Source organism: Lactuca sativa, chromosome 2 (genome assembly GCF_002870075.4).
Source record: "Lactuca sativa cultivar Salinas chromosome 2, Lsat_Salinas_v11, whole genome shotgun sequence".
NCBI lineage: Eukaryota > Viridiplantae > Streptophyta > Magnoliopsida > Asterales > Asteraceae > Lactuca > Lactuca sativa.
The window spans coordinates 219236882-219381060 of NC_056624.2; the positions used below are offsets into that span (position 1 = coordinate 219236882).

Here is a 144179-nt window from a genome sequence, read left to right on the forward strand (position 1 = left end):
AGGAATAGGAAATAAGGTCCAATCGATCATTCTCGGGCTATATAATCCTAATCGTATACAACTTTGAAAGCGTACACTTAGCAATTAACTGAGCCGATATAAATTCCAAGTAATATATAGCATCAAGATCCACTAAGTTATAAGGAATCACGTTAATCCGACAATTCTATCATATGATCCCTGAAGGTATCCTTTGCCCTAATCTAGCATGCAATTCTCATATCAAGCATACTACTTATAATACATAAGTATGGGTAATTTGGGAGCCACTCACTTGAGCTCGGCTGATTGCACGCATCGCACCCCTTCTTCTTAATAAAAATATTTTTAGAAGTTTAACTTCATTTTTCTTAAGAACAATTATCATTTCCTCATTTTGAGTTCTGACGCACCATAAAGTGTGCCCGAATCCCTCAAACCACGGCCCTGATACCAAAATATAACGCCCCGAGAACGGTATTGAAAATTTTCATTAAAAATTCTATCAAATCATTCATTAATTGTTCAAAACGTACATCAAGTCATAATATTCAAAACATGAGATTGCAATTATTTCAAATGCAAAAATCATAAGGGTAGGATGCTGATCCATCACTCTGGGCTCTTCCTTTTTAAAACGAAAGTACTTGAAACCATAAAAATAAACTGTAATCATAAAGCTTAGTGAATTCCTCAAAATACCACATACCAAAAACACATAAGTGCCATGGGCTACCCCATGGTCTTTCTTTGCAATGTCGAGGGCCAAATACCGATCTTACATACAAGTGTCATGGGCTACCTCCCATGGTCTTTCCTTAAGCCTCTTCAAGGAATGCTCCAAAAACACACTTTTGGCCTCATACACACACAGACACACACACTTAGCTTGCTAGGGATACATTATGGACATGAAAGGTGGTAAGGGAGGCGGGGTAAAGGACTTAAGGTCCATTAAATAGGCTGTACATACGAGAAATTAGGGTTTCGTCACACAACCTCAACTCGTCGAGTCTATCCCTCTAGCTTGACGGTTAAGCTTCCTAACCCTCGCGTCTTGCTCAACTCCTACACGACGAGGTGGGGCCAACCAACTCGTTGAGTAGGCCCTTCAACTTGCACTAAATCCTCAAGTACCACATCCAGGAAATCAGGGTGTTAAAATTCTCCCCCACTTGAATTAGATTTCGCCCTCGAAATCAGTCTTTATCAGCACACCGATCGAAACAAATAACCCGAGAAGTACTACCGAAAAATCTCATATCATACAACGATCTCTTTCCCAAGACATCCAAAACTAAAAGGAACTCCCAACCCGAAAAGAACGGACCCCCTGCCATTGCACTATCAACTCTGACTCTCCAGAACTCGGAATCTGTAGTGATCTGTCTCCCCAAAATACCGTCCATGCAGAATATCTCCATAACAATCACTCATCGAATCTTGGACCGATAAAACACTCCCAACTCTGATTATCTCATCACGACTGATGGGGACACGTCCTTGACCATAATTGGTTGTTGATTACTCATGTCAAACATACTAGTCAGTCCAGATCGTAACTTAAAAGGAACGGAGGGTCACATCTCAAAAAGGACCAACCATCGGTACTGATATTAGAACCAATCTAAAAAATGAGTCTCAATACTATACTCTCAGACACTAGAAGAATGACCATGCCCGGTCGGAACTATCCTCTGATCTCTACAATCATAAGCCCCAGCTTCCTCTCAATGTTCCTCCCAACACCGAGTACCAGGTCAAATCCTGACCCAACATTTGAATCTCCAAGGCTAACCTAGCCCATCCGGCAATACGACTTCACAGTCGTCCTATCCAACCGAGTTGACTCATCCATTCACACTGAAATCCACAATCACAAAGTTCACTTTACACCAAGAGATTACTACAACCGATTTGAAATTGCACCCCACATACAACCTTGGTCGCCTACTACTTGCTACTTCATGCGCGTCGTGGTCCTCCTCAATCCAACTAACCGATTCACCCAAGTCTAAAACATCGAATGGGAAACACATCCCACTTATAATGAAATCCATCTGAAAACTCTGAAATCTCAACTTGCTTGTCCTCCACACAGATAGACTAAATGAGAGAAATGACACTTAAGGTTTATTAATATATTATAAGTTCTAATATATTAATAGTATTATTTAATTGGTATTGATGAAGAATTAATTTGGTGATCAATAGGAGACTAATGAAATATATGGGGTTGATTGTGTAAATCATCCATTCTTTTATAGTGGGCTAATGATCCATGGTTTATTGGATTGGGCTAAAACCCATAATATGCTCCATGGATAGTCCATTGAGGTTATAAACCCATGGATCATGGAATATGAAAGGCCATGTCAATTAGGGTTTACATTTTGTAACCCTACTTATGATACAAATATAAAAGGACCACATGTCTACCAAAATTGGACTACTAAGAAAGAACAAGAGGGCTAGTCGATTTTGAGTGTTAGTGAACTTCTCTCAGGGTTATTCCAAGAGTTGTGGTGTTGTGTGAAACATTTGAGGCATCAAACTTGAGGTGCTAGGCTCTCAAGGTTCTCAAGGAATCCAAGCAACAAGAAACATATGTTCTCCTACTAGCTTTTATGTTTCAAAGTTCCCCATGCCATGCTAGTTAGGTTAAGAACCTTGGAAAATCAAATTTGCATGTATCTTAGCAAAACATAGATCCAAGGTTTCTAGGGTTTCATTTACACCTTAGGAGTGTTAGAATGCTCAAAACCCTTCACAAACCTCCTTAGAGTTTCAAGGTATGCTCTAGTCTCAGGTACAGGTCATGTGCTTCTAGTAGTACGGACCCAATACTACCTTTTCACACCTACCTGTACCTTCCTCAAGGTCAATCATGATTCCTCTACGTTGCCACACTAAAACCATATACTAATCCTATGTTATACAACATACATATCCTACCTTAAGCCCACAAACAAACAAGGAATAGGAAATAAGGTCCAATCGATCATTCTCGGGCTATATAATCCTAATCGTATACAACTTTGAAAGCGTACACTTAGCAATTAACTGAGCCGATATAAATTCCAAGTAATATATAGCATCAAGATCCACTAAGTTATAAGGAATCACGTTAATCCGACAATTCTATCATATGATCCCTGAAGGTATCCTTTGCCCTAATCTAGCATGCAATTCTCATATCAAGCATACTACTTATAATACATAAGTATGGGTAATTTGGGAGCCACTCACTTGAGCTCGGCTGATTGCACGCATCGCACCCCTTCTTCTTAATAAAAATATTTTTAGAAGTTTAACTTCATTTTTCTTAAGAACAATTATCATTTCCTCATTTTGAGTTCTGACGCACCATAAAGTGTGCCCGAATCCCTCAAACCACGGCCCTGATACCAAAATATAACGCCCCGAGAACGGTATTGAAAATTTTCATTAAAAATTCTATCAAATCATTCATTAATTGTTCAAAACGTACATCAAGTCATAATATTCAAAACATGAGATTGCAATTATTTCAAATGCAAAAATCATAAGGGTAGGATGCTGATCCATCACTCTGGGCTCTTCCTTTTTAAAACGAAAGTACTTGAAACCATAAAAATAAACTGTAATCATAAAGCTTAGTGAATTCCTCAAAATACCACATACCAAAAACACATAAGTGCCATGGGCTACCCCATGGTCTTTCTTTGCAATGTCGAGGGCCAAATACCGATCTTACATACAAGTGTCATGGGCTACCTCCCATGGTCTTTCCTTAAGCCTCTTCAAGGAATGCTCCAAAAACACACTTTTGGCCTCATACACACACAGACACACACACTTAGCTTGCTAGGGATACATTATGGACATGAAAGGTGGTAAGGGAGGCGGGGTAAAGGACTTAAGGTCCATTAAATAGGCTGTACATACGAGAAATTAGGGTTTCGTCACACAACCTCAACTCGTCGAGTCTATCCCTCTAGCTTGACGGTTAAGCTTCCTAACCCTCGCGTCTTGCTCAACTCCTACACGACGAGGTGGGGCCAACCAACTCGTTGAGTAGGCCCTTCAACTTGCACTAAATCCTCAAGTACCACATCCAGGAAATCAGGGTGTTAAAATTCTCCCCCACTTGAATTAGATTTCGCCCTCGAAATCAGTCTTTATCAGCACACCGATCGAAACAAATAACCCGAGAAGTACTACCGAAAAATCTCATATCATACAACGATCTCTTTCCCAAGACATCCAAAACTAAAAGGAACTCCCAACCCGAAAAGAACGGACCCCCTGCCATTGCACTATCAACTCTGACTCTCCAGAACTCGGAATCTGTAGTGATCTGTCTCCCCAAAATACCGTCCATGCAGAATATCTCCATAACAATCACTCATCGAATCTTGGACCGATAAAACACTCCCAACTCTGATTATCTCATCACGACTGATGGGGACACGTCCTTGACCATAATTGGTTGTTGATTACTCATGTCAAACATACTAGTCAGTCCAGATCATAACTTAAAAGGAACGGAGGGTCACATCTCAAAAAGGACCAACCATCGGTACTGATATTAGAACCAATCTAAAAAATGAGTCTCAATACTATACTCTCAGACACTAGAAGAATGACCATGCCCGGTCGGAACTATCCTCTGATCTCTACAATCATAAGCCCCAGCTTCCTCTCAATGTTCCTCCCAACACCGAGTACCAGGTCAAATCCTGACCCAACATTTAAATCTCCAAGGCTAACCTAGCCCATCCGGCAATACGACTTCACAGTCGTCCTATCCAACCGAGTTGACTCATCCATTCACACTGAAATCCACAATCACAAAGTTCACTTTACACCAAGAGATTACTACAACCGATTTGAAATTGCACCCCACATACAACCTTGGTCGCCTACTACTTGCTACTTCATGCGCGTCGTGGTCCTCCTCAATCCAACTAACCAATTCACCCAAGTCTAAAACATCGAATGGGAAACACATCCCACTTATAATGAAATCCATCTGAAAACTCTGAAATCTCAACTTGCTTGTCCTCCACACAGATAGACTAAATGAGAGAAATGACACTTAAGGTTTATTAATATATTATAAGTTCTAATATATTAATAGTATTATTTAATTGGTATTGATGAAGAATTAATTTGGTGATCAACTCGCCGAGTCTGATCATCCGACTCGGCGAGTCCACGCCATGCAGTCGATCAAACTGCTTCCTGAGATACATATTTTCCGAATATACAACCATAGGACCTTCTGAACCTCTAAGGGGTACTAATACAGGGGTATAAACATTGGGTAACGACACAACAATCCATCTAATCTCCAAATGGGTTTCATAAACCCTAAATTCGTGCACACTTCAATATAGCAGAAATGATCCGAAATATTACCTGAATAACACCCTCTCTGTGTCTCCAAACCTCAGAACTCGATCCCCTTGATATTCCTTTGGCCAAAACTCCTCTTCTTCTTGCCTAACAAATTCTTCAAGGTTCCAAAAGCTTCCTCTCGTGCTCTAGACGTCCACAACGATTAGGGTTCTTCTCAATCGGCCAAAAGACGGACAATGACGGCCTAAGAGGCATTATATACGATCCAAAACCAAACGGCTAGGGTTTCTGCTGAACAGCGTCGACTCGCCGAGTCCATATCTGGACTCGTCGAGTCCAGTCGCGAACCCGCGACCAAGTCTGCGGTCCTACTCGGCGAGTCTGGCTCCAACTCGTCGAGTCTCCCCTTTAAAACACCCCCAAAATGCAACTTAACAATACTTGAGATTTTGGGCTGTTACAATTCTCCCCCACTAGAATTAGACTTCGCCCTCGAAGTCTCACTCTGAAAATAGTTCTGGATGCTGCTCCCGCATCACACGTTTCGGCTTCCCTAGACACTACCGATCTCTCCCGAGGCCGCTACTGAACCAATACCAGAGGTACCTCCTTGTTCCTCAGAACCCTGATCTTCCGATCTCCGACGGTCCCTGGCCCCTCGACGTAACATAGGCTCGCATCCACCTAATCGTTCTCTAGTAGAACCACTGCTGACTCATCCGCTATACACCTCTTCAACTGCGACACATACCAGTGTCATGGATCCGTCCCAATTCCGTTGACAGCTCCAAACGATAGGCCACCCTTCCTACCTTCGCACCTTCACGAAAAGACCCGACATACCGGGGCCCCCCATTTACCCCTCTTCCTACATCGAAGCACCCCATCAGAAATACGAAGTCGCTGACCTGAATCACATGCTCGTAACGGCGTCTGCCTGCATAACTTTCCTGTTAACTCTAGACGATCACTAACTCTCTTTAACCTGCTGAGTCTGCTTTGTCAACTAAAGTACGAACTCTGAACTGCTCAGCACTCTCTGTAATCGGAAGTTACCCACGATGCACTCTGCTCCAAATCTCAACGATCACTCAACCCATAAGGGTTAGGAAACCCTGAACCACCGGATCCCCGATCCAAAGCCCACTTTGCCCATTCTGGACTGATTGAGAGATCCGTTCTCCCTCTCAGATCAACTCTCACAAGTTCCCTCTTGCCATCACATACACATACTGAACTAGTCCCAACACCCGCAGGTGGAAAGACCCGATACACTGATGATATCCTCGAACATCTCCCAAGATGAACCACCACATCCACCCTACACTCTGATCAGATTCACACTGAGAATTTAAAATTTTCTCTCTCCATGCATCCTTTCTGAGCCTCAACAGACATCCCAACCGGATGGGTTCCTACTCCACTGCCGCGAACACGATGCTCAAAACCATACTCGAAATACTCTAACCATAACTCTGCTCTGCAGCTTTCACTTTCGTGAACTTGCACCCCCTTCGGAGTTACATACCCTCCTCTTTTCCTTTTCCACGGAACTCTCTTGAACATATTGCCACTCCAACCGGTGCCACGGTGCTCGCCCCAAGCGACACCACCCTTTTTGCGTAACTGCTATTCACATACTCTGGTTCTCATTGCAGGGGCTCTCAATCCCACGCACTCTCTCCACTCATCAAAATCACTGCCTCCGCTAAACAAGATCAATAACCCGGGGCCAGACCTTCCACTGCAATCACACTGCAACATACATCATCCGTAAATCTCAAACTAATCCAGCAATACCAACAGAGTCTCCAGTATGACTGGACCGACTCTCACAACACATACTAGCCACTCGAGGCTATATCTCTGTGGGTCCGTACACCCAACTCTGCGAACCCTTAGGTTCTAACTCTGGAAACCTTCCGGTTCCAGCTCTAGAAACATGCACAACATAATCCCGTGGGATTAATGCAGTACAACCCATCTCGTACCTCAAACGTACCAATACTCTGATCGCAAAATTCCGATTACTTACTCAAGCTTGATCCCGACCTCCTCTCAGGCCTCCACAATCAAATGCCCTAGGTCTGTATCTCGCCCCGCATACCCAACACTCGCTCTCGTCGGCCTATACTTTGCGCTGACAAACACTGCTGAATCCCAACAGCTAAGCACCCTTACATACTCATCGATCTCCCGGAGAATTTTACAATTCTCCCCCACTAAAGCACTGACTAACTGCCACCGATCGTCATTAACGACCTTTCAGAACCATCCTGCACAAAGAGAACATTTACCCACTGACTGCTTCCCACCAGCGTAAGCAACCCTCAGCAAAACACATCTCCTCCCTGATCAATCCGCTCAAAAGAATCCGATCTTTCAATTATCCACTCCACAACTGCAGATGCTACCCGTCATTCAACCCAGTGCCGCATCTCCACTATCAACCCTCACGAACGATGACCAACGGAATTCCCAAGCAATAACCCATAACCAAACCCACAACCTGCCAAAGGTTGAACATCGCATCGAAAACCGCACAAGGCTACCGGTACCAAAACGCCAAACTATAATCATACTAAACCATCAGGAAACAACGAATGCCAAGCGAAAACCTGAAGTACCAATCCATAACCATGCCAAACCCGCGAAACAACGAATACCGCATCGAAATCCACACCAGACACCAGCACAAACGATACGCCACAATCAACGCAAGCTACTCAAGACATCAAGAGAGCATCATACCCGCAGCTGCCTCCGGCACTGCTCCGCCTCCCTCTGCCGCAAGCCGATAAGCACGACCCTGAGCTCTTGGGCTCTGCTCCATCCTGTCCTCCTCCTGAACTCCTCAAGGTGGCCGATGCTAGAGCCTGCACCGGTCCTGCAGGAAACTGAGGACGGTTGACCCTCACATGTCCAACCTACCGACACTGATAACAAATCCTGAAATCCCGAATTGGCACTGACTGCCGACAATCCCGTGCACCATGCCCCTCCTTTCCGCACTTGCGGCATGCACCACTGGGCCAACAAGCTCCGGTGCCATCTCTCTCACACTTCCCACAAGTGTGACCGCTCCGATCCCCCATTCTAACGTCTACGGTCATGGGCCGTTTCGACGCCGACTGCGACTGCATCGGGGCCTGCCTCATCTCACGCAACTGCAACTCAACCTCTAACTCACGCCACATGGCGGCCTCCTGCGATACCATCACGGTCTCGCGCCTCTGCGCAGACACGAACTGTCTGATACCCCCCCCCCTTGAGCATACTCGGATATCGGGACATCTGAGCCTGCTCCGAAGCGAACTCAGGGCAAAACATCGCCCTCTCAATAAACATCCCGGTGCTCTCAGTCACCGACTCCAAATCCTGCTTCAGCTTAAGGAACTTCCGAGCCAATTTCTCCTTTTTATCCCGCGGAACATAGCGAGTACTGAACATCCCTCTAAATTGATCCCATGAAACTGCAGCCCTCTGCGCTTCGGAAAATGACCTCGTGGTCAATCTCCACCAATCCTTCGCCCCGAGCCTCAATAGGTTCAGAGCACACCCCACCCTCTGATCAGCAGGGCATAAACTCGTGGAGAAACACCCCTCCATGCCTGATAACCATCTCATAGCAACAATCGAGTCCTGAACTCCATCGAATGTGGGAGGCTTCGCATAATAGAAGTCCCGATACTGAAAACCCCGACTAGCCCCTTTCTTTGCCGTTGCTACAGCCGCTGTAACCGCCGCGGCAGCCGTCTCTGCGAAAGCCGCATATCGCTCATCCAACTACTTCAATCATAGTGGTCCTGATCGACCCAAACAATTCTGGCGACTCAGCCTGCAACAATGCAGCAACCTCATCACGCAGGATCTCGCGAACCCTCGCATCCCGCTCGCTCGTGCTCGTCCGATCGATAACCGGATAACAAGATAGCCACAAGCATCATCCACTACGAACCATGGTACTCATCCCATGACATCCCTCCTCAACATGCCTCGGTGTATGGTACCTGAACCATCGCACCACTCCTCAATCTGCTCCAATGTATGGTGCCCGGACCATAACATCACTCTGTATCCGCTTCGATGTATGGTATCCGAACCATAACATCACCCCTCAATCTGTTCCTTAGGACCTTTAGAATGCCCCCTGTATCAAGTATGGGTCCTCTGCTTTCAGTAGTACGGGCCCATACTACCTGCCACATCTACCCATACTTTCCACACGGACCATCCCAGAGTTCCTAAGTAGCTGATAAACCTGCTCTTTCACCCATCTCATCGCGCGTGCTCGCTTTCCAGCGAAATCCTCTACTCTACCAGCGCACTCATTTGGCTAGGTTTACTCCCTAGTCCCTTCCGCTGTCCTCCCACTTCTTTGCTATCAGCTGCTGAAGAGCTCCTAATGATGCCAGCCCTCTACCTCCTGAGTATCGTCATACTCACTTAGTAGCTGACTCCCATCATCGACAACTCCACAAAGCACAAAGCAAGCAGCATTCGAGCATTGAAGCATACATAGGACTTCCCATCTGTGGTAGCTCCACCTTCTCGGCTCATCCTCGGAAGTACCTCTGTACTCCGTAGCTTTACCCCTTGTGCGTCCTAACTAGATGCTCTCACTCATCACATACACACAAAAGCATAACGCACATATAACGGCAAACCCTAGACTAAGGCATCACAAATCAGGCCACTCTAGTCCTAAGATATGAAATACCTAGTCTGTCTCTAGCATGCAATAATGTCTCATAAAGTGCATAATAGATACTTCATAATACAAAAGTAAGAGTATTTTGGGAAATCACCGTTTGGCTCTGGCTGATTGTACACACTGCTCTTTCTTGCTTTCTCTTTGAACTCTTATTCACTTTTAGAAAACCATTTATTTGGAAAACTTTTTCTTACTTCCTCAGTTTGAGTCCAGATTTACCCGTAGGCGCGTCCGAATCCCTCAAACCAAGGCTCTGATACCAATTTGTAACACCGTGATTTCCAAAAACAAAATTTTCATTTAAATAATCAATTTAATATTAAAAACACTTGTTTAAAATCTTATTCACATTCGAATTACAAAACATAGTTTCATTTTCATTATAATAGAAGACCAGGATCCTCCAAAACACAACTCTTTCTTCGGTGTGTACAATCGAACCGTTGCCTTCCCGCGTTACTGTAAGAACCTGAAACAACATAACATAAACAACGTAAGCACGAAGCTTAGTGAGTTCCCCAATATACCTTACGCACATACGCCTTCCGGCCCGGACCTTTCGGTCCACATAACTTCGCCTTCCGGCCCGGACCTTTCGGTCCACATAACTTTGCCTTCCGGCCCGTAATATATATCGCCTTCCGGCCCATACACATATATAACACATAATACAAATACTCTAACACATAAAGCACATATATCATATATCATACCTAAGCTTCTGTCACATAATACCTTGCCTTCCGGCCCATATATAAGCATGTATATCACGCGTAGCAGCTAACTTTCCATTTATAGCATATAAACATAACACATAACATACTTGACCTTCCGGTCACACAATCAAACCCTTCCGGGTGAGGTATAGTGAGAAGACTCACCTCGCAGTCACTGGAAGATAGCAACTCCTGAAATCCCTTACACTTGATCCTCCGAGCTACAAGCTCCCTGTCACATCATATGTCTCTTATTAATACTTCTATCCTCCTCATTAGTTGACCCTAAGAAATCACACCAGTCAACTCTAGTCAACAGTCCATTGTCAGCTCGACTGGACTCGGCGAGTTCCCTGGCGACTCGGCGAGTCTGGTCGTCCTTCAATCCTCTAAGATTCCCCTTCTACTCGTCGAGTATCCTCTTTGACTCGACGAGTCACTCCTGGAAGAATCGCGGGGCCACCCCGACTCCACTCGCCGAGTCTGAAGAACAACTCGGCGAGTCCCAGTGAATCTTCAAGCTACTCGCCGAGTCTGATCATCCGACTCGGCGAGTCCACGCCATGCAGTCGATCAAACTGCTTCCTGAGATACATATTTTCCGAATATACAACCATAGGACCTTCTGAACCTCTAAGGGGTACTAATACAGGGGTATAAACATTGGGTAACGACACAACCATCCATCTAATCTCCAAATGGGTTTCATAAACCCTAAATTCGTGCACACTTCAATATAGCAGAAATGATCCGAAATATTACCTGAATAACACCCTCTCTGTGTCTCCAAACCTCAGAACTCGATCCCCTTGATATTCCTTTGGCCAAAACTCCTCTTTTTCTTGCCTAACAAATTCTTCAAGGTTCCAAAAGCTTCCTCTCGTGCTCTAGACGTCCACAACGATTAGGGTTCTTCTCAATCGGCCAAAAGACGGACAATGACGGCCTAAGAGGCATTATATACGATCCAAAACCAAACGGCTAGGGTTTCTGCTGAACAGCGTCGACTCGCCGAGTCCATATCTGGACTCGTCGAGTCCAGTCGCGAACCCGCGACCAAGTCTGCGGTCCTACTCGGCGAGTCTGGCTCCAACTCGTCGAGTCTCCCCTTTAAAACACCCCCAAAATGCAACTTAACAATACTTGAGATTTTGGGCTGTTACACTTGGAAAATCAAATTTGCATGTATCTTAGCAAAACATAGATCCAAGGTTTCTAGGGTTTCATTTACACCTTAGGAGTGTTAGAATGCTCAAAACCCTTCACAAACCTCCTTAGAGTTTCAAGGTATGCTCTAGTCTCAGGTACAGGTCATGTGCTTCTAGTAGTACGGACCCAATACTACCTTTTCACACCTACCTGTACCTTCCTCAAGGTCAATCATGATTCCTCTACGTTGCCACACTAAAACCATATACTAATCCTATGTTATACAACATACATATCCTACCTTAAGCCCACAAACAAACAAGGAATAGGAAATAAGGTCCAATCGATCATTCTCAGGCTATATAATCCTAATCGTATACAACTTTGAAAGCGTACACTTAGCAATTAACTGAGCCGATATAAATTCCAAGTAATATATAGCATCAAGATCCACTAAGTTATAAGGAATCACGTTAATCCGACAATTCTATCATATGATCCCTGAAGGTATCCTTAGCCCTAATCTAGCATGCAATTCTCATATCAAGCATACTACTTATAATACATAAGTATGGGTAATTTGGGAGCCACTCACTTGAGCTCGGCTGATTGCACGCATCGCACCCCTTCTTCTTAATAAAAATATTTTTAGAAGTTTAACTTCATTTTTCTTAAGAACAATTATCATTTCCTCATTTTGAGTTCTAACGCACCATAAAGTGTGCCCGAATCCCTCAAACCATGGCCCTGATACCAAAATATAACGCCCCGAGAACGGTAATGAAAATTTTCATTAAAAATTCTATCAAATCATTCATTAATTGTTCAAAACGTACATCAAGTCATAATATTCAAAACATGAGATTGCAATTATTTCAAATGCAAAAATCATAAGGGTAGGATGCTGATCCATCACTCTGGGCTCTTCCTTTTTAAAACGAAAGTACTTGAAACCATAAAAATAAACTGTAATCATAAAGCTTAGTGAATTCCTCAAAATACCACATACCAAAAACACATAAGTGCCATGGGCTACCCCATGGTCTTTCTTTGCAATGTCGAGGGCCAAATACCGATCTTACATACAAGTGTCATGGGCTACCTCCCATGGTCTTTCCTTAAGCCTCTTCAAGGAATGCTCCAAAAACACACTTTTGGCCTCATACACACACAGACACACACACTTAGCTTGCTAGGGATACATTATGGACATGAAAGGTGGTAAGGGAGGCGGGGTAAAGGAATTAAGGTCCATTAAATAGGCTGTACATACGAGAAATTAGGGTTTCGTCACACAACCTCAACTCGTCGAGTCTATCCCTCCAGCTTGACGGTTAAGCTTCCTAACCCTCGCGTCTTGCTCAACTCCTACACGACGAGGTGGGGCCAACCAACTCGTTGAGTAGGCCCTTCAACTTGCACTAAATCCTCAAGTACCACATCCAGGAAATCAGGGTGTTAAAATTCTCCCCCACTTGAATTAGATTTCGCCCTCGAAATCAGTCTTTATCAGCACACCGATCGAAACAAATAACCCGAGAAGTACTACCGAAAAATCTCATATCATATAACGATCTCTTTCCCAAGACATCCAAAACTGAAAGGAACTCCCAACCCGAAAAGAACGGACCCCCTGCCATTGCACTATCAACTCTGACTCTCCAGAACTCGGAATCTGTAGTGATCTATCTCCCCAAAATACCGTCCATGCAGAATATCTCCATAACAATCACTCATCGAATCTTGGACCGATAAAACACTCCCAACTCTGATTATCTCATCACGACTGATGGGGACACGTCCTTGACCATAATTGGTTGTTGATTACTCATGTCAAACATACTAGTCAGTCCAGATCGTAACTTAAAAGGAACGGAGGGTCACATCTCAAAAAGGACCAACCATCGGTACTGATATTAGAACCAATCTAAAAAATGAGTCTCAATACTATACTCTCAGACACTAGAAGAATGACCATGCCCGGTCGGAACTATCCTCTGATCTCTACAATCATAAGCCCCAGCTTCCTCTCAATGTTCCTCCCAACACCGAGTACCAGGTCAAATCCTGACCCAAGATTTGAATCTCCAAGGCTAACCTAGCCCATCCGGCAATACGGCTTCACAGTCGTCCTATCCAACCGAGTTGACTCATCCATTCACACTGAAATCCACAATCACAAAGTTCACTTTACCCCAAGAGATTACTACAACCGATTTGAAATTGCACCCCACATACAACCTTGGTCGCCTACTACTTGCTACTTCATGCGCGTCGTGGTCCTCCTCAATCCAACTAACCGATTCACCCAAGTCTAAAACATCGAATGGGAAACACATCCCACTTAGAATGAAATCCATCTGAAAACTCTGAAATCTCAACTTGCTTGTCCTCCACACAGATAGACTAAATGAGAGAAATGACACTTAAGGTTTATTAATATATTATAAGTTCTAATATATTAATAGTATTATTTAATTGGTATTGATGAAGAATTAATTTGGTGATTAAAAGGAGACTAATTAAATATATGGGGTTGATTGTGTAAATCATCCATTCTTTTATAGTGGGCTAATGATCCATGGTTTATTGGATTGGGCTAAAACCCATAATATGCTCCATGGATAGTCCATTGAGGTTATAAACCCATGGATCATGGAATATGAAAGGCCATGTCAATTAGGGTTTACATGTTGTAACCCTACTTATGATACAACTATAAAAGGACCACATGTCTACCAAAATTGGACTACTAAGAAAGAACAAGAGGGCTAGTCGATTTTGAGTGTTATTGAACTTCTCTCAGGGTTATTCCAAGAGTTGTGGTGTTGTGTGAAACATTTGAGGCATCACATTTGAGGTGCTAGACTCTCAAGGTTCTCAAGGAATCCAAGCAACAAGAAACATATGTTCTCCTACTAGCTTTTATGTTTCATATTTCCCCATGCCATGCTGAGGGCCAATGTTGAGGGCCAAATCACGGTCTTACATACAAGTGCCAGGGACCAGATCCTGGTCTTTCATACAAATTCCAAGGGGCAAATCCTGGTCTTTCATGCAAGCATCACAAAGACTACTAGAATTCTACATAACAAGTAATGGGTAAGCATTGGTGCCTTTAGCCCATGAATATTATGAGAAAACTCATCTCACAAACAGATAAGCAAATTGAATAACACGCCGCTCCGAGATCAACTCTACCAATCACCTAAATTAATTCCAGTACACAATCTCAACATATGGGTCAAAATACCTACAATACCCCTAGGTCAAACCCTAGTAAAAATCCAAGTCAAATTCAACTGAGTCAACCGAGTTGACTCGGTGAGTACGCGGGGCGTACTCCTTACGTATGTGGGGAGTACTGCATGGTTGACCAGAGTTAGGGAGCTGACCACATACGCGCAGCGTACCCCTTGGTACGCCCAGCGTACGCGACTGCTCTCCACTTAAGCCATTAAGTGCTTAATCCTTAAGCACTTATGTCTAAAATCCAGATATAGGCTCAAAAAGATATCCTTAACCATAAAGTTTCTAACTTTATGGTTTAGCATGGCTATTAAGACCTTAGCTCCAAGAAACATAACTTCTTTACCCATTAAGACAAACTAGCTAATGAATGACAATGAAACTAGTGACCAAGAACACATTTTTACGAGTTATCACACTCTAAAACCTCTGAAAGGACTACTCCAAATGTCTTGGAGTATCTCCTACTCCCAAGATCAAGTTTGGAACAAAAAGGTGACAACTTTGAGCTAAAACTAGATCCATAAGAAGCATACACCAAGATTGAAGCTTTTTACCTTCACAATATGCACAATAAAGAGAAAATGTTGGATCCAAAGTCTTGAGTGAAACACCATAACCTCAAGGTTCTTCCTTCTACACCAAAGGCTCCAAAATGACACCAAAAAGGTCTCTTCAAGCTTCACAATGCACTCATACACTTTATGGTTTCGAAATGAGGAATGGGGCTGAAGATAAAAAGGTGCATAAGGCTATAGAGGTGGTTAAAAAGGGTCCAAAACCTAAAAATTAGGGTTTACACCTTGGCTCATATGCCCTGCTCACTAGCGTACGCTCAACATACTATCACGTAACCAGGTACGCCCTACATACCAAGGTGTATGCCTAATGTACCACGTTGTAACCGAGAATTACAAAAATGTCATTAGGGACCAATCTTGTAAATAAATCTCAACTCAAGGGTCAAAATGAATACCTAGAAATTAGATGTTACAAATATACTACATTTCCAATACAACATTTTCAATTCATTGAAATTATTAATTATCATACGTGCTATGTATGTGATTATATGTATATTATTTCTTTCTAACTTTAGTGTGTGGTTGATTTTAACAATTCATTGAAAAGGTTAACATCGTTGTTTATAACCCAATATTTGATAAGTATGTCAATATGAATCAACCACACATTAAAGTTAGAAGGAAATAATATGCATATTTACATTCCACATATGATAATTAATAATTTCAATGAATTGATATAAAAAGTGTTGTATTAAAAATGTAGTATATTGATAATGATCCAAACAAGTAATAAGAAAGAACAACTACACGTAGTAGTCAAATACACACACACACAAAAAAAAAAAAAAAACCGAAACAATAGCTTTTTGGCTGAAACAGTAGACAATTTTGGTCTACGGTTTGGGAAACAATAGACCATCGAGAGGAAACCATAGACCATAAAATGGTCTATGGTTTTGTTTTGCAAAAATGTTTTTTTTCCTTATATACATATGCGACAGAGTAGACCATTTCGGCGAAAGAGTAGTCCATTTCATTAGCCTACGATTTTGATGGCTAGTTTGGGATAAATGCTAATTTTTTACTAAAAACTATCATGTAATTAAAGGGTTTGGCTAGTTTTATCATTTTCTCAAAAGGGTAATTTATTTTTTGATTTGTACATATTTAGTCATCGAGTTTTTTGTCGATATTTTCTCATTGAATTTGTTTAACTATTCAAAAAATCATCCTTATAACCTGATATAACATGTTTTCTGACATATTTGGCAGTTTCCAACGATCTTTCCAGCTCCAATCATCTTCTCCATCGAGTCTCCGACCAACATGATTTTTCTGACGACATTGTTCTTCATATCCTAATTTTCAAAACGTTGTTCTTTCTTCTTCTTCTTTTTTTTTTTTTTTTTAATTTTTATTTTTATTTTTAATCTTCAATCTAAATTAGAAATCAAGTTGAAGCACAAATTTGGTTTATAGATTTAAACACACAAACTCACTTTTGAAGAACACATGAACACATATAAAAACTCACGGGATGTGTGTATGTGTGTGTGTTAGATCATAATACAAACCAATATCTGCATGTGTGTATGATTACGTTTTTTTGTTAGATCTGTCGTGGATGATTTGTTCAGATTCAAAAACCTTTGATATCCTTTCTTTAAATTAAGTGTGCTCTTAAAAAATCGAACGTTAAATTGTTTCTAGGATTTTATTCTTCAAAAAACCAAAGTTTTTCTCAAGAAATCGTTTTGCTTAAGAACACAATGACCGGAGGTTGAAGACGAAGAACAATGATCGGAGCATCGTCGGAGCTGTCAAATATGTCAGAAACCGTCTAAATCTCTGATAGCAGGTCATAAGGATGTTTTTTGAACAGTTCAACAAGTTCAATAGGAAAATATGAAAAAAAAAACTCAGTGACTAAATGTTTTCAAATAAAAAATATATACTACACTTTTAAGTCATTATCCCTTTATAATATTTTGATATCCCTCAAGTAAATGATCATTTTGTAGAGGGATAATGACTTAAAAGGGTAATATATTTTTCAATTTGTACACATTTGGTCACTAATTTTTTTTTTGTCTACATTACCCATTCAAATTGTTAAATTGTACACATTCAGTCCTTATTACCGGCTACTCCATGTTAGCCGGTAAAAATGATTTAAATGTGTAATATATTTCTTACATTGTACACATTTAGTTATTAATATTTTTATACACATTTAGTCTTTAATATTTATTTTTTGTGCAAAATAAGTCAATTTTGTTTTTGTACCCATTCAGTACTAATAAATGATTTCTTAAGGTTTTTCTCATGTCATCTTACGTGAGACAATCATTAATGAGGTGTTTGAGACTTTTGATGCTTATGTCCATTGTGATCTCGACTACTTGGTGGCTTAGGTCATGTGTTCTGAACGTCATGGCTTCTTCATACAATCTCGGATTTTAATGATCTTTATATTCATGCGTTCATATTTTAGTTTACTACAACTTTCATTTAAATTACTCCCGTTAAAAGATAATATATTTTTACTAATGATCTTTATATTATATGTTTTTATGAATACATGTATGAATGTTTTTTTAAATCGTAAATAAAAATATATTACATTTTAATGTGAGTAATCTTAATGAAAGTTGTAGTAGACTCAAAAAACAAACACGTAGATATAAAGATCATTAAAATTTGATATCGTATGAAGAAGTTACGACGTTCAGAACACATAACCTAAGCCAAACCACAATACCTACATAACCAAACAATTGAGATAACGATGAACATAAGCATCAACAGCCTCAAAAACCTCATCAATGATTGTCCCGCGTAAGATGTCGTGAGAAAAACCTGAAGAATTCATTCATAAGTACTGAATGAGTACAAAAACAAAAATGACTTATTTTGAAATAAAAAAAATAATTAAATATTAAAGACTAAATGTGTACAAAAATATTAAGGACTAAATGTATACAAAATGAGAAATATATTACTCTTTCAGTCATTTTTTCCCGGCTAATCAGGATTAGCCGGGAAAAAACTCGATGACCAAATATATTATGTTGTCCCTCGGTAAAAAGTCCTAATATAAGGATTGAATGTGTACAGTTTAACAAGTTGAAGGGGTAAATATAGACGAAAAAAACTCGATGACCAAATATATTAGGTTGTCCCTCGGTAAAAAGTCCTAAAAAGCATGGCTATTTTTTCATTTTCTAGTTGAAAATGTTTGTATGTATGTATCAACGTTAACAAAGTTGGTAATAGAAAATTTCTTTTGAAAATGACTTTTGCATAAAAGAAAATAAAAGTTTTCAAAAAATTATAAAAACCTGACTTTTTATGACTTTACATGTAAATATTAACACAATTTTTTTTTTTTGCTAATCCAAACACAACGATCTCTTCTCACAAAAAAAAGTTCTTTTAATATATTAAAGGGAAAATTACTTGTTAAGGTAACTAACTATTTCAATTGTCCATATATAGGTAATGTTCTTTTTTTGTACACATTAAGGTAACTAACTGGTTTTGTTTGTTCACATTTAGGTAATATGACCGACTATCACCTGTTTTTGCTTATGTGGCATCTACCTGGAATATGACTTGAATACGTTGCACCTACGTGGCATGGTGCATATATGGGAAAATGACTTATTAAGGTAACTAACTATTTCAGTTGTCCATATATAGGTAGTGTTCTTTTTTTTTGTACACATTAAGGTAACTAACTTATTCTGTTTGTTCACATTTAGGTAATATGACCGGCTATCAACTGTTTTTGCTTATGTGGCATCCATCTGGCATATGACTTGAATACGTTGCACCTACATGGCATCCAACTGGCATATGACTTGTTTTGGTTCTTCTTCCTCATCTTATTCTTCAAAACGACAAGATGAATTTCAAGCTGATCATCCATGTGATTGTGGCTTACTATCTCGTGTGAAGATTTCAAGAACTCCTGACAACCCAGGAAGAAAATTTAGAGTTTGTCAAAACTCGATTGTAAATCAATATTGTTGAATATGTTGCAGGCGTTCTTGAAATCTTCACACGAGATGGTAAACCGCAATCACATGGATGATCAGCTTGAAATTCATCTTATCATTTTGAAGAATAAGATGAGGAAGAAGAAGTCATCGTCGATCGATCTAGGGTTTAGAATTAGGGGTGGAATCGTATGACACAGTTATAGTGTAATCGAATGAAGACAATATATGCACCATGCCACGTAGGTACAACGTATTCAAGTCATATGCCAGGTGGATGCCACATAAGCAAAAACAGTTGATAGCCGGTCATATTACCTAAATGTGAACAAACAGAACAAGTTAGTTACCTTAATGTGTACAAAAAAAAGAATATTACCTATATATGGACAACTGAAATAGTTAGTTACCTTAATAAGTCATTTTCCCATATATGCACCATGCCACGTAGGTGCAACGTATTCAAGTCATATGCCAGGTGGATGCCACATAAGCAAAAACAGATAATAGCCGGTCATATTACCTAAATGTGAACAAACAAAACAAGCTAGTTACCTTAATGTGTAAAAAAAAAAAAACATTACCTATATATGAACAATTGAAATAGTTAGTTAGCTTAAAAGTTCTAATGCCAAACTCAAACTTAAAAACCAGAGCGCCTGGTTGGTGAGATCCAAGAAATCCCAACTCTCAATTTCAAACTTAAAAACCACAAACGTTCGAAGCAAGAAGACTATGATGCAGTTTGGATACCTTCTTTAGTAGGACCCGAATGAGATCTACAATCGAATTCTAGAAAGTAAACAAGTCTCTGCGTTCTATCAAAGCCTTTTCCTTTATCAAATTTGTCCACTTTTCTAACCACCATAATTCAAGAACTCAAAGGACGTCTTCAGGATTCTTCAACCGAAAGATCTTTCACTTCCACATCTTCGAATTGTTCATGTAAGCTTTGATTTCGATTTCGATTTGGATGTTCTTTCTTTTTTGGTTCTGCTTCACTTTCAACAGATATTTGTTTCATGGTTTTAATTTCACCCATTTCCCTCAAGTTTTTGTGCGTATTTGAATGCTTGTTCTAGGGTTTTTGTTTTAAGTATCTGATCAGCGTTCAAGGTATTTGCTTTTGAAGATACGATTACGATACTTCTATAATCAGTTAATTCGTTTTGTATTAATCCCATTAATATATAATACAACATGTACATGTAGTTCAATACATATCGATTGAAGGCAAACGGGCAATAAGTTAAGCTTAGCCAGTGACATTTACCATAATTATAATTGATTTTCCTGATGCCAGAGGAATTTGATGGAAGGATTGATCTGTTCGCGAATAATTCCTATTCGTGCTTATGGTAATCAGAGAAACACCCCCTTCTTTCCATCATATACATCGAGCAAAAGAAGAATTTTTTATGGTCCAATCAGAATGATGGGACCTTCCACATCACCCAACTCAAAAGCTGGCTCCATTAAGCCATTAACAGCCTCCTCATCAGACCTATTCGACAATACATTACCTTCCAAAGGTATTTCATCCATCATATATTCCACTTTTTATTAAATTAATTGAAATAACATTGATTTAACTGGATCCTTCTTGAACACTTCAGAGGTTCTTGATTTATGGCAGAAAGCTGAGGCTGTATGCTTTGATGTGGATAGCACTGTGTGTATGGATGAGGGCATCGATGAACTTGCTGAGTTTTGTGGAGCTGGGAAAGCTGTTGCTGAATGGACTGCTAGGTTAAATCAATAATGTCTTTTGTGCTTAATTAAAAACAATTATATTAATTTGATTGTTTGCTTACAGAGCAATGGGTGGTTCAGTGCCTTTTGAAGAAGCCTTAGCTGCAAGACTCTCTCTATTCAAACCTTCATTATCAACAGTTGAAGATTTTCTTGAAAAGAGGCCCCCAAAGTATGTTTCCCTTTCTTGCCTCTCAAATGAAAAACCCTAATAAATTGGAAATATGAGATATGCAATGATTGACTTGACTCTTTTTTTTTTTTTTTTTGAATTGGTAGACTTTCACCTGGCATAATGGAATTGGTTGAGAAGCTCAAGGGAAGTGGTAAAGATGTATACCTCATCTCTGGAGGTTTTCGTCAAATGATCAATGTAAGCCATCCATTAATCAAATAACTACTTTTTTGAATGTTTATTTATTTTTATTGTTTTTGGTAGCCGGTTGCATCAATCCTAGGGGTAAAACCAGAAAATATATTTGCCAATCAACTCCTATTCAAGAGTTCCGGTGAGTTTGCTGGTTTTGATGCAAATGAGCCAACTTCTAGAAGCGGAGGAAAACCAACTGCAGTTGAACTAATAAGAAAGGTTAGCCTTTTTTTTGTCAGCTAAATTTACAGCTATCAGCTAACTTTTCAGCTAGTCTGCAAAACATAGCCTTAAATCAAATAAACTGTCTGAATTTTGGGTACATGCTGTTTTACATTGTTGTATACTTGTCTCACTTAACCTATTGAAACATGCTTAATGTATTAAGTAAAAAAGAAACGCGCTATATATGTGTCCGGATAAAGTGCTTAATGTATTAAGCCCTTTAAATATTTTTAACACAAAGTTAATGAAATTGTCAGACTCATGAATACAAGACAGTAGTAATGATTGGCGATGGTGCGACTGATCTTGAGGTAAGAATAACTCGAAATCTAAATTTGTTTGGTTTGTTGACAAAGTGGTTTGACTTTAGAGATCCATTAATATTATTATTTTATTATTATTATCTTTTTTTTTTTTTAAATAGGCTCGCAGACCAGGATGTGCGGATCTTTTTATCTGCTATGGTGGCGTCCAACTTAGGGAGGCTGTGTCTTCAAAAGCGGATTGGTTGGTGTTCAACTTCAAAGACCTTATAAACTCTTTGGAATAACTTCAAACCCGATTTAAAATTTGTTAAACATGATTTATATGATTCGCTTCATGGGTGAGCAGGTTTTTTAGATTATATTGTTTGGTAGATGTTTTGTTAAATTGTTTATAGCCATTTAAGAGAAGAAAATTAATTAGGTGAATCAAGGGGATTGAAGCTTACAATTGGTTAGGTTGATTTTATGATTTGTTAGTAGGTTTGGTGGAAATACTACAATAATTGTGTTCCAAAGTCATGTGCATCTTCTTTTTCTTTGTCCCAAATGATTTTATGTTTATATTGTAGGGTAAACCATATAGCCTTAGTCCCCTAAAATTTTAATCAAAATTTAAGAAAAATTACATAAATGGTCCATATGGTTTATCAAATGTCACAACTTTAGTCTTTATAAAGTTTTTTTTATGAACATGGTCCTTGTGGTTTTTAAGACTTGCATGGTTGATTCCTATGATTTATTTTTGTTCCAAATTTAATTTGGAATTACTATTATACCCTTTCTACTTAATTTTTTTTTCATTTATATAATTTTACTTTAAAGTAAATAAATAAATAGAAACCCCATCCCATCCCACTCCTCATCTCTTCTTTTCTCTCTTGAAAACCTTCTCCCATGTTTACTCTGATGGTCGCCTTCCTCAACCCTAAAATATGATTAATTATCGGGCTTAAAATCGGAATTGGAATCACTCCAAGCTTTTCAAATCAGAACATAAATAATCGACGATTGAGCTAGGAGATACAGGAGGGGGCGGTGGAGGATCACAGAGAGAGTCTCTAAAGCTTATCTTCAAATAAATCCAATCACTAGAACAATCATCGCGCCATTGTCAACTAAAGTTTTGCTCCAACTTCTCTATCACCCCAAATAATTTCAAGGTCTAGGGCTTCTTGAAGCAGGTAAATCGAGTTCGAAAATCACTAACTTACTTTTAAGACATCAACCTATGGTGGTGGTGGTGGTTTGTGGTGGTTAGTGGTGGATGGTGATGGTGGAGCTGGTGGGTGGTAGTGGTGGTTTCTGGTGGTAAGTAGCGGGTGGTGATGGTGGAGGTGGTAGGTGGTGGTTGGCGGTAGGGGTGATGGTGGTGGTAATGGTGGTGGGTGGTGGTTTTGGTGGATGTTAGGTGTGGGTGATGGTGGGGGGTGGTGTTGGTTAGTAGTTTTGGTGGATGTTGGGTAGGGGTGATGGTAGGGGGTGGTGGTGCTGGTTGGTGGTGGGTGGTGAATGGTGATGATGAATAATGTTAGGTATTGGTGGGTAAGTGGTGGTGGTAGCGTGTGATGATATTTGGTGGTGGTGACGGTTAGTGGTGGTAAGCAGTGGGTGGTGACAGTGGTAGGTGGTAATGGTGGATGTGAGTGGTGATTACAGGTGGTGGGTGGTTGTTTTTGCAGGTGGTGGGTGAGGGTGGGGGTGACAATGGTTAGTGATGGGGGTGGTGGTGACGGGTGGTAGTGGTGGTGGTGTTTGGTGGTTTTTGGTGGGTGGCAGGTGGTGGTGGGTAGTGGGTGATGGTTGGTGGCAGTGACAGGTAGTGGTGGTGAGTGATGGTAATGGGTGGTGGAGATAAGTGGTGGTAGTTGGTGGGTGGTGATAATGGTGGCAGGTGGTGGTTTTGGTGGGTGGTGGGTGGAGGTGGTAGTGACGGGTAATGGTAGTAGTGGGTTGTGGTGGCGGGTGGTGGTGATGGGTGATGGAAGTGGGTGGGGGTGGTGGAGGTGGGTGGTGATGGTGAGTTGTGGTGTTGGTTGGGTGATGGTAGGTGGTGATGGTGGTGGCGGGTGGTGTCTTTGGTGGGTGATAGGTAGGGGTGGTGATGAGTGGTGGTAGAGGCGGGTGGTGGTGATGAGTGATGGTGGTGGGTGGTGGCGGGTGGTGGAGGTGGTGTTTGGTGGTGAATGGTGTTGGTTAGTGACTTTTCAATTTTTTGTAACTATTTTTGATTTATATGAATATTATTTTATAATTTTAATTAACAAAATTACGTGGTCCAAATCTGTTCTCAAAGGGTTAGATTCAAATGTTTCTAACATTTATTGTGTACTCGTATGCAAAAATCTGGACCAACGGATAGAATAGAATCAATGATCAAGATATGAGGATACATGATATCACAATAGGGTAACATGTACTATATAATCACATAAAATTCAACATAAGGACATTTTGGTCAAATAGACTATATTAAAAAGGAAAATTTCGAATTTAAAGGGATAATTAATTCCCTTATTTTTAAAATTTTGAATATTTTAAATTAATTCAAATTAAATTCTAATATAATTTTTAATAATAATAGATTTTATTCTGTCAGAATGACCAACAGTCAACCATAAACTTGTAAATATATTTTCGATTTTATTTTTGCAGAATATGGTTCCATGCAAGATATTTTTTTTATAGTAAAGTTGCTTAAAAAATTATACAACATATTATCAAGAATAACATTTTCTAAAGAATACAGATTTTATTTTTTAAGATTCACTAATTACATTAATTCATAAAGAATAAGACTATAAACAGTTATTACATTCATTCTAAAAAATATAACTAATAATGGTTTAAGAATTACATTTATTCTTAAATATTAAAACTAAAAATGGTTAAAAATGAAAAAAAAAAAAAAAAAAAACCATCAAAATCTAACAAAAACACTAATCCATTGTGAAAGAATATTATTGTTAAGAAACATGTCACACCCCCAAACCGGAATGGCGGAAACAACGAACTACACCAAATTTTGGTGTCCAGATCCGGTTCATGAGACAACGAACTCCGTCATCCTTAACTTCAAGATTTTTATCCATTCCTCTCAACGCTTCTCCTGTTACGTTCTCTGGCTTTAAGGCTTCTTCTTGTGCCTCTCTGATTTATGCAGACATGTGTGAATGGATGGTCATGGTTCACGCTTTTACTCGGCGGCCCGAGTATTCCTTTCTACTCAAGGCGTCCGCTACCACGTTGGCTTTTCCGGGGTGATAACGAATCTCACATTCGTAATCATTTAGCAATTCCACCCATTGTCTTTGTCTCATGTTTAGTTCATTTTGGTTGAGGATATGCTGAAGGCTTTTGTGATCGGTGAAGATAGTGCACTTGGTGTCGTAGAGGTAATGTCTCCAGATTTTTAGGGCGAAAACTACTGCTCCTAGTTCGAGATCGTGCGTCGTATAGTTTACCTCGTGCGTCTTCAGCTGTCTTGAGGCGTAGGCAATGATCTTTCCTCGTTGCATCAACACACATCCTAGACCTTGGTTTGACGCATCGCAATAAACCACAAAGTCCTTGGTTCCATCCGGTAAGGACAAGATTGGAGCACTGCACAGAGTTCGTTTCAACGTTTGGAACACAACCTCTTGCTTACCCCCCCCCCCCCCTACAGACGAAGATCACTCCTTTTTGAGTCAAGGTGGTGAGTGGTTTTGCGATTTTGGAGAAGTTTTGAATGAATCTTCGATAGTAACCGGCGAGTCCTAAAAATTGTCGGATTTTGGTAGGTGTTCTTGGTGCTGCCTAGCTTTCGATTGCCTTGATCTTTGAAGGGTCCACATGTATTCCTTCCTTGCTGACTACATGTCCGAGGAAATTCACTTCTCGAATCCAAAATTTGCACTTTGAGAATTTTGCGTACAATTTCTCCGCTCTCAGTGTCTCCAGGACTTGACATAAATGATGGTTGTGTTCTTCCTTACTTCGGGAGTAGACTAGTATACATCGATGAAAACAATCACAAACTTGTCTAAGTAAGGTCGACACACCCGATTCATCGGGTCCATAAACGCTGCGGGTGCATTTGTTAAGCCGAAAGGCATTACTACAAACTCGTAGTGAGCATAGCGTGTTCTGATGGCAGTCTTGATGGGTTTTGGTCATAAGACATCCTATGTGCTCATACAAACCCTAATGCTTGGATCTAGGTTTCTCTATTGTACATGCTTTGAATCCAAGACTATAAACCCTAATTCTAGCATATGGAAATCAGAATTCACATGTAAATAGGTTTAAGAACATACCTTGATTGTTATATAGCAATAACAATCTAATTCCTCCTTGAATTGACCTTGGAAAGCTGAGAGTCACAAGTGTCACTCCTCTAATGGCTTACAAACACCATAAGCAAGTGGAGAAGGTATAAAGAGAGAGGAGGGAAGTTAGAATTCGTTTCTAAGACTTCTTGGGAAGGGATACCCGAATTCATAACCCTAGGGGTGTTTATATAGGTGTAGAGATAGGGTTTCAGTCATTATCCTTATCTAGTTGCTTATCCACCAAGCAACCAATAAGATAATCCTTGAATCCTTATCATACTCGAATTCTAAGGCTCTATATCCTTAAATTCGTCCAACCTAATAATAAGATAACTCTTACCTTATTTTGTAACTATCACATAATTACAATTCAGCCCCTCTAGTTTAATTAATTACACTTGATCACAAAATTAATTCTTAATTAATTATTGACCAATATTAATTAAACAAATATATTATTATTATAACATATTAATAAATCATATTATCCTCTCTCTCTTTATTCATTTCTCCAATCAAGTTGCTTTGGTGAAGGCAACCCAAAAGGACCATGCACCATCGGGTCAAGTACATACCAAAATAGTTATGGACTTAGACACTAATCCAACAGTCTCCCGCTTGGATAAGTCTAATAACTATTCTGCATATGACTTCGGATCCCGATCTGCAATCGTAGCTTTCCAAAGCCGCTGTCAACTCTGATCCTATCAGATACGTGTGTCCTTAGATAAGGGATCATATATTCCTCCATTCTAGATATCATATGAGATATGATTTCAAATCATTCTCTTTGTACTATATCTCGATTTCCGATTTATGACGACAGACTAATTGAACAAATCAAATTAGCCCTAGCCCGGCCGAGCATTTACGTTTGTCATCACTAAACCATCGAGGGGCCCAAAGATATCGCTTTTATCCTACTTTGGATAAAAGGAACGGATAAACTTTGATACAATGCTTGCTTGTACTCACGCACCGAATCACACACAACAATATGTTTTATAACACCAAGTTACTAGTGCGTTTACATATTATCAATGTGCAACCGATTCGCAAGATACAACTCACACATCTCGGTTTCAAGAATATAAGATGTTATCGTCTCACCAATCACTCGTGATACAATCCATGGAGTGATCCAAGTGAGCGTGGGTCTAATCCAATGCTCAAATCACATTCATAAGCACTCATGAACGTTGCAGCAAAAATTTGCTTATGTCTAATACTCTTTTAGACAATCCACACACCAATTCACGACAGTCTTCATTCATATCTACTTCCAACATATGAACGACTGTGGCCCGTTTGAATAATTCGATTATTCTTAATAAACTCAATTATTCTGGAAGTCAAAACATGCAAATGTGAAACACAAGAATAATACTAATCCCATATGGCCTCAACCCTTTGAGCATAAATAAAACACCTTTTATTTATCACCATATTGATTACTCATTATTTGTCGTTTCGGGTAATCAACTTCTTACTTGAATTACAACACTTGTCCCATGCTCCTAGCATGCACACAATGTTTACCTATGGCTCTTACTTTGTGAAATAGATCACATTGAACACATTTCCAATCATTCTCATTTTACAACTCCAAATCCTTTTTCATAAGTGAAAGAATATCAAATTCTTGCTACTTATAGAATATGCTAGATTCTAACATTTTATGCAATGATCTCTTTTGTAATGTTACTGTCCCAAAGTCACAAAGACTATTGCCAATGATATTGCAGAGTCTTCTATCGGAGATTGTTACAAGACAATTCCATAGATGTGATGTCTCTCACTTAAAGTACTTTCTTTGAACATCCTTTTGCATAGAAGTTTCTAATCTAGTCATAGATTTCTCAACATTCAATTCCCAATATGGACACACTTCCATATGTTCCATATGACAACTCATTCTTAATAGAATCTTATCTATTTGTAATGATATCGATATGGTCCATCCAATATGGAAACATTTCCATATTTTCCAATACTATACTTCCAACTACTCACAAGCGACCAATCCTCGTCGAACTTTGGATTGTCCTTTGATAGTTGTTTAATTGTTTTAGTCAAAACCAATTATTGTCCTTTTTCCCTCTAAATGCGCTAGACATTTGGAAAATTTTAGAATGGTCAAACATTAAAGCATTTACAATCGATCCTATACCCGAAGCGTATGGGACACGACGCATAATGTTTTATTTGCTATGTTCTCAAAATTCGAATAGTGAAGAGGGATGCCGTAATCATAATCGAAATTTTAAGAACACACTTTGTACCTTTGACTAAATTTTATTAACATTTCTCAACCTAAACCTTTAGATTTGAAATGAAGCATAATATTCTCTCCCTTAATTATAGCAAAACAACTCTTCAACTTTGCGACTTTGCAAAGTATGACTCTTGTTTTCTATAATTAATATTGCTAACCTTGCAATACTTTCCTTAATAATCATACAATCATAACTTTTATGCTCCCACTATCTTGATGATTATTATAAAACATAACACTTATGCTCCCACTAGCTTCGACATGTATTCATAAACATCTTAACTTTCAGAAAACAATGCTTATTGAATTTCTTAAGTTCATGTTTCTAATACTTAGTGCTTTGATAATCCTTTATCAATGATTCTTTATACACCTTTGTCTTCGATAGTTCATATGTGTGTCTAAACAATTAAGACTAATTGCCAAATCTCATAATTCAAATTATGGAAAGGGATGCCGTAACCATAATTGAATTCGAGAATGCAATTTTACAATAGCTATCTTCTTAAAATCTGTCTTAGTGAAAGCATTTCCTCACAATCATTTTCATGAAGGAGGAAATCTTATGACACTTAGATTTAAACAGTGTATTTGTTCCTATCCATGTGAATTTGTCAAAACCAAAGTTTACGACAAATTCAAACTCTTATGGATCGAACTTTCTTGATCTCGATTTCTTGCCTTTATGGTAGCACAGCTGCCCACCATGTCTTCCAAGTAGTTAAGCAGCTCACCCTTTCCTATCAATGTACCTTTCATTGATTAAGGTGCTTTGCCTTTTATGCGTTCAAAATGGGAACTCATAGAACTCACATGCATAATTAACTTGATTGGATTGGCACATAATCAAAATAATGTCAACACGATAGGTTGTAAACCTCAACTCGTGTGCTAGTGATGATCGATAAGGTTTATTTGATTTGTTCTTGAAACCTTTCAAGATCATTAAGACTCCCACTGACTCCTTGACATATAAGATTCTCTTGTCAAAAACCATTTCTTGACAAACAAATATTCAAGAGTTAGTGTAGCTTTTATCAAAACTCTTCATAAATTGGTCCTAGTTGGTCTTTGTCTTATCCAAGACATCACAACTTTCCACATTTGATGAATGTTTCAAACCTTCTTAAGACTTTTCACTTAATGTCACAATCTTAACTTTAAGACTTGTTATTGGAACGAAGTATGATTGACTTATTGATTTAACCATTTCTTCAATTCTTTGATTCCTCTTCTTGGACATACAATTGTACTAAGACTCACTTAGAGGATCAATTAAGATATGGTTCTTAATCATTAAGACCTATCATAAAGCATAAAAGGTACTCTCCCTTCATTTTAGAATGGAAAAACTTTTATCTTTCTGCCTACTTGATTCTTCTTATTCGTTCTACTATTGATCTAAACCCTTTAATCAATTTAGAATTACACTTAATCTTGTAAGTATAGTCATATTTACTAAGCCTTTAGTAAATCATGACGAATATCTTTGTTATTCTTATGGTGAACATGATCAACACACTACTTTGTGCACTTGATCTCCTAGTCCTTCACTTGACACTTTGTCAACGAATTGATCTAATTTCCAAATATGAATTTCTTATTCATCATGCAACCAAGTTGCTTGATTCCAAATTTCTGTCCGATTGAAACTTTGGGCGATGAGAAACTCTCCCTATTTGGTAAATTCTTGACATTTCCATAAATAACATAAACAAGAATCATATCCATTCGTTGTAGAAATATTCAAACATCGATTTTCATAATGATTTCATTGTAAGGAAATAAACAATTAAATAAATAAGTCAAACAAAATTTATTTTATTTATATAAACAGCGGAAAAAAATTGTCCTTAAAATGCAAAATCCATTGAAAACTACGTACAAAAGAAAATTTCTAACAACTCTATCATAAATTTCTAAGCTCAAAATCTAATCTTCAAGTCCATGCGATCGAGATCCATTTCTTGTGATTAGATTCATCTTGCTTTCTCTTATCAAGCTTCCTTTCTTTTCACCGACCCTACAAAACATTCAAATGCAATCTTATTACATCATGTATTAAGAATCAATGAATAGGAACTTAATTGAGTTAGATAGTGGATATTTACCTAAAGCGTAGTCATACTTTTGACTCTCCCATCTCTTAGATCTCTTAGGTAATTAGGGCAACTTTGTCTCCAATGCCTATTCTCTTGGCAATAAAAGCAAATTGACTCTTTTGGAACAACACATGGAACTACTTCAGACATCGCCTTAAACTTTTCGATCATTGCATGTCTTTCATTGCCATTGTTTATATCCATAGAGGTCTCGAAGGCAGATTCACCAATTAACTTTGCTTTTCTATTGCGCCAAACCATTGCTGATTCGGCAGCAATAAGCATAGAGGTGAGATCTATAAGGGTCACGTCATGGTTCATCATATAGTACTCTCTTACGAACTCACTATACGATTTAGGAAGTGACTGAAGAACCCAATCAACAGCCATCTCTTCACTAATAACGGATCCCATCATTCTTAGTCTATCAATGTGCGACTTCATCCCGAGGACGTGTGCACACACCGACTTACCTTTTTTTATGTTTACTTGCCAAAAGGGCTTGAGTGATATTGAACCTTTCAATTTTACAATCTTGTGGGTTAGGGAGAATAATTGGAGCAGGAGGAGGAAGTGAAGCATGGTTTCTTGTTCCTCGATCGAATCGTGGAATATCATCTTCATGTGGAATGCTTGTTCCACGGGATTTGGGAAGACCATAGTTGTCGAACTTTGACATCTACAATACGGGAGAAAACGAATTCAAGTTAGTTGATTGATTGAGTCCTTAGTAAATCACCCAAATGAGATACTAAGGCTAGGACCCAACACAATACGCTACAACCTAGAAAAGGGATGCCGTAATCTGGTTGCAGAATATTTGAAGGTAAGTGAATGACGATTCACTAATTTCCACCATGAAAAACGAAAAAGCAGAAATTTAAGTTTTAAATCTATGAAAACTCCTAGATCCTTTGAGATTCATTGAACTTTCAATGGCATGTTTATATCTCGATATGCCCCTCTTGTTTGTGACTGGGATGCCGAGGATCACAAAGCGGGTGTGAATAACCATGCAAACTTACATGGTGCCCTCACATGTTACAATCACCTATTCGATGTGCCAGTAAACCACACACGCTCCACCGAACTATGACAAACATTGAGTCACCCTTTGCTACCTTTGCTTAGACCCATTTAGTGTGCCGGTTAACCACACACGCTCCACTAACGTCTTCGCAAGGGCACAAAGTGTAATTTCATGGAATTGCATCAATTCACTTTTGCCTAAGTAACTAAGATTGGGAATTTCGAAAAACATTTAGTTACTTTAGTAATTCATTATACTTATAATGGAAGGTTTCGTCCTATCCTACCCGTTCGGCTAACGACCCTCCACTAGTCAAGAGTGCGGTGGGTAAGAGTGGATACCCATTCAATCGCCATTTTATAGGCAATTTCCTTAAACACCCCTTATAGACCAGCTTCGTGAATGAGGCCTACTAACGGTAAGACTGACTTTTAGTTATACATATATATAATGTTAGACTTTTAATGTTATATATAGTATAGGGTGTATTTTATAACTTTTAAAATACTATGTGGTTAACTTTAACAATTACACTTTTAATTCTATTAAATGGTTAACCTAAACTTTTATGGATTTATTAAACCTCTTTTAATTATACACCTTAATTAATTAATAAAACCATAAGGGTGTGATGTGAACTTTTTCAAAACCATACTAGAGTTTTAGAATTTAACATTCCTAATTAAACTTTTAATCAACTTTTAAATTCCAAAACTTGAGGGAAAGTTTTGAAACATTTCAACACATTAGGGTTTAGGATTTAAATATGCATCAAAATTAAACTATTTAATCAAAATTTAAATTCCAAAACATGAGGGCAAGTTTTGAAACCTTTTTCAAAACATTAGGGTTTCAACTATTTAAATTTCAAAACAACAAAACTTTTGGGTTCAAATTTAAACTATAAAACCTAAAGGGCAATATATGAACTTTTCATAACTACAAGGATCAAATAACAAATAATTCAAATTAACATTTAATCACATAATTATCCATATTTGATTTATTTAATGATTTCTTGCAAAACAATTTATCAATTTACTCAAAATAATTAATCAATTATCTTATAAGGAAACAATTATCTTATTAATTGATAAATATCTTCAATTAGATCAAAATTATAGTCAAATATATCATATAATCGGATTAATAATGATCTAACATGATAAGGTAACTATCCATAAGCAAAAACAGCAAGAAATCCCGAAGTACCCTCCTTCTGACGAGTTGACTCGTCGAGTCAGCCTTGGACTCGTCGAGTCACCTTGGACTCGGCGAGTTCAGCCATGGACTCGGCGATTCTAGCCTCCAGAATGCAAAAAATCGAATTTTTCAGTTACAACAAGCATCAATACAATAGAAACCAATCAAAGCTCTGATACCACTGATGGGTTTTGGTCATAAGACATCCTATGTGCTCATACAAACCCTAATGCTTGGATCTAGGTTTCTCTATTGTACATGCTTTGAATCCAAGACTATAAACCCTAATTCTAGCATATGGAAATCAGAATTCACATGTAAATAGGTTTAAGAACATACCTTGATTGTTATATAGCAATAACAATCTAATTCCTCCTTGAATTGACCTTGGAAAGCTGAGAGTCACAAGTGTCACTCCTCTAATGGCTTACAAACACCATAAGCAAGTGGAGAAGGTATAAAGAGAGAGGAGGGAAGTTAGAATTCGTTTCTAAGACTTCTTGGGAAGGGATACCCGAATTCATAACCCTAGGGGTGTTTATATAGGTGTAGAGATAGGGTTTCAGTCATTATCCTTATCTAGTTGCTTATCCACCAAGCAACCAATAAGATAATCCTTGAATCCTTATCATACTCGAATTCTAAGGCTCTATATCCTTAAATTCGTCCAACCTAATAATAAGATAACTCTTACCTTATTTTGTAACTATCACATAATTACAATTCAGCCCCTCTAGTTTAATTAATTACACTTGATCACAAAATTAATTCTTAATTAATTATTGACCAATATTAATTAAACAAATATATTATTATTATAACATATTAATAAATCATATTATCCTCTCTCTCTTTATTCATTTCTCCAATCAAGTTGCTTTGGTGAAGGCAACCCAAAAGGACCATGCACCATCGGGTCAAGTACATACCAAAATAGTTATGGACTTAGACACTAATCCAACAAGTCTTGGGAATATCCTCCTCTTGAACTCGTAGCTGATGGTACCCTGATCTAAGGTCAATCTTTGAAAAGAAACTTGTTGCTTGCAGCTGGTTGAAGAGGTCGTCGATTCGAGGCAAAGGGTATCGGTTTTTAATGGTGAGTTTGTTCAATTCACGGTAGTCAATGCACATACGGAACGGTCCATCCTTTTTCTTAACGAACAAGACCGGTGCTCCCCAAGGTGGGAAGCGTGGTCTAATGAAACCTTTGCTTAGCAATTCGTTCAATTGACTGGACAATTCCTGCATTTCGGCTGGGGCTAGATTGTATGGCGATTTGGCTACGAGGGTAGCTCCAAGAATTAGGTCGATTCAGAATTTGACTTGTCTAGCAGGGGGCACTCCAGGAAGGTCTTCCGGGAACACGTCAGGAAAGTTACAGACCTATGGAATGTCTTTTATGTTTTTTGATTCTTGCTTCTCTTATACGACGTGGGCTAGGAAGGCGTAGTACTCCTTGCGGAGATACTTTTAAGCCTTGACACAAGAGATGATCTGAAAGTTTGAGCTGGGTTTGTCGCCATAGACGACGAGGGTTTCGCCATTTGGCAAATTAAGGCGAACGGCCTTCTTGTGACATAGGATTTCAGCTTGGTGAAGGCATAACCAATCCATGCCAATGATGACATCAAAACTTTTTATAGTGACCGACATAAGGTCGATTTGGAATGAGTGATTGTTTAAGGTAAGGGTACACTTGGTGTAAATGTCGTTAGTGTTCTCTGTTTTTCCGTTAGCCATTTCTACGGTGAATGTGTCTTTTAGTGTTTGTGGTTTTTGTTTAAGCAAGCATTTAAATTGATGGCTCACGAAGCTTTTCTCCGTGCCACTATCGAAAAGAATGCATGCATATGTATTGTTAAGGAGAAACGTATCGGTGACCACAGTTGGGTCTGCAACTGCTTCTTCATGAACTATCGTCAGAACTCTACCCACTTCACCAGAGTTGGGGTTCCTTGCCTTCAGGCAGTTCTGCGTGAAGTGTCTTGCCTCTCCACAACCATAGCAGGTTCGACTTGCTCCGGCGTTAGTAGCTTGTGTGTTTTTTTAGACTGTAGTTTTACAAAATCAAGCGGTGTGTCCCTTTTTGTTACAGTTGGTGCAATGCATTTCACGTCATGCACCGTTGTGGTGAAAGCTTCACTTGTTGCACTTGAGTAGGTTCCCGACGTATTGCCTTATCGGAGTTGGTTTGGCAGTGGTTGTGGCAGCATGCACAACAACCACTTGTTGCTTTTTGGTAGGGTCTTGAGCAGGTTGACCCTTCTTCTTGTTCCAGAACTTCCTCTTGTTACTTCCCCTTTTCGCTTGCTCGGGGGTGGTTGTCACAGTGCCATGGCTGGCCTTATGGTCGATGAGTTGCTGTGCCAGTTCTTTGGCACTGTCAAAGGTAGTTGGCTTTGAGGCCAATACGTTTCCTTGAAGTTGGGGAGATAGTCCCCATATGTATCTTTCCACCTTTTTGCTTTCCGACGGAACCATCCCGGGTCACAGCACGACTAGATCGCTAAACCTTGAGGTATAAGATAGGACGTCAGAGCCTGTCATTTTGAGACCCCAAAGTTCTTCTTCCAACTTCTGTATCTCGCCCCTTGGGCAGTACTCTTTCATTAACATGGTTTTCAGGTCTTCCCATGTTATCGAATTAGCCACCGGAAGTGTTAATGCCTTGACGTGGCCATTCCACCAGGTGAGGGCCCTTTCAGAGAATGTGCATGTTGCAAACTTGACCTTGCTTGCTTCAGGGAATGCGCATATTTCAAAGATGGATTCGGTTTTCTCAAGCCATTGCATCAATGCTATGACACCTCCACTTCCATTGAAGGTTTTAGGTTTGACATTAGTAATGTAACGTCCGAAAATTCGTACCAAAAATTTTCTTTAAATCATTAACAAAACCATATTCATAAAAACATAGCATAATTCATAACATGAATTCAGAGTATCATTTCCAAAACATATTTTCATTATCAGAGTAAAACATCCCAGGCTGTCAAAACTATGGTGTGTGCCATGTGATCACCCCGAGCTCTTCCCTCCGCTACCGGAAGTACCTGAAACCAAAACTGAAAATAGTAAGCACGAAGCTTAGTGAGTTCCCCAACCTACCAGATACCCTGCATAAACACATACAACATATACTGGGCCACGCTCGCTACTTCGGGCCTCGCCCGCTACAACGGCCCCGCCGCTCCAGGCCCTGCCTGGCTTCGAGCCCCGCTCGGATACAGATCTGTTTCACTTAGGCCTCTCCTGTCACTAGGCCTCGCCCACTAACATATACTAACACATAGGCATACCACAACACATAAGCTAACATATACTAATAAATCATGTCCTGAGGCCTCGCCCTTGTCCTGCTACTGATGAGTCATGGAACCCCGTCCACGCTCCTAATGATAATGAGATACGGGCCTAGCCCATACTCACTCTTTCCCTAACTTGGGCCTCGCCCCTATTCTGCTCCTAATGAGATGTGGAACACCGTCCACGCTCTGCTATTGGTGAGATACGGGACCTCGCCCACATTCACCTCCCTACCAAGCACATACATGTATCACACAGACAACAAGTATAAACTATCATATAAACCATTCCTTGGGCACCCGCCCGCTATCATTGGACCTTGGTCCTAAATATCATTCTAGCATACTGCGCCTAGGGCTAACCCCCGGGTCTTCCTACTCATAACTACATGAGCTAACATTGTGGCCCTAGATCCATTCACACAAAGGGAAACTCACCTAGTACTGCTCAACTTGTCGGTAACCCCTCTAGATGCTGACCGGCAATTCCCTGAACCGTTGCTCCACTAGCTCCCCGAGCTACCAATACCAAAACATATATCACTTAGCTTAACTGTTCTCCAAAAGTCAACTAAGTCAACTCTGGTCAAAGTCAACCTTCCAGGTCAACCCTACTCGCCGAGTCTGTCTACTGACTCTCTGAGTTCATTAGCTCAGAATCCTTTCATTCACGAATCGACTCGCCGAGTCAGCCCCTGACTCGTCGAGTCTACCGACTTCCGAGTCCTGACCTGTCCAACTCACTGAGTCCCCACTCAACTCACTGATCCGAGTCCTAACTTGAAGGGTTTGGGGTTTCACGACTTGACTCGCCGAGTCCAAGAACAGACTCGCCGAGTCCCAGGCAATCTTCAACAGACTCGCCGAGTTGTTCTTCCAACTCGCTGAGTTCCTGCCCAACTTCATCCAACTCGCCGAGTCCACCCATGTGACTCACCGAGTCTCTCCAGTTCTTAATCCATTCAGTGGCTTTTCGAGCCATGCAGGGGTTCCAAATCATAGATCCATACCTCCAAAGTCTATCCCTCATGTAAAGGTGCAAACTTTACGTGTGGCTAAGGAGATCTAGGCCCAAAACACTCCAAACTCGGGTTTAGGACAACCATGCTTCACCTACACCCCCAAGACTGATACTTTATGACCCTCTAGGCCAGAATACACTTAGATCTGAAGTAGCAACTTCAGATTTGGGTTCTAACTCGAAATGGTTCAAGGACATGGCATAAAAGCCCCAAATCTCATAACAAAAGGGAAAACTAGATGAAGAAGGGTGAAAATAACGACTTAATACCTTCAATAGCTCTAAAAGGTGGCCCAAACTCTGGATCTAAATCCAATCCTTGAAGCCCCAAAGATTCCTTCCTTCCTTCTTCCTTCAAATCACCCAAAATTGGCAAGAGACTTGAATATGCAACAATGGAGGTGGGGTTTTAGTTTCTGGATGAGAGAGGCTCCAAGAAACCCTAACGGAGAGAATAAGACGCTTAAATAGTGCCCAAAGTCCCAGATTTAGGGTTTCCTTCTTCAGGCCGGACTCGCCGAGTCCTCTTTGCCGACTCGCCGAGTCGGCTACTTAATCGATCCCCCGGATCTCGTTCCGACTCGCCGAGTTCCTCCCTGGACTCGACGAGCTGACCCTTTGACTTAGGGTTTTTCCTTTCCTTTCTTGGTCTTTCTGATTATGGGTGTTACAAGTAAAGTATTTGTAGGTACACTCTCTCGAGCGTCCCTGACTGTCCCCGTTGTTAGAATTTGTGGCACCATACTCGCACCACCCGCATTATTGGTGCTGATTTGGGACATTGTGGCTGCTACTGCGGCTATTATGGCAGCCTGGAACACTACCGGGTCGAACTGAGGGGATGGTGGAGGTGGTGGTGGCGGTGGTGCAGCTCCTGCGGCGCCGCCACGTCTAGGATTTCTACGAGGTGGCATTTTCTGCCATATCAAGAATGAAAAGACAATAAGTCTTTGATAGCGCTCACAAGTCGAGAGTTAAACTAAACATTATTAGTTCCTTATATGCATCATGATTCCGACTTGTAAAGATATTGTAAGGATCCATTCATACTAGAGGTCTATAGGTAATGAAATATAGACTTTATGAATGCTGATAGATTTGATTCACATGAAATGTCTGTGATAGTATCTATACCGGCCAATCTATCAATCGTTCGATGTATAATATTTATATCTAATTAAGATTAAATAAACTTTCGAATCTAATGGATCTGCCCTGGGCCCACAACCAAACAAGGAACAGGATCCAAGGCGGAACCAATATTTCTAGGTCGACATGGTCTTAATTATATATAACTTGATGCAATGTTTCCAATAAAACAAATAGCGTGTCAATTTCATTTATATAACTTAGTATACAATATTGGGGAAACTTTTACCCTACGAGGGGTCTATTGTAACACCCAAAGTTTTGAAGGCCAAGAAAGGAAAGAAAACCCTAACTTTAAGGGGGGGACTCGGCGAGTCCAAGCAAGATCCGGGTCGAGGAGTAAGTGACCGACTCGGCGAGTCGGCCAAGGAGACTCGGCGAGTCAGGTCTGTTCAAGGAAACCCTAAATTCGGGACTTGGGGCCTATTTAAGCGCCTCATTCTCTTCCCTAGGGTTCCTTTACTGCCTCTTTAACCCAGAATGCCAAACCCTAGCCGCCATATCCATTGATTGAGCCAATTGTTGTCTTGAGGAGTGCATTAAAGCTTGGAGAAGGAAGAAGGATCTTGAAGGTGCAAGGAGGGGGCTATAGATCTGAGATTGGGAAGATATTTCTGAACATCTAAAGGTATTAAGTCGTTTCCCTTCCTTTAAATCTATTTTGGTTGTGAGTTTTGGGGCTTTTAGACATGAGTAGTGATCCATTTGAGTTAGAAGCCGGATCTGGAGTTGCTACTTCAGATCTAAGTATATTTTGGTCTTGGAAAGCATAAAGTTTCAGCCCTTGAGTTGATTATGGAGCCTCTTTGCCTTAGACCCTAGTTTATGGTGTATTTTGCCTAGATCTCCTTCTGTACACGTAAAGTTTGCAAATTTACGTGGGGGATAGGCTTGGGAAGGGTAGATCTACAGTTTGGAGTCCATGCATGACTCAAAAGTCCTCTGCATGTATAAAGATCTGAATGGACTCGGTGAGTCCTTTGAGTGGACTCAGCGAGTAGCATGAAGATGAGGAGGAACTCGACGAGTGGGATGAACAGCTCGTTGAGTCAGATGAAGTTGGGCAGGAACTTGGGAAGTTGGATGAACAACTCGGCGAGTCTGTTGAAGGTTGTTATGGACTCGGCGAGTCTGTTCTTGGACTCGACGAGTCAGGTCGCGAAACCCCAAACCCTTCGAGTTGAGACTCGAATCAGTGAGTCGAATGGAGACTCGGTGAGTTGGACAGGTCAGGACTCGGTAATCGGTAGACTCGGCGAGTCATGGACTGACTCGGCGAGTCGAGTCGCGAATGGAAGGACTCTGAACATATGAACTCAGCGAGTTAATAGGGTGACTCAGCGAGTAGGGTTGACCTGGAAGGCTGACTTTGACCAGGACTTTGACTTTGACCAGAGTTGACTTGGTTGTCTTTCGGGGGTCGGTTAGACTTAGTGTTGCATTGATATTGGTAGCTCGGGGGAGCGAGTGGAGCAGGAGTTCAGAGAGTTGCCGGGCAGCAGCTAGTGGGTTCATCAGCCAGTACATCCAGCGCAGGTGAGTTCCCTTTGTATGAATGGGTCTACGGCCACAATACCGGCCCATGTAGTTATGAGTAGAAGACCCGAGGGTTAGCCCTAGGCACAATATGCTAGTTTGATATTCGGGACGAGGTCCATTGATAGAGGGCGGGTGCCCAAGGAATGGTTTATGTGATAGTTAATACTTGTTGTCTGTGTGATACTTGTATGTGCCGGGTAGGGAGGTGAGTGTGGGTGAGGTCCCGTATCTCACCAATAGCAGAGTGTGGATGGTGTTCCACATCTCAATAGCAACAGATCAGGGGCGAGGCCTAAGTTAGGGAAGGAGTGAGGGTGGGTTGGGCCCGTACCTCACTATCAGCAGGAGTATGGACGAGGTTCCATGACTCATCGGTAGCAGGACAAGGGCGGGGCCCAGGGATAGGCGAGGCCTTAGGACAAGATCCGTTAGTATGTGTTTAGATTATGTTATGTGATGTGATATGTTTAAGTGCTATTATACGTTAGTGGGCGAGGCCCTGTGACAGGCGAGGCCTAGGTGAAACATATATGTATCCGAGCGGGGCTCGAAGCTAGGCGGGGCCGTTGTAACGGGCGAGGCCCGAGGTAGGGGGCGAGGCCCAGGATAGCGGGCGAGGCCCAGGATAGCGGGCGTGGCCCAGTATGTGTAGTATGTGGTTATGCATGGTATGTGGTAGGGTGGGGAACTCACTAAGCTTCGTGCTTACGGTTTTCAGTTTTGGTTTCAGGTACTTCCGGTAGCGGAGGGAAGAGCTTGGGGTGATCGCATGGCACACACCATAGATTAGACAGCCTGGGAATGTTTACTCTGATAACGAACATGTATTTTGGAAACTAATACTCTGTTAATGTTTTGAAATGATGAATTTGCTTAAAGTAATGTTTTATTAAAAGAAATTATTAGTCTTAAATTTTGGGACGTTACATCTATGCTACATCAATGTATAGAAAAATTTTGACCGCCTAACAGATCCCGAAAGTGTAAACACTTTAGTCGCGAGATTGGACATAAAATACTAGAAAGTAATAGTAATATTTATTCGCAAAACTAGATTAAACTGAAGCGAGCAGTGCAAACACTACTTGCGGCGGTTGAAGCTATGGGGATCACGAAGTGAAGACCTGACGTTCCTCGTTTCCCTCATTTCAGCTCTGGATTCTGCCGCTTGGTGCTCTGCTTCTGTTAGATGTCCTTCTAAAGTGGCTCAGTGTTCTCGGAGTTCTTGCACTTCAGCTCGGTCGTGGCCATTTCCCGTCGAAGAAGCTCGGTGCGGTCTCGAGTTCGATCGTGGTCATCATCCAACCGGCGAATATGAACGGAGTTGACTTGGCTAGTGGCACCAACTTCCATGAGATGTCGGGTGTGTACCCTGGTTTGCTCCTCGTGACATGCGACACGGTGAACCATGATAGGAAGGGCTCTGTCGGCTGACCCTCCTTGGTTGAGGTCATAAAAACCTCGTTCCATGCCATAGGGAGGTCGTTGACCTTGTTCTCTGATCCATCGATGTATAGTTTCGGCCCATTGGGGTGTCGGGTCTTGGAAGTGTTGCGGAGGGATAAAGGCAGGGTATGGGTTGTAAACTTCAGGTTCTGAGTCGGTTCTATCAGAGTCTTCTTCTTCTTCATCGTCTACGGATTCTTCCTATTCCATGAGTTCTTCATCCTCCATGGGTTCCTCATCCTACATGGGTTCCTCTTTGGAATCCTCCTATGGGTCTTCCACAATCCAACCGGCATTCCTTTGGTTGGGGAATTAGGGATCACCCGACAAGTGAAATCCTGCCATCGCGCCTGTACGAGAATAGGGATAAGAAGGATATCGTGAGAATTTTTGGTATAAGAAATTAGTTATCGAAATTTATAATGTGATTATTTGTGTTAAAATACTCCTATAGTATTTTTATGTTTGATTCTCAAGGTTGTTGGTAAGTTGAAGACTTGTTGCTCATCATGATTCTTCTTCGGCATACGTTGGTCATACCTTGGCTAAATAAAGTTGATCAGGTTATATTCATCCAAGATATGACTTCATACCCTGAAGCTGGATCATGGTGTCCAACTTGTCTTGATACTTTTATGTTATCACCATTATGATACTGAATTAATGAGTGCGATTGTACGAATACTTTTATAAAAATACTAATATCTATTTTTAAAGTATTTTTGAAAAGCTACGTCAGAGAATTTTTGTCCCGTTGTATTTATAGTTTGTATATCTTACGTGGTTCGATATACTTAGTTCACTATAAACAAAGCTCTGATACCAATCTGTCACACCCCCAAACCGGAACTACAGAAACGTTCGGGGGCGGAGGACGTCATGCTCAGTATCATAACCATAGTGAAGAAAGTAAACACAACCATCATAAATATAATTTAAAAGGTTACATCGTTGCAAAAAAATACATGTTTCCAAATAAATTACATATGATGTCAAAATAGTTCAAAAGAAATATGCGTCTTAGCGTCTTGCCTTCAAAAATATTGTGGTTACATGTATTACTGAATACCTGAGAATACAAGTTGTTTTTGAAAGAGTATCAGCATTAAAGCTGGTGAGTTCATAAACAATTTATGAATGAAAAATGGATGTTGTTCCTTAAAGTTTGTTATAAGTTTGTTTCTAGAAAATCCAATATTTTTTAAAAGGTTTGTTGTAGTCTTAACTGAACCAAGACTTAGTATATGTAAGTAAATCGTCCTACTTATGCGTGGTTTTATATTTAAATAAAACTCCTTTTTGTGAAATCCTTAAATTCCCGTGAACAGTGTGTTTGTTAATTCCCCATGTGAGTTGTTATAACCATACTAAGACTCGAAAACCTCGTACTCGATGTTCTTCAAGCGTCAGAATGTTATGACACTAGTCACCCCAGACTTGCCGGTCTAGCTGTTGCAAGCGACTTAGGTGCGGGTTTGTCAGACCCAATATAGATCTATACACATCTATCACGCTCTCCCTACAAGAGATTTTGATTATAACTACAGGACTTTTTTGTGGTACTTAAGAGTACCCTGAAGGTGAATGCCTCACAAATTTATTCATTAACGATTTCACGTAGTTTGTAATGCAATACATGCTTTGTAAATCGATTGTATTACCGTGTCTTAGTTAAATTGGGTGTCCAAACTATACCTATTATAGTTTATCAAGAGTGTTTTATGTTTTAAATGAAACATTTTTATGCATGGCTTTGTATTTCAACAAAATGACATTGAAAATACTAAGTATAAAATCTTACACACCTTGCTCAGCATGTTACAAGGTGTGAATAGCTCTTAAACTCGTTTTGACAATTTTACCCTTAATTGTCACTGTTTTAGAATATTTATAGAAAAATCATCGTAAGTCAAAAACTGAATCCGTAAACTCTAAGAGTTTGGAAAAAGAATTTTATGTGTTCATAAAATTTCCTATAATTTTTGGTGGTCTCAAACCAGTGTGAAAATGTTCATCTTCACGACCTGGTCTGATTTCATTGCTGCAGTGATAGGCAGATTTGTAAAAATCACCATAAATTGTAGAAAAAATGTATGGAGATGTGCAAGTATTCATTTTAAAGGTATAAATCTGAACTATTTTCATATTAAACAGTTTTGAAAAATATTAACTTCATTTTGGGTAAAACAGTTCGTGAACAAGTCACAACGTTTCTGTTATAAGCTGTCAAGTTAAGTTTTAAATATGTTTTGGTGTTTTAACTTGTATTCCCCTCCCACCCCCCCCCCCCTAAAAACTAAAGAAAACTGGAAAATTTAGGGGTATGAACTCACCTTGAGTGATTTCTTGAAGAGTGGAGGGTTGAAGAAGAAGGGTATCAAGTCAAGAACACTTGATGAACACGAGAAAGCTTGGATGATCCTAAGAACGACTTTTGGTGTTAAATGTGTGTAGCTGATTCAAGGATGTTAAGAAAACATGGAATGACACCTGATTTTAGATGAAATACTTACCAAAAAGTGAAATAGTAGCTCAAGAACACTAGCACAAAGTGGTGGGAATTAGAGAGAAAAGAAGCTTTCTTGAGGGGTTAAAAAGTGTGTAAGTTTGGAATGATCAAGGTAAACCAAGAAATCCTCCAGGGATTTCCTTATATAGAGAAGGTTGCTGGAGCAATTTGCAAGTTGAAATGATGTTTACCTTGCTTTGTGTGATGTGGATAAGATTGGGCTAATGAGATGATGACACATGGAGGCAAGTGGGCACACTTGACCCACTTGTGGGGTAGAATACTCCTCTTAATATAAAATAATGATTTTTAATTATTAAATCCTTGAGAAATGAATAAAATATGAGTTTTGGAGGTTTAAAATGGTAAAAATATGAATTTGGTGAAAAATACCCGTTAAAAACGTCAAAAACGGGCTTAGGAAGCGAAAGTAGTCGAAAACTGGGAATTAGGAGCGAACCTGCGAGGTTCGGTCCTTAGGAGGTGAGAACCGAGAGAAGGGAGAAGGAGGAACCGAAGGGGAGGCTCGGGTTCGAAGGTCAGAAGGAACCGAAGGTGACGGGGAACCGAAATGGACCGAGGGCTCAGTCTATTTCAGGTGTATGGAGGTTTCGGTCCGAGATGGAATGACTTCGGTCCAGAAGGCTTAGTTCGCTCCTATGGCAGCTTCGGTCCTCTTAAGCAGGGTTCGGATCGAAGAGGTTTTCGGCTCTAATTAGCCGTTTTTCAATATATCTTCCCGTTTTGAGTGATTTTTGGCCAAGTTAAGGGTCGGGATGACCCGATTGACTATAAAAAGTTGAGAGAGATTTGGGAGAGATTTAATTTTAGCCATTATTATTGTATAATCTCGTAATGCAAGGTTCGTGAACCCCGTTATGCTTCGTTTATGATTGTTTTAAGTCCCCAAGAGGGTGCATAGTCGTGTTTTGATGCGTTTAACTCCCTTTTTAGGGTTTTACATTGCTAAACACATAAATTCTCCGAGTCACTTTGATTTTTGACATACAAATGCACATCTTTATACATAGAATAACTTTTATCATAGAAGCACAAGTTAAGTTTGACCGGTTTGATTTGTTGACTTTGACTTTGACTTGAATTTGACTGTTGTCACATTATCCCCCCGTTAGAAGGAATTTCATCCCAAAATTTGCAATTTGAGTGGGACATCAAGGGATGGGGAATAGATGTGGATATTTTTGCTTCATTTGGTCCTCACGTTCCCAAGTAAATTCGGGTCCTCGCTTGGCGTTCCAGCGGACCTTTATGATGAGAATGGGGCTTTGTTTCATCGATTTGACCTCTCGATCCATGATTTCAACAGGTTCCTCTACGAAGTGGAGGTTCTCATTAATCTCAATTTCTTCCAAAGGAATGACAAGGGTCTCATCAGAAAAACATTTCTTCAGGTTCGACACATGAAAGGTAGGATGAACGTGATTGAGTTGCTGGGTTTATCGTAGCTTGTATGCCACCGGGCCAATCCTGGCGAGGATTTCGAATGGTCCGATACACCTTGGATTTAATTTCCCACGTTTTCCAAAACGTATTAATCCCTTCCAATGTGATACTTTCAGTAGCACTCGATCCCCAACTTGGAACTCCAAAGGTTTTCGTCTCTTATCCGCGTAACTCTTTTGTCGGTCTTGTGAAGCCTCCATTCCTTCTCGAATTTGGACGATCTTTTCTGTTGTTTCCCTTATGATCTCTGGGCCAGTGAGTGCGCTATTAGGAACTTGTCCTCTTGCTAGTTGCGTATCGCCTACCTCAGCCCAGCATAGGGGTGATCTGCACTTACGGCCATAGAGGGCTTCGAACGAAGCAACTTTGATGCTAGTGTGATAACTATTATTATATGAGAATTCGATAAGGGGTAAATGAGCATCCCAAGCTTTACCAAAGTCTATCACACAAGCTCTTAGCATGTCCTCTACGTCTGAATGGTCCTTTCACTCTGCCCGTCGGTCTGTGGATGGTAGGCTGTACTCATGTTCAACCTAGTTCCTATAGACTTCTGTAGTGACTGCCAGAACCATGACGTGAACCGACTATCTCTATCGGAGATAATGGATATCGGTACCCCGTGAAGTCGCATAACTTCTTTAATGTAGATTCTTGTTAGTTTCTCCATTTTATCGGTCTCCTTTATTGGTAGAAAGTGTGCGGATTTGGTTAATCTGTCGACAATTACTCAAATGGTGTCAAGTCCACCCGTTGTCTTAGGTAACTTGGTAATAAAATCCATTGTAATCCGCTCGCACTTCCACTCGGGTATTTTTGGCTGTTGAAGTAGTCCCGAGGGCTTCTGATACTCCACCTTAACCTTGGCGCAAGGCAGGCACTTGCCTACAAAGGTAGCTATTTCGGCTTTCATGTTCGGCCACTAATATAGCTTCTTGAGGTCTATATACATCTTGTCTGAGCCGAGATGCACTAAGTAACGAGTTTTATGAGCTTCGTTCATGACAACATCCCTGAATCCACCAAATTTCCGTGTCCAGATCTGGTTCCTGAGACAACGAATTCCGTCATCCCTGACTTCAAGATTTTTGTCCATTCCTCTCAACGCTTCTCCTGCCATGTTCTTTGACTTTAAGGCTTCTTCTTGTACCCTCTACATCTTTAGAAAAACAAATGCAAATTTTCAGCAAATCATATCATATTTCATCCATATGATTTCAACATTAGATTTTTAAGTATATGATTTCAACATCAGATTTTCAAGCATATCAGATTTTAGATCAAATTTTAGGCAAATCAAATCAGATTTCAAACATATGATTTCAGCATTAGATGAGTACATATTAGTTTCTTATTATTCTTGTACCATGATTTCAGTCAAGCATTTTATCAACACACATAGGGTGCATGTGAAACCACAAATAACAAGTTTGTTCAACTCATATTATAAGCAAAGAAACTGAAATTGATATTGCTAATGATAGGTTTTATCAAAACCATTATCATATCATATTTCAAGCAAGACAATATGCTTCATCAAGCACAAAAAACAAACATATGATTTCATCATCAGAAAACTCAACATCCACTGTTATACCAATATACATTCGACTTAGAGAAAAAAAAATATAAAACAAGATTCAAGAAAAAACAATACAAAACCTCCATTTGTATTCAATTTGCAGGGTAAAAAACCTTACCTAAAGCGGAAGTCGACGTCACTACAACCATCTCCGGTGAAGCTTGCGTTGGTGCAGCTGAAGGAGGCGGTGGCGTTGCAGATTGGTGAGAGGTAGATGGATTGTTGAAGATCGAAGACGGAGGAGAAATGGGGCGCTGTCTCGATGAGTAGATATAAAAAAAGACTCCATCATCAGCCTTTATCTTCATAGCAACATTCAAGCAAAATCGAGACCATACCTTCCAAATTGAAATCGACTTGCAAGTCTAGAATCTCCAATGAATATCGATGAACTAAAATCGAGTTGTAGGAGACCGATTGGAGATCGAATTGCAGGAGGCTGATTGGAAATCTACTTGCAGGTCCGATTAGGGCTACGAAAACTGAAGGTACGATGGAGGTAGGCTAAGAGATGGAGGCAGTCAATGATAGTTTATTTTATTTCCTTATTTTTATTAGTTTATTTTAATTTTTTAGCTCTTTTAATTAGTATTGCATTGTATATTCTTTATTTTCTTTATCATGGATCGTGTCGGGTACTTTCTATTTTGTATGAGGTATTTTGTAGGGTTTTGGAGCTTGTTGCGGTTATGGTTTAGCTTGGAAATGGGTTTTGTGGGCTTCTGAGGCATTATTGGGCTTTGCGGATCCATTAAAGGAAATTTGGACTTAAAAAGCTAAAGGCTTGGATGAAGTGAGCTTGTGAAGATGGGTCATGGATCTTTATTTTTGGGCTTGGAGCATCCATATTTGAAGCTAGAAGATGATTGGTTAGTTTGAATCATGTGGGATATGGAGGAGACCAAGTGAATCTTTGGTAGTGGGATCGATGGTTAGTGGAGGAAAAATGAGTCAATAGCATTCCAACAACATTTGCTCTAACCAACTTCTTGGGTTCATGATTCATGCTTCATGATTGATATAACCAATTTGGGATGAATGATAAATTTCATATTAAATCCTAATGATAAACACACAAATGTTCATTGTATTGAATTGTCTTGGTTAGCAATTCTCTCTAATATTTGAGCATCTCATCATCTTGCTTAATTGCAAGTTTTCTAGTTATTCAAGTCTTTTAGTAAGCCTTACACTATTTCTAACTTAATATTTGAGCATCTCATCATATTTTCTTTCCGTTTCTCTTCACTTCCCTTGTCTTCTTTCCTTAAGTTGCACTCGGAAACAAGGCCTAAGAATCGTATTTTTGATTTTGTTAAGAAAAGCCTAATAGAGTACTATGTTTTTTTTTCTTGTTTTTTTTAAGCCTTACACTATTTCTAACTTAATAGAGTACTATGGTTTTTTTTTGTTTATTTGTAAGCCTTACACTATTTCTAACTTAATAGGGTACTATTCTACATGGGGTGTCCTCTTTTCTAGTTTTTAATAGTGTTTAGTTTAAACAATTTTAATTCATTCTAATTTCCCTCGATAAGTTGATCGCTATGCATACAAACAATAATTAAAGACAAGAGAACACGAACACAAAAAGAGTATAAAGGGTATTAAACAAAATTTCATACAAAACATGCGATAAACATAATATATGATTCGAAGCTTTAACTAACATATGTGGGTCATCCCCACATATAAGCTTTGATCAAGGATAGAATGGAATGGTGGAGCAAAGTGCTCTATTAATTATGCAACTTGCAGAGAATTGAAAAGGCTATTTCATGAAGTGAGAACCTTTGTCATACTCCAAAACAAGTTCTTTTTTCCAAACAACGGATAGCTGATGAGATGGAAAGTTTGTCGTCTGCTCATTAATTCGATATTTAAACCATCGTATATCTTTAATTAAACTAACCAGAAAGTCAAGCTTCTATACTATCATACACAATTAATACATTGTACAGATCATAAAGAGTACTATAGTATTGATCTCAACTACAAGCACAATTAAACCCGGGTTAGCTAACCTTGAACCTGGTACCTCGTAGGTTGGAAAAAGAGACCAGAATTGTATACTCGGATATTGATTCCGTTGTTTTGTGTATTAACCATTAATGGGGATGATTTGTCCATGTCGCCTGAGAAACTGGTGGTTCGTGGCAGGTGGACGGTGGTGATATCATGAATGCTAGGTCTCCTCTTCTCTTTCCCGTCAGCATGTTGTCTTGCAAAGTACTTTTGTGCATGACTCGCTACTTGTGTTGGTGTTTTAGTCACCACAAAATTACGAGAAATATTTCGCCAATCACCTTTGCCATGAACTTGAAGTCCCATCAAGAATCTCCTGTAACAAATCACGTACGAGTTATTAATTACGACATTATTGCACCAGAATTTAAACTATTATATGGTCGTATATATACGTAAGAAACTAGAAGGTATGAGTTCGTAGATCGAGTTCACCTGTGTTCATCTTCTGTCCATGGAATGCCTTTTCTCCTTTCGTGATCTAATGATCTAGACCTGAAAAGTCGACTCCCGAAAGAATTGAATCTGCGATCTTGGAGTAATTCCGATTTGAAGGTGAAGTAGCCGGGATCGGGAACTAAACCGGCTTCGATATTATTGATATCGGCTTTCAATTCCTCGTACTGTTGTCTCACTTCGAACTCTGATTTGCCGGGGACTAAAGCAGCAACATTGGACCATCGGTCTGGCGTTTCTGTATCGAATATAGCCAAAGCACTTTCGAACCATTTGTTCTGTTCTCTTGTCCATTTTGAGCTCTTGCTCTCTTGCATCATCAATCGATTTGATGTTTCCATAGCTATTAGCTGTGGATGGACAAAAAACCATACAAATGCGTAGGAGAAAAGTTTAGAATCAAATTCTGATCAGAATACTTTTTCTATATTCAGTAGAACATATTTAGGAATCTTGAAAGTTAAGTGACCCATCAATTCAAGAATCAACAAGAACTTGAAAAAGATGTAACAAAATAACAATGATTAAAAACGCTGTCAAATCATATGATTCAAACACCGAAAAATTCAAAAATAATCAAATACCCAGTTATAGTAATACCGGGTAGAGAGCTTTACCTCTTGTAGGGGAATCAAGACTGGTTTTTTTTTTATGAATCCTTATTGCGGATGAACGCAGAGTGATGGAATAAGGTGGATAGCTAGTTGTCAAAGGTAGTCTGATTCTCTGCTACTTATATACAAAGTTTTGTGGTGGTTTGTGTGATTTTTTGAAGTATTTTACTGTGGCTGCTCTACTCTTGAGGGATTTACTTTAAAAAAAATCAAGCATCTTTTATGATTGCATTCAAAAGTTAGCAAGATTTGGCATGACAATGATCCCTTTGCCTTTTCATTTCTTGTATAATTATTGCTCCTACAAAAGCCTTTACAGGAGAAAGAAAATTCTAAAACTTCTTTTGTGAACTAGTGGCAAATAATTTTCATTTTTTGTAATGCTAGTACCCTTTTTTCCATGCACTCATGATTCAAATATGTGTATTTTTTATATATTTATTTATATTCATTATAGATAACACGTGATACTTTGATACTAAATTTGTTACTTAAAATTTTGTTGTTAAACAACCAATGTTTTTTTTTATAATAAATTGATGCTTGGAAACAAAGGTTAGTATCTAGTATATACTCAAGACACCTTTTTTAATCAAGTTATTAAAAGATGTTAGATTTTTCCCTGATTAAATGACGTTACTCTCGGGAAAAAATATTAAATGAATAAAGTTTTATTTTTTTTTATTGTTGGTGATTTTAGTAAAAAGCCAAATAAAGTTATAATAGTGACCGGCATCTTGCAGGCAAACGGTAAGGTGTAAATGAGTTGACATATTTCTTTTGAGTTGGCATATATATGTGGTGTGTTGGCATATCTACGTGGCATTAGTCTAAAAGCTACATATTATAAGTAGATATAGGGCATAATGGGGGATACAGCTCCTTACTCAGTCGACTTCTTCAATCGACTTCTTCAACATGGCTTCTTCGTCTCGATCTGCCAACTCATGCTCAAGGTCAAAAATTTCCAAGTCAAAGAGCACAATTGATAAGGCAAATCCTTGTGATTGTGGGTTTCCTTCTCGTATCTGGATATCAACAACAGAGACAAATCCTGGTAAAAAATTTAGGGTTTGTCCTAACTCTTTGGTAAGTGTATCTAAAATCTTGTTCTTCTTTGAGTCGCTTCTTGTTTTTCATGCTACAATATTGTTTGTTTATGTTATAATTGAAGATGAAGGATCCAAAGGATAAATGTGATTTCTGGGAATGGGTTGATGAAAATGAAGAAATTATAATCAAGAACAAGAATAAGAAAGATGAAGAACATGATTTCAATAGTGAAGTGAAGATTGCAATATTGGAACATGATTTCAGTGAATACAAGGTGAAGACTGATAAGGAATGTAAGAGTTTTAGAAAGGAATTGGATAAAATGAAATGTTTCTTGTTGATGTTTGTTGTTTTGTTTGTAGTGAAGTACATGATGTAGTGTTAATGTGATTATATAAGGGAAATGTACTTTGAAATTATTAGGATATGCATCTTCAAAGTAGTTTCATTGAACTCATGTAATGTGGTTATGGAGTGAGAATGAAAAAAGGTGTTTATGAAGAGTGATACACATAATAACATTGCACTTTTATCAAATGATAATAATAATAGGGCAAAATAGTCCATAAAACTATTTGACATTATGCATGTAATTTGTGTTTTAAATGGTCTTTCAACACAAGGGGCAAAATTGTCCATAAAATTGTTTCAAACAGTTTTGAGTGATAACAGCAGTGCAATAGACATAAAACTGTTTGACATTATGTATGTAGTTTGTGTTTTAAATGGTCTTTCACCATAAGGGGCAAAATTGTCCATAAAATTGTTTCATATAGTTTTGAGTGATAATAGCAGTGCAATACACATAAACTGTTTGACATTATATATGTAATTTGTGTTTTAAATGGTCTTTCAACACAAGGGGCAAAATTGTCCATAAAGATGTTTCAAACAGTTTTGAGTGATAACAACAATGCAATACACATAATTGTCCATAAAATTGTTTTAAACTATTTTAAAAGGTTTTCATGGGCAAAATGGTCGACACAACAAGCCCCACAAAACTGTTTTTACCAACTTTAACACAGTTTTAACAAACAGGGGCAAAATGGTAAACTGTTATAATATGCATAAAAAGTAATAAACTACAGATTAAGCAGAATTAAACCACATAATCAAGCATGTGCACATGGCACTAAATGTTGGTAAATGTGCACAACACCAAAAGACAAGCCTAAGCATCAACAGACAAGCTTAAGCACCAAAAGATGTGCACTAAGCACCAAAAGATGTGCCATTTCATAGTATTTGACATAATCCTAATACAAAACACATATCCTAGTTTAAGGTGACTGGATTTTCATGACTTTCCCCACTTCCATCTTTTGTTACCACCTTCTTCCTTAACTTCAGTTTCGTGATCCTCTCAGAAGGTAATCGCCTTTTGTTGGCAACAAAATGCTGGAAAAAAAACAGGTTGATGCTGATGGTGGTCAACTTCATCAAAAACAGGTTCATGGTGGTCAACTTCATCTTGAACAACTTCAATGTGGTGAGCTTCATCTTGAACAATAGCCTCTTGATGGTCTTCAACATGATTTTCTTGGTGGTCTTCAACATGATATTCTTGATGGTAAATTTCATCTTCTTGATGGTCAATTTCATCCTCCTGGTGGTCTTCAGTATCACCTTCTTCAACAGCCCCTTCTTCACCAACCCCATCTTCACCAACCCCTTCTTTAACATCCCCTTCTTCACCAACCCCTTCTTCAACATCACCTTCTTCACCAACTGGTTCTTCACCATTAGTTTCTTTATTTGTTGCATTGTTAAAAAAAATATTATTATTATACAAATGTAGATGAATTAATAATTAAAATAAAAATGAACCTTCTGTGAGCAATGGACATCGTCTTTTGTTGTGTCCTTCTTGATGACAGTTACTACATCTTGAGGTGGACATCCCTGTCTTGTTAATTGTATGCCTTCCTTCACTCTATGTAGGACATTTCCTTTTGTTTACTTTGGGCCTTCCTAGCATTCTCCTATGCCTAGGTGGTAATATGGGATCACCTAGAACATCAGGCCACATGTTAGCTCCATTAATTGGTTTGACTGGATACCTATAGCAACTTCCAAACATGCTTGTTTTGAACCACATGGCTACATAGTCCTCTACATTTCCATTCAGGCATAATATTGCAGCAATGACATGCACACAAGGGATACCACTGAGTTGCTAGGCTCTGCAACCACAAGTTTTGCTTTCAAGGTGAATTGCATAAACTTCATGGGCTAATTTCACTTCATATTCATGTTCACCACTTGGAACAACATCCCAATACCTGTTATGAAATCATATTAAGAATGTAAGTTATTTCATATTAAATCACTTACAATTAAAGAATATACCTTTATTGTTCTATCATCTTCTCAATCCTCTTTCTAATAGAGGGGCAGATTTCCATGTCACACGTATGCCCCTTAAGCTTTTGATTGTACATCCTCTCCATCACGTACAACCTGATTTCTTCCAGCATTATTATACCATTTTCCACGGCATCACAACAACTCTCAGGTTCAAAGAATGCCCTACACCATGTGTTTGGGTCTCTTTCTACCAGGTGCTCATAAGCTTCTGTGGACATTGTACGAATTTCCATCATGTATGAGTGGAAAGTGGAGTCGGTTGTAGCCTTTGCAGCCCTCCAAAATAACCTTCTAAACTCAACACCCGTGAACCCCTTCTTCTTAAAGTTGGCAAAGATGTGTCGGGCACAATTCCTATGCTCACATGATGATGCCCTTTCCTTAACAACCTCCATCAAACCCTACAATGTGATAACAAATTTCAGTTGTAAAGTACAAAATAACACATAATGTAGTAAGTAAAAAAGAATACTAAAACACACCTTGTATTGGTCCGAAATAATTGTAAGACCTCTACCATCTCCCATCTCAATGTCCTCAAGTAGAAGATCAATGAACCACATCCAAGTTTCCTTGATTTCAACTGGCACAACAACCCATGCTAGAGGGTACATTTGGTTGTTTGCGTCCCTACCAACGGCTGTTAATAACTCACCTCTGCAAATACCCTTCAAAAAACGGTCATCAACACCGATAACCCTTTTACATCCTTCAATCCAGCCATCCTTGACAGACTTCAAGCAAATATACATCCTTTTGAAGTAGTGTGTAGCATCAGGCATATGATTTGTCTCGATCAAGACTATTGACCCAAGATTAACCCTCAATAACTTAGCACCATAATTCCATAGTTTCTCATAATAGCTTACCAAATTGCCTGAAATCTCATCTAGTGCAAAGTATTTGGCATTTCTACACTACCCAAGACTTACCTTGAGACCATAGTCTTTCCTAACCACTTCCGCCATTTTCCTATAGCTAAACCGAGGCCTTTCCAAAATGACAGGTATTAACATTTTTCCAATCCACTTATACGTAACAAGACACCCCAATTTTTGTTGTTTAGCACTATTATGTTTATCAATTAGTGACTTGATCTGGAATGAATTTTCCTTTTTCATAGGACTAGCCCATAGTCTAAAAGGGGAAGATGGCTTCCTTTTTTCATTTTTACTGCACCTTACGAACAATGTTGTTGCCTCATATTTTCATACCACAAAGCATAACCCTTTGACACAGCATAATTTGTTAACATGTGTTTCAGTTCATCTCCATCAGAGAATCTCATACCTAACTCAGGCATCATAGTATCCCATTTTTGGTTAGGATCGTGAATATGATGTTTTATTACCTTATCACCAACTTCATCCTCTATGCCTTTTCCTGGAATAAGATTCTTCTGAGACAAAAAAGGATCAACAACTTCAGGCCACTGAATATCCTCATCATCAGCTTCATGGTCCACCGATAGATCATCCGACAATACCGAGTCCACATCGTCTTCATATGTTTCAGTACCACTGTCCCCTTCTTCAGCTTTCTCTTCTTCAATCCAATCTAGTAAGGGTTCATGATAGTCATCAATGTAGACACTGATTTGATTATCATCATCTCAAACCCAACATCAAGGAACCTAACATAATCATCTTCATCCCTAAGCTCCCTTAACCTATCTACGAGGGACCGATTTTTAAGACAATAATACATATCCCGACATCTATTGTTGATCAATTTTTGGAGATAAGTCTTGAACTCCTTGAAATCCATGTTACGTACATCTAGCCCCATAACAGGTAATTTATCAGGATGGAAGTAAACAAAGGGATTAGGAGAAAAAACACCTTTGTGGTAGACATCAATGTTGAGTGAGTCACGAGACATGCTTGCTGCACAATCGATGAACTCTCCTTCACCTTCTGTAAAAATCAATTTCACTGTCACCTCTGTAGATTTCACCGTCGTGTAAGAACCCTAGATATTGATTTCACCATTCACTGAGAACCCTAGATGGTGAAATGAAATCCCTTGTGGCATTTATGTTTCCACCTAATTTGTTTTAATAATCCATGTCGGATTTACCCTTTGATCACCGGTAAACAAACAATGTAACCCACAGATGCCGGTCAATTTTTAAAAACCTTAATTTTACTGTTAACTTTATTTGGCTTTTTAATAAAAAAAACATTTCTTTGTTGGTGTTTCTTGAATAACAAAAAGATAATTGGGGTAATATGGACGCTTTTGAAACTTAATTGGTCTTTTAAGTCATTTTCCCTTTTATAAATTATTATGCAGTTTGATTCTTGATTTTATCTGCAAGTTAGGATGTGTGAAGTGATACTTATATAAAATGAGTTTGATCTCAGTTTAACCAAATGGCGGGGATCAGGGAGGTTGCGCCCCTTGCGGGGTCAGTGGTGAGTTTAGAACGTAAAAACAAATGGTTTCATATTTAAATGAAACTGATAGAAAATAAAAAATATTAAAAAAATACTACTTGTGGTTCCGAATGGTCGTATAAAAAATGATTTAAATTTAGTACAATTGTATGCGACGATGTCTTATATCTTGATATATTTTCACAACTGTATCGTTATTAATATTTTCTAAGATTTTTTTTTTCAATATCCGACACCAAATAGGCACAATTTACGATTAAGAATGATCGATGTGTCGATCGTGTGCTATGAAACATGATATTATATTATACCTTCAAAAAATTTGGGCTATTAAAATATAGAATAGGGGCCTTAAAATATGATTTATATTCTTTCTTTTTAGCAAAACAATTAGGGTAGTTTACTTAAAATGATTAAGATAGGTCACAAGATTTTAATTATATATAACCTATTATAATAAAAAAAAAATAAGGTAGGTCAAATAACCTACCTTATTAATATGTAGCATCGCCACTGTGCGGGGTCCTAGGGGAAGCGCCCTTAGCATGGTAATTGGAAGAATCTGAATTCTATATAAATCCCTAGTTCGTGATTTTTAATGAATACTTTGATAAAAAACTGTTTATTGAAGGATTATCCTCATAACTTGGATTTCGTAATACCCATACATAGGATCGAAATATAATTTCGAAAGTGACCATAATCTAGATTTCTCAATTTCAAAAATGACTATGTACTTCCCAAACCCTAACATTGAATTTCCTTTTTAAGTCGTTACATGTGAATTAAGTAAAGATAAATATATAAATAAATAAATGAATGAATAAAAATAATTTAGTGTCTCTTAGTAGAAAAAGAATCGAATTGGAATCAAAGGCGGGCCTGAATTGAAACATTAACAATAAATATATAAATATATAAGAGAAATTTCATATATGCCCCTCTTAAACTTCAAAATATCATATTTGCTCCGTTTAATTTCTCAATATCATATTTACTCTTCATGAACCTTCAAAATATCATATTTTGCCAAAATCTTTTTTTATAATGTGTTTAATATTTTATAATCATTTTTATCAATTATAATAATTAAGAAATTTAACCATATTATATTTAAGTCTATGATAATGGGATGTGAACTTCTAAATTGTTTAAATGTCGGCCTCTTGAGAGACAAAAAGATTCATCTTCAACCATTTCTATGGAATGTATATTTTGATTGTTTAGTTTTTGTTATTGTTGATTGTTATCATGTTGTAGATGGAAGATATTTTAGATATTATCATTGATATTTTGATGTTTAAAAAATACATTTACGATATTTTGATATTTAAAAAAGGCATATATGATATTTTAATGTTTAAAAAGAACATATAATATTTTGAAATTTTATGAAGGATAAATATGATATTTAGAAATTAAGTTTGATAAATATTATATTTTGATGTTTCAGAAAGACATATATAAAATTCTCCCAATATATAAAAGCATAAGGGTATTTAGTATACGGCCAACAAAATGATGAAGCACACTTCTTTAGAAGATCGAAAGGGCAATGCAAGACAAAGATAGGAAACGAAGCGTTAATTATTAGTACACCGATTTAATGTATATGCGTATAAAAAGAATCAAACTGAAACAGAAAGGTGGACCATGGTGTCATATTCAATTTATAACATTTCTATAAATGTATGAAACATGAGGTATTTAGTGTAGCGACACCTAAATGACGAAATCCACTTCTTTGGAAAGTTTAAAAGAACATTGTGAGACAAAGATTGGACTTTAAAGTTGTATGTAAATTGTAAGTGGGTATGAAAAATCAAGCAATTGAGCCCATGAGCAATTATTTGAGGGAAATTAGTGAAAGGCAAAAGGAAAAAAAAGAAAAGGAGTCAAGTGGAAAGAGGAGGAACTACTACTACTACAACTAGTACCAAAGGTGCATTTACACTTCTTTTGGTCATCATTAATTTCCTTCATACTACTTCAAAAAGGGTTGGTGACAAATCAGTACATAAATCATCAAAAATACGTATGATTCATACGTCATTTATTCCCACTATCACCAACGTCTGGGCAGGCTCCAAGGAGAATTTATTAAAGATGTGGGAAAACGATTTATTAGGTGAATCACAGATATATATATATTGTAAAGAAATGATACTCGATAAAAATTTATTTACATTATAATATGATTCTATGGTGAGAATTGATTAGAAGTATTAATTGTATTCTTATAAATTATTGTAGAGTAACTAAACATGAAGCGCCTGTAGCTCAGTGGATAGAGCGTCTGTTTCCTAAGCAGAAAGTCGTAGGTTCGACCCCTACCTGGCGCGATTTATTTTTTCCAAATTTATTCCCAACTGTTTTTCCATTTGACTCATTAATAGTTTTAACAATATTTAGCTTTAGATAAATTATTTTACACACTGTTATGTCGTGAGTAAATCATAACTAATAAGCTCAAAATTTGAAAATGTTCTCTGAATATAGTTTTTGACATTTGAATATAAATTTATATATGATTGGAAAAATTCATTGGTAGATCTTAACAATAATACATGTTTACAAAACAAAGATGGAGTTTTAAGCTGAAGCTCCGACAGGCACACCCGACTTGAGCCTAGATGACCCGTATAGTGTCTCTTCAAACCTTATGATCTCATTTAGCGACCCGTAAGCTACTTGAGTCCGATCATCAAGATTCACAATCACCTTATCTAACACAGACTGTGTCCCATCACTGCTATAACCTCCTGCATTCTCGATCAATAGTCCCAAAGGAGCCACCTCAAAGAGAAGCCTTAGCTTCGCTTTTGTTGTTGGTGATATCACATTCGTAAATACACCCTTTTCTTTCACAATTATCTGCAAACAAATCAACATTAGAATGAATGGCACAAAAAGTAAATGCCCTCCCTCTTTATCGTTTATCCTTATCATCAAGAAATGAAGAAATATATCTACCCACCTGGTTAACATCGGGCACCATTCCACCGGTGTATCTTAAAGTGTACTTCTCTTTTACGTAGTAGTTGATCAGCTGCATTCAATGATCGAATCTTTTTAGAAAAAAATGCTAAAAATTGATAATTTCATGATATTTTGATCGAATCTTTGAAGGTTTAATTAATAGACCTTGTCGTAATCGGGATTGTCAAAAGTGGCTCTCAGATTTCCAGGGGAAAACATCTTCCCTTCTGAAATTTCTGTGGTTTCTTTCACATGCTGCCATTTACCTGAGCATCCAAATTGGTTATTTTAAAATTTAAATGATTGATTATACAGTAGTAGAATTATCATTTTTCTTACCTTCGTCAAGAAGAAGAAACTCATGGGTTCCAGGGAAACCCTTGATGGCAATAACATAAGTGGTTCGAGGTCCATAAATCCCCATGGCTGCAGCCACTTGGTCTCCTCCGGTGACCCCGGTTAGTTTATCTCCCGGCCACACGCCAAAAATGGTGCCGACGGTGAAGTTGGTGTCCACAATGCTGGACCCGTCAAGGGGATCAAACGCGACACTGAACCCGCCTGTTTTTCATTTCATATTTGTTTCAATTGTGATCAAAATACAAATTAAATTTAGCATCGTTTGTGATATTTGATTAAAAATGACGAATGAATATCTGCAAGATTTTGACCTTCGACTGGACCACCCATGTCTTGAAGCTCAGGAACTTCTTCGGAGCAAGCATATTTGCAGAAATGCGAGTGAGTCAATGCCTACAACCCAAATTCAAAACGTTTAAAATTTCTCAGTAAATTGAATAAAATTTTGCCCCTGAAGTTATAATCAATTATATGAAAATATACATCAAACAAGAGCTTGTCGGCAAGCATATCGACGGCAAGCTGTTCATCACCAAAGGAGTTAACACAGGCTGTGCCACCACAAGAAGCGGTCCGGACTTTAAACGCAATGGTCCTAATAGCTTCGCCCATACACGTCAGCAATCTGATCAAACCCTTGTCTGGTGTTGCTTTTGATAGGAAATCTTCCTACAAAAAGTTTACAATTCCAATATCAGATTGACCTCACACAAGAATTCCCATTACAGGCTTTTTAGTATGAACGATAGATAAACTCACCAGACTTTCACCGATTTCACATTTGGTTACGACTGATGAATTTTGTGACTTTGAAACCTTGAGTGACGATCTTGGCATCACCCGCAAAGCCTCTCCGAATAACGAGCTTGATTTTAAACTCTGCAAAAAGGGATAACTGTAATTATATCTGTGTAAAAGACCTTATCTGTGAAGCATTTTACATACGAAGCGAAACTACTAAACTCATAATTTGGAGGCAATTCAAACTTCAAAGTAAAAGAAACAGAAAAAAGAATGGAATTGAAGCGTACTCTGGTGGTGAAAGAGGGGGAAATAGTGCGTGGAGAAGCAAATGAGCTGGTTGTATGTTGAGAAGCAACACTTGGCAAGATTGTCGCACGTGCAAAGCATGCTACCCCAGTCTCCATTTTTTTATCTGTTTTTCTAAGCTTCGAAGCTGAAGCAGAAGGAGAAGGAGAGTGTTATTGAGTTTGGTTGTGTTTTTTTGAAGAAAGAGTTCTTTCAGCAGATAAGCAGGCAACGATGGAGATGACACGTGGCAATGATTGAATAGATAGATATGGGGTTGATTGAAGAGTATGGGGGTGAGGTTTATCACCCATTGTCTAAAGATTTATGTGGCTCTCGGGATTCAATGCTCATGAGAGGAGACCCTGCAATGAATTTTCATCGACAGTTGTTTTCGTAATATAAACTGGGCTGATTTTTTTTTTTTTTTTTTAAAGTGAGGTCCAGTTGGCCCAAATAGACAAATATTCCACCAAGAGTCTAAAAATTGGGCTTTTTGGTCTTCGCAGTTCGCACACAGCAACTATCTACAGTCGACCATCGTCTTCCTCAAGAACACAAGCAGTCAAGCGACACAAAAACGCCTCCTCAACATACGCCATCATCAAGCTGCCATCGTCAAGTGTACTTTCATACTGCTGATTGCTCTCTCGCCACCTTTAAGCCGCCGGACCTGATCGTGATTGTTCTTCCTTGGTCTTCTCCTCCGCTTCCCCCTTCCTTTAACTCCATCGTGAGTGTTCTTTCTTGCTCTCTATTAAACTCTTCGTTCATACACTCGTTCAAGTTTTGATTAAGTTTGGAACAAATTGAAGTATTCTTTAGGGTTTATGGTAAATTTTAAGAGGTTTTAGTTGTTTTTCTTACTTATTATCTGTAGCCTGGTATTACGTTTCTGTTTCACAATCTGTTGCTCTGTTCAAAATTGCCAATTTTTATGTCAATGGTATTCTCTCAATTCAAATACAATGAATTACACTTTGAATTTGCATGCAAGTCTGAATTTTTGAAGAACTCATAGATTCGTTTAATGATATATAAATAGAAGCTTTGTGAATTGTTTTGTGGGTTATGGCTCGGTTAATGTATGCATTTTACACAGGAAAAAGTTAAGGATTTCTGTTGTGTTAGACATCGTTCTGATTAGACATCATTTCTCTTGAAGCTCTTTTACGTATTCATGGAAATCGGATCTTGTATTAGAGTTCAAAATGGCAGCTGTCCAGCATCATTCTTAACTCGTGCAAGTTACCTCCATGAACAATCTATTCCTACCCAAAACCCTACTTCAAGTGCTTCATCATTTGTGACACTTCCTCGCAAAAAATCCACTTGCAAAGCAACTTTGAAGGAAGCCAATAACAATATTGAAGCTGTAGAAAAGGTAAGGCCTTTTCCTATTACTTTATTTATTATCATATTTATGTTGACCGAATTATTAGTTTGTATTTGCTTTTGCTGAATCTTTTCTTGTTCTCTTTCCATGTAAGACTATGTTGCCTGAAAGATTACATATGATTTTCAGGTAAAAGTGAAGCCTTCTGAGATGGAGCTCTCAAATTTAACTGCCATAAGTCCTTTGGATGGGCGTTATCGGAATTTTGTGAAGGACTTAGCCCCTTATTTGAGTGAATATGGCCTTATCTACTATCGCACCCTGGTTGAGGTACAATGCTTATTTCATCATCCATTTGTCTTTCTTCTCTATGTTGTGTTTATTATTTTTGTACCTTGAAACCCTCAGGTGAAGTGGCTGCTAAAGCTCTCACAGATTCCTCAAGTATCTGAGGTTCCAAGCTTTAGCAATGAAGCTCAAACAAAACTGCAAGGACTGATTGATGGATTCAGTGATGCTGATGCAATGCAAGTCAAGAATATTGAGAAAATAACTAATCATGATGTGAAAGCAGTCGAGTATTTTCTGAAAACAAAGTGTGAAGAAGATCCAGAGATTGCTAAGGTGCTTGAGTTTTTTCATTTTGGGTGTACATCCGAAGACATAAACAACCTTGCTCATGGACTGATGCTAAAAGAATCAGTTAACACAGTCATTCTTCCTATCATGGATGACTTAATCAATGCAATATACACCATGGCAAAAACCTATGCTTACATTCCAATGCTTTCCCGGACTCATGGACAGGTTTGTAAAAATCTTTCTTTTTTTTTTTAACTGTGGAATCTCGAATCTTATAGAACTTTTATATTTTGTAATACTGTAGCCAGCTTCGCCTACTACATTGGGAAAGGAAATGGTGATATTTGGTGAAAGATTAAGGAGAGAAAGAGAAGATATTTCTAGAGTAGAAATATTGGGAAAGTTTGCAGGTGCAGTTGGGAACTACAATGCACATGTTGTGGCATATCCTGATGTAAATTGGCCACGAATAGCTGAACAATTTGTAAACTCTCTTGGATTAAGCTTTAATCCACATGTAACACAGGTATGCATGCTTTATTCCTTCCTTATTAGTCTTTTAGTTATAAAAAAGAAGAGAACAAGTATTAATATATATATCTGGAACAATGCAGATTGAATCTCATGACTACATGGCGAAATTATTCCAGTCGTTTATTCGGTTTAATAACATCTTGCTTGATTTTGATAAAGACATGTGGGGGTATATCTCTGTGGGCTACTTCAAGCAGTTGACTAAGGCTGGTGAAATAGGGTCATCCACTATGCCTCACAAAGTGAACCCGATATACTTTGAAAACAGTGAGGGCAATCTTGGAATAGGAAATGCAATTTTAGACCATTTAAGCATGAAGCTGCCTGTTTCCCGTTGGCAGCGTGACCTTACTGATTCTACTGTCCTGAGAAACATTGGTGTGGGGTTGGGTTATTCACTTCTTGCTTACAAAAGTGCAATAGTGGGAATTGGAAAGCTTCAGGTAAATAAAAAGTTTTATGGAATTTGTGAAAAAAAAAAGGTGGTTTAATGGTTGTATCATGTTTGTGATAGGTGAATGAAGCAGCCTTAAACAAGGACCTGGACAACTCATGGGAGGTGCTTGCTGAACCAATACAGACAGTATGTATCTTATCTATCTGTCTATCTGGCTTAATTCAAATGGGGTTTTTGTTACTTTTTTTAATGATTTTGTGTGTGTGTGTGTGTAGGTGATGAGAAGATATGGTGTTGAGGAGCCATATGAGAAACTGAAGGAACTTACAAGAGGAAGAGCGGTTGATAAAGAGAGGATTACTGAGTTTATAAATGGGTTAGAAATACCGGTTGAAGCAAAAACAGAGCTTTTAAAGTTAACCCCTCACAACTATGTTGGAGTTGCAGCTCAGTTGGTGGAGGAAGCATGTTTAAGGGCTAATAAATAACGGACATGGTGTTGAATAGATTCATTTGATTCGGTTTGGTTTGTGGTCGATATAATGATCCATTCTCACCAGAGGTGTATTTTTAGAGATGTTTTGCTTGCTGCAAATGATTTTTGACTTATGAATAATTGTTGATGCTTAGGTGTTTTTTGTGATGTTGAATGCGATCAGAAAGAATATGATAATTAGCTGTAAAACAGGTTGTAGGAGGCACTTTTGGATGAGATTATGATGATCGTTTGACAAATTTTGATTTTTCAGAAAAAAATAATAGATAGAGTAGAACTGAGGATGTTATATATTTATGTGATTGGAAGTGACAAATTGAGAAAAGAGAGTACAAATTTGTGAAAATGAAGGGTAAATAAATAGGTACTTTTAATTTTTAGAGTCTTGATAGATGATTTATTCTTGGAAGAAGTGAATTTCAAAGTATAAAACGAATCATTGTTCAACAATCTTGATGGCGAGGTCAGGTACCTGTTTTGGGGGCATATTACTAGTATGTACCATATATTATAAAATAAGTGTCCTTTTACACTTACCAAATCATAAGAGTAAACTGTTGTTGACAAAGGAATCTACGGGAAACCCGTTACCGTTTTTGCAGTGGAAACTAAAAAATTCTTTATTATGTACTTGATTCGAGTTTTACTATGTTCTGTTTTTTATTTTCATGTACATGACTACTTTTCCAGAACGTGAAAGATCTTGCAGCCAATTTTGACACATCGGGGTGGTGGCGCAGTTGGCTAGCGCGTAGGTCTCATAGCTATATCTGAGTTATCCTGAGGTCGAGAGTTCGAGCCTCTCTCACCCCATTCTTTTTTTTTCTACAGCTTTTCTCTTTTTTTGTACCGAGATTCATCTAGTAGGCTAGTACGGAAATAATCAATAATCGTTTTCTTTCACATTGTTGAAGATGCATCCTGTTTGAAAGTTGCACGTTGACTTTTGAAATGCTTTATGATTAACTCATCTTTAAAATATGACATGGTGAGCCTTTCTCACTCCATTCTTTTTTTTTTCTACTTTTTTGCACTGATATTTCCGTAGTGCTGAAATAATCAATAAGTGTTTTCTTTCACATTGTTGAAGGTGGATTGGTTTGAAAGTTGCAGGTTGAGTTTTTGAAATGCTTTATGACTAACTCCTCTTAAAAATATGACATGGTTGAGTACCTTCAACATGACATGTTGTACCAGCATCGGTGTATGTAAGGCCGTTCCAAACATATTTTGGGCCTAAGTCCAGAGAAAAAAAATGGATCCTTAGAAACCACAAATGTCATCAAGTTTTTTATAATAAATCAATAATTAAAAAAAAATTATTTGTAATATCTTCTAAATATAACAATCTCCATAAAAAATTTGGGCCCCTTTAAAAGATGGATCCTGGACGGTCGCCCCTATCGCTCACCCTCTGGGACGGGCCTAGGTGTATGCTTACCGAGGCACAGACTATCATATTGAATGACAAATTACAAACAACATGCATTACTTACCAATATGGTTTTCTGTCTACCTGTTTCCACTAAATCAGTTTTGGTTCCAAAGCAATCAATTTGATTTGGATGCTCAATATTTTATTGATACATATGCTAATCCATAAGTTTCTACATAAATGGTCCCTGTCGTTTTTTTAAATATCAAGCTTAATTCATAATTTTTTTTTTCGGTTTTATGGAAGGTCATCGTGGTTTCAATTTCTGTTGTGGTTGATCTCTCATCCACATAAAAAGACTTATTTACCTTTTTTAATGTCTTTTATCTTTTCTTTTTGGTTAATTAGAATTCATATTAATTATTATATAATTATTTAAATAGAAAAATGCCTATCACTATTACAACCACAGTAAACCACCATTACCACCATTCTTCACCGCCATTATTCAACAGTAGCACCACCCATCCCTCCCTACTGTTTTTCCTTTCTCTTCTTTCACCACTACCGTCCAACACTAATAAACTCTATAACAATAAAAGAACTTGAAATTTTAACAAAAACAAACTCTACATTCAATTTCCACCGCCAACTTCCACCACCTCTCCATGTCGGTCACCATCCTCACCTAACAGAGATGAAACCCTTTGTAAATGTCTAAATCCACAAAATCAATAAAAACCTTAAACCATTCAACAAAACATCACCAATTGTAGCACAATCAAACCGTTCAACTCATGAATCATCTTTGGAAAAATAAAATCCAAAGCCTCCAAAAATCTAACTACAATCAAACATTTATAAGAACTTGATGATATTCCACAACTTTCAGCAAAGACTCTCCATACGGATACATATGTATAGTTTTTGTGTTTGCAAGAACCTTCTCATGTGTTGATTTTGCCATGGATCTTTCTTATTCTTCCTCTTCCTCTTCTTCTTCCTCTTCCTCTTCCTCTTCATCAACATTATAACATCCCAAAAAACCATAGTAATTATTTTTTTTTTAAAGGACATTTTCATATAACCCATAAAGTAAATAACCATTTTTTTCAAACAAAGCCATAAAAATCAAAGTATCAATATCATCTCTTAAACATAAATTAGTATGAGGATGTGTACGATCACGTCTTCGCCTTATCCTGATCATCTGAAGTACCTAAAAAATTTAAATCCACAATTGTAAGTCAAAGCTTAGTGAGTTCTCCCAAAATAACCCACACAACAATACACATAAAATGCATGCACACATGAGCCTTCAGTTTGCCTGGACCGCCTCGCGAGGCCTACAGGATACTTGGACCGCTCTACTGAGTCTACAATCTACTGGACCGCCTCGTAAGGCCTATAGTAGTTGGACCACTCCTTTGGGCATATAGTCTAACTGGATCGCCTCGCAAGGCCTACATTACATTGGACCGCCCGGGTATCTTAGCCTACAGCACAAAGCAGGACTGCCTCAACCCTACCACAATATGTCGACATATGCAAACAAACAAACAAACAATAGCCAACAATACAGTTAATCATAACAGATCTACTAATCCAACATATCACTACAGCATACCAACATCCTATACACAAGGATATATATTGTAGTACAAAGTATAGTAAGAAAACTCACCTCGTTGTCTAGCAAATAACAACACATCTCTCATAATCCATGAACTGATAATACAGGTCACCTATACAACAATCAGGGACTAATTCCTAAACTACTGCCCAAAACCCTCAAAATGAACTAAAGTCCATCAGTTTGTCACCACGTTGTGGGTAAGTATTTTCCACGTCGTGGTGACGTCACAACAAAACAGTCGCAAGGACCACCTAACACCACGTCGTGAAGGCTAAATCTCCACATTATGGGAACTTTCTTGACCAACTTAATGTATTAAGCTCTTAATCCTTTAAGCAGCTCACTCATACTCTCCAAGAGGCCTTAATACACTCCAAACATCATAAAGATCGTTTCTTTTTAGGAATTCATGTCCATGCATGTCTTGAGCCTAAGCTAGGTCAAAATGGAGGAAACAAGACCCAAAACTTCATGCATAACATCAAGACTCTATTAAACTTCAGTTATGGAACATATGTCCACAAGGGGACCCCAAGGATCCATAAAGTTTCCAACTTTATGGAGTCCAACCACTCAAACTATACTAATCTTGAAGATCAATGCAAAGAAACCTAGATCGATAAGCCTGAAACATAAATGTTGGAACTAAAAGACTCACAATTGTCCAAAAGATGAGCTAGAAAGTAGAGGAAGGGATTTTTTGTTGGATCTTCACACAATGGGTGCCTTTTTCTTCATCTTCTTACCAAAAATCACCACAAAACTTCAAAAACTCAACAATGGTGGCTATGGGTGCTTCTAGGTCGAAAGGGAGACGATGGGGGCTGAGGGTGTGTAAACCTTAGCCATCACATCCCTTAAATAAGGCTTAAAGCCCAAAAATTAGGGTTTTACAGCCTAGCCTTCGCCACGTCGTGGTTAACATCCTTCCACGTCGTGGGGACCCAAATGAATGCGTGTTTCATCTGGCCTTGACCACGTTGTGGTGCATCCTTTGCCACGTCGTGGTCACCGTAAAATTCATTATTTAAAACTTGAATTACCTAAACTCAAAGGTGTTATTTACATAGATCTGATGGGATTTATAGGTTACAGAAATCATATTTTTGTGGAAAAAATTAAACCCTAAGTTTGCATGCAACCTAAAGGATCTATGTTTTCACTATTGAATACAATAACCAATTGAATATCAAGAACCCTATAAGAACCCTAGGTATTTGGAAAATATCAAAAGAGTTTAGAATTACATACCTCTTGATTATACTAGTAGATAATCAATCACAATCTTACTTGAAGTTACTTGGAAGCTAGCATCGGAAAACCGTGTGCCTCTAATGGTTCACACCCAACCCTAGCAACAAGGAGGCTTAAAGAGAGAGGAGAGGGGATGGAGAAATTATGGCTATCCTTAGGAATAAAGAGATGACCAAAAATCATAGGTTGAGGGGTCTTTATATAGTGGACTTAGGAAGCCTTAGATAACCCTAATTTGAATAAAATAATATTAATTCAAGTTGGTAATTATCCAGCTTCCTATTTATCTGTAGGTAATATCCCAAAAACCCTGGAATATCCCTAATATCGTCCACCCTTCCAAGGAAAGTTTTGGAACCCTAATTTGCTTAACTATTGAACAATTACACTTCGGCCCTTGCACTTTTAATTAATCCCAAACTTAATTCCAAATAATTTCTCATGAATTATTAATTAAATAATATTATTTCTAATTAATATATTATTTCCATAACATATTAATAAAGTCATCTATTGCTATTTATTAATCATATAATAAAAAAATAATTAGTCTCTCTAAAAGTCATCATATTCAACTACTAGGTTTGAGGGCAACCCAAAAGGACTTTGCTAATAATTCAAGTATATATTAATTTAGTTATTGGCTTAGACACCTTATCCAACAAGAACTTGGTGTTACAAACATGTACACCACCCATGAATTGTCCCCATATGAAATCAATCTAGTCCTTAAACACAAACTTATAATCATCATATTGCTTTTTGTTCTTTGATCCAGATTTTAGTGTTGCTTTCCATTCTAATGATCCTCCCATGCTTATTGCTTGGCAAATGGATTTATCGTACCTCCCTCTTTTGAATCTTTGTTTCTCAGGTCTAGTTGTTTAGTTAACTTGTCATCCTCAAATAAATATTGTTCATTTTTATATCATCTTTGATTTCTTTCAATTTATAAGGCATTGGCTCTCCTAATTGCATATTCTTCCTCCATCTTAGACAACTTATGTTGACCCTTCTTTCTTGTTTCAATCTTCCAACTCCCTCATCATCACTTTCATGGTTTTCTCTTCTTTTCATAAAACCTTTCACATCTTGATCGACAACAGATATAGATCTACCATCCAGAAACTAGTGCTCGGAAAAATTAATGCAGAGAAAAATCATCATCGTCGGTGGTGAGAAGGGTGGGGAAGAAGACATGATGTGGAAGAAGACGATGGTGGGCGTTGTTCTTCAATGGAAAATTAGATAGACACATAGGTGGTGTTTATTTTTTGTCTATAAATTTTCTTGGCCTCTTTTGTCTGTGCCACGCAGACCATACCTAGACATTATCCTTCATAATCTGGTTATTTTTTAGAAGATCGCAGACCTGAAAAAGTGTGATGTTCCAAAATTATAAGGTAAAATTTTCATTTTTAATTCAACAAAACATTAATTATCTTTAAGTCAACATTCAATACTCTTTTTCTAATATTCAAATGTACTTTATAAGAAGACAATTATCAAAATACAATCCCAAAATCATCATAATGCGGAAACATGGGTGGATGCATTGCGATCAAGCCGGACCCTTCCCTTTCGAACCGGAAGTACCTGAAACCATAACCATAAAAATCGTAAGCACAAAGCTTAGTGAGTTACCCAAAATACCACATACCATACATACCATTAGGTCTATCCCTCACATTGGGCCCAGGCCGCATATTAGGCCCAACCCACCATAATGAGCTTAGCCCTACCAATCTAATGGGCCTAGCCTAATCACAAAGACAGTTAACACCTACATAACATACAATGGGCCTAGCCCCTCGAGTAAGGAACAAACAGGTAGGACATATCGTAGGTAGGGTTCATTTGGTATACGAAGTATACTATTTGGAAATCCCACTTTAAACACCTCACTAAATCATTGCCTAGACATCATCCCCATAAGTAGATCAATCAATATAACGAATTGGAATCACTGATAAATTTTGTTTATAGGTTCATAATAACGATAATGAAGTTAAACATAAGTTATACTTAAAGTATATGTAACATCCATAAAATTCAATCCAATTTAAAACTTTTCAACCATTCAAAAATCATTAATTTTACAAAGTGTTTTCGAAATAGTTTTATGTCAGAGTATCCTAGAAATCAAAATCATAAAATATGAGGAGGTGCACGATCACACCTTCGCCTTCGCCTTCCCGCGATCATCTGAAGTGCCTGAAACAAAATACAAAACTATAAGCCTGAAGCTTAGTGAGTTCCCCAAAAATACCAACGTCATGCAAACCATAATCATATCATAACTCACAACATGCATATAGAGTCTACAGTATGACTGGACCGCCCTCACCGGGCCTTCCGTCTGTCTGGCCCACTCTCAGAACCTTAAGTAAGTTTGGTCCGTCCTCCCGGGCCTTCAACCTATCTAGGCCGTTCTTCGGGCCTTCGGCCTGACTAATATGCCCAATTAGACTTGCAGTCTATCCAGGACACCCTGGGTATGTTGGCCTACAGCGCAAAGCAGGTCCGCCTCAACCCACCCCCAGCACACAAATTACACGGGTGGTTGACTCAGTACGTTGGGCATCCAGAAATTACGCGGGGCGTACGCAAGTTTTACCAAAACTCTAATAAGTGCTTAATGGCTTAATCACTTAAGCCCAAACTCTAGATCCATCGACCAAATGTGCCTTACAACCATAAATTCTTGAACTTTAAGCCTTTGGACGTCTAGAAAGTTCTTAATACATGGTCTTAACCCATTAAGACCTTTCTACTACATGCATGGGACACTTTTAGCCATTGGGACATCATTTTTATCACTTAGGACCATTTCTAGGGTCTAAAAGGACAGCTTATTTCGGTCAAAACATAACATGCACCAACATGGGACTTTTGGGACAAGAAATGGTTTTCATAAAGCTAATATGGCAAGATCTACATCATACAAGCATAAAGGTTGGAGCTTTTTACCTCCTGGAGCTTCTAGAGCACAAAGAAACCTCAGATCTACAAGGTTATCTTCCTTTTCCAACTTCTTGATGCAACACCTTCTTCTCCAACTACTCAAGACACACACTTTTAGCTCACCCACTCAAGAAAGGGGGTTAGGGTTTGGGGAAAACATCTCAAAACTATGGAGGCTGAGATGATGGAGGGTTTTGAGCTCATAAGGACGTTTATATAGCACCCAAACCCTAAATATTAAGGTTTCCATCTGTGGTGAGTACGCTTAGCGTACTAGGGCGCGCCTAGTATGCTCAGCGTTCCTTATGTATGCTTAGCGTACTCGTCTTGTTCTCAAAGATGCAACTTTAGCCCTTAGGCTTCTCATGGATCGACTCTTCTAACCCCAGGGACTAAAAATGACAAAATAATAATAAAAGAAAGGATTCGGAAATATCTGAAAATCTCAGGATGTTACAACTCTCCCCCACTTGACCTAGACTTCGTCCTCGAAGTCTGCTATAGTAAATAGATCCGGATAATGCTCCCGCATCTCGGACTCTGGCTCCTAAGTACACTTGGATCCTTTCTAATGCCGCCACTGTACCTTTACCAGAGGTATCTCCTTGTTACGCATAACCTTTATCTTCCTCTCCAATACAGCCACCGACTGCTCCACATGTAACAGCCCGGAATCTCAGGTATTATTAAATTATGTTTTTGGGGTGATTTAAGAGGGGACTCGGCGAGTTGGAGCCTAGACTCGCCGAGTAGGATCGCAGACTTGGTCGCGGGATCGCGACGGGACTCGACGAGTCCAGGTATGGACTCGGCGAGTCGACACTGTTCAGCAGAAACCCTAACCGTTCAGTTTGAATCGTATATAACGCCTCTTAGGCCGTCATTTTCAGTCTTTTGGTCGATTGAGAAGAACCCTAATCGCTGTGGACGTCTAGAGCAGGAGAGAAAGCTTTTGGAACTTGGAAGAATTGGTTAGACAAGAAGAAGAAGGAATTTGTCCAAGGAATATCAAGGAGGATCGAGTCCTGAGGTTTGGGGGACACAGAGAGAACGTTCTCAGGTAATATTCGGATCAATTATGTTAGTTAATGTGCCTATGAACCTAGGGTTTATGAAAAACCCATTTAGTGATTAGATGGGTTATTATGTTATTACCCAGATGATATACCCACAGTAAAGAGATGTTTAGACGTCCAGAGGGTCTCATGGTTGTATATCTTGGGACCATATGTAATTCAGGAAGCAGTTACTCGTCTGCATGGCATGGACTCGCCGAGTTGTTCTTCAGACTCGGCGAGTAGCTTGAAGATTTACTGGGACTCGCCGAGTTGTTCTTCAGACTCGGCGAGTGGAGTCGGGGTGGCCCCGCGATTCTTCCAGGAGTAACTCGTCGGGTCGATGAGGGTACTCGACGAGTAGATAAGGAATCTCAGAAAGTTGGAAGACGTCTAGACTCGCCGAGTCGCCATGGTACTCGCCGAGTCCGGTCGAGCTGACCGTTGACCATTGACCAGAGTTGACCTAGGTCTGACTTCTTAGGGATAGTCACCCTTAGAAGCTATAAGTGTTAATGAGATATGTGATGTTATAGGAAGGTTGTAGCTCGTCGGATTGTGCACGAGTCATTTCAGGAGTTGCTAGTTTTCAGCATATACGAGGTGAGTCTTCTCACTATACTGTACCCGGAAGGGTTTGACTGTGTGACCGGAAGGTCGAATATGTTATGTGATATGTACGCTATATGTGGTAAGTTAATTGTTATATGTGCTATGTATGATAAGTGGGCCGGAAGGCAATATGTTATGGGCCGGAAGGCGTTGTAATGAGGACCGGAAGGTCAGGGCCTGGAAAGGCGTATGTGTGTAAGTGTATATTGGGGAACTCACTAAGCATTTATGCTTACAGTTGTTGTGCATGTATTTCAGGTACTAGCGAGGACCGTGGGAAGGCGCCGGCATGATCGATACACACTGAAGATGGTTTTTATGATCTTGGGATTTTGAATAATTGTATTGACTGAATGATTAACTATTTATGCCTTGTTTTTAATGAAAACAATTATGTTTTAAAATTGAAAAATTTGTTTGAAAAATTTGAGCTGTTACAATTGGTATCAGAGCCTTGGTTTGAGGGATTCGGGTGCACCTAAGGGGGTAACTGAACTCAAACCGAGGATTTGAGGAAGCTTTTCAAATAAAGGCATAAACTTTTGTAAATGGTTTGGTGGTAAGCAAGAAAGAAGCAGTGTGTACGATCAGTCAGCGCCCGAACGGTAAAGATCCCCAAAATACCTTACAATATTATATGATATGAATTGTTATGCATGCTAGAAGACTAGGTATTCATGATAGGACTAGAGTGGCCTGATTTGTGATGCCTTAGTCTAGGGAAGTTGCCTATATGAGATACTTTGCTAGTATGCGGGTAGATAGAGCGTATCAGAAGTAGAGTACTCATTATCCGGAGTTTGGGGAGGAGGACTTGGGATGAACATTGATGCGGTGTGATCGGTAGTATTGGGCCCGTACTACCGAGGACACCGGGTCAGTGGGAGGCCCAAGTAAGAATCCCTGGATATCTGGGACTGAGTAGGGTTGCGTATCGAGTACGATTATACTCAGTAGAATCTCTGATAGTTTTATGTTGTATTTCAGAGATATCATGGTTAGACCGCGTCACGGAGCAAGTACGAGCGGTGTGAGTGACGAGGATATTCGTCAGATGATCCACGAGGAGGTGGCGGCGGCGATCCGGGCTGAGATCCCGGAGATGTTTGGGTCTATCAAGACCACCCTGATGGAGACGTTCGACGAGCGGTACGCCGCATTGACTGAGGCTGCAACCGCTGCAGCCACCGCAACTGTGGCCGCTGCTAGGCCACAGGGGGGTGATTCATTGCTGTTCCGAGAGTTCAGCAACACGAAGCCACCAGAGTTCGATGGGACGCAGGATCCGATTGCTGCGATGAGGTGGATCGCAGATATAGAGGGGTGCTTCTACACTTGTTCATGCCCGGAGCACCTGAGAGTACGGTTCGCTTTGAACCAGCTCCGTCTGGGAGCAAAGGACTGGTGGAAGTTCGTGACGGCGAACTTCACTTTGGCAGAGACTGCGGCAGTGACCTGGGAGGGGTTCACTACCATGTTCAGGGAGGAGTAAGTTCCCCCGGTGGAGCGGGAACGATTGGTTCAGGAGTTCTTAACCCTCAAGCAGGGTACTGATTCGGTGGCGGCGATCACGCGGAAGTTCCATGAGAGGGCGATGTTTTGCCCCGAGCTGGTGGCCACAGAGCAGGCTCGGATGAGCCGGTACTTGGGTGTTCTGAGGAGGGAGATCCGGGAGTTTGTGTCAAACTCCACTTATCATACTTTTACTGAGCTTCAGGCGAATGCCAGGAAGCGTGAGATCGAGTTAGAGACTCAGGCCAGGGAGGAGGCCGAGTCTCAGCAGGCAGACCGGCGGCCGGCTCAGTCTCAGCCGGCAGCCAAGCGGATCAAGTCTGCCGATTCGAGGACGGGAGGTTCGAAGAACCGCACTTGCGTAAAGTGCGGCAAGGGTCACGATGGGGCGTGTCGAGCCGGTGCCTGCTACAAGTGCGGCAAGGAGGGGCACATTGCTAGGGAGTGCCCCAAGGGGTTTATGGTTTGCTTCCATTGCAACCAGACCGGCCATCGAAAGGCCGAGTGTCCGCAGCTTCGTCAGGGATCTGCACCTGTTGCCAGGACTACTGAGACTCGACCGGTGAAGGTCGAGGCCCCGAGGGCTCGTGGGAGAGCCTTTCAGCTGACTGCGGAGGAGGTCCGCGCTGCGCCCGATGTTGTGGCAGGTACTTTCCTTGTGAACTTTGTGCCTGCCTTAGTGTTATTTGACTCGGGTGCGAGTAGGTCCTTTGTGTCCTTAGCCTTTAGTCAGCAGATCGGCGTTAGTCGTGAGTCGTTGAGACGACCTTTGCGAGTTTCTATAGCTGACGAGAAAGTAATTCGTGCTACGGAGGTTCTTCGGGGATGTGTACTAGAGATTTTCGGGGTTGAATTCCCGATTGACCTGATTCCTATTGCGATGGGGGATGTCTGTGTTATCGTGGGCATGGACTGGTTGAGCCGATTCGGCGCTGTCATCGACTGCGAGCGTCAGTTGGTGACCATACGAGACCATAGTGGGGGAGCTCTTTCGGTATACGGTGAGGGTACCCGTTCAGGATCAGCTTTTTGTTCGGCCGCTAGGGCGAGGCAGTGTCTACAGCAGGGCTGTAAGGGTTTTGTGGCGTATGTGATGGATACGCGGGAGGTTTCCGAGAAACCGAAGTCAGTTGAGGAAGTTCCGGTGGTGTGCGAATTTTCAGATGTCTTTCCCGAGGAGTTGCCGGGAGTACCGCCTGTGAGGCAAGTAGAGTTTAGTATTGATCTGGTTCCGGGGGCAGCACCTATTGCGAAAGTGCCCTATCGTCTTGCACCTCCAGAGATGCAAGAGTTGTCCTCGCAACTCCAGGAGTTGCTGGGGAAGGGATTCATTCGGCCGAGCAGCTCGCCATGGGGAGCACCTATTCTGTTCGTCAAAAAGAAGGATGGTTCACACCGGATGTGCATTGATTACCGGGAGTTGAACAAGCTAACGGTCAAGAACCGTTACCCATTGCCGAGGATCGATGATTTATTCGATCAGTTGCAGGGAGCATCTTGGTTTTCCAAGATCGATCTGAGGTCAGGTTACCATCAGGTGAGAGTACGGGATGAAGACGTCCAGAAGACAGCGTTTAGGACGCGATATGGGCATTATGAGTTTGTGGTTATGCCTTTTGGACTCACCAATGCCCCGGCTGTGTTCATGGATCTCATGAACAGGGTATGCAGGCCGATGTTGGATCGGTCGGTGATCGTATTTATCGACGACATTCTGGTGTATTCGAGATCGAGAGAGCAGCATGAGGAGCATTTGAGGGAGGTCCTTGAGGTATTGAGGTCGGAGAAACTTTATGCAAAGTTCTCCAAATGTGAATTCTGGTTGCGGGAGGTCCAGTTTCTAGGACATGTGGTTAATCAGAAAGGGATATTGGTCGATCCGGCCAAGGTTGAGGCGGTGATGAGTTGGGAGGTGCCGAAGTCACCCTCTGAGATCAGGAGTTTCCTTGGGTTGGCAGGGTATTATCGGAGATTTATCAAGGATTTCTCCAAGATCGCAGTGCCACTCACCAGATTGACCCGGAAGGGTGTTACGTTCTCATGGGGGCCCGAGCAGCAGACCTCCTTTGAGACACTCCGCCAAAGATTGTGCGAAGCCCCGATATTAGCTCTTCCAGAAGGGATGGAAGATTTCGTGGTATATTGCGACGCATCGATTTCGGGATTGGGTGCAGTGTTGATGCAGAGGGGTCATGTGATAGCTTATGCGTCGAGGCAGCTGAAGCCTCATGAGGCGAGATATCCCACGCATGACTTAGAGTTGGGGGCAGTAGTGTTCGCTCTCAAGATTTGGCGTCACTACTTGTATGGGGTTCGATGTACGATATACACGGACCATAAGAGTTTGAAGTATTTGATGGATCAACCCAACCTAAATATGCGTCAGAGGAGGTGGTTGGATGTGGTCAAGGATTATGATTGTGAGATCCTGTACCACCCAGGCAAGGCTAATGTGGTAGCCGATGCATTGAGCCGCAGGGCGGAGAGCACTCCATTGCGAGATGTGTGCTTGAGACTGACCGTGATGACTCCTGTATTGGATGATATTCGTAGGGCACAGGCTGAGGCTGTGCGACCAGAAATGCAGAAGAAAGAGCGGGTTGTGGGGTTAATCTCAGAGTTTGTCAAGGACAGTCGAGGCCTTATGACGTTTCAGGGTCGGATTTGGGTACCGTTCGTGGGCGGTACGCGTATTACGTTGATGGAAGAGGCTCATAGATCGAAATTCTCGATCCATCCTGGTGCTACAAAGATGTATTTGGATTTAAGGAAGGAATATTGGTGGCCCTGTATGAAGAGGGACGTAGCATGGTTCGTTGAGAGGTGCTTGACCTGCCGTAGGGTTAAAGCTGAGCACCAGAGACCGCATGGCAAGTTACAGCCATTGGAGATCCCCGAGTGGAAGTGGGAACAGATCACTATGGATTTTATCACCAAATTGCCAAGGACTACTAGGGGAGTAGACGCAATTTGGGTGATTGTGGATAGGTTGACGAAGAGTGCACACTTCCTTGCCATCAGTGAGAGTTCTTCAGCGAAGAAGTTAGCAGAGATATACGTGAAAGAGGTGGTATCTCGGCACGGAGTGCCGATCTCGATTGTGTCAGACCGCGATGTGCGCTTCACTTCCAGGTTCTGGAAGAAATTCCATGAGGAGCTGGGTACTAAGTTGCATTTTAGTACCGCATACCATCCCCAGACAGACGGTCAGAGCGAGCGGACAATTCAGACACTGGAGGACATGCTCCGAGCGTGTGTGTTAGACTTCGGGGGTAGTTGGGATGCGTATTTACCATTGGCGGAGTTCTCCTACAACAACAGCCATCATTCAAGCATTGGTATGCCGCCTTTCGAGCTGTTGTATGGTAGGAGGTGTCGGACTCCCATTTGCTGGGGAGAGGTGGGACAGAGAGTGATGGGCAGCACGGAGATCATACTCCAGACGACAGAGCAGATTCAACAAGTGAGACAAAGATTATTGACTGCCCAGAGCCGACAGAAGAGTTATGCAGACAGGCGCCGATCCGAGCTTGAATTTCAAGTCGGCGACTTCGTTCTCCTGAAGGTCTCTCCTTGGAAAGGAGTGATTCGGTTCAGGAAGAGAGGCAAGTTGGGGCCCCGGTATATTGGGCCATTTCGTGTGATTGCAAGGATAGGTCGGGTAGCCTATCGGTTAGAGTTACCAGCGGAGTTGGGTCAGATCCATGACACTTTTCATGTGTCGCAGTTGAGGAAGTGCATAGCCGATGAGTCGGCAGTGGTTCCATTGGAGGATATTCAGGTGGATGCGAGCCTGAATTACGCGGAGAGACCAGTGGCGATCAGGGATCGGAAGATCAAGGTTCTTAGGAACAAGGAAGTACCTCTGGTGTTGGTTCAATGGCAACACCGTAGGGGATCGGAATTGACTTGGGAGCCGGAACGTGAGATGCGGGAGCAGCATCCGGAACTATTTGCAGAGTGAGACTTCGAGGGCGAAGTCTAATCCAAGTGGGGGAGAGTTGTAACAGCCCGGAATCTCAGGTATTATTAAATTATGTTTTTGGGGTGATTTAAGAGGGGACTCGGCGAGTTGGAGCCTAGACTCGCCGAGTAGGATCGCAGACTTGGTCGCGGGATCGCGACGGGACTCGACGAGTCCAGGTATGGACTCGGCGAGTCGACGCTGTTCAGCAGAAACCCTAACCGTTCAGTTTGAATCGTATATAACGCCTCTTAGGCCGTCATTTTCAGTCTTTTGGTCGATTGAGAAGAACCCTAATCGTTGTGGACGTCTAGAGCAGGAGAGAAAGCTTTTGGAACTTGGAAGAATTGGTTAGACAAGAAGAAGAAGGAATTTGTCCAAGGAATATCAAGGAGGATCGAGTCCTGAGGTTTGGGGGACACAGAGAGAACGTTCTCAGGTAACATTCGGATCAATTATGTTAGTTAATGTGCCTATGAACCTAGGGTTTATGAAAAACCCATTTAGTGATTAGATGGGTTATTATGTTATTACCCAGATGATATACCCACAGTAAAGAGATGTTTAGACGTCCAGAGGGTCTCATGGTTGTATATCTTGGGACCATATGTAATTCAGGAAGCAGTTACTCGTCTGCATGGCATGGACTCGCCGAGTTGTTCTTCAGACTCGGCGAGTAGCTTGAAGATTTACTGGGACTCGCCGAGTTGTTCTTCAGACTCGGCGAGTGGAGTCGGGGTGGCCCCGCGATTCTTCCAGGAGTAACTCGTCGGGTCGATGAGGGTACTCGACGAGTAGATAAGGAATCTCAGAAAGTTGGAAGACGTCTAGACTCGCCGAGTCGCCATGGTACTCGCCGAGTCCGGTCGAGCTGACCGTTGACCATTGACCAGAGTTGACCTAGGTCTGACTTCTTAGGGATAGTCACCCTTAGAAGCTATAAGTGTTAATGAGATATGTGATGTTATAGGAAGTTTGTAGCTCGTCGGATTGTGCACGAGTCATTTCAGGAGTTGCTAGTTTTCAGCATATACGAGGTGAGTCTTCTCACTATACTGTACCCGGAAGGGTTTGACTGTGTGACCGGAAGGTCGAATATGTTATGTGATATGTACGCTATATGTGGTAAGTTAATTGTTATATGTGCTATGTATGATAAGTGGGCCGGAAGGCAATATGTTATGGGCCGGAAGGCGTTGTAATGAGGACCGGAAGGTCAGGGCCTGGAAAGGCGTATGTGTGTAAGTGTATATTGGGGAACTCACTAAGCATTTATGCTTACAGTTGTTGTGCATGTATTTCAGGTACTAGCGAGGACCGTGGGAAGGCGCCGGCATGATCGATACACACTGAAGATGGTTTTTATGATCTTGGGATTTTGAATAATTGTATTGACTGAATGATTAACTATTTATGCCTTGTTTTTAATGAAAACAATTATGTTTTAAAATTGAAAATTTTGTTTGAAAAATTTGAGCTGTTACACCACATAATTTAGGCGCTCGTCAACCTAAATGTCTTCTAATGACACTACCGCATCCTCGTCTAATATGCACTTCCGCAACTAAGAAACGTGGAAAGTGCTATGAATCTAACGGAACTCCTCTGAAAGATTCAGTCTATATGTCACCTTGCCAACCCTGGAAATAACCCGAAATGGTCTAATGTATCGGGGACCCAACTTCCCTCTCTTTCTGAAGCGAATCACACCCTTTCAGAGTGAGACCTTCAGTAATACCATGTCGCCAACCTGAAACTCCAACTCAGATCGGTGCCGGTCGGCGTAACTCTTCTGCCAACTTTAAGTAGTCTGTAGTCGTTGTTTGATCTGGTGGATCCTCTCGGTAGTCTGCAGAACTACCTTTGTTCGACTCATCATCCTGTAGCCTACCTCACCCCAACAGACTGGGGTGAGACATCTCCGTCCATACGACAGCTCGAATGGTGGAGCACCAATACTGGAATGAAAGTTGTTGTTGTAAGGAAACTCTGCAAGTGGTAGGTAGGAGTCCCAGATCCCACCGAAGTCGATAACACATGCTCTCAACATATCCTCGAGAGTCTGTATTGTTCGCTCACTCTGTTCATCTGTCTGCGGATGATAAGTTGTACTGAAATGCAGCCGTGTGCCCAGTTCCTCGTGAAACTTCTACCAGAAACAGGAGGTGGACCTAACATCACGGTCTAAGACAATAGAGACTGGTATCCCGTGGCGAGCAACGACCTCACGGATATATATATATATATATATATATATATATATATATATATATATATATATATATATATATATATATATATATATATATATATATATGTCTGGCAACTTCTTGGCCGACGAACTCTCCCGTATCGCTAGAAAGTGGGTTCTCTTAGTCAATAGATCCACAATGACCCAAATAGCGTTGAAGCCCCTAGCTGTTCTCGGTAGCTTGGTGATGAAATCCATTGTGATCTGTTCCCATTTCCACATGGGAATCTCCAGAGGCTGCAGCTGGCCATGCAGCCTCTAATGCTCGGCCTTGACCATCTGGCAGGTCAAGCACCTCTCAACATACCATGCAATCTCCCTCTTCATGCGTGGCCACCACTAACTCAATCGCAAATCCCGGTACATCTTGGTGGGCCTGGGGTGAATAGAGAACCAAGACTTATGAGCCTCCTTCAGAACAATCTGTCTGACCCTACCAGACATCGGAACCCAGACCCGACCGCAACGGGACAATAATCCCCGGCTATCCTGCACAAATCGGGTGTTCTCTCCCCTGACCCTCTCAAGCTTCCAGTTCCCCAGTCGCATACCCTCTGCCTGAGTTTCTCTAATCAAGCTCATGAGTGGAGAATCCACAAATATCCTCATACATGCATCTAGAGCAGAAGATCTATCTGACTTGCAGCTCAGGGCATCCGCAACCACATTCGCTTTACCAGGACGGTAAAGGATATCGCAGTCAAAATCCTTGACTACGTCAAGCCACCTGTGTTATCTCATGTTCAGGTTTGGCTGATCCATGATGTGCCTCAAACTCTTGTGGTTCGTGTATATGGTACACCGGACCCCGTAGAGATAATGTCTCCAAATCTTGAGAGCGAATACTACCGCTTCCAACTCCAAATCGTGCGTGGGAAATTTCATCTCATGCGGCTTCAACTGTCGCAACGCATAGGCTATCACTCGTCCTCTCTGCATGAGGATCGCTCCTAATCCCGTGATGGATGCATCACAGAACACTACAAAATCCTCATCTCCCACCGGGAGGATCAAGATTGGGGCCTCGCAAAGTCGCTGTCTGAGGGTCTCAAATGCCCTCTGCTACTCAGGGCCCCAATGGAAATCCACCCCATTCCTCTTCAGACGAGTGAGGGGTACCGTAACCTTGGAGAAATCCTGTATGAATCCCCGGTAGTACCCTGCCAATCCCAAGAAGCTCCTGATATCTGAGGGAGATTTCGGAACCTCCCACTACATAAAGGCCTCAATTGTGGCCGAGTCGACCAAAATCCCCTCCTGGTTAACGAGATGTCCAACGAACTGAACCTCATGTAACCAAAACTCGCACTTCGAGAACTTAGCATAAAGCCGTTCTCGCCTCAAGACTCCCAGTAGCTCCCTAAGATGCTCCCCGTGCTGCTCTCTGGTCTTGGAATACACCAAGATGTCATCTATAAACACAATGACTAAGCGATCAAGCATCGGTCTGCATACCCGATTCATCAAGTCCATAAATATATCCGGTGCGTTGGTGAGCCCAAACGGCATCACCAATGTCCATAACAAGAGCGGAACACGGTCTTCTCTACGTCCTCCTCCCGTACTCGGACCTCAAATCTATCTTGGAGAACCCAAGATGCTCTATGTAGTTGAGCGAAGAGATCGTCGATCCGTGGTAGTAGATAACGGTTCTTCACCGTCAACTTTTTCAACTCCCAGTAGTCAATGCACATCCGGTGTGAACCATCCTTCTTCTTCATGAAGAGAATCGACGCTCCCCATGGAGAATTGCTCAGACGGATGAACTGTTTGCCCAGCAGTTCCTGCAGATGTGATGACAGCTCCTGCATCTCTGGTAGTGCCAATCGGTATGGCGCCTTGGCGATAGGGGATGCACCTGGCACTAGGTTGATCCTAAAAGTGACCTGCCTCTTCGAAGGTACTCCGGGTAACTCCTCCGGAAACACATCAGCAAACTCTCGGATAACCGGAACATCTGAAACCGAAACCTGATCCATAACCTGTGTATCCACCATATTCGCTAAATAACCCGCACACCCGTGCTGAATGTACTGACGAGCCTTGACAGTTGAGCAAAAGCCTGATCCCAACCTAGTGCCCTCGTCGTAGATAATCAGTTCTCCCCCACTTAGGGTTCAAACTACCACCTGTTGACCCTCGCAGTCGATCATGACACTGAAGCGACTAAGCCAGTCCATACCAACAATCACACATACATCCCCCATGGGAATCAGAATCAAGTCTATCAGGAAAGATACCCCAAAGATCTCCAACACGCAGCCTCGATAGACTGAAGAAGCAGAAATCCTGTGTTCTTTGGCGATAGAGAGTCGCGAAGGATACTCTAGCTCTCCTACTGGAAAACAAAACTCCCTACTGAATGACTAAGAGACAAAAGACCGACTCGCCCCGGAGTCAAATAATACCAATACATGTAAGGAGTTCACTAAGAACGCACCTAATCATAGGGACAAACATATAAGCATAGAACAGATATAATCAATAAGATAAAGGATAAAAACATACCAGCAACCACATCTGGTGCTATCCTGGCCTCCTCGGCTGTAAGCTGGAAGGCAGTTACTCGAGCCTTCGGAGGCTCTGCTCTACCCTGACCCCCGTCAGTAATCCTCAGTGTAGTCAGCATTGGAGCCTGCACCGTCCTGGCAGCGAGCAATAGACAGTTGGTCTTCACGTGACCAACCTGATCGCAGTGATAGCAGATCCTTATATCATGAACCGGGGCTGGCTGGCGGCAATCCCTCGCAAAGCGCCCCTCCTTGCCACATTTACAACAAGCAGTACTAGATCTGCAAACTCACTAATGGCCCTTCCCACACTTACCACAAGTGCGGCCATGCTGGCCCCCAGACCTAAAATCAGCGGTCTTAGGCCGTTTCGGCACAGGCTGTGATTGCGCCGAGGCTTGCCTCTGCTCCCACAACTCTAACTCGATCTCAAGCTCATGCCACCTAACGGCCTCCTATAACTCCAACAGTGTATCACAACGTTGGGTAGCAACAAACTGACGGATGTCAATCTTGAGCATGCTTAGATAACATGTCATCTGAGCCTTCTCAAAAGCAAACTCCAGGCAAAACATTGTCGTCACCGACTCCGTAAGCTGCCTAAAATACAAGAACTCATGTGCCAGACACTCGCGCTCAACCCGTGGAATGTAGCGAGTGCGGAACATATCCCCGAATTGATCCCAAGTAACCGTAGCTCTCTAATCATCAGTATACGATCATGTCATCATCCTACACCAATCCTTGGCTCCGGACCTCAGCAGGTTCAGAGCACACCTGACCTTCTGGTCAACATGACATGAGCAATTGAAAAAGCATCCATCTATGTCATACGACCACCTCATGGCTACAATCGGGTCCTGGATCCCATCAAAAGTTGGGGGCTTCATGTTATTGAAGTCTCGATATTGAAAAGCCTGGCTGGTCCCACTACCAGCGGCTGCTACGGCTACGGAGGCTGCAGCGGCAGCCGTCTCAGCAAGAGCTGCATAGCGCTTATCAAAGTACTCCACCATAGCGGTCTTGATTGACCCAAACATATCTAGCAACTCCGCCCGGAACAGAGTAGCAACCTCATTGTGCAGGATCTCTCGAATCCTGGCATCCAAGTCATCCGACGTCATCCGAAAAATGACTGTGGGCATTGCTAGTCCATCCTGACCGCCATCTCCTGATCCTGACCTGGATCCAGTCACAAATTGCCTCGTAATTACCATATTGAAAATATACCAGGAAGATATCAGACATTCCATATAATAACGGGGAACCAACTCCCAATAAAACCCTAGGGCTTGTGACTTCCTTGCTACCTATATGGGTCCTATGCTTTTAGTAGTACGAGTCATACTACCTTCCACACCTACCCATATTTGTCTCAAGTATCATCAAAACGCCCGAACAATATACATAAACATGGAAAACGCTCAATCTCACTCCTAGAGGAAGGCTAAATATCTCATAACCGGCCGACTGACCCCGCACAACTCACCCATGAAACTTCCACCAACCCTGCAGCGCTCATGTATGCTAGTCATACATAACGCTGGACCCTATAAAAGTCCGAATATCTGATCCAAACCTAAGCCCTTAATCAGACAAGAACATGAAATAAGGCCAAACTAAACATTATCGGACTATAAGATCTTAATTATGTACAACTATGATGCATACACTAAGCAACTATAGGAATGATGTCAATTTCATATAAAGAAATCCTAGGTTATCAGGCATCATATAATCAGGCAATTCTATCATGTAATTCTTGAAGATCCTGAGCCTATCACTAGCATGTTGTTCTAACATATCATAATATCAAATATTTGTATGGTATTTTGGGGTCTACTTACTGGCTCCGGCTAATCGTACACTCTACATCCTCCTTTAGTATTTTGAAACCATTTGAAAAGCATTTTGAAAATCTTTTTCCTTAGTTTGAGATTAGATTCACACGAGTGTTCCACCAATTCACTCAAACTAAGGCTCTAATACCAACTTGTAACATCCATTAAATTCAAGTTAATTTAAAACTTTTTAACCATTCAAAAATCATTAATTATTACAAAGTGTTTTCGCAATAGTTTCATGTCAGGGTATCCCAGAAATCAAAATCATAAAATATGAGGAGATGCACGATCACGCCTTCGCCTTCCCGCGATCATCTGAAGTACCTGAAACAAAATCCAAAATTGTATGCCCGAAGCTTAGTGAGTTCCCCCAAAATACCAACGCCATGCCAAGGCCCAAAACCAAATTCATTATCCAAAAGTCCATATATATAAGGCCCATCATTGGCCCAATTTTCCCAGTTGGGCCTCATTTTAAGATCTATGACCACTACTGGCCCAAAAGACATCTATTCAAAAAGCCCAACAAGGCCCATGTCAAACTATCCCAATAAGGTTCCTAATCCCAAAGCCCAACAGAGGGTATACGTGGGGCGTACTCCACTTTGTGTTGACCACCATCGGTGTGGTTGACTCAATACGGTGGGCGTACAGAAATTATGCGGGGCGTACGCAAGTTTTACCAAAACTCTAATAAGTGCTTAATGACTTAATCACTTAAGCCCAAACTCCAGATCCATCGACCAAATGTTCCTTAGAACCATAAAGTCTTGAACTTTAAGACTTTGAATGTCTAGAAAGTTCTTAATACATGGTCTTAACCCATTAAGACTGTCACACCCCAAAACCGGAACGGCGGAAATGTTCTGGGGTGGATGACGTCATGTCAAGTATCACAACACATGCATTATAGTAATCAAAGTACAACAAAACATTGCATTAATAGTAATAGTTTTACATGGTTACATTACAATACATCAAAGTGATACAAGTAATAGAATAAATACAGCGTGGTACTAAGCTATCTTCATCAACGACTCCTGGAATGTACCTGTCTAATGCTGACCTGAGAATACAAGTTATTTGAAAAGCGAGTATCAGCATTTTTACAAATGCTGGTGAGTTCATAAGTATTTAGTGGCATTTTATTCAAATAACTTTAATAAAAGTGGTAGCTTTCAAGTATACAGTGAAATAGAGTCCTTTCCAAAAAATCCTATATTTTCTATTTAAAAAGCAGTCTTCTACCAAGAATGGTCAGAGTTATGTGGTAAAAAGGTAGTTTTCCCTTAATCGCTATCATTATCAAAATACAGAATTTGATTATTAAGAAAGCAGGAGAATTCAGGGAAATAACGTATGCCTCAGCAGTGAGGACTGCTGACTAAGGCAAGGGAATCATAGACTCCAGGAGAGTATCGAACGAACGACACGCCTGGTTCCGTCTAACAAATGGAGACACAGACCCCAGAAGGTACCCAATGAAAGGTACAACTGGTAAGGTCTAAAACAGTAAATACAGACCGCAGACAGTATCAAATGAAAGATACATCTTGCAAGGTCGAAACAGAGAATACAGACCGCAGACAGTATCAAATGAAAGATACAACTTGCAAGGTCTAAAACAGTGTGACTCTGAGAATGAGTTTCCCAGCATACAATGTAAATTGCTGGTGAAATATCGTTACCTTAAGGCCATGAATTATAAGGCAACCTGGGATACTCGTAACCATACTAACCGACACTAGAGTACCAGACACCCTACAAGCATCTAGAGAATATGACATTTGTCACCCCTTAGCTTGGTAGGCCGTGGACTGTAGCTAGCAGTCAGGGTGCGGGGGTGTCAACCCCGTATAGATCTATACACACAATGTCCGCTCTCCCTACAGGAGACTCTGGTTACCAACTAGACGACGGAGAAGGCCGTGTCCTGAAGATGCATCCCAAATAGTGGGTAGAGACTTCCAAATAGTGGGTTTCTAATGTAAGTGTTGAACTAGAGGTAGAGACTCATAACTGAACTGACCGAAGTAAACCCATATGTCTATGCTTGTGTACATAGTATATAACTAATGAATCAAATGACCTTCGGATGGACATCCGATCCCACCAGACCACATCTCAACGAAGAAAAGGAAATAGGGCGGACAAGCCTTCCTAAGTCCTTCAATCATTATTTATATGTATCTATACAAGCACAGACATACATCTAACTACGCTTGAGTGTGTATCAAGTGGAATCATATCGTGAAGTATAAGTGTACAGTGTGGAATAACCGACTTGTGAAGTATAAGTGTACAGTGGAATATCCGAGTCATGAAGTATAAGTGTACAGTGGAATATCCGAGTCGTGAAGTATAAGTGTACAGTGGAATATCCAAGTCGTGAAGTATAAGCGTATAGTGGAATATCCGAGTCGTGAAGTATAAGCGTACAGCGTGGGACAATCGAATCGTGAAGTATAAGTGTATCACGAAGTGGAAACGACAACTGGTAAAGTAAAAGCGTCTATCATGTATAAGTGGCTACAAGTATAAGCGATATAGAGACAATAACCGGTATAAGCGTATCACGAAGGAAATGCGTATTCAAGTAGGAGTTTTAAATAAGTAAAAGTGAAGCAGCAGTAACTAACAAGTAAAAGTATACGTCGTGAAAGGGAACTTCGATGAAAACCTTGGAAAAACCTTTAAACTCCGGGAAAATCACATTTGGTATTCCTTGGTAAAATACGTTTGAAAAACTTTATAAATCCTTGGAACCTTTATAAACCAGTTTAAAATGAATTTAGATAAAACAGTATAAGTAAGAGTTTTGAAACAAATGAAAACCTTTTTGAATCCATCATAGTATCCTACTCGGTAAAACAGTGTACAGTGTGGTAAAATCTTGTGCATGCGGGTTATCAATCACATATGATTGACATGATAACTGGCATGTTTAACTTGTATTCCCCCCCCCCCCTATAAAACGTATAAAAACATTTAAAAGGTTCGTTCAGGGGTATGAACTCACCTGGCGTAAGTGGATCCGACGAAGGTGCCAGTTGGGTGCTCGGTGTCAAGTAAAGACTTGGACACACTTAGTGACCTATTTAACATATGATAACATATGTTTACATACAATTAGTACATATAATACTAATTAAACAAGTATACGCACCCTAAAGAGCGAAAACACCTTGGTTAAGTGTTTGGGGTGTCCCGGGTAACAACTAAGGGCTCAAATGGCTTAGGAATGGAGTTTACTCTCCGAGAGTAAACTCTCAATACCATGTTTACGGCCCAGGGACTACTCACCATGAGTTTACGGCCGTAAACTCATGGTGATGGGTTCTAGTTTGTTTTAAAGCTTCAATCTTGATAATGGGATTTTTCTAGGTCCAATCCCAAAAGGCATGAGTGAGTTTAAGGTCTTTAAGGGCATCATAATGGAGTTTACGGCCCAGGGACAACTCCTAAGGGATTTTATGACCGTAAACTCTTATTCTTTGAGTTTAGTGAAGTTTCAAGCCCTTATATCACTTCTAGTATTTTATAATGAGGTATGAGGCCATTTGGGGGAATTAAAACTACCTTTTTGGCATGTTTAGGGGTGTTTACGGCCTTGGTACATGCCTGGCCGTAAACTCCCTTTACTCCCTCAAATCTTAGTGTTTAAATGATCTAAACCCTAAATAGCAAGTCCCTTAATTATGTCTTAAGCCTAAGAGTGGTTTGGGAGTGTTTTTGGGGCATTTTGACAAGGTTTAGAGGTGTTTACGGCCTAAGCATGTGCTTGGGCCGTAAAATCTCTTTTATGCCTCATTTTGATTGTTTTAAATGATCAAACACTCCTAGGCTAAATCCCCAATCAGTTTCCAAGCCTTTAGGGACATTTTGGGGTCATTTTGGCCTTGATTAAGGGGTTTACGGCCTAAGGAGGATCTTAGGCCGTAAACTCCATTCTAACAGCTTCTAAGTCCGATTTTTAAGCTATAAACACGAATCATAATGTTTAGAACAAGCTAGGATAAGTGGACTTATGATTTGGAAGCGTTTGGGTGCGGTTTTGAGTCGAAAACGAGTCTAGAGAGACGGGGCTTTTGGTCGCACCCGATTTAGTGGCCGTGAAAATAAGAACTAACTTTTTCCAATTAAATGGAAATGTGTATTACAAGTTTTTATTTCTCTTATCACGACTTAACGACATAAAGATATAAATAAATGAAACATTTATTTATTTGACGACCTCTAATTACGGAACTTTTATACAATGGAATATTCTGTTAACGGTAACGGGGTAATGTAACGGAATAACTTTGGGTTGTCACAAAGACCTTTCTACTACATGCATGGGACACTTTTAGCCATTGGGACACCATTTTTATCACCTAGGACCATTTCTAGGGTCTAAAAGGACAACTTATTTCGGTCAAAACATAACATGCACCAACTTGGGACTTTTGGGACAAGAAATGGTTTTCATAAAGCTAATATGGCAAGATCTACATCATACAAGCATAAAGGTTGGAGCTTTTTACCTCCTGGAGCTTCTAGAGCACAAAGAAACCTCAGATCTACAAGGTTATCTTCCTTTTCCAACTTCTTGATGCAACACCTTCTTCTCCAACTACTCAAGACACACACTTTTAGCTCACCCACTCAAGAAAGGGGGTTAGGGTTTGGGGAAAACATCTCAAAACTATGGAGGCTGAGACGATGGAGGGTTTTGAGCTCATAAGGACGTTTATATAGCACCCAAACCCTAAATATTAAGGTTTCCATCTGTGGTGAGTACGCTTAGCGTACTAGGGCGCGCCTAGTACGCTCAACGTTCCTTATGTATGCTTAGCGTACTCGTCTTGTTCTCAAAGATGAAACTTTAGCCCCTAGGCTTCTCATGGCTCGACTCTTCCAACCCCAGGGACTACAAATGAAAAATTAATAATAAAAGAGAGGATTCAGAAATACCTGCAAATCTTGGGATGTTACAGTATGGTAAGCATAACTCACTTACAGGGGGTTTAGCGAGATGTGCAGACAGAATTTATGAGCCGAAAGCTCTTCTCCTCGGGGCTTTCCGACGCTCCGGGCTTCGCTACTAACACCTAGGGAGTGCTAGAGAAAAGGTCTTAGGAACTTGGGGGGTTTGGGAGAGAATGGAGTTGAAAGATGTGAAGAATAGTGATTTTTGGCTCTATTTATAGGTTGTTTAGGGGCCTCTCACGTCGTGAGACATGCCTCTCATGTCGTGAGTCTTGCATAGGCACCAAAGCCTCGCCTGGTGCTGACACGTGGCGCGAGACGCAGGTAAAATATTCAATCTTACAAAATTCGTAACTTTCACATACAAGCTCCGTTTTTTACATTCTTTATATCCACACATATGTATTGACAAGATATACAACTTTTCTTTTGATCCCATTGTCTAATTCTCAGTCGATTTTAAATTTAACGGTCTGAGAAGATTACATTGTTAACGACTGTGTAAAATTCATAACTTGTACATACGGACTCCGTTTTCGACTGTCTTTTTATCTTTGAACTCCTATTAATGAGATCTTCAATTCTAATGTCTATCATTTTGGCTAAAAAATTGACCGATCTAAAATTCAATTTCTGAGTTGTATACCGCTACGCTGAAACTTCGAAAAATCATAACTTCCTCTTGTGAAGTAAGATTTTGACGTTATCTATATGCACTCTCGGTTTAACGAATACTATGAATTTAGTTTAGATTTCAAAGGGGAAAAATTAATTTATCAAAAATTCATTTTCTACGTTACGCAGAGTCGTGCCGGTTTAATCATGAAACTTCGATGGGTCATAACTTCTTTGTTATAAGTCGGATTTCAGCGTTTTTTATATGTAGTATGTACGGAATCCTTGTGACATATACTAAAACTTTTCTAAATAATCTTCTATCAAAAAGTCACTTTTTACGTTTATTCTTTCTAAATTGACAAGCCCGAATCTGCGGGCGTTACAATAACACGTTTCCATGGAAACACGACTCAATAGGAGAAAGGAACAAATGGGATCAAGCTTTTGATCATTGTATGGTCAATTTAAAAAAAAATTAATATATTTACTTACAAATACATACCATTTTAACCAAATTTATTCACATCATTCTTTACATTCTCTATATTTTATACAATTTCAATACCTCTTCAAAACAAAAATTTGGATCCATTCAAGTCGTCTGAACATGATGATGATTATATGTTCATCAACATGATGTACAAGTATTACAATAATGAGCTACTATATGCATATGTAGCCCTTGTACTAACAAAATGTACAATGGTAAACATAAATCGTGATGAAGGAAATGAATGTCTATTTCGTAATTACTTTGCGGATAATTGTGTCTACCAGTCAAAGGATTCAAAAGAAGGTTTTGTTTGAGTAGGAATATGTTTGTACGGATAGTCAACGCCTTGGAAAGGAAGTATTGTTTCTTTCACTTTTATACATATTAGTTATATCTTTATATAAAAAAAAATACATATTTTTACCTATTAAATATATGTTTAAGTATTGTTGTCCAATTGAGATGTGATGCTAGAGATAGGCAGGGATTCACAGGATTGTAGAAATGTGTTGCGGCAATTTGTTTGATGGCTTATGGGGAGTCACCTGAGTCCATTGACAACTATATGAGGATGTTTGAAAGAACTACAAGAGAAAGTGTGTATAGATTGTCAAAATGTGTTGTTGAAACATTTGCCAATGTTTATTTTCAGAAACCTTCATTGGATGATATGCAAGAACTATATGCAACACATGAAGAAAGACATGGTTTTCCCTGTATGCTTAGAAGCATTAATTTTACACATTAGAAATGGAGACATTATCCCCAGGAATGGAGAGGGCACTGTGCAAGTAGTCATCATGGAGCGCCTTTGTTGGTATTAGACGTTGTTGCTTCCTGAGATTTGTGGATTTGGCATGATTTTTTCGTGTCTTCGAGTTCCAACAACGACATCAATGTTCTTTATCAATCACCAATATGCAACGATTTGGTGTCAGAAAAGTCACCGGGTGCTCCTTTCATAGTGAACAGAAACAAATATAAGTTTGGGTATTATCTTACGGGTGGAATATATCATGCGTATTCCACATTCTTGAAGTCATTCCCACACCTAGTGGAACCAAGAGAAAAATTCTTCAAGAGAAGACAAGAATCAACATGTAAGGATGTGGAACGTGTTTTTGGAGTTCTAAAGTCGAAGTGGCAAATAGTAGAACATACAGCATGGCCATTTGAGTTAGAAACTCTATGATATATTATGTATGCATGTATCATAATGCATAACATGGTAGTGGAAGATAAATGATGGAATATTGCACACTATATGCCAATGGAGTCCATAAACATTCAATTTGAAACAAGAACAACATAATATTTTCATAGAGTGGTTGATATTCAAGACATACAAAAACACATGCAACTTTGAGAAGACTTTGCGGGTCATATATATGATGGTAACGGTGATAATAAATAGTGTATCTAGAAAAAAATTATGTATTTTTTTGTCTTGTAATGTATTTTCTTCAATTAAAATATTATGGTTTTTAAACAGTATGTTTTATTTAAATAGTATGTTTTTTAAAATTATTTTTTTTAGAATTATTAAAAAAAAGAAACTGAAAAAAATGATGACATGGAAATATTTTGGTGTATAACATGGTGACCATTTCCTACAATAGTGTTATAACATGGAGGGTGATGTGGCATGTGAGGTGACATCTTATTGGTGTTATAACATGGTAACCATACCCACCAGCCTCAATTAGCGTCATGAACACGTGAATAATTTATGTTCCAGTAAGCTTCTTCTACGACGTGCTTGATTCTACTTTCTATCCTTGCGACACCTCTTATCCTCTATATCACCTTCGCTTCCTCTTTTATCATACTCTTTAACCATAAATCACCAACTTTCACTTTTCAATCTCAATCAACTTATTACTCGTTACTTAATGTTTTGAAGAAAGAAAGAGAAATCGACATAGATATATAATGTGAGAAAGGGGATAGAAACAATAGTATTAGAAATTCCGGAGGGATATGAAGACCAAAAAAGCTTCAACAACGACGGTGGATGTGTAGGAAACTGGCTTCAACAACAGTAGGGTCATAGTGGATGGATGGTTTCTTTTGGCAACATGATTCCATCTTTTTTTCTCTTAAATTTACAGTCTTCAGGTCATTTTGAATCTATATCGCTTTCTTGCGACATATTTGTCACTTCCCTTTTACAACATCCTTTCGTTTATGGCTTAGTTTTCTTACATATGTTAGTATGTCTTATAGGTGTTCGATCAAAATTATGTTTGAAGTGTTAAATCCTACAGTTTGTTATCTATAGTTTATTATAAACTTATTATTGAATATCATATAAATTAGTCGCATCTGGCCCAAGTATGTATGATCTTGCAGTTGACATAAATGATGAGGTAGAACAATCGACTTATGGGAGTAAGAAGATGAAACTGTTAGTGTTAGTTAGAGTGTTTAAAGTCATTAATTAATTGGTAATATGTCTAATAATAATATGGTCATTTTGTGTTTCCCTCATAACTCAATTAAGCAATAAGGAATTAGGAGAAAATGAGTTATTAATTTATTATGAATTAATAAATTAATTAGAAATTGTTTTGGAATTAACTAAATAGTTTTAATTAATTAAATGGATTGAATATTTATTAATTCATTAATAATTAATTGGAATATTTCAGAACCTTCCAGAATAAAAAAATGGATCGATTTATCTAGTGATAAAAGAATATGGACTAATTCAAATACGGATAACGATTTTCCTTGGAGATTTAAATTAAACGGGAAACTATAAATGGAGTACTAATAGTCAAACCATGACATTATGTTTTTGTCTCTAGAAATTCATCCACCTCTCCCCTCCCTCTCATATCTATGAAATCTATAACCCTTTTAGGGTTATTGAGATTTTTTTATATATATCCACTGTTAGATGTCATTATATGCATCTTTTCTATTAGTATTTATTAGTATTTTATATCACGTTTTATAGTTTTACATATGTATTACTGTAAATAATGGTCAACTCATATTTTTCACCAGAGTTCGTGTATTGCTCATATTTTTATGTTATTTTCAAGTATTGTGAGTAGGGCAATATTCTAGAAGCAACCTGGATGCATTTTTGGAGCTTAATGACATTAAAACACCTTAGGAAAATAGAAGATGGATTAAAAATATGCCTTTTGGAGCTTAATGTCGTTAAAACACATGAGGAAGATGGAAGATGTATTAAAAACAGTCGAAACTAAAATTTTCGGGTTAGAATTGGGCATTTTTGCAATTACGTGATGGTAGCGAAAAAACACTATCGCAACGAAAAAACACAATCGTGTTTCCATCTCATAAATTTTTCTAACCATTTTTTGGATCATTTGTGGACCTCGAAGTGAAAACACGATCGTGTTTCTATCCCAGGGATTTTATGAAGTTGAAAATTTGATTTTTAGAACCTCAAATGCAAAACATGATCATAATGGTTGTGTTTATGAAAAAACACGATCATGTGTTTGCCCAAAAGTCATAAAAAGGTATCCTACTTCATTAAAAGGCGGTCCGTAATATTTTCTTAATTTTCCATATTTTCAAAAAATTGTGTCTGTAAGCCCTGGAATCTCTATCTGACAATACCAACTACCTATAAATACAAGATTTGCAACAAACTAGCCAAAGGATAAGGGATTTAAAAAAGACATTACAAATATATTTTATTCTATATTTATCGTTAATATATACAAATCTTAACAATTGAGGAAAATGATGAATATGGAATAAGTGGGTCGCTATCAACATAAACTTATTGGTTGAGGAACTTGTCACATTGAAGATATTATCAATCATACAGGTGATGAACAAAATGCAACAAATATTGATATTTTTAGTGTTATGAGCATATTTTAGTGTGATTATTATTGTTCTCGAGATAGGTGGGATTCAGATAGTTAACTTAACCATCTGAGACTGGAGATACGGGGTACACATTCGGAGTGTTAAATGTGAACTCGGGTAAATAGGGGTCCGATGGTAGCGCCCCTGGGTACGGGTTTCTAAGGGGCAGCGCCCCGAAACCAGAACGGATTTCTATATAAAGAAATAGTTCGACCATATATTTTCCCACCAAAAACCCACCGATGACATCATGGTGATGTATGCTTCGGTTATGTCCTAAAACTACTCTTTTGGCGCCATTTTGGTGTAACCACTTTTCGCTCCTTGTATAAATGCAAGGTAATTATTCAAGAAAAGGGTTGATCATTCACACATAAGAAATTGATCATTATCAATCTTTCTATCTCTCAAGAATACATAACATCACAAGGTATTATGTGTTTAAGGTTTAGATTAGGCCTGTAATCCAAATCAGATTTCATGGATTATCCGAGTTCAAAATTCATATATCCCATGCTATAAGAGACGAAGTACATATTTCAGAAAGTGATATAATCACGATCCAAACAATATCCAAGCATTATTGTTATTGTGAATCTTTATTTTCTAAAAACATGACTTCATTACATAATAATTATCATGATTTTATTAACTAGGTCGGTAATAGGCACCTTCTCACATTCACGATGATGTGGAACGTGTATGCAGGGAATTTGAAGTTGATTTCATGAGCCAACATGATGCTGATACATATTAGAGGATAATCGGGGGGCCAAAATGACTTCAAGTGGTGTTGCTTTGCCTATAGTCAGTCCCAAGCTTTCCGTCATGTCAACAGGTTGGTTTGATGGTTTTTTGAGGACAAACTGTTGAATCAAGCTAGCTAGCGCTAAACTCACAGCCTGGAGGGCAAAAGAAACACCAGGGCACATTCTTCTACCACTACCAAAAGGAAGCAATTCATAATGGTTTCCCTTGACATCGATACCCTTGTGACTAGTCAAGAATCTCTCAGGCCTAAATTCAAGAGGCTCTGACCAAATTTTAGGGTCACGTTGCATCTTATAGAGATTTACCAACAGACGAGTGCCTTTTGGAATATTGTATCCATCAACAATGCAGTCCTCGAGTGACTCATGAGGAACTGAGAGTGGTCCAGCTGGGTATAAGCGGAATGTTTCTTTGATGATGGCATCCAGGTAGACTAAGTTCTTCAAATCCGACTCCTCCACCAGCCTGTCCCTTCCAACATGCTCATCGATTTCATTTTGGGCAGTTTCTAATGCTTTTGGGTTGTTGAGCAACAATGCCAAAGCCCATGTTAATGTCAAAGATGTGGTGTCCACGCCTGCTACTAGGAGTTGCTGCATGCATGCGAAATGGAATTTAGTTTAATTACAACGTTCTTATATCTAAAAGATCTTCGAAAAGTACATTCACTTACTTGACATGTGGATTTGATAATTGTATCATGGTCAAACCCCGGGAATGCTTCTTTAGAAGCACCTTGAAGAATGGAAATTAGCACATCTATGAAATCTTGGTTGCCTTCATGTTGCAGTGAAGAGTTACTATTCATTTTGTGTTCCTTTAACCACCCGTCAAAGATATCGTCCAAATCTCCCGCTGTCTTCTTCATGGCTTTTATGTAGCCACCCACATCGAAACACCTGAGATAAGGGATAAAATCAGAAGCCACAAATGCCCCCATTAACTCGAAGAACTTTTTTACAATGCTCTGAAATCGAACGCCTTCTTCATCCTTTGGCGAAAACCTCTTCCCGGAAATAATTCTAACCATAATGTTTACTACAAAATTTCCAAACCACTGACCCATATCCACCCTCAACACATCTGAACTCTTTACCGAAACATCATATAAATCTGTGATGGATGCTCTAAGTTCTGAAGCTCGAATATGCCCAAGCATTTCAACTCGTCGTTGAGAAAGAACCTCGAGCGTTACCATCTTGCGTATTTGTCGCCAATACTCGCCATATGGAGTAAAGCCGAACATGGCATAATCATAAGCCATGAGTTTTACTGCCTCTGCTTTCGGTCGACTTGCAAAGGCCTTGTCGTTTGTTGTAAAGCACTCCTTAGCTATAGCCCCGTCACTCACCACCAAAGTTTGATGAACACCGAGGTTGATGGTGAAGATAGGGCCATGTTCTTCTACCATGTCACCTAAAACCTTGTGAGGTAGCTCAGGTCCACCTAGAAGATGTAGGTGCCCGATTATAGGCCATCCCCCTTTTGCTTGTGGTGGATTTCGGTTCTTCCCTGTCGTTGCCTTCTTTTTGCGTAGGGTATGGAGTAAGAAAACTAGTACTACAACAGAAGAAAAGATGGATGTAACAATTGTTGAAGACGAGAGATGCAACTCCATCGCTGTGTGAGCGGCTGCAATAATTGTGGAAGACGAGAGATAGAGTTCCAACTCACTGCTTGGTTATGTGTAATTGTATATGTGTGCGCGCAATCCAAAAATATTTAAAATATTGTGAACCATACAAGATTCTTTTTTTAAATTCATTTTTTATCCCTTCTAAGTTACATTTATTTATACATATTCGTTTATTTCTAATATTTAATTAAAAGCTAGAGATTATGTGTAACAGATTATATTATTACAAAAATTGCTCAATACTTTCAAATTGAAATCAATATCAAGTATATTATAACGTCATCAAATTACAAAATTAATTAAAAAATATTAAGCAAACCAAAAATACAAACAGGAAAGATTTAAATTTGTTATGTTTAATTTGCATAGATTATTTAATATTTACTTAAATCTTTCAGGTATAAATTAAACATATAATCTTTCTTTGTATATCTTGTATCTTTGTAAGTATTATATGGCCATATCCGTTTTCCGTTGTTTTTTGTGGATTTAAAATTTCGAAAAAAAAAAATAAAAAGAGTTATTATATTTTTTGAGTAACGATTTATTACAGGTGCTATTATACGTATCTTTTATTCACATAAATTGTCAAATCATGAGGATACATATACACTATTTTACTATGAAGTCGATACACAAACTAATTTAGGAGTACGTATAGAATTACTCTTTAATACCTATATAAATGTGTGTGGAGTTTTAAAAACAAAATACTTAAAATGATGAAGTTTGAGTGTAAAATAAGTAGTAGATGTAAGAAATCAAATTATTATGCAAAAAATGACGAAGGTTACATGTATGGGGTTATAATTGAAAATTAGTAAATAATAAAAATGGGTGGGGGTCGAGAGAACCTCCTTAGAGTCGGAACAATTGTGATATAATCTTAATTAGGTGTTATTTTATGTATTTCTCACTCTATATATTGTCAAATTATAGGGATAACACATACTATGTCATTCACAAGTAGGTATACGAAGCAATTTGAGAAGTACGTATAAAATTATCCAGAAATTTCCTTGAATAACTACAAATTGTTTTCTCTTATTTTGTGGGGACGTGCTTGTATTTAACAAACTCATAAGCTTTGATGTTTGTTTTGCGGTGACGTAATCTATAAATTTTTATTAGGCAAGGACCAGTTGTTGTAAAAAAAAAACAGTATGGGGACATTTTTATAAATTACAGGGACAGTTTTATAATTTATTTTCTATAAAATAACCAAATCCGTCAACATAAGAAAGTATTATGAGGAAAGTGTCAAACCCAAAGAATATATTATTTAAACACAAACATATGGACCATTTGTGTAAAAAAAAATATTGCACGTTAACATTTCTGTTAAATTACCTAAACATCTTTTTCAATTTATTTTTCATAAGGGGACCAAACCTAACATACAAAATTCAACTTTAAGTGGGTGATAATGACATTTTACGAAATAGAGGGGCGTAACGTACCAAAAACCATGGTAGATTTTTTCAAATTCTAAAAGGAATTAAAACTCATTTTCATAAATCCAAACATCGTCAAAATATATGTGTCACAACATGAATCCAAAATCAGAGTATCATAACACAATATCTCTCATAAATCATGAATATGGTTGGATAGTATGTACAGTTATGTACTTGCCTTTGCATGATCCTCAGAGGTACCTGAAACATTTAAATCCATAACTGTAACATAAATCTTAGTGGGTTCCTTAAAATACCCCACACAACAATACACATACAATGCATGCACAAAAGGCCTACAACAAAAGGTTGGACCGCCCCTTATGCATTCAGCATAAAGTTAGACCACCCCCTTGGCCTTCAGCATAGAGTTAAGGTTGGACCGCCCCTTATGCATTCAGCATAAAGTTGGACCACCCCCTTGGCCTTCAACATAGAGTTGGCCTACAACACACAGTTGGACCGCCCTCAACTCACCCATAATATGACGACATATGCATATAAACACAGACTGACAAACAAGCAATCACATGTAAGTGGAATATACATGCCTATAGTTCACTACAGTATATCAGCATCATAAGAGACAAAGGATATATAATATAGTACAAAGTATAGTGAGAAAACTCACCTCACAACCAAAGTAGACAATCTCTACAGCTTACAGGATGTGAAGGTTTGTACAACAACCACTTAAACATATAAATCAAGGTTAATTCTCACTAGCTTTATGCTTGGATGTGGATAGGAGAGATGGCAGGTCGGTGCTAGAGCCGAGGATTTTGCGTGGATGCACTATACGTATGATGGCATATTTGGTATGTTGAGGAACTCACTAAGTTTTATGTTTTTTTGGATAAAATGTTTTTACAGGTTGTTTGTGTGAAGAGCTCGGCATGACTATACACTCGGATCGAATATATTATTTCCGTTGTTTTGTAACTCAACTTTGTTAATCATATGGTTTTCATATGATTGGTTGTTACAACATGATTTCAAGTAAAGCATTTTTATTAATTATCCTCTTTTAAATGAAAATTCTATTTTGTAATTTTTGGGACATTACAAAAGTTTTGTGGCTAAAAGTCTAAAATAACAAAGTTTGAAGGCCCAAAGTCTACAACCTAAAAGTATATTTGTAACACTTGAATCCTAGTATAGTTCATTATTGCCCTTGTGTTATATTAAAAGTTGCAATATGGACCTTAGCCAATACGCAGGGCATACCAAGTGGTACGCTTAGCGTATAAGCAAAATAGCCAGTACGAGTGGTGTACCAAGGGGTACGCTTAGCGTACTGATGCGAGGATTGGTCGTGACTCCAGACACGTACACGGGGCGTACGTGTAAGTTAATGAAACCTTAATTTCGGGTGTTGCACCCTATATAAACATATTAAGTCATTAGGTTTGGCCTCTTTACCAGCCCCTAAGCCTCCAAAACCCTAGAAATCATCCTTTAGCCTCCATTGTTGTGTTTTGAGCTCATTGTGTGCATTTTGGTGTGTTTTGGTTCATTATCAAGAAATAGAAGCTTGGTGCAAGGTAGTGGATCAAGGAAGAGCTTTGTGGATCTTGATTGTTTGCTTCATCTCCAGCTTGTTTGCGGTAAAAAGCTAAGACCTTGCTCATTAGAAGTTTATATGAGTTTTGGACACTTTTTGGCCCCATGAATGAGATTTAGTGATTTGATATCACTCCAGGAGCTATGAGTTGCTACTCTTGGTGTTTCTAAGGTTCAAGGTCCATAAAGTTGGCACCTTTAGGGTTTAGATTCATACATGCATGATCCATTTAATGAAAGTAGATTGTTATATTTTGAAGTTGGGTCCTTATGGGGCATGCAAAGTCACCAAGTCAGTGACTTTATGGTTCTAGACGCTTATTAGGACTTAGATATGTGATTTGGGCTTCTGGTCTTAAGCATTAAGTGCTTAATGTGAATTTTGGCTTATTGGGTGAGTATGTTAGGCGTACAAGTCTGTACACACGGCATACAAGCCATTTAGCAACTACGCTTAGCGTACAGCTAAGTACGCCCCGCGTACTCATCCTGTTAGGCTTAGCATTTTGGGCTTTAAGTTTGGACAATTTTATTGGGCTTAGATGCTTGGGTTCTTGTTGGGCCATCTGAGTACAAGTATTTTGGACTAGGAGAAATTATAGGGCTTTAGGGTAAGGCCCATATAAAGGTTTGGGCCTAATTTGGAAAATTGGACCATAAGTGGGTCTTGGATGATTAACTAGTTTTGGGTATTTTTGATTGTGAGTTTGGGCATTAGTCTTGGACTAGACTAGGTGAGGGGTAAAATGGTCTTTTTACTCCAAGTATGGATGGGTGGATATGGAATGGAACCCAAATGTTAATTTGGGTGTTATTTTGTATTGATAGCTCGGGGATTCGTCGGACCAGCAGCCAAGCATTTTCAATGAGATTCAGCAGTCAAGGTAACTTTCCTCATTGGGTTTAGCGGGTCTAAGGCACCAATGTTTGCCCTTGTTATTATGTTAGGATGCTAGGAGTCTGTGTGACCGTTGCATGTGATATGTGTTGCTATGTATACCAGGCGGGACTCGATGCTAGGTGGGGCCCGATGACTGTATCGTATGCTATTATTTATGATCATTTCATGTGTTAGTATAATTAAATGATATATGTCTATGTATATAGTGGGCGAGGCCCGATGTCAGGCGGGGACTAAAAATAACAGATATGTATACCGAGCGGGGCCCGAAGTCGATACGACTCAATACCAGGCGGGGCCCGATAGAGGGCAGGGCCCAGTATGTGGTTTATTATGTATAGTATTGGGTAGTTTGGGGAACTCACTAGGTTTTGAGCTTACGGTTTTCAGTTTATGTTTCAGGTACTTCTGGTTCCAAGGGGAAGAGCTCGGAATTATTGCATTGCACACACCACATAGTTCCGCTTTTGTGATTACTTTTATTTGAGATGATGTTTGATACACTTATTTGATTTGAATTGTATTGATGATGTTTTTGGAATACTATTTTTATTAAATTAAAAATAAAATTGTTGGGTCATATTTTTGGACCTTACAATATTATTCCTAATCAAGTTCCATTTTATTATATATAATAATATCATACAAACCCACCCCTTTTCCTTAGGAAAAATCATGGATAAGGTTTCTCTTCCATTTTATCTTGTTCAAAGACCGTCATAAGAATGATGTCCAAGGTTGATTTGGGGAGTGATTCTCGTGAGTTTCAAGTCATATTGACCATCTTTCTTTAGGAACTCAAGGTATGTTCTATTGGTTATGATTTTGTAAAAGAAATAAAGATTAGGACTTGAGCAATTTTAACATTGTTTTGTAAAAAATATATAAAATCAAGGAAATCCATATAAGGTTGATTCCAATGGCCTTGGAAATGTAAGAATGTCTAATTTATTTCACCGATAGGCGTCATAATCTAATTTCGGCTTTAAGATAGTCATTACAGTGTTATTGGGAATAGTAAAGGATTTAGATATTAGCCTCTATATTCCATAGATATTGATCAGTTATAGTATTATAGGTTAATACTTGTTTGGCACATCTGTTCGCCCGTTGGACTGCTGATAACTGTTTAAACACTATTCATGTGAGTTTTCTCACTATACTACATATTATCCTCCGTATGTTACGATGTAGTTGCATTGATATGTAAGTAGACTCGTTTAGTCAGTAGCCTATCATGTTTGATTGTTTGTCTGTCTGTCTATTATATATGTGTTGATATATTATTGTGTGAGTTGATGGAGGACCAGCTTTGTACTGAAGGCCAAGATACTCGGGTAGACCAACTTTATGTTGAAGACCAAAGGGCATACCAGCTTTACGTTGAAGGTCAAAGGGGCGGACCAGCTTTTTGTTAAAGGTCATTATGGATATGCATTGTATGTGTATTGTGTATGTGGTATCTTGGTGAACTCATTAAGCTTTGACTTACAGTTGTTGATTGAATGATTTTAAGTACTTCTTCAGATCGTGGGAATAGCAAGATTTAACTGTACATAAGCCTCAACATCATGTTTTGAGATTTTCGCATGTTCTATTTTATACTTTGATTTGAATAGTTAGATTTTGATTATCAAAACAATTGTTTTTTTACAAATGAATGAACGTTTGAATGAAACATTATCTTTTAAAAATGAAAATTTTAGTTTGAAAAATGGGACGTTACAATTTCGATTGCTTTTGAAAGGTGAATCACTGGAAGAAAATCGTCTCTTCCCAAGATTGTGGTGGCGGTGGCTAAGACTTGTGAGACCATCTTCAACCAATGGATAAATATGTGTTTTGTCGGTCAAAAACACTCCAACAGGCCTTTAACCAACGGTGGTTAGAGACTGCATAGCCTTCGACTTCACAGACTCTAGCAACATAGTTTTCCTCCTTGAAGGTGTTGTGCACAAATTTCAACCTTCGCAAGAGAAAATGGTGGGTCTTAATGTAGAGAAATAAATAGATCATCGATGGTGGTGGGTCTTGACTTGAGGAGAATCACAAATTATTTTTCTTTCTTTTTTTACCTAAGTAGAGTGGGTTTTGTTTTCAATAAAATGAAAAAATGGAAAGGGTGGCTTCAAGAATCAAGAACTCTGTGGAAATTTTAAGAATAATCATGAAAATATAACAACTATTTTGATAATTTAGAAAATGGAAAAATTGTATTTTATTATATATTTACTAGTTTATAACCCGTGGAAACCACGGTTATAAAATTAATTAAACTTTTATAATTATTAATTAATTACTTTAAATAATTCATTTTAAATAAATTATTAATTAAGAAATATATCAAATTTTTAAAGTTATTATAACGTCAAATTTAACATATAATTAGAAAATGTAAATTTGAATTTTGAAATGAATTGTCTAATATATCTACATGACACATGGCATAATATTAATAAGGAGTTGTATTAGAGTGACACTTGACAAAAAAAGATTTAAACTATTCATTTATTAGAATAAAAATTTGATTAAATGTTAGGTCAGCTAGAAACCAACTTACGCGACCTTCAAAATCTTATTTCTCTTAATTTATTTAAATGTCATATCATAAATGCAACTGGTTGTTTCTATTACCTTGTGCATAACGGTGATATCTATTAACTGCGCCAAAAAAAAATAATCGAATAAATCGGTTAAGTAAGTAAACTTACATGACCAACCTGTTTTGGGGTAGCCCTGTCGAAAATATTCGTTACCCGAATTATCCGTTCGATTTTTTCGGGTATCAGGTTAATTTTTTCGTGTATTTGGGTAACCCAATTTTTTTCGGGTCGGATAAAGGGTAAGTTTTTTGGGTTTCGGGTATACCCGATTACCCAAAATATATTTAACAAATAATGAATGGCCCAACATGGATTAATGGATTATTTCATTCGGACATAGTGATTTATGGTAATTAAAATAACTTGGACTAAGTGGGAAGACTGAAGGACGTAATGCAAGAGTTTAAGCATGCACATATAAAAGCTGGTAAAACGCATAAGAATAAATGCCAAGAATGTCAGCAAAGCCTTGGCATGAATCATCATACTTGTCTAAATACCATTATCATTTTTTTTTAATTAAGATGATGAGTTAGCCTACTATAAAATGTATAAGAATAATCACAAGAAACAACTTTTGTAAATACAACTTTTGAACTCTTTTTTATTCTATTATGAGATTCAACTTTTAAACTAACATTTTAAGTATTTGTTTTTTGAGAAAATGACTTATTAAGGTAACTAACTATTTCAATTGTCCATATATAGGTAATGTTCTTTTTTTTGTACACATTAAGGTAACTAGTTTGTTTTGTTTGTTCACATTTAGGTAATATGACCGGCTATCACCTGTTTTTGCTTATGTGGCATCCACCTGCCATATGACTTGAATACGTTGCACCTACGTGGCATGGTGCATATATGGGAAAATGACTTATTAAGGTAACTAACTATTTCAATTGTCCATATATAGGTAATGTTCTTTTTTTTGTACACATTAAGGTAACTAACTTGTTCTGTTTGTTCACATTTAGGTAATATGACTGGCTATCAACTGTTTTTGCTTATGTGGCATCCACCTGGCATATGACTTGAATACGTTGTACCTACGTGGCATGGTGCATATATTGTCTTCATTCGATTACACTATAACTGTGTCATACGATTCCACCCCTAATTCTAAACCCTAGATCGATCGACGATGACTTCTTCTTCCTCATCTTATTCTTCAAAATGATAAGATGAATTTCAAGCTGATCCATGTGATTGCGGTTTACCATCTCATGTGAAGATTTCAAGAACGCCTGCAACATATTCAACAATATTGATTTACAATCGAGTTTTGACAAACTCTAAATTTTCTTCCTGGGTTGTCAGGAGTTCTTGAAATCTTTACACGAGATGGTAAGCCACAATCACATGGATGATCAGCTTGAAATTCATCTTGTCGTTTTGAAGAATAAGATGAGGAAGAAGAACCAAAACAAGTCATATGCCAGTTGGATGCCATGTAGGTGCAACGTATTCAAGTCATATGCCAGATGGATGTCACATAAGCAAAAACAGTTGATAGTCGGTCATATTACCTAAATGTGAACAAACAGAATAAGTTAGTTACCTTAATGTGTACAAAAAAAAGAACATTACCTATATATGGACAACTGAAATAGTTAGTTACCTTAATAAGTCATTTTCCCATATATGCACCATGCCACGTAGGTGCAACGTATTCAAGTCATATTCCAGGTGGATGCCACATAAGCAAAAACAGGTGATAGCCGGTCATATTACCTAAATGTGAACAAACAAAACAAGTTAGTTACCTTAATGTGTACAAAAAAAAGAACATTACCTATATATGGACAATTGAAATAGTTAGTTACCTTAACAAGTCATTTTCCCTTTGTTTTTTTAACATCTTATTAGATTTGATTTAATTGTTACACGAATACTTGATATCTCAAATATTATTGATTAAAAAATCTCAATATTCAAAGTTTGAGCACGACATTTTTATTTCATTAAATTTATTTTTAGGTGTCATTCAAAAAAAATCGGATAATACCCGAATTACTCAAACCCGACCCACTACCCGAATTACCCAAACCCGAATTACCCGAATTTAATTTGGGTCGGGTAACGGGTAATTTATTTAATATGAAAAACCCGAATTACCCGACCCAAATTACCCGAAACCCGAAAAATTTACCCGATCAACACCCCTATTTTGGGGTATATTTGTCGAGATTACTATGGACCATAAAATATAAATTAGTGTCCTTTTGACACTTATTGAAATCATATTTTGTTGAACACTAAGTTGTCCATGTTGATGACAAAGAAATCTGCGCGCAACCCAATAGCATTTTGGCGGTGGAAACTAAAATTCTTTATTACCTACTTGATTCGAAATTACTATGTTTTGCTTTTTATTTTCATATCCGTACACCAAGTTTCCAGATATAAAACTTTTGGAAATTGAAGTTCATATAGGGGTGGTGGCGCAGTTGGCTAGCGCGTAGGTCTCATAGCTATACTTGAGTTATCCTGAGGTCGAGAGTTCGAGCCTCTCTCACCCCAATGCTTTTTTTCTTCTACAACTTTTCCTACTTTTTACCTGCAACCCTTGTTTTGCACGATTGACTTGGCTGGACAAGTTCCAAAGCTGATAGCATGTTAAATTTTACAAAATGTGAAAAACTACATATTCCATAGATACATTTGAAATAATCAATAATCGTTTTCTTTCACTATTAAATTGAAGGTTGGTAGGGTTTGATAGGTGCATCTTGAGTTTTGGAAATGCTTTATGACGGACTAACTAACTAACAAACTCACTCCTAAAAATATGATGTGGTTGAGTTTCTTGAACTTGTTGAGTCAATTTTATCTTCTAAGCAAAGGGAGTCATTCCTGTCCAACCATCTTGTGATATAGACCTCACATCAATTTTTTCACTCTCTTCTTGCTTCCATTTTTTTCAACCCACATAACAAATATTCCATTTTTCTAGACACTCACAACTCACTCCTAATTTACAAGTACTTAAGGCAAATAAATGTATAAGTTATTAAACATACATAGATATAAATAGAGAGTAGGTTCAAGACGACGGTAAACACACCCAACCCCCACCATTCTGAGCACACACACTCCAGAGTCGTGAGCGTGGAGGTGCCAAGAGAATAAAAATAAGCCTAAGACCATATATCCTAAGAACTTTGACATGATTGCATCCAAATCCTTTTCAAGATCCCAATCATTTTGCGTTATAAAACTGGGCACCGGACTTACTCAACTTAGCCGTTCAAATTGTATGATTTACAATTTTTCTAAAAGAAAATTAAATTTTCGAAACTCCCACACTAGTCACTTGATTGGCCAAAGAATTCCAAGAGTCACCACAAATCATCCAACAAAAAATATTCAACAAATGTATTCACGATTACCACTAAGAGCATTGGGTGTGGGCAACAAGATGCAACACCAAAGAAAAAAAAAAGTTAGTGTTCCCCCGTTTCAATTCGTCACAAAGCCAACGAGATTTGCCATGACAAGATGCAACAAGTTGGGGAGGGGGGGGGGGGGGGGTGTTCCCTGTGACATAACGCCGTTAAGGGGTGCCACCTCACCCACCGTTGCTTCTCGTTGGACCCATACCACATAGTCTAAGAAGGGATCAAACCAATTTTCCCCAATAACGAATACAAGTCAATACTCATGATTGTTGATCATTATCACACCCTTTAAATAGTCTATTTCAACTTTCATATATATATATATATATATATATATATATATATATATATATATATATATATATATATATATATATACTAGTCAGAAAGTATGATTTTTTATAAAATTTAGATCCTCTATATTGGATAAGATAAGGATATAGGTTTGAATGTTTCAATATTAATTTTACATTTGTACTTAATGCATTGTATTTTGTAATTTGTTGATAAATGTTTGTACATTCAGCTTAAAGGTTTGGACGTCTTAAATCTATTTTTAGAAATAATAAAGTTTGTATAATAAGATAGTATATATATATATATATATATATATATATATATATATATATATATATATATATATATATATGAGACTAAAAATTAAAGCATGAAAACTTAAAAACTAGACATCAAAAGTTAAAATTATGTGCCAGTAGTCATATAGACTGGGGACACATATATGCATACATGCATCAGCACTCATATATTAACTGTGAATGCGTATATGCATGCATGCATCAACAGTGCATCTATATAAACATTTTCCTTTCAAAAAAATCGTCAAATTTTTATTGTAGTCTAGAGAAAGTTTAAAAGCTGCATTTCGTTAATATTTGTGGTTTTGATTATGAAAAATGATGTTTGGATTAGTAGTTTTCAAGTTCTTACGTTTTTTTTGTCCAGATTCGGTAAGGACCAAAAAGTTGGTAAAGATTGTAAGGACAATTCTTCACCAATCTTTTCGTCAATGACACAAACGTCAAACCCATTTACAAAGTGAATAGAAGGATTTCTTAAGTTTTTATAATTTTTAGAGAATTTTTTTCTGGGTTTTTTTATAAATGTAAAAAATAAAAAAAATAAAAAATAAAAAAATTTCAAATTTTCATGATTTGGCTCATTTTATAAAGCATTAAATTTTAATAACTTTGTTTTTTTTAAAAGATCAAAGAAAAAAAAATTATGACCGAAAAACTAAGCGGTTGGAAAAAAAAACTCACCAGCCAATAAGGGTCGGACACTTGTCATGTTTGGTAGCGGCACATGTCAACTCCTGCAGAGGCCACATAAGCCGAATTTTCTTTTTTTTCCTTTTAATTTTTTGTTTTTTTCATTTGTACCCTTCAAACAATTAACTTTCTCTGGAAATTATCATAATCTCACAATTAATTAGCAAAATACAATATTATATTATGATAAATAAAATCAAATCTTTGTCATTTATTTTTTAATTTTAAGGCCAAAAATTGTACGTGCGTTTCCTACCATTTTTTGAGTTCTACTCGTTCGCACGTGTGTGTGTATATATATATATATATATATATATATATATATATATATATATATATATATATATATATATATATATATATATATATATATATATATTACTTGACCAAGAACAAGTAATGAATTGAGTTTGATGTAGTGAACGTATAAAAACAGTCTTAAAAACAAGACTGTAGACTTAGAGCCCGTGCTTCACTCCTGTCTCCATCAAATACTTCTACTGTCGACATACAAGACTCAAGACTTGGGAGGCTGGAGCCCATATCATATAATTTCTTCCCGTTTAGATCTTTCCATGAACATTCATTCCCATACAAATGCTTTTTAATGAGCATCGAATATCTCGAATCCCAGACATCACATGAATTAAAAAACTCAAAGGGAAAAAAAAAGTTTCTCATGGCATACATTTCTTCATTGTTCCATGCAATAATAATAATAATAATAATAATAATAGCATTGCTATCATCATGGGTTCCAACACTTGCCATTGCCTCATATGCCAGAACCCACACCGATCATCTTGCACTCATGGCTATCAAATCAAGCATCACCCATGACCCACAACAAGCTCTCCAAACATGGAAATGGAACACCTCCACCTCCCTCCATTTCTGCCAATGGGAAGGTGTCACATGTGGTCGCAGGCATCCAAGAGTCACCAAACTGGATCTTGAATCAAGAGCCATTGTCGGTACCTTATCTCCTCACATTGGAAACCTGAGCTTTCTCAGAGTCATCAGACTATCCAATAACACCTTCACTGGTGTAATCCCACCTCAAGTAGGTGCTCTCTTCAGGTTGCAGAAACTAATCCTCATCAACAATTCTTTCACCGGTGAAATCCCCGCCACTTTATCAAACTGCACCCGACTCACTGTTCTTGGGCTGAGCCGCAATAAACTAACCGGAAATCTCCCCAAACAGCTTGCTTCACTCATCGACCTCACCATCATCACACTTCATAATAATGGTTTCACAGGTGGGATCCCGTCTTTTTTGGGGAACTTCACTTTTCTTGAAGCCATATCAGCAGCAAACAATCGTCTGGATGGAATCATTCCATCTTGTTTAGGTCGATTGCGCAACTTGAAAAAAATCGGTTTCAGCAACAACCAACTATACGGTATAATCCCTCCATCCATCTACAATTTATCGTCTTTATCAATTGTTGATTTCTCTGAGAATCAAATCAGCGGAGAGTTACCAAGCGATATAGGATTGATGCTACCGGATCTTGAAAATTTTCAAATCTGGGGAAACAAGTTTACAGGAAGCATTCCTGTTTCGTTTTCTAATTGTTCAAATTTGGAAGATATCAACTTGGCAGAAAATGGTTTCACTGGGAAAGTTGGTGTGAGTTTTAGAGGAATACCAAATCTTCGTTTTCTTGGGTTGTTTTCCAACAGTTTAGGGAGTTGGGAAGGTGATGAGATGAAGTTCATTGATTCCATGATCAACTGTAGCAAATTAGAACGATTGCTTGTTCATGAAAACCAGCTCAGAGGAGTGCTTCCTGATTCTGTAGGCAATCTCTCATCTCAACTTAAATCTCTATCTTTTGGTCGGAACTTGATCTATGGGAGCTTGCCAGCTGGAATAGGGAATCTTGTGAAATTAGAGTCATTGGACATGCAAATTAATCAGTTGACAGGCGTAATTCCTAGTGAAATTGGTAATCTTGAAAATTTAAAACTATTATACCTACATGATAACAACTTCATTGGTAAATTTCCAGATTTTATAGGAAATCTTTCATTGTTATATGAATTGAGTTTGTCGATTAATAGATTAGAAGGGAAAATACCTCAAAATCTTGGAAACTGTAGGAGTTTAGCGTGGTTGGATCTCTCTGGAAACAATCTTACTGGCCCAATACCAGTTGAGGTTTTTCAACTATCATCCCTGTCGAAAGCCCTAAATCTTGCTCAAAATCATTTAGTTGGGTCGCTTCCCCAAGAGATTGGAAACCTCAAAAGCTTAACCAAACTTGATCTATCACAAAATGATTTGATTGGATCGCTCCCAGATGCAATTGGAAGCTGCACCAGCCTGGAATACCTTGATCTGAAAGCCAATTCCTTTCAAGGTCCAATCCCTACCAGTATGAAAGATTTGAGAGGTATCAAGACTCTTGATCTTTCTAGCAACAACTTCTCAGGACAGATTCCGAGATTTTTGGAGCAACTAAACTTGTCTTCATTGAATTTGTCGTTTAATAATCTTGATGGGGAAGTACCCATCACAGGAATCTTCAAGAATGCAAGTGCAATCGCCATTGATGGAAACGATAGCTTATGTGGAGGCATTCCAGAACTTGGGCTACCAAAGTGTGACATAAAAGAAACATCAAAGAAAGGTTTGACGAAATCACGTGTTATTCTAATCGTCGTCCCGGTTTGCTCCTTTCTAGTTGTGGCGATGGCGTTGTTTTTATTGTTTCGTTGGCAAAGAAGGAAAAGGCAACCAGAACCAACAGGAGTGTCAATCGTGCAACCATTTTCTAGGGTTTCTTATGGAAGCATACTCAAAGCTACCGATGAATTCTCCGAACAAAACCTGATTGGGACGGGGAGTTTCAGTGCTGTTTATAAGGGCTTCCTTGAACCAGTTGGTGCAATGGTCGCTATTAAAGTTCTACAGCTTGAAAACCAAGGAGCTTTGAAGAGTTTTATGGCAGAATGTGAAGCTTTGAAGAACATAAGGCATCGTAATCTTGTGAAAATCATTACTTCATGCTCGTCTATTGATTTTCAAGGTAACGATTTCAAAGCTCTGATTTACGAGTTCATGCCAAATGGAAATCTCGAAAGGTGGCTACATCCAAGCCCCGAACAAGAGATTCTCAATCTCACTCCACCAAGATTAAACCTCCGTGAAAGATTAACAATCGCAATAGATGTGGCTAATGCCATTCATTACCTCCATCAAGACTGTGAGGTTCCCATAATTCATTGTGATTTGAAGCCAAGCAACGTTTTACTCGACAGTGACATGGTTGCTCACATTGGTGATTTCGGGTTGGCAAAGTTTCTTCCACTGAAACCACACCAAAGCAGTTCAATCGGAATAAGAGGAACTGTTGGGTATGCAGCACCAGGTAACCTGTAAACACAATCGTTTGTGAAATTTATTATTATTGGAATATGAAACTGTAAAATTGATGATAACATGCAGAGTATGGAGTTGGAAGCGAGATGACAAAAGAAGGAGATATTTACAGTTTTGGGATTTTGTTGTTAGAGATGATGACAGGAAAGAGACCTACAGACCAAAATTTCGAAGAAGGGTTGAACCTCCATTGCTATGTGATGATGGCGTTGCCTGATCGTCTAATGGAAATCATCGAACCGGCGCTATTGCCTGTCCATGAGGAGGAGATAGAAGTTGCAACTGTCCGACGTGATTACAGTCATGATGAAGAGAGAAACCAAAAATTGGAACAGGGTCTCGTTTCCTTGGCACGAATAGGGTTGGCATGCTCCGTCGAATCTCCTAGAGAGAGAATAAATACGAGCAAAATCATCTTTGAGTTGCGTCGCATCAATGTTTTCCTTACAGATAATTAGGTTTTTGTAGACCATTTTGGACATCGGGGTGGTGGCGCAGTTGGCTAGCGCGTAGGTCTCATAGCTATATCTGAGTTATCCTGAGGTCGAGAGTTCGAGCCTCTCTCACCCCATTCTTTTTCCCCTTCTACAGTTTTGTAAAGCTTTTTTTTGGGTACTGGTTTACTTTTTAATATAAATGACTCATCGTCTTATAAATCATTATTAATGTTTGCTCTTGTACGGGATATTTGAGCACATGTTACAGATTGATTTGATCTTAGGGAAATAGATGTTCGATCTCTTTTCTAATTTACAGAATGTGTTAAATAGTGATGAACACTGAACACATAAGGATTTCTAGTTGCATAACGATGATGAACATTAAGAATGATTTATAAGACAGATATTTGACAGTTCCATAAACAAAGGAAAAAAAAACACAGCTCAAAGTTGCATCAACATCTAAATCTCCAAATTTCTCAGCTAATCATATATCAACAAAAAACAAGACATAATAAAAAAAATTAGGCAACAGCAACAGCCTCTGCAGCAGGAGGAGAAGTGGAGGATGTGGTGGTGGTGGTAGAGGCAGAAGGTGGTGGCGGGGAGTGTTTGAGGTGGAGAGGGGTGCTGTGCTTCAGTTTTATTAAAATCTGCCTCAACCTTGATAAATCAGTTGGTTTTCCAGGCTTGGGACCTTGGACAACAGCAACTGAAGGTTTCTTGTCTAGTTCCTTCTTTGATCCTCTTGTCTCTATAACAGCCACTTCTTTTGGAACAAGGTCTGCAATGGCCTTCCAGTAACTCTTGTCAGCTTCTTCATGGAATTTTTCCCTTGCAGCCAAATATACCTACCACATTTGGATATCCAATTTCAAATTTCCCCCAATTTTTGAGAATTTGTGATAAAATGTGTGCAAAGAAAGATTCATGCTTACCTTTTCACTTTCACGATTTGTTGCTATGTTATTGTCACAAGTGATTTTCCTCTTGCTGTGGAAGTTAATTTTATAATCATCTGCTTCATCAATGATTTGGTTTAGCAACTCTTTCTCTATCTTCTCCTTCTCTTCTAAACGCAATGCATTTTCTCTGTCATGAGAAACATGTTAGGGTTCCGATTCAAAATTCATACAACATATCAGATTACCGTTAGATTAGGGCTGTCAATGAGTCAGATCGAGACTAATCATTCAATGAATTTGATATCAATTACAGTCAGAATAGGTAACAGATATAATCAGAGTTAAATGTCAACTGATTCTCTGAATAATACTACAACAGCTAATTGATTCTCCTGCCTAGAACTCAAGAGCGTATAATCGATCAAAGCATAACATGATAGTAGAATGAGAAAATAAACAGACGAAATTAATCCATGAGCTTGTGTAATTAAATAATATCATAAAATTAATAAAAATGATAAAGCCCTAACCTCCTCCATTCTCTAAGTGCAAAACCCTCCTCAGGCTGCATCTCCGACAGTGGAGGCAAAATCGATCCATCTGACGCCATATACTCACCTTCGAATGGCGTTCCACTTTCGTTAACCGATGAAATTTCGGGCTGATCGGGCGATAATCCTCCACCAGAAACGAAAATCGACGTCGGGGACGGATAATTAGATACCTGTTCCTCCTCGGTAACCAAAACCGGAGAGTCTTCAATTATGAAACCATCATCGGAAAGGTAAACCGGATCGGCTACTGAATCATCAAACGAAGAAGACATGGTTGACTGATTATCTAGGCGATCTGTTTCTAAACGATCGTCTTATGTTGGTTGGTGAACAGGTGAACTGTCGTCGTTATTTTTCCTTTGAATTAAGATTTAAGACTCTTCTTTTTTTATATAGGCCCGTTACAGGCCCAAATCTGATGGGTCGGGAGTCAGGACACGATTCTAAAGAAATCCGACAAGGCCCGTATCTTCTTAGCTTAAATGCTCATTTTTTTTTGTTGGATTTCTATAAGGAAAATTAAATAATCTAACTGCAAGTTTATATGTATTTGAAGAAAAAATAATTTAAAATTTTGTTTTTAACAAAATATCCATTTGGCAATGCCGAACCAAAAAAAAAAAAAACATATTTTGTAACAGAAAAAAAAAGATATTTCGGATTAACATTTTGGAATTCTGGATCAACATTTTTGGTTCCAGACTGAAATTTCGGATTTCGAGAAAAAATAAATAATAATAGTAATAATAAAAATAATAACTTCAGAAGTTCGAGAAAAAAAATCATTTTTACTTAAATATAACAAAAAGTTAAACAAACATAGTAAAATGTAAACTATATACGATATTAATGCATAAACTCGAACATTTTATTGAAAAACGGTGATATTAAACACTTTGAAATTAACATTTCAGACATAAATAGATATATTTCTTACAAAAAAAAAAGTAGAAAAACAAAGCAAAAATAACTCTGAAATTTGAATATTAAATATGGAATAGAGCATTCATGAATAAGTGCTCATTTAGACACCTCAAAATAGACATTTCAGATATAATTTGATAAAAAAAAATTGAAAAAAAATAAAAGTACTTCAGAATATGAATAGTAGTCCGGAAATGGGGCATTCATGAGAGAGTTGTTATTTTCAAAAACCGAAAGAAAAAAAATGTTATTTTCTTTGAAAAACTCATTTATAATGATTAAATTACTTAATTTCCCAAAAAAGAAACTTATTTAGTTCATGGCAAAATTGTTGATAATTCATATATTTTTATTAAGGGCTAGCAACACAAATGCTAAAAGTTATTTAGTTTTATCTAACGTGCTAAAATTTCATATATTTTTATGGTTGTTGTCACAAAATTTTCATTTAGTCTATATTTTAAATGTTTCTAAATGAGTTTTATGTTTTTTTAGAATTAAATCGTCGTTAATCATCAAATAAACTTACTAATCAGATTATTTGTTTTCTAATAGGTGTATTTTATGTCGGGTTTAGGATGTTACATGTCTTTTGTTTACTGCCTTAGCATTTAGATATAGTTGTTATTGTGATTATTATAGCTTTAGTTTTACTTGTTTATTTAAGAATAAAATACATATAATGCATGCAATTCTTCTGAATTTTGTGGTTTATGAAAACGGTGAAGTTGAGAAAGTTTTCAGTATTTAATTCATCTTCAATGGTGATGGAAAAGTGGAAAATAAAGAATTAGAGTTTATTTATATTAGGGTAAGTGTCACACTAAAAAGAATAAGAAAAATATGTCAATACCAAATAATCTAAAATGATATATTGTTTTAAATTATAGAAAAATATCACATAAACCAAAAAACTATAAACGTTTTATTAAAGATCTTGTTAAACTAGAAAAAGTTTGTTGTTATAAGAACCTAAAAACTATTTTTTAAAAATACAAAAAAATAAAGGAAAAAAAATGACAAAATAACATTGCCATTAACAACTATTCTGCTTTTAACAAATTTTTATAACCAAAAAAATATTATTATTATTAATTTAGAAAAGAAGTTAATTTGTTGTAACTTTAACGAAAAAAAAAAAAAGTAAGCCGTCTCATCAGTCATCATATGGTGATTTGTGTCGCGATATATATTTCCGGTGGCTTTAATAGGAAAAAAAATGTGTAGAGCTTAAATAAAAAAAATGTCAAAATATAATATCTTTTAGGGATAATTTTATAAAAACCCAACATATTTTCATCAAAGTTTTAAAAAAAACATTATATTACTTTTTTACGTTAAAACCCTTATATTTTTTAAAATGTATCATTTAAGGCATTGAGCTCGGTAAATCTTATATAACCAAAAATGTTAGGTACTCGATTCTTAACGTTTCTATTGTTATAATTCATTAGATTAAAATATATATATATATATATATATATATATATATATATATATATATATATATATATATATATATAAAGGTTTAAATGCACTAAAAAAAATAATATAATGGTTTTTTTAATCCTTTCATGAAAATAGATTAGGTTTTTCTAAGCTTAGAAAACCTTAAATAAGAATTTTAGAAAATATAAGGATTTTAGTGTACTAAAAAAATAATATAGTGGTTTTTCTAAGCATTTGGTGAAAATATGTTGAGTTTTTCTAAAGTTTTCCCTATCTTTTATGTAATTAGCCTTTATATTAATGTATTTTGGGCGTTTTCGGCACAGAGCGTTTGAGATTTTCTAGCTTTTAGCGTTTGACAAAACGCTCCCTTTAAAACAAAAAGGCTTGTTTTGCACTACAAGCTTCTAGCGTTTAGTTTAATTAAAACGCTTCAAATCCAAATGCTACTTCTTGTAGCGTTTAACAAAACGCTACAAGTTACAAGTTATCCGCTACCAACTAGTTTGCCGAACACGCCCTTTTGTAATTTGTTGGGAAAAATGTCAACGGATGGCTTCTTCACCGATCACCAACCAGTTGTGTACTCTCATTGCGAGTTTAAAAGGTAAAGTGTATCCTTTGAAATTGGTTCTGTTTATGAACTTATGCATCTACTTAGGATGGGTTGAAATTGTGTAACCTCTATATATGTGATGGTATTCTCAACATGCTTCAGTTGCACATAAGGCTAGCTACCTCACGTACGGTTTATGTGTGATGTGCGCATGCTTCTAGTTTATGAATCATGTTTTAATGTGAGTGATTTTATGGACTTGGAGATTGACTTTGATTATGAAAATGGAAGCATTTGCATTGCATTTAATAATTGATGATTATTTACTGTTGACGTTGTGATGATATTGAGCAATGCTACTTTTAGAATGCTTCTTTCCCCTGCTATTGATCTTACTTAGGGATGTTATTAAGGTCGGAACCGGACCGAACCGATCCGAACCCGAATAACCCGAAAACCGAATATGAGTAATTGCATGACCCAAAAACCGAACCAATTAACCAATATGAGTTCGGTTCAGTTCGGGTATTAATCGGTTCGATTCGGTTATTACCTTTATAAAATGTATAAGATGATTAAGGACCTACTATAACCAGAAAATAACCGAATAAACCGTATTAGAATTCTTTAACCCGTATAATAGAATAACAATGTACTTTTATACATCAACATAAAACATTTAAAGACTAACATAACACAATAACACATTGAAAAAATAACATTACATAGTAGATTAACATAATGAGAATTAATTTCTTACTTGAGTTTCTTGAGTTAGCGCCTAATTTTTCATGACTATATAAAGTAGAAATTCGTGAAACCTTAGAGACAATAGGAATGGTCGATTTTTGAAAGTCTGAAACAAAAGGAATGATTGACATAAGTGATTTCGAGTTTGGAAATAGTTAAGAAGATTGGTTGATTTTGAAACGACGAGAACAAGCGTAGGTTTTATTTTCAGTTATGAAGGGCGATGACAGAAGTGTGAATCGTGATTTTGATTTTTTGTTGATAAGAGAAAGGGGACGAGGAATGTTTATTTTGGTCAGATATTTAGAATTGAATAAGCTTTTATTTGGGTAGCCCGAACCAAATAAGCATAATATGGATACCCGAAACCTGAATCGAATTGCTTATTCGGGCCTATTCGGTTCGGTTCAGGTTTCCGAGCCAAATTCTCATCTTTAATCTTACTATTCTTTTGAAGTTTTGTAACCTTTTCAGGAGTTTAACTTTCGAAATGGATTATCACCCTTGTGCAATGCCCTTAACAGTTGACCCCCGAAAATACTTACTGGATTTTCCAAACTCAATCTATGTATTTTGACATGTATTCAGATTGGAAGACTTAGTAGAAGACCAAAGATGGATCTTAGCTTCTGGAAATTTGAATAATCACGCATTTAAGGTTTAAAATGTATGAAAAGATTGTTTACTTGATCTTCGACTCTAATTAGTTTGTTACACCCCCATATGCCTTAACAATTTAAAACATTTTTAAATGTTAAGGAATTCACCGTTTGGTATCTTTTATCCACAAAAAGATTTTCTTAAATGGCCCTCTTTTATAAAGTTTACTTTAAATTTGCTTTTACAATTATATTTCAATTTTCAAATTGCTCATCAAGGGTGCTACATAAATGGTGAGAAGGTAGAGTTGATGGTTGTGTGCTACATAAATGGTGAGAAGGTACAGTTGGCGGTGGTGGGTGGTTAGGAGCGGAAGTTATGGAAGTATTAGCATGGTGTAGCTCATAAATGCAACCCAATTTTTTTTCAACAACCCAGTTTCTCAAATAGATCAGAAGATGATGATCATTTACGAAATTTGCAAAAGATGGATCATTTTATTATACCTATGTATGGAATATGCATGTAAAAGTGGTTATTTCACTCGCATATAGAGTACAATAAATATGATGTTTCGTTAACCCAAGTGGACTATGTCAAAATGTCAATAGCTTTTATACTCCCATGTGTTTGATATCTACTTTTTCACTTTTCAGATAGACATATCCTCCTTAAAGATGTTATAAATGTAATCGTACTTGATAAAAAGAAGTGGTCAAAACTTTTGGCCAAGAAATTTGACCAAACTTTCATATTTACCAACTCTTGATCCGTTTGGCCTAAACTTTTAAACAGGAAGAGGATGGTTACAATAAATGAGTGCTCAATTGTCCCTTTCGAGCACAGACTACAAAGGTGGGTGCTTTGCAATTTGTGGCCCATGGGCCCATTGGTCGTAGTCATATTTGTCACCCATGTGACGAGAATCTAAAAAGCTTTGAAATTCTGGATTAAATGGGTCCCACTCTCTCATATTATATCTCCTCCCTATGTTGATTGATTCCTTTCCAATCTTGGTCCCTATTCTTCCCAATAATTGCCAATCATTCCATCAATAATTCACCGTAGTTAGGTCTACTGGTTCTTTCGAAAAGACATAACCCAACATCCGAATAGAATACCATTAACGCACTTTTCAAGATTATTTATCAAAACAGCGTTAAAGAAACATGCGCTAAGATCGATTTAATGATACGGGATTTGTCATTCACATACAAATAAGTAATTAGGATTTTTTTTTTTTTAAAGAAAAAGATCATCTACCACGAATGCTAGCTGGGGAACGGACACCTTTTTCACTGTTACTCTCATCCTCTATATGTTCATCAATCACATTGTTATTATTGACACTCATTTCAGAGCTTGCATTGCTACTTGTTGCAAGTGGAGAATCTGAAACACTAATCATCCGACCCCGTGTGGGCCCGGGCCCAGGCCCGTTCCCAGATCTCACACTATACATCGAGGACGCCGGAATCTTAGTCATCAACGGCCTCAAGTTCCCTGGTACCGTCTTCCTTATATCCTGCCCCACCAAAAAAAAATAAGGTTAGTCTTCCAACAACCCTGTACCGGCCCACACTGTTCTGTCTGTCCATGTGAGATGTAAATCAAGTACACAGTGGCCCAATAAGGAAAAGGAAAAACATACCATATGTCTCATGGCCATATCTAAAGATTTCTTGGAGAGTGATCTTCCAAAACCTGAGCTGTCAGGTGACGAGGATTTCCCGGATAAGTTATGTGGCGATTGTTTGTCGTCTTGCTTAGGTGGAATCAATTTGCGCATATTTATCACCCTTTCAACCATTTTGGTCCCGTATGATCCCGGGCTCATGTTATCATTAGCTTTAGCATAAGCACGATTCAATGCAGGAATAGGCACCGAGGCTCCACTCTTACGAGTCATTCCATTAGTGGCATTAACGCCATTAGGAAGCCTTCCTCTTGAAGGCGAACACGATTGCCTTCTCACCCCTCTTCCATTAGGCACAGGCTCAATAGAAGAAGACCGGCTACTCGGTCCACCCGCCCTTCCTCTGATGGAAGAAATGGGTCTATCGGTGAGTGAGGTGCGTAGATTTGGTGGTGCATCGAGGGTATAACCGGGCATTTCTTGAGGCTTCCATGGTCTTGGTCTTGTGTTGGGAGAATTAGTAGCAGCTAATGGTTGTGTTGTGTTTTTTACTGTGGGAGATTTAACTGGTGGGGCAGGTGTTTTTGTTACTGTGGTTGGCTTTCGGGTGGGTGTGGATGCCCTTGGTGTTGGTTTGGTTGTGGATAAAGATGGCCTACTTGTTGGGGTTGGGGTTGAAGATCTTGGAGTTGCCCTAGAAGTAGGGGTAGAAGATCTAGGTGGGGCTGTTGATTTAGATGAAGAAATGATGGGTCGAGAGGTGGTGGGTGTTGAAGATCGTGTAGGCCTTGATGTGGGTTTTGAAACTGTGGTGGTTTTAGGGAGTGAATTTGATGTGGTTCTTGATGATGATGATGATGATGTGCCTAGGATTGGTCTACTGGTTGGAGTTGAAGGCCTTGAACCTGAACCACCTGATGAGGTTGGCCTACGGGGTCCTGCACTTGGTCCAGGAGATGCGGCTCGTTGTCTAGACACCATGTTGGTCCTAGTAGCCACTGCCTCTGGTTGTGTATTTGATAGCTGCACCAATTACCAAAACCACGTTTTTTGACTTAATACAGAAAGAGCCAGCCACCACTTGATTATTAAACAAAGATAGAAGGGTCTTACTCTAGATTTTGGTGCATTTGGATGATGAGCTTTAGAAGCTCCATTCTGGTTCATGACTGTTTTCTGTGATTCGGATTCCAGTGAAGGAAACAGAGGAGTACCCGGGGGTGTTAAAAGCCTGAAAAAAGATAACAATCTAACTTTACTAAATGTGTAAATGTGATCAGTAACATGTGACTACAACTCTACAAGAATATAGAACCACAATTTGTACATATGGTGTGACAAGTAACTTTAGCCCCACAGAATAAGACTGGAAGAATAAAAGGCTAATCACTGGATTAAACATAAGACAAGATTACCAATCATAATCGTTCTTATCACTTTCAGAGTTGAGGAATTCATCAGCTCCCGTTTTTCGCATACTGGTTGCAGAAGGCATACTGAATTTGGGAGAATTTCCTGTTCTTGATCCTGTGACATCAAATTTTGTATATAGTTATTGAAATATATGACGATAAATCAGTATCCAAATGGCCAGGTAGGGTACACATATCAGAGAAATTCATTAGGGATTTCCTATCCTTTTACTCCTAAATTTTAGATGATATATTACAAGATTTATTACTTAAAACGATAAGAAAAGGTCATAAACTAATTATTTTGAAGCAATAGCAACTGAAGTAAGAAAATAATCATCAAATAAATGGAATACCAAGTGACGAGTCGAATTCCTCCTCCGCGTTGTGAAGAAGAACATCATGACGTTCTTTTTCTCGTTTTCTCATCTCCAAAAATAACCCTAGCTCGTCTTCTTTCTCTCTCATTGCCGAATTCCTAAAACTCCCCATCATTTGCTGTTGCCGTTGCTTCACCGGCCCCAGCATTTCTTTTTCCGGTGCCCGAAAACTCCGATTCATCGCCGCTAACTATATTATCCACGGATTTTCTAATCCTTAGACATAAACCCAACAAAGCACAGATTTTTCACGTCACCACCAAAAACCTGACCTTTCGAGTTCACAGTGCACGCTACACAAACAAGTGCCCGGAAATTTATAGCACCAGATCTGACAATAGAACTGCAACGCTTCTAAATTTGTGGCGGAAATTTTCTGAAAAAAAACAAACCCAATCCACGCATTTGAACAACACAAGCAAGAATCGCCGAGAACTGTTAGTATTTCAAAGAAATCTGTAAAACATCCGGTTTGATCAAAGCTTTGAATTTTGAAATTTGGTGAGAATGGAGACGAACACTACACGACTGTAAGAGAGAGAGAGAGAGAGAGAGAGAGAGAGAGAGAGAGAGAGAGCTGGAACAATTTTGAGTCAATTTTAGTCCATTACCAGCAGACACAAATGGGGGAGAGAGAGTATTTTTAGGCAAATATATCTCAGAACCGGAGCAAGAATGCTTGAGTAACTTATACTCTTTGGATTAAAAGTTGTAACACTATCTGGATTTGTTGTTTTAGACTCTGGAATAAAGGATAACCATTAATAAAGGAATGTTAATTGATGAAAGCGTTTTTATTTCGTTTAGACGTTTCATAATGAGCGTCAACAATTGACCCCTTGATGTTTTTGTGTACGCTTGTTTCGATCCCTAAAATTTATACTAATTCTAAGAAAAGTACATAAAGTTTCACCCTCTAACATCCGTTTAAAAAAATGAAAATCAGACCTTAAATATACTTTTTTATATAAACAAAAAGCATTAATAGTATAGCAACCGATAACTGTTAAAAATTAATTAAAACAAAAACTGTCGCTATTCTGTTGAGTAAAAAAATATTTCAGACCCTCTAAAGAAGATAGTCATATATATATACGGTTGTACATTTTGTATATGTTTATTGTCGATTGCGTTGTATTTTAGTTGTATTTTTGCATGCTTTCAATAAATAAAGTTGTTTTTATACATAAAAAATTAAATAAAGGTTGAATACTCTGTTATGCTTCAACTTTTAACGGTGTATGTATTATGTAACATGTGAACTTAATTTAGAATCGTGTACAACATCAAAAATGGTCCCGAAGGATTTAAGAGTTGAGGTGAAAGTGTAAATTGGCATAATAAGACGGGCCCAACGCTACATAGTCATAATGCAAAGGGCTTATAGTGGAGTTTTTCTCACTTCAAAGTCACGTTATGACAACTAAAAGTTTTAGGTTCAAACTTTTCTTTTTCTGTCTTGGTGACATTTGGGTTCACCTTTCATCGTCCTTTATTTATAATATTTGATATTTGAAAATACATAATACCTAAAAGATATTGAGATGAGTCAAGCAAACGTATACGGGGGAGATCTATCCTCTATGAGTCAATGTCACACCATGAAAACGATGATATTACGAATGTGTTTGGCAAAAATAGTTGTTAGCTGGAAGCAGGTAACGGTTAGCTGGTAGTGGGTAGTTGGTACTGTGTAGCAGGTAGCTAGTAGCGGAAAGCTGTAGTTTTTATTTGTTATATGAATGTTTAGCAAAAGTAGCTGGAAGCTTTTAAAATATATAAAATTACATAAAAGGACAATTGATTAAAAACTAATAAATATATAAATATATTTTTAAGGGTAATTATGGAAATTGATTTCAAAAGCTCAAAAGCGTTTTGTTAAACGCTACATGAAGTAGCTTTTAGAATCAGAGCGTTTTGTTAAAACTAAAAGTTAAACGCTCATACTGTCAAACGAAGTTTTTTGTTTAAACTAAAGCGTTTTATCAAAAGCTAGAAGCTCCCAAACGCTTCCAAAAGCTCCGTGCCAAACACGCCCTACGTAAACTAAGGTATGTTTCGAACTGTTCATTTGATAACAAGTGTTTTTTAATCTATTAGCGCGGTATTAAATGGAAGTTTTTAAAAAAAAATATTTAGATTAGTTTATGGTATCGAAAATTTATAAGATCAATTCCAATGAATATACAAAACTAGTATTTTGATGTGAAAATGCATTTCAATAGACCACTAAACTCAACACAAAAATGATATGATCGAATAATAACTTCTCTATTTAGTATAACACTATTCATCACACCAAAACTTTTAATTCTATTTGGTTAATTCTAATATATTTTACAATTTTAATAATTGTTATAGTTTATATTATAATATTAAAATATGTTTTTTTTGTAAATTTTTAGTGTATGGTTTGAATAGAAAAACATTTTGATGTTAAACGATACAACTATTTTTTAATGTTCGGCAAAATAACTAAAAATATGTTTTCAAGTTACATGGGATACTTATAATTTATAAAGAGTTTTAATAAATTAGAGGTCAGTAACTTATAACAAATGACATATATTCGATACCACATAGTTATAAGTTTAGTAACTTTAAAGTTATCTATCAAATACTCATTTTAACTTATATCAATGTGAAACCCATAATAAAATAAATAAATAAAATAACTCATTCTTCAAGCTTAGCCAAAGTTGTTCAATCAAACCTTAAAGGACTTTACATAATATATTTATTAAGAATATTCGTAATACGTTTTGGTACGGTTTAAAATTAAAATTATAAACATGTTTAAATATATAATTTGTAATTTTCAAAGACTACAATTATACTGTAAAATTTTAAATTGTATTATATGGTGCGGGCACGGTTTTTTGTAGTTTAGGAACCAAAATAGTTTATACACTTTAAAAGACTAACTTATTTAGGGGTGTTTATGAGTGCTTATCAAAAAACATCTTATGTTTTTTTAATAAAAGTGTTTATTAGTTTATTCGGAGTCAAAACATAAATTTCAAAAAAAAAATTGTTTTGAGTAACTTATCTGATACTAAAACGTAATAAGTTTATAAGTTACTGGTTTGGATTCAAGAAATTGTGTTTATACGTGTAACAAGAAATAATTTATCAAAACTTATTATTTAAGTCGATAACTATTTATGAGATCTCCATATCCAAACAATTAAAACTCTTTATTACCTTCCAAGTGGAAGCTTTGACCAAAGGATCATGGAGCGATTTACCAAACCGATTAATAAGAAGCACGAGAAAGTTGAGAAGGGAAGTCGATCATGCCAATACTGAAGAGAGTCGTGAGTACCCGTCATAAGTTTTGTGTTGTCAATGTTGGATTCGGTGTCTAAGTTCGTAATTATAATTTGTATAAACTTAAATTGATAGTGACACAGTCTTTTTGGGTTGCCCTCAAACCTAGCAATTGGACATAATGATTTATTGGAGAGAGAGGTTAATTTATAATTTGATTAATAAATTGAAATAATTGATTTATTATTGTATTATGGAAATAATATATTAATTAGAAATCGTATTATTTAATTAATAATTGATCAGAAATTAATTAGAATTAATTTTGAGATTAATTGTATTAATTAAAAGTGTATGGGTCATTTGGCAATTTATTGATAGTTGAGGAAAATGGCTCTAGAACCTCCTTGAAAGAGGTTGGACGAAAACTTCTAGTAAGGGCCTAGAATTTTCGTCCAAAGGCTCTTGGATGGAGGTTCATGGGTTGCTTGGTCACCAAGCTAAGGGATTAGGGTTTCCTTCTTAACCCCTAGCTTTGGCTCTAAGCTATTTCACCTATATAAAGGGAATTAAACCCTCAAAAATTCGACACCTCAAACCCTAGAGAGCATAGGCCGAAATTCTCCTCCCCCTTCTATCTTCCTCATCCTTCTTGCTAGCTTAGTTGTGAACCACTAGAGGCACGACAAATTATGGTGTTTGCTTCCAAAGGATCAAAAGGTATGTTTTCCATTTTTTTTAAAATTTTTGAAAATATCTAGGTATCCTTAGGGTTCTTATTTGATGTTCAAAGTTGTATGTTCAATTAGAGAAAACATAGATCTTCAATTAGGGTTTCATGCACACATAGGGTTTTTATTTGTTTTGCATAAAACTCATCAGTGGTATTAGAGCTTTGGCTTGTTTTCCATTGAGTTGACTATAATAGTTGAATTGATCAATTAAGGTTTATGGCATCTAAACCCTTTTATACTATGGTTTTCGAAATTAGGGTTGATTAGACCCTAAGTTTCAAAATTTAGGAAAGGGTTGAAACCCGTTGTCTTGGCCTCCAAGTTTTCGATTTGGAGAAGGGATCCTTGCCCCTTAAGATTTCGAAAATATGGTAAGGATTAAAATCCTTACCTTCCTCTCTAAGCATGGTAATTTCGATGTAACATCCTGTTTCGGGTCGTCTGAGATTAGGGTTTGTGGGCTGTAACCCGGGCATGAGGAAGCCTCGGGGTTGCGATGAGTTGCTAGAAGCGTCGGGCATCTCGACACCTTTCCATGGGTATGAGGTTCATTGGAATCGGAGTTATATCAAGGAAGCTATGGAAGTTTTAAGTTTTGGCAGGATACGTCCCTTGTTTGAGAAAGGTGGCAGTTGAGTACGTTGGGTGTACGTGTGTGTACGCTTAGCGTACTCATGTGCGTGAATTTTAAGCAGAGCCACCTAGTACGTTGGGCGTACCATATGTTACGTTGGGCGTACTAGGCACTGAATGAAAAACCCTAGTTGAGGGGTGTCCCTATATAAAGAATGAGATGGCTCATCCTTGGACACCATCCTCAAATTGCAAACCCTCTTAAACCCTAAACCTTCGTTCATGGAGCTTGTGAGTGCATTTGAGAGCCTTTGAGTGTTTTTGTGTGTTCTTGGAGTGAAGAAGAAGCTTTGGAGAAGAAGGAGTGAGAGTCCGGGCCCTTGGATCTGAGCATATTTATGTTGGGAGCTTCATATAGAGGTATAAAGTTTCAAGCTTTCTCACTCTTTTGATTTGTGCATCTTAGTAGAGTATTTTAGGGTTTTGTCTCAAAAGGTGGAGACTTTATGAGATATTGAGCTCTAGAGACTTTGATCAACCCTTTTGAGTGTATTTAGTGGTGTAATGTCATAAAAATCAAGCCTTGGACGTTGGAATCAAGCCATGCATGAGATATGAGCATTTTGTGATAGAAGAGTGAGAGTTTTGTGGGTTTGTGACCATACCGACCATGTCAAGGCTTAAAGTCACTGACTTCATGGAGTAAGAGCTATTAAGGAGTCCAAATATGTGATATGAGCCAAGGTCTTAACTGATTAAGACCAAGTGAGTAGAAAGAAAGAAGTTGGGTTGTACGTTGAGCGTAATCCCAGTACGCCCCGCATACTGACCAAGTGTCCCCGATTTCCAATATGGATTCTTGAGTACGTTGAGTGTACCAAATGAGGTAAGCCTTGCGTAACCTCACTGTGGGCTTTTGGGCTAAGTCTCATTTTGGGCCTTGAGTGTTGGGCCTAAAGTTTGGGTTGGTTGCAATAGAGTTTTGGACCAGAGAAATATATATATATATATATATATATATATATATATATATATATATAGGGAGAGGATCAAATGAGAACACCTAAAAGGTTGAGAACGCGAGAACAGTTATAGACCAATCATTTTTAGAAGGCATAAATGAAATTTTACCATCTAATTAAATTATGATTTCCTAAATTTTAGTGATTATGATGACAATTACCCAAAATATCTCATTTTTTAGATCCTATTCTTTTAATGAACCAATAATTAATAAAATCATGATTTAATTTTTATCTAAAAAAACGTTTATTTTTTCATTTTAGTTTTCATTTTTATGTTTCGTTTTTAGCAAATCAAATATAATGAATAATTTATCGGTTTACCTCATTTATTTTTTTTAAAAAAATATCTTCATAAATAATGATTTATACATTTCATTTTAAAATGAATAAAATTGTAAATTATAAATGAATTAACTCAGATGTATTTATGAATACACTTGTAAAATCATAAATGAATAAAACCCGAAAAAAAGATTATAAAATCAGCTAAAATGATACTCATATATAAATAAATAAAACACATTTCTATTCATATAAGAATATAATTATAATAGTAAATGAATAAGTTACAATAAATATATATATATATATATATATATATATATATATATATATATATATATATATATATATATATATATTGATACGGAACCTAATACTACAATTACAATCATAAATGAATAAAACATCTTTACGCTCCTTCCGAAATCTATTGGTGTCAATATTTCATTTGGTAAATCTCCTACCTCCCACTATATGCATGTTTATTCATTGGATCTGCAAAAATGTTAAAGAAACAATTATGTATAATTAAATAGTCATTCACACATGAATACACTGATATTCACAAATGAATACAGTCTATTCATAAATAAATAAATACAAGATAAAAATAGTGTAAAAATTATCATTTCTTATTCTTCGTTCCCTGCCAAGAATAACCACCAGGATGGGGTTGTGTTTCTGGTGAAATCAAAAGGTGCAACCTCCTCTTGGCTCTTTCCCATCACCTGCATTGTCGTGGCTGCTTTCCTTGCTCCTCTCGAACCAGCCTCATGGAGTATTCATTGATGATTAACTGCGAATGAGACATCTGACATTGTATTCACACCAATTGCAACTAAATATGTAAACAAGCAGCCAAAAAAGAAACAATCAAAATAACAGTATATGATTTACTTGGTACTTAATTACCATATCAACAACAGTTTGGCTAGATAAGAACTCAAATACGTCGTCACTTGCAAGAACAAAGAATGGATGATTATGAGTGAGTTGAGTTACAGAACCTATTCAAACATGCTTTATCTGGCCCTAATATGAACTCGAGAAGATGCCTCAAATTCACAAACCTAGACTCCAGTTTGCAGAAGCTCGTTCTTACAAAGTAAAAGTCTAACAAAGCGTACAAAGAAAATGTCCTAAGTTTACAACTCAGAAGAACTTGTTTATTCAATCTAATAACTGGATATACTTGCGAAGCACATGGTGCATGAAAATTATCACTCATAAACAACCAAGATGTAAAGATACTAACTCATTGCAAAGCACACGAACACGAATTACAAAAATGCCTACAGAATCTCGAATGCAAACTACAGATAAGTAAGCACACAAACTCGTTCAAAAGTGAACAGTTATAGAAGAGGCAGATTTGGGGAAAACTGATTAATTTTACCCATTAAAGCTTCAGAGCCAAGACCAGCACCAGATCCGATGAAACAGCGGAGGTTACAGACCCACAGCATCGAAGAAGCCGGCAGAATCTTCCAGCATAACAAGCGGATTGTAAGAAGAATTTGAACAATTGAAACTAAAAACCTTAACAACAAAATTAAAGAGATGGAAAATAAGTATATGTTGAAGTTGATAGTACCTGATTCGATGATGTGAGTGTGCGACAACAGGGGGAAGAAGGAATTGTGCTACGACCAGAATGAAGCTAGATACGAAAGGAAGCTACAACTTGCGTGTGTGTGTATGCGATAACAGGGGAAACACCAATTGGAATCAGTGATTGGATGCAAAGATCGGAAGCCTCGGGGAAGGGAAGTGTCGATCGTAACTTAAGAAGGTATGGAGGAAAGCGATTTTTGGCAGAATCGAAGATGGAGAGGGTGGGGGTGTGCGGCTGATTTTTTTCAAAATAATTAGATTAGGGTTTTCTTAGTTAAGTAGAGAGAGAGAGAGAGAGAAAGATTATAGGAATTTTTATTTAAATAAATTATATGGATTTCCTATTGTATCCTTCTTGCCATTTCAAAGTTACATATTTAGCACATCAGTTTTATAAATGTTCATAAAAGGTCCAATTAATAATAGCCATAGATCTAATTATTTACAAGGTTGTGATCTGTTCTCGTGTTCTCAACCTTTTTGGTGTTCTCATTTGCTCCTACTCCTATATATATATATATATATATATATATATATATATATATATGTGTGTGTGTGTGTGTGTGTGTGTGTGTGTGTGCGCGCTTTGGGCCCTTGAGTTGGGCTTGCCATTTAGATTTGAGAGTTGGGCCTTGGGAGAGCCCATTTATTATTGGGTCTTGGTGGGCCCAATGGGTTTTAGATTATTGATGGGCTAGTTAGTGGACTACCTTTAGACCTAATGAGTGAGAATTTGGACTTATTTCCTAATTGGGTTAATTGTGGGTTTGGCTCAGAGATAGAGGCTGGTGCACAGCAGCAACGTTTATAGGGGTTGTTCATCATCCGAGGTGAGTCTTCTCACTATACTTTACCTAGAGTGGTAATTCTTGTGTGACCGGAGGGTCTTATGTGTCTACATTGCATTATGTCAGTGTGATTTATTCTGTGTATTATTTTGTACTTACTGAGTTAGGACCGGAGGGTCCATCTGAGTTAGGACCTGAGGGTCCACCCGAGTTGTGGGACCGGAGGGTCTCACTGAGACACATTGACCGGAGGGTCTTATTGAGTTATAGCCTCAAGTGGCTAATGAGATGTGTGTGGTATTTTGGGGAACTCACTAAGCTTCGTGCTTATCGTGTTATGTGATATGTATTTCAGGTTTTTCTCAGGATCGCGGGAAGACACCGACTTGATTGTACACACAGGGAAAGGGTTATGTTTTGAGGATCGTAAATTATTAATCAAACAATTATGGACTTGCGATTTGTAAATTAAATAAATGAGATTTTTGTGAAATGTGTTATGAGAATTATGTGATTTTAAATGAAATTTTTTTTTTGAAAATTTACGGTGTTACATTCGAAAATGGTATCTATGACATCCTCAATTTCACGGCCAGAAAAGACCGATTTATTTACACTGTATTTGAAAATCATAGTATATTTTTAAAGAAATATGTTTGTTCCAAAAAATATGATAAAGAATTTATCAAAGCATTTTCGAAGAAATGTATTTTCATTATATTACAAACCTCGGGATGTCATTGTCAATACAAATCAAAAGCATAAACAAAAAAAACATAGACCTTACAACATTCTAATTATTTCCACTGGCCTATAATCCATAATCTTTCATCAGATCATCACACCTATGCTCTTGTGTCAATACCTGTAATACAAGAAACTGAGTGGGTCAGGCTTGGGATCTTGGTGAGCACATAAGGCTTTCAACCCACAATAAATAAGTTTATTACTTTTATCAAATCATTCAACCCGATCACTCGTTCTCGTTATCCTCACTTTATGTCCCTAAAGCATTTATTATAAGGGACCTAGCCTAAGGATTTTTCATCGGGGCGGACAAGATTGCTTAGGGGATTCCTCAGCAATACATGTCAAATAAGGCAACCATGAGGGGGATGAAGTACACCTAGTGAACACGTAGTTCAAATAAACACCAACATGTTGCGAACCTGCTAGCGTTCCACTAGACTGTCTAGAATAGTCTGTGGTCGTCATCTATACTCCTCTAGATGACTAGATCATCATAAACATTGAGGTCTCTCATCATTTTATTTCATCACACATCAACTACTTCATCTACCCATGTTTACCTAACATATTTGTAGATATAAAATATATATACAGTTTAAGTCATTTAAAAAATGGATAAATCATTCATCCAGCATAGATATCAAGTAAACAGACAATATGCACACATAGCACGTAATTTACATAAAATACTTCATATCTATGTGTAAGATGAAAGTAACTATCTACTCACTTGTTAAAGTGGTGATTCCAACTTGGACAACGCTTCGCTTCTTAACAATATGATTTCCTTCAACGAAACCGGGAGGTTTGCTAGAAACCGGGCTCTGCAGGGGCGGAATTTTCCGAGCCGAAAAGCTCTTTTTCTCAGAGCCTTCGGGCGCTCCAGGGCTTTCCTCAAACACTAGGGAGGTTACTAGGGCTTTGAGAAGTCTTGGGAGAGAGAGAGAGAGAGAGAGAGAGAGAAAAGAAAGAAAGAAAGAAAGAAAGAAGTGGTTTAAGGTGTGAAGAATGAGGCTGCCATCGCACCTCTATTTATAGCCTCCAGTCCTCGGTTACACAGGGCGTACCTGCGGAGGTACGCTGCCACGTACACAGCGCGTAGGAGCGGGGTACGTGTCCGAAAACTGCTGGGGGGACGTGGCTGATCCGAGACCAAGTATGTGAGTACGCGGGGCGCATTAACCCGTGTTGCAGTTTGAGCTTGTTTGATTCGTTTGATAATTTACACATTTAGAAGTAAGATATCATTTGATATCTTATATTATTTGAAATGAACTCATTTATTTTACATTTTATGCACTAAAACTCATTTATTCATTTGACAATTTACACATTTAGAAGTAAGGTATCGTTTGACAGTTTTAGCTTGTACCACTAATTATAATTTTGTTTGTAGCGGGTGTTAAGAGTTGCAACTTTCCATGAACTATTGACTTGATATAGGTTTTAATAATTGTGAAGAAGACCATGACAATGAATTAGATTTTTGTGAGGAAATAAGAGGTTAGGAGAAGAAATTATGAAAAAAATGAGGAATAAAGGTAGTTTCTTTAAAAAAATAACACATATTTATAGATGTTGTCGTTTTATATTTCTTCAAAAGAACCGAGTCTTTTTAATCCATTTTTTTATTCAATTTTTTATTTATATCATCATTATCATCTCGTTTGAGTTTTTCTGTAAACTTTAATATATAATTTTAAATATAGTAGTGACAATTTTTCATTTTTGTTGTAAAGGTTAATTTGGTAATTTTAATAATTCATTCCGTTCATCTCATTCTCTTTCGTCGTCGTGATACATGTATCAAACGCTTTAGTGACTTCATAATGTTGAAAGCCACCTCATTATAACCTCCATGATCATGAGACCCAACTCCGTCTTTGCATTGAACATCGAGAGGAGGGCTTATTGTCGGTGTCATCTTCATGTCTCCATGGCATTGGTTCTACATATAGTGTTAACCGAGTTATTCAAGTTCCTAACACACATATCCAAACACCAAAATAACATGTTGGGGTTATCATATAAAGTATTCTTAATTATATTACACATTTTAAACGATCCATTTGATTAGTGCTTCAAAAATCACCATTTAATAGCTTTTTATTATTGCATTATATTCATATTTGGAAACATTGAGAAAGAACCATAAACACACCACTATCACATGTGAAACTCATAAAAAGTTTTCTTTATTTCAATCTAAATTCCAAACCATAAATATTCGGTCCAAGCCTTATCAAAAAACATATGTACTTTATTTCAAGCAATTAAAAAAACACTAAATTGTGTTGTGTATTTTGGTGCAAAAGCGTTGTAATCTTTTACTCGTGTATTTCAACTAAAATAAGTTACATACCAAAGTTTATCACATATAAATGATTAGGTAAGAGATCATGTATTAAATGTTTAAATAGTAATACGTTCATCTCTTAGCTGAAAACGTGACGTATTATTTATACATTAATTAAATTCTTCTGGGTTGACAAAAACAAAATATATATTTATATGTTTTGGTTGTCCTGAAATCTTTTCAAAATCTACTTTTTCTAAAATTTAGCAATAAAAACAAAAACTAGAGGTGACCTTTAGGTAAGGCGATATTTTAATTAACATATAAACAATATTATTAAGTACGTAGGAATTAACTTTTATTTTTATAGTTTGTACTATGTAAGTATATTAAAACATCCAAAGCATTTCGTAACTTAACTTTTATTATGTTATATTTTTATGCATTACCCGCGCGGGGGGGAGGGGGGGGGGGGGGGGGGGGGGCTTAAAATATTGATTATTGAAAAATCTAACATCTCTCTAATAATTGTTGATCGGATTTGTCCTAAGTAAGAACCCCATATTGAGTTAGGGCTTGTTTGATATCCATGTGACTCGGTTTGGGTCGGATGCCTCATCTTACTCGGTCAGACATTTGTGTTTGATACGGGCTGTCTCGGTCAGATTGTCTGGCCCAAATATATGTCTCGATCAGATGTGAAGAAGTTGCTGACTCGCCCAAAAGACACTCCTGCCCTCAATAATTCTTCTCGTGACCTAAAAGAGACAACGTCCAGACGCCTACTCCATCGCCTCCATCGAACAACTCCCTCCCGATCGCTGCATCTCCCTTCGGATCTCCTCCTCCTTCCTTCAGTCGGATCTTCATCTTCTCCGGCAGCTAAGATTTTCATCCTCCCAATCGTGGGTAATTCCTTATCTTTCGTTGTTGTAATTGATCACGGGTTTTGTCTTGTTGTAATTCCTGATCTTTTGATGGTGTGTTATTGTCGACTCATTCAATTGGTATCAGTCAATAACAAAATTAGGCTATATAACGATCTCTATGAATTGGGTATGTTCTTGTTGTTGCTCTCAGATAATTCCTTGAAGTGGTGAATTTGTTTGAAAACCATCTAGTATTTGTTTTATTGAACAAATTTATGAATTATTTTTTGTTTCGTCTAATCTTTTATAATTCTCGAAGGCTGAAAAGTTTACTTTGTTGGTTATATCCTTATATGCTCAATTAAACTGCCGATTTTGTGTAATTGAGTTCTTTAAAACATCTTTTTCAGTCTGCACTTTTTCTTTGTGAGAAGCTGATTTGGGTTATTAATTTCAGTGAAATTTTGCTTATGTTTGTCATAAATTGTAATTCATTAAATGTTTCTTTTATGTCATAACAGTCACTCATTCAATGCTTTGAAACTACATTATCACCACCTGATGAGTTTATTTAATTTGGAACATGAGGCTTTAATTGGAGGTTATTAGATCAATAGAGCTTCTATAGGGTTATATGTTTTAGTTAAGAAATACTAGTATGGTAACTTTTAGTATGTTTTTTATAATTGTTCAACAACTTCATCTACTAGAGCACCAGGGTAAAATGGTCATTTTGCATAAGTCAACACATTCAGTCAGATGTACAATCAAACAATATGGTTTCTTACTTAGTCAGAAATTATTACTCAGACAGATCTTTCTCAGTCAGTACTTTCTCAATCAACAACTATCAAACGGGACCTTAGTAATATGTAACACGCCCCACATCATGGACATGCTTCCTCCACCACACCTCTTTGAAAAATGTGAGAAAAAATGTTACAACAAATATCATTACAAATCACTAGTGTTTAGTCGTTAGTTTGGAAAAGTTATAATGTGACATCCCCAATTTCATGGCCAGAAAAGACCGATTTGTTTATGCTTTGTTTTTAAAATCAGAGTAATCGTTTAAAGAAAATTGTTGCGGAATTTGTCCCCAAAATAAAATATGATAAGAATTTATCAAAGCATTTATTAAAGAAGAGTATTTTCATTATATAACAAAATCTCGGGATGTCATGTTCCAATACAGACACATAAGCATAAACAGAACTTACATTTATTTACACTAATGATTTATATCTCCTTTATTCTCTCAGTGAAATATGTCTTCGTATTGATACATGTGATACAAAGAAAACTGAGTGGGTCAGGCTTGGGAACCTGGTGAGCATATAGGGTTTTCAACCCACAATAATACATTTATTATATTCAATTATCAACAATCAACCCAAATACCCATCCCCATTATCTTCTTTATCTATTAAGGTTTTACCCTAAGAATCGATTATACTTTCTTCATTCGTTCCTAAGGGTTTACCTAAGGAACTGGCACACAGTCCATTTGCTACCACGGTTTATACAACAGGCACTACATCGCATAGTCACCAGGGTTCATACAATTGGCACTACGTCTCATAGTCACCAGGGTTTACACAATAGGCACTACGTCTCATAGTCACCTGGGTTTACACAAAAGGCACTACGACTCATAGTCACCTGGGTTTACACAAAAGGCACGAAGTCACATCGTCACCAAGGTTTATCAAATAGGCACGAAGTCGCATCGTCACCAAGGCTTACTCAATAGGCACGAAGTCGCATCGTCACCAACTATTTCATCTACCCATGTTCTACCCAACATTTTTGTAGATATAAATACAAACACACTTTAAATCATTTAACACCCGTATAAAAACATCAATTCCAAATCCATCTCAAATAGATAATTAATATATAACACATAGCACGTATTTTATAAAATACTTCATATTTATGTGTAAGATGAAAGTGACTATACACTCACGCATATAAACAACAACAACAATATATATATATATATATATATATATATATATATATATATATATATATATATATATATACACACACACATAACACGTATTTTATCAAATACTTCATATTTATGTGTAAGATGAAAGTGACTATACACTCACTTGATCAGAAGATGATCGGGCAGCACTACGGCTTGCAGAAGTAGTGTTTCTCCGTAGATCTGGAAGATCTTTACAAAAACCGGCTCCTCGCGGGCAGCGCTTCGGCTCGGGAATAACGCTCTTCGAGATCCTCGGGGCTTCGGATCTTGCTTCGGGGCTCGGAAATATTACCGGGGCTTTGGGGTATAAACGGCATGCAAAACGAGGCAAAAACTAGAGAGAAAGTAAGAAAAATCGCAAGGAAATGGTTGATCTCGAGTTCTATTTATAGGCTGCTGGGTCTGGGATTACGCGGGGCGTAATCTCAAATTACGCAGGGCGTACTCAGAACGCGGGGCGTACTCGAGTTACGCAGGGCGTACTTTGACGTCATTGTGTGCGTCGACTGGTGGCACTCGAGTATTGGTCAGACAAGTTGCATCCGACTGAGTACGCTGGGCGTACTCAAATTACGTTGGGCGTAATTTGACTCGTCAACTTCTAAATTGCGTAACTTTCGCATACGAGCTTCGTTTTCGACGTTCTTTATATCCACGCGTAGGTGAGACTACGCTCTACAACTTTCGTTTAGACTCCGTTGGCTAATTTTGACTTTATTTTTATTATATTATTTTTAGTAGGCCGAGACTGGAAAACTCCGTTATAAATTCATAGCTTCTTCATCCGACGTCCGTTTTCGCCTATCTTTTTATCGTTTCACTACAATTGACGAGATATTCGATTCTCATTTAGATTGTTTTGGCTAAAAACCGCTCGATCTCAAATCGAGTATTCGGGCTGCATACTGCTAAGCTGAAACTTAGCAAAAATCATAACTTTCTCATACGAAGTCAGATTTGGACGTTCTTTTTATGCACGCTCACGGTTTAACGAACTCTACAACTTTCGTTTAGATCACTAAGGCTAAATATCGCTCTAACATAAATTCACTTTTTACGTCATTCAGCGTCGTGCCGGTTCTGTCGCGAAACTTCGACAGGTCATAACTTCTTCGTTATAATTCGGATTTCGACGTTCTTTATATGTACGGAATCCTTGTAACATATACTATAACCTAGTTAAGATTATTCATTCTAAATAATCTTCTATCAGAAACTCATTTTTTGACGCTTATCGTCTTTAAATTGACTAGCACTGATCTACGGGCGTTACATATAATCACAAACTCAAAGCTATTATTGGGAGTTTGGATAGTCATTTTTAAATGTCCTTTTTAGCCCGACCCCTCTCTAACTATATCCTAACGATTACCTTTAACAGTTAACATATGATTACATAAAAAATTTAACTATTAGTTATTATAAAGTAATGATTAGTAGTTTTTTTATATATACATAATTAGTTTTTATAATCGCTTACTAAAATATTTTTATATTTTTAAATCTATAATAAAACAAGTTTTATATTTTATGTATATTATTTATAGATAATTTATTAATACCACTTTTATAAAAGATAAATAAACATTTCTATGTAATTAAATTAAATAATAATTCCAACTACGACACAACAGTTTACATGTGCCAATGTAATGATTTAGGTGATGTTTGTTTTTTCGAAGAGAAAATGTAACATCTCAAAAATCAGGTATACCTTGTGAACCTTCTTCTTTGAATGATTGTCATATTTAGCTCTTGATAAGAAGATGTTTGGTTGGCAAGTACGCGGGGCGTACTAGGGTGTACGCTCAGAGTACTTTTTCGCGTTCTGATCGTGAAGGATTGCCAGGTACGCGGGGCATACCCGGCCCAGAAGAGAAACCCTAATTCCTTGAGCCTCACTATTTAAGCAACCTTATGGCCTTTTTTTTGGCCACCTTTCCCAGAGCATTATCATTCCTAAACCCTAAATCTCGTTCATATAGCAAGGGAGTGTCTAGGAGAGCCTTGTAGTGTGTTCTTGGCCATTTGGAGCAAAGTGAAAGCCTTGGAAAAGGAAGAGTTAGAGCTCAAGCTTGTGGATCCGAGATTAGCAGTGAAAGAAGCTTCATTTTGAGGTAAAAAGCTTCAAGCTTTACATCTTTTATGTTCATACCTTTTAAGAGAAGTTTTAGGGTTTTTGTCCCCAAGTTGATAGCTTTATGAGTTAATGAGCTCTTAGAAGCCGAGATCTGTCCCATGCTAACCCATTTAGGGTTGTTATGTGATAAAAATCTAGTCTTGGTTGTCAAAAGTTGTTCATGCATGAGATATGGACCTCTAAAGGTTGGAAATGGGGTGGTTTGGGTGTTGGCGACTTCCACAGCCATGCAAAGGATTAAAGTCACCGACTTTATGGATTAAGTCGTATTATAGAAGTCAGGTCTGGAGTTTGGACGCAAGTCTTAACTGATTAAGACCCAAAAATCAAAGAAGACTGAAACTGGGAGTTACGTCGGGCGTAATCCCAGTATGCGGGACGTAGGGGTCTCGTTCCCCCGTTTCTGTGAGGTTGCCGGGTACGCCCGGCATACATGTTTGGTATGCACAGCGTAACCCAAAGAGGGTTGACTTTTGTTGACTTTTAGGGTTTGGTCAATATTTGGGTCGTTGAGCCATGGGATAGGTATAATGGTCTTTTGCCTTTCTGAGAGTGCCAAGAGAGAGTTTAGTCTAGCCTTTGAGAGTGATGTTGATTAGGGTGTTTATCCATGTGATTAGGCAGAGGCTAGACCAGATTTTACCGAGTCAGAGATTTACCGAGACACCTGAGGTGAGTCTTCTCACTATACTTTACCTTGAGTAGGTAACCAGAGTTGTGAGATAGAGTATCTTGTATGCTATCTATGTGATGTGTTGCACCACATTATTTCTATGTGACTTATGCCGTGTGTATATCAGAGTTAGGACCGGAAGGTCCACAGAGCTAGGACCAGAGGGTCCACAGAGTTAGGGCCCACAGAGCTATAGCCTCGAGTGGCTAATATGTGTTATATGTTGTATTTTGGGGAACTCACTAAGCATTTATGCTTACAATGTTTTGTGTTATGTGTTTCAGGTACTAGTGACGATCGCAGGAAGGCGCCGACATGATTCGTACACACACACAGAGTTTTATATGTTCTTTTAATCTTGGGATATGTTTTATGAATTGAGATGTGATACATTTAGATTTTTATAATAAATATGAATGGGAAGGTGTTTTGAAAATGTGAAAAATTGCTTAATTTTTTACGGTGTTACAAATTAGTATCAGAGCCTTGGTTTGAGGGACTTGAATGACCTTCGAGCGTATCTGAACTCAAATTGAGGATTTGAGGAAAATTTTTGATAATAAAATAATTTTCAAAGAGTAAAAGAGTTTTGAAGCGAACAGAGTAGAGCCGTGTGTACGATCAGCCAGCGCCCGAACGGTGATTTCCCAAAATACCCTTACAATAAGTGTTATGAGATATGTTATGCTATGATATATGATGAGTTATGTTAAGCATGCTAGAGTAGACTAGGTATTCTTACTAGGACTAGAGTGGCCTGATTTGTTATGCCTTAGTCTAGGAGTCTTGCTGCTAGGGAAGCTTGAGAGTGATTAGATAGCAACGAGGAGTTTATGAGAGATCTGCTAGAGAATAAACTATGATTATTTAGAATAGAGTACTTGGGATTTGGGACCCCGGGAGGAGGACTCGGGGTGAATGTTGATGCGGTATGGACAGTAGTATTGGGTCCGTACTACTGGAGGCATTGGATCAGTGCGCAGTCCAAGTAAGAATCTACGGGGTACCAGAGGTCAAGTAAGGTTGAGTTATCGAGTGTGGGTATAATCAAGAGAGTCCCTGATATTTCGTATGTTGTATTTCAAAGACATCATGGTCGGGACACACCAGAGAGCAATGGAACTAGTGATGAGGAGATCTGTAGGATCATTCACGAGGAGGTGGTTGCGGCCATCAGGGCAGAAATAACGGAGATGTTTGGGTCTATCAAGACCACTTTGATCGAGACTTTTGACGAGCGTTATGCTGCTCTTTCTGATGTTGCTGTTGCTGCGGCCACCGCAGCCGTCGCTGCTTCTAGGCCGCAAGGGGGTGACTCGTTGCTGTTTCGGGAGTTCAGCAACACGAGGCCACCAGAGTTTGATGGGACGCAGGATCCAATTGTTGCGATGAGATGGGTTTCTGATATTGAGGGGTGTTTTTACATGTGTTCACGTCTAGAGCATTTGAGGGTCAGGTTTGCGCTAAACCAGCTTCGCTTGGGAGCGAAGGACTGGTGGAAGTTTGTGACGGCGCATTTTTCGTCTGCTGAGCTTGTTGCGGTGACCTGGAAGAGGTTCACCGCTATGTTCCGTGAGGAGTACATTCCCCCGGTGGAGAGGGAGCGTTTGGCATAGGAGTTTCTAACCCTCAAGTAGGGTACTGAGTCCGTTACAGTGATTACTAGGATGTTCCACGAGAGGGCAATGTTCTGCCCTGAGAACGTGTCTACCGAGCAGGCACGTATGATCCAATATTTGAGTATTCTGAGGAGGGACACACTGGAGTTCGTGGTGAATTCATCATATCGGACATTTACCGAGCTTCAGGAAAATGCTCGGAAGAGAGAGATAGAGTTGGAGATTCAGGCCAGGGAGGAGGCGGAGTCTCGAGGGAGGGATCGACGATCGGCACAGTCCCAGCCGGCAGCCAAGCGAGCCAAGCTCGCCGATCCGAAGGCGGGGAACCAGAAGGGTCGCACTTGTGGCAAGTGCGGCAAGGGTCATGATGGGGTTTGTAGGGCAGGGTCTTGCTACAAATGTGGCAAGGAGGGGCATATGGCTTAGGACTGCCCCAAGGGGTTTGCAGTATGTTTTCACTGCAACCAGACCGGACACCGGAAGGCCGAGTGTCCGCAACTGCGAGGGTCAGCACAGGAAGCTTCTCAGAGATCTGCCCATGCTGCTGTTAGAGTTTCAGAGAGTCGTCCGGTGAAGACCGAGGCACCGAAGGCACGAGGGAGAGCCTTCCAGTTGACTGCGAAGGAGGTCCACGTTGCGCCCGATATTGTGGCTGGTATGTATTCTTTCTTATGTTTATTCTGAGTCTGTGGTGATATGCTTATATTGTGATATGCGTAGGTACATTTCTTGTATGTTCTATGCCATCTTTGGTGTTATCTGACTTGGGTGCGAGTCAGTCTTTTGTGTCGTTAGCCTTTAGTCAGCACATCAGTATTTGTCGTGAGGCGTTGAGTCGACCTTTGCGAGTCTCCATAGCTGACGAGAGAGCAGTGTATGCCACTGATGTGATTCGAGGATGTGTACTCAAGATTTTCGACGTAGGGTTTCTGATTGATTTGGTCTCGATTGCTATGGGAGATGTCTGTGTCATTGTGGGCATGGACTGGTTGAGCAGATTGGGAGCGGTTATCGATTGCGAGCGGCAGCTGGTGACCATACGAGACCCTAGTGGGGGATTTCTTATGGTATACGTTGAGGGTACGCGTTCTGGTTCGACATTTTTTTCGGACGCTAGAGCGAGGCAGAGTCTACAGCGGGGCTACAGTGGGTTTGTGGCGTATGTGATGGATACGAGGGTTGATTCAGAGAGACCGAGGTCAGTTGATGAGGTTCCGGTAGTGCGAGAGTTTCAGGATTTTTTCCCTGAGGAGTTGTCGGGTGTGCCTCCCGAGAGGCAGGTAGAGTTGCGTATCGATTTGGTTCCGGGGGCAGTGCCTATCGCCAAGGCGCCTTATTGCCATGCACCTCCAGAGATGCAGGAGTTATCCTCGCAGCTTCAGGAGCTAATGGGGAAGGGGTTTATTCAGCCGAGTAGCTCACCGTGGGGAGCACCGATCCTTTTTGTCAAGAAAAAGGATGGTTCACACCGGATTTGCATTGATTACCGAGTTGAACAAGCTGACGGTCAGGAACCGTTACCCCTTGCCGAGGATCGACGATTTGTTCGATCAGTTGCAGAGACCTTCTTGGTTCTCCAAGATTGATTTGAGGTCTGGATATCATCAGATGAGGGTGCATGATGAGGATATCCAGAAGACGGCGTTCAGGACTCGTTATGGGCATTATGAGTTCATGGTGATGCCTTTTGGGCTCACCAATGCACGGGCAGCGTTCATGGATCTCATGAACAGGGTGTACAGGTCGATGTTGGATCGTTCGGTGATCATGTTCATTGATGATATATTGGTGTATTCGAGGTCCAGAGAGCAGCACGAGGAGCATTTGAGGGAGATCCTCGGAGTTCTGAGATCAGAGAGGTTGTACGCCAAATTCTCCAAGTGTGATTTCTGGTTACGGGAGGTCCAGTTTCTAGGGAACCTCGTCAACCAGAATGGGATATTGGTCGCTTCGGAGATCAGGAGTTTCCTGGGGTTGGCCGGATATTATCGGAGATTCATTCAGGATTTCTCCAGGATTGTTGTTCCTCTCACCAGGCTGACCCGGAAGGGCGTGACTTTCAGTTGGGGCCCGGAGCAGCAGTCCTCCTTCGAGACACTTCGCCAGAAGTTGTGCGAAGCCCTAGTGTTGGCCCTTCCGGAGGGAATGGAGGACTTTGTGGTATATTGTGACGCGTCGATATCAGGTCTGGGCGCGATGTTGATGCAGAGAGGGAATGTCATAGCATATGCATTGAGGCAGCTGAAGCCTCATGAGATGAGATATCCTACGTACGATCTTGAGTTGGGGGCTGTGGTGTTCACCCTCAATATATGGCGTCACTATTTGTATGGGGTTCAGTGTACCATATACACGGACCACAAGATCTTGAAGTATTTGATGGATCAGCCCAACTTGAACATGCGCTGGAGGAGATGGTTAGATGTGGTAAAGGATTACGATTGTGAGATCCTGTATCACCCGGGCAAGGCTAACGTTGTAGTCGATGCCCTGAGTCGTAGGGCAGAGAGCGCCCTGATCCAAGACGTTTGTATGAGATTGACAGTGATGACTCTGGTGTTGGACACCATTCGAGGGGCCCAGGCTGAGGCCGTGAGACCGGAGAACCGTAAAAGAGAGCGGGTTATCGGACAGGTATCGGAGTTCGTCACCAATAGTCGAGGGCTTATGACGTTCCAGGGTCGGATTTGGGTGCCATTTGTGGGCGGGGCACGTACCATTTCTAATGGAGGAGGCACACCGATCGAGGTGTTCGATACATCCCGAGGCCACTAAGATGTATTTAGACTTGAAGAGAGAGTATTGGTGGCCCTGTATGAAGAGTGACATCGCATGGTTAGTAGAGAGGTGTTTGACTTGTCGCAGGGTTAAGGCCGAGCACCAGCGTCCGCATGGTAAGTTGCAGCCTTTGGAGATTTCCAAGTGGAAGTCGGAACAGATTACCATGGACTTTATAACCAAATTGCCAAGGACTGCAAGAGGTGTCGATGCAATTTGGGTGATTGTGGACAGGTTGACGAAGAGCGCTCACTTTCTTGCTATCAGTGAGAGCTTTTCTGCTCAGAGGCTGGTAGAGTTGTACGTGAAGGAGGTGGTATCGCGACATGGAGTACCGATCTCGATCGTCTCAGATCGAGATGTGCGTTTCACTTCCAGGTTCTTGAGGAATTATCATGAGGAGTTGGGGACGAGGCTGCATTTTAGTACCGCATACCAGCCACAGACTGATGGGCAGAGCGAGCGGACGATTCAGACGCTCGAGGACATGCTTCAGGCATGTGTATTGGACTTCAGAGGGATTTGGGACACGTATTTACCCTTGGCTGATTTTTCCTAAAACAACAGTCATCATTCGAGCATTGGTATGCCACCCTTTGAGCTGTTGTATGGAAGGAGGTGTCGGACTCCCATCTGCTGGGGAGAAGTAGGACAGCGAGTGATGGGCAGTATAGGGATAGTGCTCCAAACGACAGAGCATATACAACATGTCGGGCAGATGTTGTTGACCGCCGAGAGTCGCCAGAAGAATTATGCGGATAGGCGACGATCCGAGCTCGAGTTTCAGGTCAGAGATTTTGTACTCATGAAGGTATCTCCTTGGAAAGGAGTGATCCGATTCAGGAAGAGGGGCAAGCTAGGGCCCCGGTATATCGGTCCATTCAGGGTAACCGCAAGGGTCGGCCTGGTAGCGTATCGATTAGAGCTACCCGCGATGTTGGGGCAGATTCATGACACCTTCCACGTATCTCAGTTAAGGAAATGTGTAGCCGAAGAGTCGGCGGTAGTGCCATTAGAGGATATTCAGGTTGATGCGAGCCTGAGTTATGTCGAGAGACCAGTTACGATAGTGGATCGGAGGATTAGGGTTTTAAGGAACAAGGAGGTGCCGCTAGTTCAGGTTCAGTGGCAGCATCAGAGTGGGTCTGAGCTGACTTGGGAGCCAAAGACAGAGATGCGGGAGCAGCAACCTGAGTTGTTCGCTGAGTGAGACTTCGGGGGCGAAGTCTGATTCTAGTGGGGGAGAATTGTAACATCTCAAAAATCAAGTATACCTTGTGAACCTTCTTCTTTGAATGATTGTCATATTTAGCCCTTGATAAGAAGATGTTTGGTTGGCAATGTTGGAATATTGTCTAAGGCTGCAACTATATTA

The 144179-nt window shown here is 38.7% G+C and overlaps 10 protein-coding genes and 4 non-coding genes across 15 annotated transcripts; 8 read left to right on the forward strand and 6 right to left on the reverse strand.

Annotated features, from left to right (window-relative positions):
- The first annotated feature begins 20310 nt into the window (after positions 1-20310).
- Positions 20311-22806, forward strand: LOC111901303 (phosphoserine phosphatase, chloroplastic). The gene is made up of 8 exons (XM_023897157.3): positions 20311-20623; positions 20982-21210; positions 21295-21427; positions 21495-21602; positions 21710-21803; positions 21870-22019; positions 22283-22336; positions 22450-22806. The coding sequence occupies exons 2-8, from the start codon at positions 20991-20993 to the stop codon at positions 22573-22575; spliced, it is 885 nt and encodes a 294-aa protein (XP_023752925.1). The 5' UTR covers positions 20311-20623; positions 20982-20990; the 3' UTR covers positions 22576-22806.
- A 711-nt stretch (positions 22807-23517) lies between these two features.
- On the reverse strand, positions 23518-35695 carry LOC128132477 (leucine-rich repeat extensin-like protein 5). Its single transcript, XM_052769071.1, has 2 exons — positions 35391-35695; positions 23518-24364 (listed from the first exon to the last, which is right to left on the reverse strand). Exons 1-2 carry the CDS (start codon positions 35693-35695, stop codon positions 23518-23520), a joined length of 1152 nt encoding a protein of 383 aa, XP_052625031.1.
- A 13127-nt stretch (positions 35696-48822) lies between these two features.
- Positions 48823-50512, reverse strand: LOC111901301 (transcription factor DIVARICATA). The gene is made up of 3 exons (XM_023897156.3): positions 50328-50512; positions 49690-50060; positions 48823-49570 (listed from the first exon to the last, which is right to left on the reverse strand). The coding sequence occupies exons 2-3, from the start codon at positions 50049-50051 to the stop codon at positions 49249-49251; spliced, it is 684 nt and encodes a 227-aa protein (XP_023752924.1). The 5' UTR covers positions 50052-50060; positions 50328-50512; the 3' UTR covers positions 48823-49248.
- Positions 50513-51104: 592 nt separating this feature from the next.
- Positions 51105-51786, forward strand: LOC122196798 (uncharacterized). The gene is made up of 2 exons (XM_042899891.2): positions 51105-51413; positions 51499-51786. Exons 1-2 carry the CDS (start codon positions 51243-51245, stop codon positions 51754-51756), a joined length of 429 nt encoding a protein of 142 aa, XP_042755825.1. The 5' UTR covers positions 51105-51242; the 3' UTR covers positions 51757-51786.
- A 6629-nt stretch (positions 51787-58415) lies between these two features.
- On the forward strand, positions 58416-58488 carry TRNAR-CCU (transfer RNA arginine (anticodon CCU)). The gene has a single exon. It is a non-coding gene; the product is annotated as a tRNA-Arg (tRNA).
- A 133-nt stretch (positions 58489-58621) lies between these two features.
- LOC111901300 (sedoheptulose-1,7-bisphosphatase, chloroplastic) lies at positions 58622-60791 on the reverse strand. The gene is made up of 8 exons (XM_023897155.3): positions 60517-60791; positions 60245-60364; positions 59969-60154; positions 59797-59878; positions 59465-59686; positions 59291-59391; positions 59124-59195; positions 58622-59020 (listed from the first exon to the last, which is right to left on the reverse strand). The coding sequence occupies exons 1-8, from the start codon at positions 60631-60633 to the stop codon at positions 58739-58741; spliced, it is 1182 nt and encodes a 393-aa protein (XP_023752923.1). The 5' UTR covers positions 60634-60791; the 3' UTR covers positions 58622-58738.
- Positions 60792-60937: 146 nt separating this feature from the next.
- Positions 60938-64036, forward strand: LOC111901299 (uncharacterized). Of its 2 annotated transcripts, none has more exons than XM_023897154.3 (8): positions 60938-61247; positions 61617-61898; positions 62040-62180; positions 62259-62657; positions 62737-62958; positions 63047-63409; positions 63481-63549; positions 63639-64036. In XM_023897154.3, the coding sequence occupies exons 2-8, from the start codon at positions 61695-61697 to the stop codon at positions 63849-63851; spliced, it is 1611 nt and encodes a 536-aa protein (XP_023752922.1). In that variant the 5' UTR covers positions 60938-61247; positions 61617-61694; the 3' UTR covers positions 63852-64036. The 2 variants fall into 2 exon arrangements, with proteins under 2 accessions (XP_023752922.1, XP_023752921.1); XM_023897153.3 differs by having other exon boundaries at positions 60939-61247; positions 61680-61898.
- Positions 64037-64584: 548 nt separating this feature from the next.
- TRNAM-CAU (transfer RNA methionine (anticodon CAU)) lies at positions 64585-64672 on the forward strand. The gene is given in 2 exon segments: positions 64585-64622; positions 64637-64672. It is a non-coding gene; the product is annotated as a tRNA-Met (tRNA).
- A 30702-nt stretch (positions 64673-95374) lies between these two features.
- On the reverse strand, positions 95375-97234 carry LOC111901298 (cytochrome P450 CYP82D47). Its single transcript, XM_023897152.3, has 2 exons — positions 96221-97234; positions 95375-96140 (listed from the first exon to the last, which is right to left on the reverse strand). Exons 1-2 carry the CDS (start codon positions 97163-97165, stop codon positions 95502-95504), a joined length of 1584 nt encoding a protein of 527 aa, XP_023752920.1. The 5' UTR covers positions 97166-97234; the 3' UTR covers positions 95375-95501.
- Positions 97235-106139: 8905 nt separating this feature from the next.
- TRNAM-CAU (transfer RNA methionine (anticodon CAU)) lies at positions 106140-106227 on the forward strand. Its single transcript is given in 2 exon segments — positions 106140-106177; positions 106192-106227. It is a non-coding gene; the product is annotated as a tRNA-Met (tRNA).
- Positions 106228-109001: 2774 nt separating this feature from the next.
- On the forward strand, positions 109002-112243 carry LOC111901296 (probable LRR receptor-like serine/threonine-protein kinase At3g47570). Its single transcript, XM_023897150.3, has 2 exons — positions 109002-111774; positions 111852-112243. The coding sequence occupies exons 1-2, from the start codon at positions 109002-109004 to the stop codon at positions 112241-112243; spliced, it is 3165 nt and encodes a 1054-aa protein (XP_023752918.1).
- A 25-nt stretch (positions 112244-112268) lies between these two features.
- TRNAM-CAU (transfer RNA methionine (anticodon CAU)) lies at positions 112269-112356 on the forward strand. The gene is given in 2 exon segments: positions 112269-112306; positions 112321-112356. It is a non-coding gene; the product is annotated as a tRNA-Met (tRNA).
- A 244-nt stretch (positions 112357-112600) lies between these two features.
- On the reverse strand, positions 112601-114049 carry LOC111901297 (clathrin light chain 2). Its single transcript, XM_023897151.3, has 3 exons — positions 113661-114049; positions 113164-113317; positions 112601-113076 (listed from the first exon to the last, which is right to left on the reverse strand). Exons 1-3 carry the CDS (start codon positions 113954-113956, stop codon positions 112750-112752), a joined length of 777 nt encoding a protein of 258 aa, XP_023752919.1. The 5' UTR covers positions 113957-114049; the 3' UTR covers positions 112601-112749.
- Positions 114050-119122: 5073 nt separating this feature from the next.
- LOC111901295 (flocculation protein FLO11) lies at positions 119123-121977 on the reverse strand. Its single transcript, XM_023897149.3, has 5 exons — positions 121368-121977; positions 121015-121126; positions 120713-120830; positions 119615-120622; positions 119123-119488 (listed from the first exon to the last, which is right to left on the reverse strand). The coding sequence occupies exons 1-5, from the start codon at positions 121570-121572 to the stop codon at positions 119219-119221; spliced, it is 1713 nt and encodes a 570-aa protein (XP_023752917.1). The 5' UTR covers positions 121573-121977; the 3' UTR covers positions 119123-119218.
- Between the last annotated feature and the right edge of the window lie 22202 nt (positions 121978-144179).

Excerpts from the sequence above, each read along its gene's own strand:
- LOC111901303 (XM_023897157.3), top strand. The coding sequence starts at position 20,991 with ATGGAAGGATTGATCTGTTCGCGAATAATTCCTATTCGTGCTTATGGT. Across the intron at positions 21,211-21,294 it reads CAATACATTACCTTCCAAAG|AGGTTCTTGATTTATGGCAG; the intron begins GTATTTCATCCA and ends TGAACACTTCAG. Across the intron at positions 21,428-21,494 it reads GTTGCTGAATGGACTGCTAG|AGCAATGGGTGGTTCAGTGC; the intron begins GTTAAATCAATA and ends GTTTGCTTACAG.
- LOC111901297 (XM_023897151.3), bottom strand. The coding sequence starts at position 113,956 with ATGTCTTCTTCGTTTGATGATTCAGTAGCCGATCCGGTTTACCTTTCC. Across the intron at positions 113,318-113,660 it reads GCACTTAGAGAATGGAGGAG|AGAAAATGCATTGCGTTTAG; the intron begins GTTAGGGCTTTA and ends TTCTCATGACAG. Across the intron at positions 113,077-113,163 it reads CAAATCGTGAAAGTGAAAAG|GTATATTTGGCTGCAAGGGA; the intron begins GTAAGCATGAAT and ends CAAATGTGGTAG.
- LOC111901301 (XM_023897156.3), bottom strand. The coding sequence starts at position 50,051 with ATGGAAACATCAAATCGATTGATGATGCAAGAGAGCAAGAGCTCAAAA. Across the intron at positions 49,571-49,689 it reads TGGACAGAAGATGAACACAG|GAGATTCTTGATGGGACTTC; the intron begins GTGAACTCGATC and ends GATTTGTTACAG.
- LOC111901300 (XM_023897155.3), bottom strand. The coding sequence starts at position 60,633 with ATGGAGACTGGGGTAGCATGCTTTGCACGTGCGACAATCTTGCCAAGT. Across the intron at positions 59,687-59,796 it reads CATGGGTGGTCCAGTCGAAG|GCGGGTTCAGTGTCGCGTTT; the intron begins GTCAAAATCTTG and ends AATGAAAAACAG. Across the intron at positions 59,196-59,290 it reads ACAATCCCGATTACGACAAG|CTGATCAACTACTACGTAAA; the intron begins GTCTATTAATTA and ends CATTGAATGCAG.
- LOC111901298 (XM_023897152.3), bottom strand. The coding sequence starts at position 97,165 with ATGGAGTTGCATCTCTCGTCTTCAACAATTGTTACATCCATCTTTTCT. Across the intron at positions 96,141-96,220 it reads TTATCAAATCCACATGTCAA|CAACTCCTAGTAGCAGGCGT; the intron begins GTAAGTGAATGT and ends GCATGCATGCAG.
- LOC111901299 (XM_023897154.3), top strand. The coding sequence starts at position 61,695 with ATGGAAATCGGATCTTGTATTAGAGTTCAAAATGGCAGCTGTCCAGCA. Across the intron at positions 61,899-62,039 it reads ATATTGAAGCTGTAGAAAAG|GTAAAAGTGAAGCCTTCTGA; the intron begins GTAAGGCCTTTT and ends TATGATTTTCAG. Across the intron at positions 63,550-63,638 it reads TTGCTGAACCAATACAGACA|GTGATGAGAAGATATGGTGT; the intron begins GTATGTATCTTA and ends GTGTGTGTGTAG.
- LOC111901296 (XM_023897150.3), top strand. The coding sequence starts at position 109,002 with ATGAGCATCGAATATCTCGAATCCCAGACATCACATGAATTAAAAAAC. Across the intron at positions 111,775-111,851 it reads TGTTGGGTATGCAGCACCAG|AGTATGGAGTTGGAAGCGAG; the intron begins GTAACCTGTAAA and ends GATAACATGCAG.
- LOC128132477 (XM_052769071.1), bottom strand. The coding sequence starts at position 35,695 with ATGGTTCCGTCGGAAAGCAAAAAGGTGGAAAGATACATATGGGGACTA. Across the intron at positions 24,365-35,390 it reads GCCAAACCAACTCCGATAAG|ACACCACCCGCCACCACCAT; the intron begins GCAATACGTCGG and ends CACCCACCAAAG.
- LOC122196798 (XM_042899891.2), top strand. The coding sequence starts at position 51,243 with ATGGCTTCTTCGTCTCGATCTGCCAACTCATGCTCAAGGTCAAAAATT. Across the intron at positions 51,414-51,498 it reads GGGTTTGTCCTAACTCTTTG|ATGAAGGATCCAAAGGATAA; the intron begins GTAAGTGTATCT and ends TTATAATTGAAG.
- LOC111901295 (XM_023897149.3), bottom strand. The coding sequence starts at position 121,572 with ATGAATCGGAGTTTTCGGGCACCGGAAAAAGAAATGCTGGGGCCGGTG. Across the intron at positions 121,127-121,367 it reads GGAATTCGACTCGTCACTTG|GATCAAGAACAGGAAATTCT; the intron begins GTATTCCATTTA and ends TTGATGTCACAG. Across the intron at positions 120,831-121,014 it reads GATAAGAACGATTATGATTG|GCTTTTAACACCCCCGGGTA; the intron begins GTAATCTTGTCT and ends ATCTTTTTTCAG.